At 41.5% G+C, this 104877-nt stretch overlaps 1 protein-coding gene and 1 pseudogene across 14 annotated transcripts; one reads left to right on the top strand and one right to left on the bottom strand.

The window, feature by feature from the left end:
- Positions 1 to 19978: 19978 nt before the first annotated feature.
- Positions 19979 to 30009, bottom strand: LOC101129594 (eukaryotic translation initiation factor 3 subunit L-like; annotated as a pseudogene).
- A 6683-nt stretch (positions 30010 to 36692) lies between these two features.
- On the top strand, positions 36693 to 92994 carry LOC101130677 (zinc finger protein 37A). Of its 14 annotated transcripts, XM_063710141.1 has the most exons (9): positions 36728 to 36878; positions 37320 to 37613; positions 37927 to 38018; positions 38133 to 38193; positions 38956 to 39014; positions 56226 to 57199; positions 58147 to 58273; positions 58573 to 58668; positions 60760 to 66704. In XM_063710141.1, exons 7-9 carry the CDS (start codon positions 58240 to 58242, stop codon positions 62205 to 62207), a joined length of 1578 nt encoding a protein of 525 aa, XP_063566211.1. In that variant the 5' UTR covers positions 36728 to 36878; positions 37320 to 37613; positions 37927 to 38018; positions 38133 to 38193; positions 38956 to 39014; positions 56226 to 57199; positions 58147 to 58239; the 3' UTR covers positions 62208 to 66704. The 14 variants fall into 14 exon arrangements, with proteins under 14 accessions (XP_018891047.1, XP_055209676.1, XP_018891050.1 ...); XM_019035502.4 differs by lacking the exon at positions 56226 to 57199 and having other exon boundaries at positions 36693 to 36878; XM_019035505.4 differs by lacking the exon at positions 56226 to 57199 and having other exon boundaries at positions 36703 to 36803.
- The last annotated feature ends 11883 nt before the right edge of the window (positions 92995 to 104877 follow it).

Raw genomic sequence — 104877 nt, 5'->3', positions numbered from 1 at the left:
TGACATCAAGATGAAATATAGCACCCCTGTTTTCTCTGCGTCAGTCTGCCTTCAGGCTCACCCTGTGAACTCACCAAAGGGAGTGAAGTGTGGATGTGTCTCTTTTACCTATTTTCACCTTGGTTCAGTTCTGGTTTGTGCATTGTCCAGACTACCCAGGATGTGACGATTGCAGGGAGGAGGTCATGTTTGTCATAAAAATGCTTTGGCTCCTTAGGATTCAGCAAAGGTATCCACTGCCTGGTGTCTGTGGTGCCTGCAGGACAGTGTGGATCTTAGAAACAATCACATAGGCCATAAAGTGAGGCTGGAAACTTAAGCGGTGTCCACAAGGCAGAGAAAAGATGCTCCTTTTGGGTTTCCAAGTGTTCGGTTTCCTCTTGCGTTAGTCTTGTTCCAGGACATGGTGTGTCCCTTTGTTTATCCTCCTGTGGGTCATGCAACTTCTTCATCCTGGGGAGGAGCCTGATGGGGTGGTGAGAAGGACACCTTCTCCCTCCTAAACCTGAAGCTCTAGTGAGCTCTGCAGGGCATTGAGCAGAGCCTGAAACTCTTCCTGGCTGCGGGCTGTGGAGGGTTCTCCTGTCCTAATCCTAACTGGTGATGCTGATTTCTGGAACTCTGAGGTTGTCAGGGCGTTCATCTAAAAGGCTTGAGGTGAGGCTGGGCACAGTGGCTCACACCTGTAGTCCCAGCACTTTGGGAGGCCAAGGTGGGTGGATCACCTGAGGTCAGGAGTTCGAGACCAGCCTGGCCAACATGGTAAAACCCTGTCTCTACTAAAAATACAAAATTTAGTAGGGTGTGGTGGCGGGCACCTGTAATGCCAGCTACTCTGGAGGCTGAGGCAGGAGAATTGCTTGAAACTGGGAGGCAGAGGTTGCAGTGAGCTGAGATCACACCATTGCACTCCAGCCTAGGTGACAAGAGTGAAACTCTGTCTCAAAAAAAAAAAAATTCTCAAAGGAAAGGGATGGCCCCTTGCTTGGCCATGCCCTAGGCTGCTGCAGGTGTGTCCATGTGAGCACATTGTGGAGCAGCTCCCTGTCCCCAGGTGGTGATTTGATCACCATGCCCTGGGGCTGCTCACACCACCATTGCCTAAGGTGGGCTCTGTCTTGCACACCTTGTTGTGATCCTTGCTCAGAATGATCAGATGGAGGCTGAGTAGTGTCCTTGAAGGGCAGGACTCCCAGGCTAGTGCCATCATTGTCCTTGTCATTCCGGCAATTTCCTTAGTACACATGCCAGAAAGGAGGCTAAGTGGGTGGGAGCACCCCTCCAAGAGTTGGTCCTGTTGACACATGGGTCCTGAGAGGAGCAATCTCCTGGCACAACCCAGGTGGACTGGTACAGGATGGCCCTTGGTGCCTGGCTCACACAGCCTCCACAGACCTGCTTAGTGGAGGAGGGTCTGGTACAGATGACCAATGGCTGCTGGGGGAGTTGGAGGGAGGCCTGTGCGCAGAGCTGCTTGCGCAATGCACAGGTTGCTGTGCTGCAGCTGAGCAGTAGGGCGAGGTCTGTGTCTGGAGCTGCCAGGGAATTCATGGGGCTGCCTCTGCTCTGGCCTGGGGGCCGAGCTCTTTGGTTCTGAGCCCACATCTAAGAGAAAGGGAAACAAAGATGTCAGAAGACGTAAGAGGTTCCAGCTTCATTCCCTCATCTGTGAGGCAGAAGTGACATCTGTTGGGCTTTATCTCGGTGATTCTGTCTGTATATAACATTTAGTCTGCAAAATGTGGACGAGTTAGGGGAGTTATTGCACTGGCCCACGAATGGATCCCACATTGATTTGCTAGAATTGCAGGATTTTCCCACAAAAGAGGACCCTAGATGATTAGATTATCACACTTGGGGGTTAGTGGAGGGGCAAAGTCTACACTGATGTCTAGTGCCTAGAAGACTGAGTTGGAAATAAAGGTCACAACACATAAGAAAGACGTAAGACAAATATGACATAAGACAAGACACATAAGACAGCACCCTCATAACAAAGAACTCTCAACTTCTTTCAAGATACCAGCCTCCACTTCTTTAGTACCATCTCAGCGGGCAATACCACTTCCAAAATTATGGGACAAATTGTGCACCACAGACAGAAAACTTACCTAGATTCTGGATTCTGGAATGCCTGTTTGTTTTGCTAGCACTTCCTTGATGGCAGTTCCAGGGAATCAGTTCCTCTGAAAAGCTTGAAGGAGGACAACTGTCTGTGGTTTAGTGATGGCGTCACTTTTGTCTCCCTCCTTTGGTTAAGCATTCTGTAGGAAAACAGGAAGAAAAGAGGGCTTTCAGGCTATCTTCACATCAACCCTACGACAGACATTTTCAAATATTGTTCTCACCATCCTTACTCCCTCCCAGGCCCCTGAGATGCTCATGCCCTTGGATTAAACCCCTGCAGTGCTGGAAGAAGAGGACTCTGCACTGCCTGCCACACCAGGACTGGAAGATCCATGGCCTTCCCTTCTTCCAAACTACCTTCCCACAAGATGGGGATGGTGGTCACGTCTCCAACACTAGCGTGCTGTGGAAGAGACATCAGCATTCTTGCAACAAATCTGGAAACTGCCTAAAGAGACGTTCCTACTTCAAAGAGTTGCACTGAGGAAGTGCACTGGCACTGCTGGGGACTCACCTGGGGCCCAGGGCTGAGGCTTCTCGTGTCCTTGGAGCTGCTGTCCTCCCGAGGAGTGTCCACACTGCAGCCAGCTCAGCCTCAGCTGTCTTCTCTGGTTTTGAAACCAAATCTAAGTGGGAAAAGAAGATTCAAGTTTTATCCGATTTAGTCTACATAATTTTAAGTATCTATTTGAGCTCAATACCAAGAATCACTTCCTTCTCTCTCCCATCTGTGATCTCCAGAGGAAAGGTCCCCGGGCTAGGAGACACTGGCTGGCATCCTAAAGCCAGAGCTGGCCAACAGGTGTGTGTCCACTCTTCCTTCACCTCTTCCCCACCCCACACTTGTTTTTGTCTCATGCTCACTTGCTCTTTCTGCCTCCCTCTCACTCTTTAGGTCTCACAAAGGCTTTGGCCAAGGACTGACTGACTTTCCTTGGCTCTCTGTCATCTCCCCATAGTCAAAGGCATTTCATAACACACAATCCATGTGAAGGGACCTCTGATGAAAATCCATTTAAAGAGGAGCTCACTAATTATCAATACTTACTGCTGAGCCTGGAATCATTCATATATACCTCAGAGTTCATTCATTACAGATGCAATACTAGATAAGGAGACTCCTATGAACCAAATATCTAACTCTGAATAGATAGTGACTGTCATAATCAAACCCTGTGGCTGCCTCCTCCTTACTGGAGGGTGTAGAGGAATGCAGTTTTTTGTTTGTTTATTTGTTTGTTTTGAGATCATCTCACTGCAATGCCCAGGCTGGAGTACAATGGCGCGGTCTCGGCCCACTGCAACCTCCGCCTCCCAGGTTCAAACAATTCTCCTGCCTTAGCCTCCCGAGTAGCAGGGATTACAGGCACACACCATCATGCCCTGGCTAATTTTTGTATTTTGTGTAGAGACGGGGTTTCACCATGTTGGCCAGGCTGGCCTTGAACTCCTGACCTTGGATGATCACCCGCCTTGGCCTCCCAAAGTGCTGAGATTACAGGCATGAGCCACCGTGCTCGGCCAGGAATGTGCTTTTAATTATTCCTTAGTGTTTCGTGTGGGGACTTGATAACTCACGATAAGGATTCTATCCTAAAAGACAAGCAATACCTGTTGACCTGCTCTTATGTCCCAGGCAGTTTGTAAAACTATTACATCTCTTCTCTCAATATGTCACTTCAAATACGATCAGGAAAGAAATCTTAAACATGGCTGGAAATGTGGAGGCAACAAATACATTAGTGAACACCCTGGCAGATCCAGCCTCATTCTACATGGTTTCTTGTGCTTTCCTTCCGCACCACCAACTCCAGTGGGCTGGTTGCCAGTGCACCAGCCAATTTCCATGTCTTCCCATGGGACACACTTTTTTTTTGAGACGGATTTTTGCTCTTATGCCCAGGCTGGAGTGCAATGGCCCTATCTGGGCTCACTACAACCTCCGCCAACTGGGTTCAAGCAATTCTCCTGTCTCAGCCTCCTGAGTAGCTGGGATTACAGGCACATGCCACCACGACTGGCTAATTTTTGTATTTTTAATAAAGACAAGGTTTCACCATACTGGCCAGGCTGTTCTCGAACTCCTGCCTTGGCCTCCAAAAGTGCTGGGACTACCGACGTGAGCCACTGCCCCTGGCCTGGGACACACTTTCATTCTGGGATTTGATGTAGCACTCTGACACCTGGACTGGGTGCATAAAGAGAAGGAAATACATCTTCATCTGGCCTGCCTGAAACTCAGAACCCTGTATCCCAGAGCTTACTCAGGATTATAGCATTTGATATAAAACCCTGACCATAGGCTTTTCTTCAACACAGTCCCTTTTACTTAGTTATTGACAGTCTGGATACACTTCTCCTGGTGTGATTGTGATCTTTCCAGCTATTTCTTTCTTAACTGGAGAAACAGAGGGGTTTTTAAAAATTATTTATTTATTTATTGAGACAGAGTCTCGCTCTGTCACCCAGGCTGGAGTGCAGTGCTGTGATCTCAGCTCACTGCAACCTCTGCCCCCCGGGTTCAAGCAATTCTCTGCCACAGGTGCCTGCTACCATACCTGGTTAATTTTTGTATTTTTAGTAGAGATGTGGCCTCACCATCTTGGCCAGGCCGGTCTTGAATTCCTGACCTCGTGATCCACCCGCCTTGGCCTCCCAAAGTGCTGGGATTACAGGCATGAGCCACCGCACCCAGCCGGTTTTATTTTTATATCCATTATTCCACTCAAAATATTCCAAAATGGGATCAGGCATTAAACTCTCCAGTGTGTAAAGCCCACATAAAAACACTTAGTAGAGGCCAGGCACAGTGGCTCACTCCTGTAACCCCAGCACTTTGGGAGGCCAAGGTGGGTGGATCACTTGAGGCCAGGAGTTTGAGACCAGCCTGGATAACATGGCAAAACCCCATCTCTACTAAAAATACAAAAATTAGCCAGGTGTGGCACACACTGGTAATCCCAGCTACTCGGAAGGGTAAGGGATGACAATGGCTTGAACCTGGGAGGTGGAGATTGTAGTGAGCTGAGATTGCATCACTGCACTCCAGCCTGGGTGATAGAGTGAGACTCTGTCTCAAAACAAAACAGTAGAAAAGAAACAAAAACCATGTGATGAGAAACGGGACTTTATGGCAGCACTGACCTCACTGTCCTCAATATGACCTATTAAAGAACAAGCATTCTGAGCATTCTGTAATATTGGTTCCAGGTATCAATGACAACCTATCATGATCATGGTGACCCTATTACCTATATTCTCTAGAGCATGCAAATATGATTTAATTTTCTCCTACCAGGAAAAAGGCCCAATTTCACTTCCTTCCCCCATCAATGAATACACCAGACCACATGTTCCACGATTGGTAAAAGGCAGAGATAGGGGTCTTACTTTCAGTTCATTCTTAACATGGTATAATTGGAGACTGCTTAGCCCAGCTTGTCTTTTTTCTTTGACCCCAAGGAAATGAAACAAAAATACAAGCCCACCTGTATCCTAGACTCCAGACTGCCGATTTCTTTGGCCAGTTGTTCTCTGGTTGGTATGCCAGAGTAGGAGTTCTGCTTAAACAATGCTTGAAGGGCATCCTTTTGACTCGAGTTCAAAACAATTCTTTGTTGAGATTCTCTTGGGAGACAGCCTGGTTTAGAGAAATGGGTCAAAGCCATAGGAAGGATTTGTTGTGGATTCACATCTGTGATTCAGTGTATACAGAGCTTCTGTTGATACTGGGTTGAAGGTGTTGAGTCCCAGTGGTCACTCTGTGTTTGTACTTTTTGGATACACACTCCATGATTAACTGGGTGCAGGGCATTACACAGGTTAGAAAGGGTGATAGCCTTCATCCAGAGATCCACACCAAAAACTGAATCTCATGCCATTCATAACATTGCACACAAACAACTCAGAAACCAGTTGAAAAGGGGGACATTGAATGAAACATTCAGTTTCAAAATGTGAAAATCAAATTTGGACTTTCTGGGTTAAACACATATAGGGCAAGGGTTGAAAGACTGACTACCTGTTGCACTCTATGCTCTCTACATGAATAACAGAATCAATCGTTCCCCAAACCTCAGCATCACACAGTATACCCATGTAACAAAACTGCACATGTATCCCCTGAATCTAAGATAAAAATAGAAATTATTTTTAAAATTGTCAAAAAAAATTAAAGATGTTATCTTCGAAGGGTGGTCATTAGGATGAACCTTGATGTGGTTAGGAGGGAGGCATGTAGCTGAGTCCCAGTGTTTATATCTGGAGAGGAGAGTGAATGGCCTTGCATCCCCCATGCAGGGACAATGACCAGCAGGGTGTCAAGATCTGTTGTAATATTTGCAGCATTACTGAAGATCTGTGTAGCAAACTGGTTCCCAGGGAACTCTTGGCAGGAATCAGAATGCATCTATGTCACTCCTTGTAAAATTAAAAAGGAAACAACAGGAACAACAAAAAACCCGGCAACATTTCCTAGTATTTATGATGCCAGACATTTTCTGAGAGCTGTGTGGCAGCCTTCGTAGTGGAGAACACAGTTTTTGTCCCACATCTCCATTCATCTGGGTCACTGTGCTTCACTCACATGGCATTGCAGTGCTGTGAGATACACCACAGATACAGTCAGCTTTGTCCTGGGACTGGATGTTAGAGATGGTTAAGGAGTGGTCAGCCTCAGACCTGGAGCCTGAGAAGTGATCAGGGATCCCGTCCCCCTTGCCATGGTTTCCATCACTCTTAAGCCACATTATACACCAAGGGTCTTCCCTGACCATGCTACCATGCAGTGGTGTAGGTGCTACACTTACTGCTCAGTGTGCAGGTGAGCTTGTCTGAGGCTCCCAGGCTGGGAGAGGGACCCTGAAAACAAACTCATTACATCCTGGAGGAAGGAGAAGAGGGGACAATTCTGTCATGAGCGAGCCAGGGATCAGGATGCTGAGGGCCATCTTGGCCTGTCCCATGAAGGAGGAGGATAAAGAAGAGGAGTACGGTGTATGCCACAGTCCAGATACCCCAGTGCTCTACCGAGGCAGCCATGCTGCAGGTCTCTTATCCATCCTCCAGTCCCTAGAGAAACAGGGGCCCTTCATGCAAACCCTTGGCCAACCAAACCCTCGTGGGGTCTTTCCTGCCCTGTGACTAGGTGTCATTTCTGGGAGGCGTGGACCTGTGCTTAGCCTGGCTTGAGGCTCTGCAGGGGCCCAGGGAGGACTCAGCTGCTAGCCCGGTGAGTCCTGAGTGGAGGCCAGGATCAGTGTCTGTTTCCCCATTTCCCCAGCTGAGAGCCCCACAGGTCCCCTCAGGGCAGGCCCACAGGTTATCCTCTCTGTGACTAGAGGAGGAGTGGTTTTCACAGAGGCTCCTGCTTCCACCTAAGCCAGGACCCCTGCCCACTCACTGCCCAATGACAGAGTGAGGTTCTTCCTCAGGGCAGCCGCCTGATGTCTCAGTCTTTAGTTTTCTATGTAGGCCTCCTCAGTGGGAACAGGGTGCACAATTCTCACTTCATAAGGAGTTCTTAAGGGAAGGGTTATCTCATATACAAATTGCAGCTGAAATAAGCATACATTATCTACAAGCAGGGGCCATTCAGCCCTGAACCCACTTGCCAGGGTACTCATGAAGCCAGGTTTCTCTCTCCCCACTTGATTGCTCAGGAGATCAGCATATAGTGAGCAGTCTGGTGAGTGCTGGGGAGGACAAATTCACCTGATTGATAGATCCGCTGAATTCTCTGTCAAGTGAGGAGAACCCCGGGAGTAGAAGGAGAAAGTACTGGAGAATCAGAAGACTTGGGGCTTTTTCTGAAGTGAGGGGTTAGAGAGATTCACTAAAGGAAGGGGATGCAAGTGACAACTTACAAGATCTGAAAAACTTCCCATGGCTGTTTGGACATAGAGAACTTGCTGACTAAGTGAGGAGGTCACAGGGGAGAAGGAGATGGTAGGAAAGAAAGACTGGAGAATCAAGACAGGAAATTGTGAATCAGAGATGAGGAATGGGAGAGGGTGAGTATGTTCCACACTTTATCAAAGACTGGAGGAGGCGCCAGTGGGGACATTGAACAGGAGTCAGAGGGCAGGTTGAGGTTTGGGGTGTGTTTACTTTCATTTCTGGTTTGTTTCTTAAAGTGGCACCTCTGTCAGCTTCTCAACTGTCCTCTCTAGCCATCTTCCTACCTGGACTGGGAATTTTTAAATTTAATTTAATTTATTTATTTATTTTGAGATGGAGTCTTGCTCTGTTGCCCAGGCTAGAGTGCAATGGCATGATCTCAGCTCACTGCAACCTCCGCCTCCCTGGTTCAAGCAATTCTCCTGTCTCAGCCTCCTGAGTAGCTGGGACTACAGGCGCCTGCCACCACATCTGGCTAATTTTTGTATTTTTAGTAGAGATGGGGTTTCACCTTGTTGGTCAGGATGGTCTCGAACTCCTAACCTCAGGTGATCCAGCTGCCTCAGCCTCCCAGAGTGCTGGTATTATAGGCATGAGCCATGGTGCCTGGCCCTGGACCGGGAAATGTTTAAGTCAAAAGTCTTTAGTTCCCTCCGCAAGAGATTACTCTTTGGTTTCTGTCTGCTCATGGCTTTCCTTCTTGTTTTCCACCATTCTTATGAATTTGAGGATATTAAAATATGTATGGGAAAATTTGGGGGAAAGGCCATCCCCATCAAGCTACCAATGACTTTCTTCACAGAATTGGAAAAAACTACTTTAAAGTTTATATGGAACCAAAAAAGAGCCCGCATCGCCAAGTCAATCCTAAGCCAAAAGAACAAAGCTGGAGGCATCACACTACCTGACTTCAAACTATACTACAAGGCTACAGTAACAAAAACAGCATGGTACTGGTACCAAAACAGAGATATAGATCAGTGGAACAGAACAGAGCCCTCAGAAATAATGCCGCATACCTACAACTATCTGATCTTTGACAAACCTGAGAAAAACAAGCAATGGGGAAAGGATTCCCTATTTAATAAATGGTGCTGGGAAAACTGGCTAGCCATATGTAGAAAGCTGAAACTGGATCCCTTCCTTACACCTTATACAAAAATCAATTCAAGATGGATTAAAGATTTAAACGTTAGACCTAAAACCATAAAAACCCTAGAAGAAAACCTAGGCATTACCATTCAGGACATAGGTATGGGCAAGGACTTCATGTCCAAAACACCAAAAGCAATGGCAACAGAAGACAAAATTGACAAATGGGATCTAATTAAACTAAAGAGCTTCTGCACAGCAAAAGAAACTACCATCAGAGTGAACAGGCAACCTACAAAATGGGAGAAAATTTTTGCAACCTACTCATCTGACAAAGGGCTAATATCCAGAATCTACAATGAACTCAAACAAATTTACAAGAAAAAAACAAACAACCCCATCAAAAAGTGGGCGAAGGACATGAACAGACACTTCTCAAAAGAAGACATTTATGCAGCCAAAAAACACATGAAAAAATGCTCATCATCACTGGTCATCAGAGAAATGCAAATCAAAACCACAATGAGATACCATCTCACACCAGTTAGAATGGCAATCATTAAAAAGTCAGGAAACAACAGGTGCTGGAGAGGATGTGGAGAAATAGGAACACTTTTACACTGTTGGTGGGACTGTAAACTAGTTCAACCATTGTGGAAGTCAGTGTGGCAATTCCTCAGGGATCTAGAACTAGAAATACCATTTGACCCAGCCATCCCATTACTGGGTATATACCCAAAGGACTATAAATCATGCTGCTATAAAGACACATGCACATGTATGTTTATTGCGGCATTATTCACAATAGCAAAGACTTGGAACCAACCCAAATGTCCAACAATGATAGACTGGATTAAGAAAATGTGGCACATATACACCATGGAATACTATGCAGCCATAAAAAATGATGAGTTCATGTCCTTTGTAGGGACATGGATGAAATTGGAAATCATCATTCTCAGTAAACTATCGCAAGAACAAAAAACCAAACACCGCATATTCTCACTCATAGGTGGGAATTGAACAATGAGATCACATGGACACAGGAAGGGGAATATCGCACTCTGGGGACTGTGGTGGGGTGGGGGGAGGGGGGAGGGATAGCATCGGGAGATATACCTAATGCTAGATGACGAGTTAGTGGGTGCAGCGCACCAGCATGGCACATGTATACATATGTAACTAACCTGCACAATGTGCACATGTACCCTAAAACTTAAAGTATAATAAAAAAAAAAAGAATATCCCTAAGAATAAATTATTTTAAATGGTTCCAAGGTCTTTAAGGCCTTGTTGAGAAGGAACAATTTAATATAATCTTAATTCCTAAAACCTTGAAACATAAATTCTTCAGAAAGGTACTCATTAAATAAAGGTTAAGTTGAAAAAAAAAAAAAAAGAAAGAAATGCGAAGTCAGGTCCTATTCCAGACCCACGGAATCAGAATTCACACTTTACACGATCTCAGATGATGTGTGCGCACAGTAACATCTGAAAAGCTTTGGTCTGACTCAGGCATGAAAGCACTGGTGGGTGTTTGTGGCAGATTGTTTCTCATGCCTCAGTCTAGTCTCCCTCCTGCAAATGTGCCCAGCAAGCTCCCTGCCTGCACTCTCTCTTGAGCAGGAGATGCCAGGCATGCTGCACTTGAGGCTTCCCACTGCACACGGAGACATCTCCCCTGAGCTCACAGATCCATAGCGCTTCAATAACAAGATGATCTGCACATTTTTATTGATATTAATAAGCAATTACAATTAGCTAAAAATCAATATGTATTAGTACCTATGATAAAAATAATATTGTGGCCAGGCGCAGTGGCTCACACCTGTAATCCCAGCACTTTGGAAGGCCGAGGCGGGGAGATCGCCTGAGCTCAGAAGTTTGAGACCACCCTGGGAAACATGATGAAACCCTGTCTCTACTAAAATATGAAAAATTATTGGGGGGCTGAGGCAGGCAGATCACCTGAGGTCAGGAGTTCGAGACCAGCCTGGCCAACATGGTGAAACTCTGTTTCTACTAAAAACACAAAAATTAGCTGGGCATGTTGGCAGGTGCCTGTAATCCTAGCTACTCAGAAGGCTGAGGCAGGAGAATCGCTTGAACCTGGAGGCAGAGGTTGCATGAGCTGAGATCACACCATTGCACTCCAGCCTAGGGGACCAGAGAGAGACTTTGTCTCAAAAAAAAAAAAAAAAAAAAATTAGCCAGGCATGGTGGTGTGTACCTGTAGTCCCAGCTACTGGGGAGACTGAAGCGGGAGAATCGCTTGAGCCCTGGAGGCAGATGTTGCAGTGAGCCGAGATTGCGCCACTGCACTCCAGCTTGGGCTACACAGTGAGACTCCATCTAAAATGTATATACACCAAATATATATATATATATATAATATATATATATATATTTCTTCATGTATCTTCATGACCAGGGAAATTATTTAAATTAACCTAAAATGACACTAATGGTATATAAAATATAGAAAGATAAACAGAAAAATAATCACAATTGTGGAAATATTAGGGGTATACATGAAATAAATGCATGCAAATTCAAAATATAGGTATATTGATTTGTCTTGGTGTATCAGCGTCCTAGGCCTGAAATCACATGGACCACAAACTGGGTGGGTTAAAACAACAGAAATGTCTCAGTTCTCGGAGCTAGTAGTGCAAAATTCATAGGCAAGACCAGGTTCCCTCTGATGCTTCTAGGGGAAACCTGTCCTTCTTCCTGGCTCCTGGTGGTTTCTCATTTCTTTCCTGCTCCTCCTCTTTGCCATCCTTCCTCCACTCAGCAGGATGGCCCTGCATCAACTCAGTCCATGCATGTGAACCCACCACCTCCATGCACCACGTTAAGCACAGCTCCCTGAGTGATCCATAATCATCAACCTCCAGGCACTGACAGTCACTCTGTGTCCTCCCAGCTTTTGGAGAAACTTGTGGACAAGTCATCTCCAAGTAAAGAAGACCTTGTCAATGTAAGACCATGCTTCTTTCTTATACAGAAATTTTGCTTTCCTGATTTATTTCTTTTCTAATCAAATTTAGAGATAAAAATCTGACAATGTACATTATGGGAGATATAAAATATCCTTGGTTGAGGTGCTATTAGGTGGGCATCTCTTAGCAACTGACAGTTTCCATTATAAACTGCAATGAAGAGGCTCTAGTTTTCCCCTTTGAATTAAGGACTCTGCCACAGCTAATCTAAATCAACTTGAAAGATAAATTTGGCAGGAAAATGTCTTATCTTTTCCACAGGTATCCTCTGTGCTAGTTTTGGGGAACTTTGATTTTTGACGTAACCACTGTACCCCTTCTGGGTTTCTAAAATCAAGAGAAAAAACAGACCTGTGTGAAGTGCACAGCATAATATAATCCTCACAGTGCTTTTAAAATATGATTGCAGATGTCATCAGCCTCAGGGGAGAGTGGTATGTACCTTGAAATAACTCACCGAGACACAAACTTGCTGACTTCTTGTCCTCCATCTTGGAGAAGATAAGGAGGATATGAAGGATGGAGAGAAAGAGGAAGAGGAAATGTGATGGTGGAGTGGGTAACATAAAAAAGGGAAGCCAAATAAGTATATGTGTTCTCAGTGGCTTCTCACTTTCTTTTGGTCCATCAAGGAGACCAACACATCTGAGGAGAGTGGTGATAGGCTGCTCTTAGCTGGGACCACATTTGCACTTTGAAAACAACCCCCAAAATCCCTGCAGGCAAATGAAGGATTTCCTGAGAACATCCTCCCAGGGAGCAGATACCCATTCTGCAGAAGCTCTAAGCCTGATGGGCTAAGCCCTCCACAGGCCACTTTAATGAGGAGGAGAGGCTGTAGGTAGTGGTAGGACAACCATGTTGCATGAATTTTCTGTGTGCCCCGTCTTTTGACTCCATCTCAAAAAAAAAAAAAAAAAAGTATGTGTGTTGCTTTGAAACACAAGTGCAGATGTTTATCAGCAGCCTTTGCCTTTGTGGGAGTTGTAAACTAAAAATAAAATTATAACCCCTCACTGACTGAACAGGCCCTCCCTTAGTCAAAGAGACCCCAGAAATACCTTAAAACTGAGTTTCTGGCTATGATGAGATGGGAGGAGGTTCAGACACATCTCATTATACCCCCTCATGTTTATGGTTTAGACAGAACTGCCCAGCATTAGTGTGAAAATAGAGATAATAAGACTGACATAGCTGGGCGTGGTGGCTCACGCCTGTAATCCCAGCACTTTGGGAGGCCGAGTCGGGCGGATCATGAGGTCAGGAGATCGAGACCATCCTGGCTAACACGGTGAAACCCCGTCTCTACTAAAATACAAAAAATTAGCTGGGCATGGTGGCAGGTGCCTGCAGTCCCAGCTACTTTGGAGGCTGAGGCAGGAGAATGGCGTGAACCCGGAAGGCGGAGCTTGCAGTGAGCCAAGATTGTGCCACTGCACTCCAGCCTGGGTGACAGAGCGAGACTCTGTCTCAAAGAAAAAAAAAAAAAGACAGACATAATGGACTGTTTGTGGCAATGAGATACCAAATTATAAAGAGGACTCAAGGCCACAACAGGCAAGGGTTAAGTCATGCACCCTAAACTTAAAGAATAAACTGTGTTCTAACTGCTGCAAGTTAATTTTTCTCTAGCAGCTAAACAAGCACTGACCTCAAGATAAGCAATATTAAAATAATTGTAGCTCAACACCAGATACTGATTAACTTCCAATCCCTGTTCCACAAGCCATACTGTAGCTTTGATTGGACAAGAGACTGATTTCAGTAACTTTTCCTGATAAGAAGACCACCTACAGTTTGTCAAGCTCCTGTAGGGCCAGCATAACCATGGCAACCCTGAATAGTCTGTGAATGTTTGCAGGCCCCTTGCTGGTCTAATTTCAGGTACATCATGAAATGAAGCCGGCATCTAATGGAGAAGTAATGTCATGTACACTAACATATGATACAAATGTTGATGAAGATAAAACTTGCCCTCCTACCAAATGGGAAATTAGTCACTGGATACATACAATTATGAAAAAACTGGACATCAAGATTGTCCATCTCTACCTCTGTGCCAAACTCTAGACTTTCATTAATAAGAATGTATCAATATTGGTTCAGTCATTGTAACATTTACCACAGTCATGTAAGATGTGATTACCAAAAGGATGCTGAGGTGGGGGAAGGGTATATGAGAACTTTCTGTACTACTTCTTCAGTTTTTATGTTAATTCAAAACAGTTTCACATAATGTCCATTAATTTAAAAAATATGGTAGCATTGTTCAGGAAGTGTTTCATTTTAGTTAATGTTTAACAAGCAGCTAAATATCTAAATACTACATTGAGATATTCTATACTATTAAAACTGAAACAATTTTGAAGTTGTAAATATATCTTCTGTAGTTGTAACACTAGTGATTGACTTAATAAACTTAAATTTGCACACATGAAATAAAGAATATAGCATAGCAATTTTAGAGTTGTCTGAAATATGGGACGCTGAATAATCTAGAATTGTTATCCTTGAATGAACTTAACAATTTAATTTCCACAGTACTTTCAGTTGACTGCTTTCCGGTGTGCACCTAGTTATGAGGCCAGTGGTAGATTATTCTCTTCCTCAGCTTGGTGTGGACAGTAGATTCTCTTGATCCCTCAATATCTACTGTCATATCCTGGAGGCAAGATGCTGGGAAACGTACTATGAAAAAGACAGCTTTTGACATCTTCCTGCCAGAGGCCACAGATAAATGAGTAATCATTTATTTACAGCTTAAATGTTTGACCCATTGTTCACCATCTGCACAGTGAAACCCCCTGAATCTCAGTTGGATTTTAACAAGAACCTGCAGTGCGGGCTGCACTCATAACCAACAGACAGACTGTGTAGGCAAATGCCTGTATTGAGATGAAACAATATAGAACTATTGGAGTGACCAAGAGCACTGGGCCTGGTGCATAAAGGTATGGGTTCAAGTCCTAGTTAGAAGATGCACAAACCTGAGAAAGTTATAGAGACCTCTCTGTGCCTCAGCTCCCTGTTCTGAGGTATTGAAATGTTAATATGGCCTATGTTATGTTATAAGGCTAAAAATGGTGAAATGGAGGTAAAGCTTTTAGAAGACTGGTGATTCATAAGTGCCCTAAAGTGTTCAATCATTATATGTCTAGAAGAATACACCAGAACCCTGGTAGTGGTTGAATACAGAGAAGAAACATGGGTGGCTCCAGGGGAGTGGAGGATGGAATTTTCTTCTTTCTTTCCATGGGTATGATGCTTTACAGCTCATGGAGAATATCTGCTATTTCTTGTGATGCTTACACCAGCCTGGAGGAATGGGCAGAGCAGGGGCTACAACCCATATTTGACAGTTCAGGGAAGTGAAATGGAGAGATTTGAAGTGGTCTGCCCAGAATCACAGCACCGATGAGTGATGGACCTGGCACAAGAAGGTAATTGGTTTTCTGTGGACTGAGGTCTCTGAAGACCTGAGACCTTGAAATAATACCCTGAACCCTTAACAAAGAGCTATTTTCACTTGCTTTCTCAACTGCTCCTACCCCAAAGTTTCTTCAGGAAGGCTGATGCCCTGGAAGAGGTGGCTAAGTCAAAAGAAGAGCTGAAACAATAATAAAAAAAGAATCCTTCAACCTCTAGGTTTTAATCCCTGATCTCACCTTGCAGTATAAGCCAGCTTATAATCAGTTGACCATCCTAAGGGACCATGGCCTGCTTGGCCCCGTGTTAGTCCATCCTTGCATTGACATAAAGAAATACTTGAGACTGGGTAATTCATAAAGAAAAGAGGTTTAATTGATTCATGGTTCTGCAGGCTGCAGAGGAAGCATAATGGCATCTGCTTCTTGGGAGACTTCTAGAATCTTCTAATCATGGTGGGATGTGAAGGGGAAGTAGGCATCCCACATGGCAGGAGAAGAAGCAAGAGAGAGTGAGAGCAAGATGCCCCACACATTTATGCAACCGGATCTCATGAGAACTCACTTTTGCAAGGACAGCACCAAGGGGATGGTGCTAAACCATTCATGAGAACACTACCCCCCTGAGCCAATCACTTCCCACAAGGCCCCACCTCCAATACTGGGGAAGACAATTCAACATGAGATTTGGGAAGGGACACATATCTAAACTATATTATTCTACCCCTTGCCACTCCCAAATCTCACGTCCTTCTCACATTTCAGAATACAGTTATGCCTTCCCAACAGTCTCCCAAAGTCTTAGCCCATTCCAGCATTATCTCAAAAGTCCGAAGTCCAAAGTCTCATCTGAGACAAGGTAAATTTCTTCCACCTGTAAAATAAAAAACAAGTTAAACTTACTTCCAAAATACAATGGGAGTACAAGCATTGGGTAACAAACCCCATTCCAAAAGAGATAAATAGGCCAAAAGAAAGGGGCTACAGGCTCCATGCATATTCAAAATCCAGCAGTGTAATCATTAAATCTTAAGCTCCATAATAATCTCCTTTGACTCCATGTCCCACATCCAGGGCATTGGTGCAAGCAATGGGCTCCCGAGGTGTTGGGCAGCTCTGCCTCTGTGGCTTTGCAAGGTTCAGCTCCCAAAGCTCATGGGCTGTAGTTTACTGCTTGCAGTTTTTCCATGTGCAGGGTGCAAACTGCCAATAGATCTACCATTCTGGGGTCTGGAGGATGGTGGCTCCACTAGCAAATGCCCCAGTACAGACTCTGTTTGGGGGCTCCAACCCCACATTTTTCCTCCACACCACCCTAGTAGAGGTTCTCTGTGAGGGCTCCACCCCTGCAGCAGGCTTCTGCCTGGACACCCAAGCTTTTCCATACATCCTCTGAAATCTAGGTGGAGGGTGCCAAGCCTCATTTACTCTCATTCTTTATACCAGCAGACTTAACACCATATGGAAGCCACCAAGGCTTATGACTTACACTTGTCAGAGCAGCAGCCCAAGCTACACCTGGGCCCCTTTAAGCCACAGCTGGGTATGGAGTTGCCAAGAGGCAGGGAGCAGTGTCCTGAGGTTGTGCAGGGCAGTGCAGGCCTGGGCCTGGCCTCCAAAACCATTCTTCCCTGGGCCTCTGATCCTGTGTTTGGATGGGCTGCCTCTGAGATCTCTAAAATGCCTTCAAGCCTTTTTATTGTCTAGGCTATCAGCACTTGCCTCCTTTTTAGTTATACAAATTTCTGTAGCTTGTGGTTACTCAGCAGCCCACTTGAATTCTTCTGAAGATAGACTTTGTTTTTTTTTTCTGCCACATGGCCAGGCTGCAGGATGCAAATTTTCCCAACTTTTATGTTCTGGTTACCTTTTAAATAGAAGTTCCAACTTATTTCTTTGCTTCCACATCAAAGCATAGGCTGTTAGAAGCAGTCACATCAGTTTTTTTGTGTTTTTTTTTTTTTGTTTTTTCTTTTTTTTTTTTGAGACAAGGTCTCACTCTGTCACCCAGGCTGAAGTGCCATGCCATGATCATGGCTCACTGCACCCTGGACTTCCCAGGCTTAGGTAATTGTCCCATCTTGGCCTCCTGAGTAGCTGGGACTATGGGCTCAAGCCACCACGCCAGCTATTTTTTTAATATTTTTAGAGATGGGATTTTGCCATGTGGGCTAAAGTGATCTGTCTGCCTTGGCCTCTCAAAGTGCTAGGATTACTGGTGTGAGCCACCATACCTGGCCCATGCCACTTGAACACTTTGCTGCTTAGAATTTTTTTTTTTTTGCCAGATACTCTGCGATATCACTGTCAAGTTTAAACTTCCATAGATCCCTAGGACGTAGATGAAATCCAGCCAAGCTCTTTGCTAAGGCATAACGTGTGACTTTTGCTCTAGTTTCCAATAAGTTCCTCATTTGCATCTGAGACCTCATCAGCCTGGACTTCACTTTACATATCCCTATCAGCATTTTGGTCACAATAATTTAACCAGTTTCTAAGAAATTCTAAACTTTCCCTCATCTTCCTGTCTTCTTCCAAGTTCTCCAAACTCTTTCAACCTCTCTCCATTACCTAGTTCCAAAGCTGCTTCTACATTTTCAGGTACCTTTATAGTAATACCCTACTCCTTGGTACCAATTTTCTGTATTAGGCCGTTCTCACATTGCTATAAAGAAGTTCCTGGCCAGGTGTGGTGGCTCATGCCTGTAATCCCAGCACTTTGGGAGGCCAAGGTGGGCAGATCATGAGGTCAAAAGTTTGAGACCAGCCTGACCAACATAGTGAAATCCTGTCTCTACTAAAAATATAAAAATTAGCCGGACGTGGTGGCACGCGCCTGTAATCCCAGCTACTCAGGAGGCTGAGGGAGGAGAATTGCTTGAACCCAGGAGGAGGAGGTTGCAGTGAGCCAAGATCACGCCACCACACTCCAGCCTGGGCGACAGAGCGAGACTCTGTCTCAAAACAAACAAACACCCCCCCCCCCCAAAAAAAAAGCAACAACAACAACAACCAAAAAACAAATTCCTGAGACTGGGTAATTTATATAGAAAAGAGATTTAATTGGCTCAGGGTTCTGAAAGCTTTGCAGGAAGCATGATACTGACATCTGCGTGGTTTCTGGGGAGGCCTCAGGAAACTTAGAATCATAACAGAAGGCTAAGTGGGAGCATGCATATCACGTGGCCAGAGCAGGAGCATGGTAGGAGGAGGTATCACACACTTTTAAACCAGATCTCACTATTGCAAGAGCAACAACAAGCATTTATGAGATATACACTCCCGTGACCCAGTCACCTCTCACCCAGTCATCTCCAATACTGAGGATTACAATTCACCATAAGATTTGGGCAGGGACACATATCCAAATTATATCAGCCCCCAATCTGGCTCAGAACTCAGGACATTTTAAACCAATTTCCAGTTGATGGCTGTGCCAAGAATCAACTTCCATTCAACTGGCCAACCCTTCATGAGTGGCTAATTGAAATTAACTGAAAATATGCCTATCTGGGCTGATGCTTTAGTGGTTTAATGAATTAAATCTGTGACCCCAACTGTCTCACTGACTTAATCTGAGCAACTATCTGAGCAACCTGGAGTAAGGCATACTTGAGAATGGGGAGTACCTAAATAAAGCCTATTTAAATAACTTGGAAGTCAAACCTGATGAAATGAATACTTGAATTTAATTAGACACAGGCATAATGTATTCAAGGTCATGAGTGAACATTGTACTATAGAGGAATGTAAACATGAAAACTAGCACCATGAGCAGGTAGATATATGGCTCCTAGTATTAGGTTGGTGCAGTAATTGCGGTTTTTTGCCATTGAAAGTAATGGCAAAAACCACAATTACTTGTGCACCAACCTAATAATAGAATGGGAAGTTTCCTGATTACTTGCAACAATTCAGACATATCAAAAAGTTAAGAATATAAAATCATGTTACATCTGCAAAATTTTTTTAACTTTTGAGATCAATATTTTAGTATTATAACAGCAGAAATAGAATATGAGGGAAAAGTTAAAAGAGCTGATGGAAAAGTTGAAGGACAAAATTACCGTTCTAGTGAAGTAAAAAGATACACCTTTTGAAGGGGAAAAGAAACAGAGGGCAATGATGTGTGATCTGTAAATAATGTGTAAAACAATAGTAAAGGTTGAACTTCTGAGATATAAATCTCAGAAGTTTTAAAAAGAGACAGATTTGAGAATTAAAAATTACTACCACGTGTAATCTCATTGAGAACAAATTTCTTTTTTTTTTTTTTTCTGGCTCCAAAGATCCTTTACTGAGATCCACTTGAAACACTTTGGTCCTTAACTTGTTAACTGAGTTGACAGGCTGATGGTTGGTCTAGGTAAAGGTTTCACGGTAGCCTATAATATATCAAAACAGATTCCTGAATAATGTATGTGAATGTCGTCAGGGTCTCTGTCCCATCTTCTTCAGGGTTCGATTAAGCTCCTCGAATTTGTGGATCTGATGGATGAAGAAATTCCCATAGCGCCTGGCGACCTTGGTGTCCATGATGTGGATCATGTCCTTATCAATGTAGAAGTCAACCTCTGAGGCTGACTGAAATTCATCATCCAGGGTTGTGATGCTGCTGGTCCACACCAGGTTCTTCAATTTGTGTTTGAAGACAGGAAGCTGGATCCTGAACTCCTGCTCTGTGAGGTCCAGGAAGCCAGCCAGCTTGGCCACAGGCATGGTGGTGTAGAGCTTGAGGAAGCTGCGGGTGGTTGAAAGCTGGGCCTGCTGCTATACTTCATCAGAAAACACCTTCGGCTGCTGCAGGAAGGGCTCTTTGTGGTAGTTGGGGTGCACATTATCGTAGTTGGGCACTACAGGCGACAGGAACTTGGGGCAGAAGTAACTGAAAAGTTCTTCATAGACTTGTGGGTCACCTTTCTGCATGCACAGCATCTTGTCGCTGTATTTATCCCACCGCTGGAGGTGAATGCTCTCATCGATACTCATGGGGTACATCGTGAGGGCAATGGCCAGCAGTGCATGCATCTGCTCATTCTGCTTGTTAATCATCTCATACTTGTATGTGGTCCTCTGGAACATGCTCTTGGTCCTCTGGATGTAGAGGAGGATGTTGGCAAAGACCCTTATGGCATCCTGGTAGCGACACATCATCAAATATGCAAACCCAACATAATAGTATGTGGTGACCTGGCAGTCTGGCACACGGGAATATATACTCTTTTTGTTAAGTTCGATGGAGAACAAATCTTAAGCTTAATTTTTTAAAAAAATTTAGTTGGGTATTAATGCATTTTAATATTATGGCTAATTTTAATAAGACCTTATAAACAAATCTAATCCCAATCTTGACTGCAAAAGAATTTCATAAACATTTTTATAACCTTTTATAATATTTTATTTTATAACCTTTTATATCCATTTAATGTTATTTATCTTTTACATTTTTCTTTAAAACAATCCCTCAAAACTTCTAAACTAGGCAAAATTATGTTTCCCACCATGAAATTTCAGTTTTTTTTTCCTCAAAATCTCCAGACTTAGGCCACTTTAATATTTGGTTTCAGATTTTGACATTTATACTCAGAAGATTTTGGTCTATAATTTCCCTTTCATAGAATGTCTCATATTGTATTTTGTATCAAGATTCTCCTCATCTGATGAAGGCAGTGTGGTTGTGTTTTTTCCGTATCTATTCTATGAAAGATTGTGTCCAAAGTGGTGTGGGGAAACAGTACATTTTTCTAAAAATAGGAAAATATTTAAGACAAAAAGCTTGATGGAAGAATCAAAAGTACAAATCAGTAATAATACTATAAAACATGTTCATAAATCCATAGACGAATTGGAGTGGGGGAAACAAAAAAAATGAGGAAGACATTTTGAGTACAAGTGAACTGGCTTATTTGAAGAAACCACAATCAGAAGATGAAAGTGAACATGCCTCAGCAACAGTACACAAAATTCCCCATATTTGAGCATTCTTTGTATGACGTTCCAAAATTGACAAACGCTGTCAAACTTGAACCTCAAAGCTCACAGAGTGATAGTTAGAATGGAAGGCAAGATATTACTCATCACATGATCACAGTGATAGGTCGCTGTAGAATTTTCAAATGAATACATGCCACATTATGGGGTCCAACTGCTGCTATTTTGACATGGGTAAAAGGGTCACTTAGAGTATATGTTGCATTTCAAAAACTGAATCTCAGACCCACAGTATTATTCTCTGTGTATGAGATAAATGTTAAATGAGGCAAAAGACCTGTCTCTCAAATATATTTGATAGTGAACATTTCAGAGTAAAGAGGGAAAAAGCTAACATGATGAGAATAAAAGGAGTTTCATGCTTGAGTTGAAATGCCCTCCCCACCCATTTCTACTGTTCCTGAATCACTGGACATTTCTAGATTAAATAATTTAAAATTTGTTCCAGATTTAGTTTTAAAAGCATTATTATAAATTTAATTTTAAAAAGTAATTATATAAAACCTTCTTTTGTCACTTATGTATAGTACCTAATTTTTCTCTCTATGCAACTAAGTTTATGTACTTATTTCTGAATCTCTTTGAATTTATTGAGAGATCCTCCATTAATGTATACATAAAAGGCTGGCTATTCACTGAAACATTAAGAAAAATGAAGCAGTATATGTTCACCAGTCAGTTGTATGAAAACATATAATTAATACTTTTTTGAATGGAGACTTCTTTTTTTTGTGAGAAATAAATTCTTTATTAATTAACCAGTCTGTGATAGTCTGTTATAGCAACATGAAACAAGCTAAGATTCATGGGAAACATTATTTATAATGCAGCCTATTTACTGATGTCTCCAGAGAACTGTAATAATAAGCAGAAAGAATGACACATGCACGCGTATGTTTATTGTGGCACTACTCACAATAGCAAAGACTTGGAACCAACCCAAATGTCCAACAATGATAGACTGGATTAAGAAAATGTGGCACATATACACCATGGAATACTATGCAGCCATAAAAAATGATGAGTACATGTCCTTTGTAGGGACATGGATGAAGCTGGAAACCATCATTCTCAGCAAACTATCGCAAGGACAAAAAACCAAACACCGCATGTTCTCACTCATAGGTGGGAGTTGAACAATGAGAACGCCTGGACACAGGAAGGGGAACATCACGCACCAGGGCCTGTTGTGGGGTGGGGGGAGAGGGGAGGAACAGCATTAGGAGATATACCTAATGTAAATGACGAGTTAATGGGTGCAGCACACCAACATGGCACATGTATACATATGTAACAAATCTGCACGTTGTGCACATGTACCCTAAATGGAGACTTCTGATAACCCTAAATTCCAGGATTAAATATGTGTTGTGGCACATCAGTCAGCCTGATCACACACATTCTTATGATCTGGTCATGAGAATTAGGAAAGGGAAGGGAATTGACAAGCCGTTTAAACACGCAACAATGGAAAATTCTAAAATAAACATGAGAGAGTGGTCATGTCTAAAACAAAGTAGATACCCTTTTAGATATGAAATGGTTCAGTACAAATTTCCATCACTGCTGATTCATTACAAGTTTCTAGAACTATTTTATCAAATGGGTCACTGATGAGATAAAAACTGCATTAATATAGATGTTGCCATTTTTTCAGGGATTATTTAATTGAAGGGGTAGTTGACAGTGTTTGGGAAGGAACGTGTAATATTTCCTCACTCTGAGTATAGAATTTTAATGGTTAATAGCTAGATAGAAAAATGTGTGTGTGTGTGTGTGTGTTTCCCCATCACAAACATACATATACATGTCCAGTGACTCAGGAATTTCACCACTGCCTGTCTCATATGAAATTTAAGATTTAGTGCTGAAATGGAAGAAAAACTAGAAAACAGTGTTACATCTCTGAATGCTCAATTAGGGGAGAAAATAAAAAGTATTTGGGAATATATCAAGAAAATAGAACCATATGATTGAAGGAACAGCATTCAAAGAGCAGATCAACTTTCATTTGGTTCAGCAAAATACTTTCCTTCCTGCTGCCACCTGAGTGTCCACAGTGAATGAAGAGTAAATGAATAAATATAAGCAAAGCCCTTAAAAGCTTCCTCGCAGTGTCAGTGCTATATGATTGTTTAATTAATAAATCTGGAAAGATGTGCAGAAACTTAATTGTTGTTACTTCCAGAGGCAGAACCTGATAGGTTGTAGAAGAGGGAAAGAAGGAAACCTAGATTTCAGTGTGTTATTTTGTACCTTATGAATGTCCTACAAGTGTGTTATTCTTGGTGCTTTTACTGTGATTTTTTTTTTTTTTTAAGAAAGAACCATCACCACCAAAATAATGCATAAAACAACCACTTTATTTTGTTCATGGTTCACAGGGCTAGGAAGACACAGAAAAGATGGCTTATTGCTGCTTATTGGTTTTGGGGACTGCAGAGAAGACTCATTGGCTGGAGTTGAATCCACAGCAAAGGGTTGGCATCATCTGGAAGTGACTTCACTCACATGTCTGCAGAGGACATGGGGCTTGGCTGCAGGACCTACAGGAGACCTCCCAGGTACTCTGGGATTCCAGGTAGCAGAGCAGTCTCAGGACATTCAGAGCTTTGACTTGGTGATCAATGGCACCATAGATGAGTGACCTGAGTGAACAAGGCAGATGCCCATGGCCTTTTTAAACATAACTTTGGAAGTTACACAGCATCACTTTCATGTCATGTGTCAGTGACAAGTTAGCACTAGTGTCTAGTCTGTTAAGGGTGGGCATAGCCCCCCAAATCTCAAGGGGAGAATAGCAAAAAAAATTGCAAACATGTTTAAAAAGCCACATGCACATTCTAGTTTAAAACTACTCAGGTTTTATCTCTCCTGGGCTTTCCACCACAGCTCTGGGGTGACCTTAGGGCTTATGTTTCCTCCTCAACTTGGAGGCAGCAGAGAAAGGGACCTTGGTAGTGGTTGTGGCCAAGGGTCTTTTGCTTATGTCCTGGGAGATCCACCTGATGCAGGTCAGCAATTGCCCAGTCCCACTTATAAGTGGTAGCTAAATGATGAGAACTCATGGACACAAAGGGGAACAGCAGACACTGGGCCTACATGAGGGTGGGGTGGGAGGAGGGAGAGGATCAGAAAAAATAACTGTTGGGTACTAGGCCTAGTACTTGGGTGATGAAATAATCTGTACAACAAACCCCTGTGATATGAGTTTACCTACATGACAAACCTGCACATATCCCCAGAACCTAAAATAAAAGGTAGAAAAAAAAAAGTTCTCGGTAGCAGAGATGCCTCTCAAATACGTGACAAAAGATACGTTACTTTATCACATAGGCCAGGGGTAAGTTAATTGTGGGTTTTACTTCTGCCTCAGTCCCAGTGAGTTGATTGACAAGTAAATGCAAACATAACATTGCATTATGGGGCAATAAAAACTAATGTCTGCCTTAAATGCTGCTCTATCAAGGAACCATTTAATTGACTGTTAAATTTAAAAATCACAAGATTTAGGCTGGGCATGGTGGCTCATGCCTGTAATCCCAGCACTTTGGGAGGCAGAGGCAGGTGGATCACCTGAGGTCAGGATTTTGAGACCAGCCTGGCCAACATGGTGAAATCCCACCTCTACTAAAAATACAAAAATTGGCTGGGCGTGGTGGCAGGTGCCTGTAGTCCCAGCTACTCAGGAAGCTGAGACAAGAGAATCGCTTGAACCTGGGAGGCAGAGGTTGCAGTGACCCAAGATTGCGCCATTGCATTCCAGCCTGGGCGACAAGAGCAAAATTCCATCTCAAAAAATAAAAAAAATAAAAAAATCACAAGACTTAACTATTTGGAATGGAGAGGAGGCTTTATTTGTTATAAGGGATTACAGCCTGCAACAGGCTGAGAAGAATGCCTCTGGCTAAGACCAGAGACAGGCACTTTGAAGGAAGATAGGTTGGGGTAGGAGCATTATGCTGGACAAGTTAGCTAAACATACATCTTCAACAGGTTAGAGGAGGAGCTATGAATATGCATGAAGGTGGTCCCAATGCACGTGTATTGAACCAATATGCATGTAACATATGACCTGTGTTCACTCTGGGGTGGAGACCTAACATTTGAATGTATTATAATTAGGCCCTATCAGTCAAAAGGTCTTTTCAGGACACAAAGGCACTCAAGTGTGCAACCTCTGTAAACCCAGCCAGAACCAGTTTATGATGGGTGGTCTTCTTATCAGGAGAAAGTTACTGAAATCAGTCTCTTGTCTAATCAAAGCTGTAGTTATGGTGCTTGGGACAAGGGTTGGGAGCCAATTAGTGTCTGGTGAAGACCTACAGTTGTTTTCATTTTGCTTATCTCAAGGCCAGTGCTTATTTAGCTGCTAGAGAAAAAAGTAAAACCTTGTGGCAGTTAGACCATAGTTAAAGTTTAAGGTGCTTGACCTAACACTTGCCTGGCATGGCCTTAGGTCTTGTTTATAATTTGGTATCTCATTGCCACAAAAAGTCTGTTCTGCCAGTCTTATGATCTCTATTTTAACGTTAATGCTGGTCAGTTCTTGTGTCTAAATGACAAACATGAGAGGGTATAATGAGACATGTCTGACCTCCCATCTCGTTATGGCCAGGAACTCAGTTGTAAGGTTTTTCTGGGGTCCCCTTGGCTAAGGGGAGCATCCTTCAGTTGGTGGGGGCTTAGGATTTTATTTTTAGTTTACAATTTCTGCAAAGGGAAAGGCTACTGATAAACCTTAAACATCCTGCGCTTGTGTTTCAAAGCAATAAATCAGACCTCTTAAGTACTAATGGAGTTGTATACAATTTGTACGGTGACCACTTTCCCTTCCATCCTGAAAGCCCTGTGAGAACAGAGGTCTTGGCTTTTTTATTCCTTAACAGTTTTCTTACCCCCAAATTAGCACATAACAGCAGCTAGACAGATGAGAATCTCTCTCTTTGTTCCCCAGTTTCTACCTTGAACAATTCTCCCTGCCAACATGCAGAGTCACCCTGTAGCCTTATAGTTTCCCCAGCATCTAATATATGTTCTTCCAGTAACTGGAGACTGAGATGCTTCAGGGCCAGACAACTGTGTTCTTAGCCGAGTGACAAGCAAGGCTTTGCTGGGCTTTTTACCTATTCACCTTAGAGTCCAAGCTGACCAACTCAAAACTATACACATGGGGCCAGAAAATCATCACCCTCTGAAGGTCAGCTGTATGATCTTACAAGAGCTCATTAGAGATGAAAAACTGCTTTGTAAATTCCAAAGCATATCTCTAGCTCAAGGTTGTCTCTCTTCATATTGTCTCCTTTTTTCCAGTGGCTCCAGTAGGCAAAAAACATAGAAAAATTGTTAATTTTGGAGACTTGTTCTGTTTCCAGTATTGAGAATTTAAATTCCAAGCTGTCCACTAGCTGCAAAAAGCAAGGAAGTTGTGTCACACTCAATTTCCTCTGCAGCTTTTCCTGATCAGTGTGTTCCGTCTGGAATTTATGAAATTGAAAGCATTTAACATTTTATATCAATTTTATCATATTAATACATCTAGATGTAATAGCCACAAAACACAAAGCCATTAAACATTTTTTTTTATGTTGCAAATTAAACCCATAGCAGTAAATCCAGCATTTGCAGTTAGGTTAGCATTACTGCTGTGGGAACTATTCAGGTTGGAAAGCAGATGAGGGAGGGTACAGGGGTGGCAAAGAAGGAGGCAGCTCTTGCAACAGGGCAGCAGCTGGGCTGAAGAAGAGGCTGATGGAGTCTTGGAACCCTCCCCATCCTCCCCACCCTCCCACCCCAGCTTTGCTCCAGCCCTGAGAACTTTTAACAGTTTGGGGCCACCCAACACTCACCTTTATAATTTGTCACTGTTGTTTTTCTTACCTCCCACCTGGAGAAGAGAACAAAAAACAAAGGCATCACCCAGGTGCATATTTTCCCCCTCACTTCATTCAGCGCAGCTGAAAGAAGCCAGGGTTGGATCCATTTCTAACCCCATGTGGCTTCTAACAGCAGATGGCAGTTCAGCTGCTGCTCTCAAACCATGGAGGGCCCCATAGACACCCAGGTATCAAAGGCTTATCGCTGTTCCCCTTCATTCTTCCTTTTCCCAAACAGTGATGGAGCCAAATCTTAGTAAGTCAGGGTTGTTCTAGCAAATTCCACTTCTGGGCCAGGTTCAATGAGTCATACCTGTAATCTCAGCACTTTGAGAGGCTGAGGGAGGAGGATCACTTGAGGCTAGGAGCTCAAGATAAACCTGGGCAACATAGCAAGACCCCATCTTTACAGAAAAAAAAAAAAAAAAAGAGCCCGGAATGGTGGCACGTGCTTGTAGTCCCAGCTATTCAGCAGGATACATACCTGTAATCCCAGCTGAGGCAGGAGGATCACTTGTGCCCTGGAGTTCAAGGCTGCAGTGAACTATGATTGTGCCACTGCTCTCCAGCCTGGGTGACAGAGTGAGAAGTAAAAAAAAATTTGCTTCTGATGCCAGCTGTATTGGGGTTGCCCAAGAACACTTCTGGGTTAAACAAATTGCTAGGAGGACTGACAGGACTTGGCATATAGTCACAGTATGGCTATGACTTATTACAGCAAGGTCAGCAAAGGGGAGAGGTCACAGGGCCATGTCCAGAGGAAACCTGGTACCAGCTTCCAAGCATCCTCTCCTAGTGTAGTCACATAGGATATGCTGAATTCCTCCAGCAACATGTTGTGACAACATATGCAAAATGTTGTCACAGAAGCTCCTTAGAAACTCAGTGCCTGGGCTTTTTATTAGGGGCTGGTCATGTAGACACTGTCTATTGTGCACAAATCAAAATTCCAGATTCCCAGAAAAAAACCAGGTGTTCCGCAGAAACCATATTGTTTATGTACAATGGAGCCATTTGATCAGTGAGGGTTGGGGGAACCCTTCTGAAATCCAGGTTCCCAAACCTTCCCAAAATTCACATTCCCAGATACCAGCCAAGGATAGGATAGCCATCTCAGGCCACTTCAATGGCAACTCTACTTCAATTGAGTTTTTTTTTTTTTTTTTTCAGATGGAATCTCACTCTGTCACCAGGCTGGAGCACAGTGGCGTGATTTTGGCTCACTGCAACCTCCAATTCCGGGGTTCACGCAATTCTCCTGCCTCAACTCCTGAGTAGCTGGGATTACAAGCGCGTGCCACCACAACCGGCTAATTTTTGTATTTTTTTTAGTGGAGACGGAGTTTCATCATGTTGGCAAGTATGGTCTTGATCTCCTGACCTTGTGATCTGCCAGCCTCGGCCTTCCAAAGTGCTGAGATTACAGGCGTGAGCCACCGCACCCGGCCACTTCAATTGATTATTAATTTACAAGTTTGTAATGCTTTCAATGGTTCAACCCCTGTTTGATGTTAGTTCTGAGTTCAGACTTGTGAGTGACAGACACACAAAGGCAGCTGCGAGACTATCAAATTCACTCAGCTTAATTTTTGTGGTGGTTGCTATTATCTATTTTTATTTGTGTATATTTGAATGCCAAATACCAAAATTCAAGCATAAACTTTGTGATGAATTGTTTGAAAAGTGGAGATTTATTAAATGAGGAACGATTCCTTTTGAAACTTTTTGTGCAGTATGCAAAAATGGAGAAAGACACCAGCACATAATAACAGCTAAACATGGAAGATATATGAGTTCCTCAAATAATATTATATAAAATTGTAAACAGATTTTTTTTTATTAAAAAGAAATCAAGGCCAGGTGTGGTGGCTCACACCTGTAATCCTTGCACTTTGGGAGGGCTAGGTGGGTGGATTGCCTGAGCTCAGTAGTTCGAGAACAGCGTGGGCAAACCTTGGTGAAACCTTGTCTCTACTAAAAATACAAAAAATTAGCTGGGTGTGGTGGCGAGCACCTGTAATTCCAGCTACTCGGGAGGCTGAGGCAAGAGAATTGCTTGAACCTGGGAGGTGGAGGTTGCAGTGAGCTGAGATTGTGCCACTGTACTCCAGCCTGGGTGACAGAGTGAGACTGTCTCAAAAAAAAAAATAAATAGAGTTCAGATTGAGATATAGTAATGGCAATGGAAGTTGTAAACATCTGCCACACTATATAACAGCAGCAGTCTTTCAGCTCAAATGACAGTTTGAAAGTATTACTGAAAGTATTACTGCTAGAAGTATTTTCTGATTCCAAAGATGCAATCAAATTTTGAAGAGCCAAGATGAAATCTACTACAACAACAACAAAAGTAATAGCTTCACTATGATCACAGAGATGATCAATGATCTAAATGCCTCACCTATTTTCAGCAGAGCCATGGATACAAGTAATCACAAGGCAGAAGATATTTTCCCTTTGCTTCTGAACTGCTTTTGGTGGCAATGATACAAATACAAATTGTGGTTGATGTTTGCATAAGGGCACAGACATGCTTGGTCCAAGCTGAAGTAAAGATTCCAAGTTGTGGGCCATCCTGCCCACATTCTGCATCATGATGTCAAAATAGCATCTGATGTTCTTTGCATTTTCATTGAAGTAATTATCATAAAATTGTTCTCTTACTTCAGCATTTACACTATTAGAATTGAGTGATTAAAGGATTGTGTGATTTTTTTTTGGCATTCGATATTCTTCATTTCCTTTGCAGTTAGAAACTCATTGGCTCCTGTAACTAACACAGTTGAGAAAGTTGTTAGTTTATGTAAAGTCTTGAAATAATAATTTTAATTTTCAAGAAAAGACTCCAAAATTTTTGTTTACTTTAAAAACAATCCATTGAGTGAAGTTTACTTGTTTTTTATTCATAGTTTTTTTTTTCACTAGGAAACAAATATTTTATTCCTTTTTTCTGTTGCTCAGAGGACAGATCGTGATACAGAAAACAGCAGTCTAGCCACAGAGGCTGGGTTTGGTTGATTTCCACAGGCACATGGAGGACAGGAATGGTGGGATCCGGTTTGAGCTCCCAGTCTCATTATGACTTTTGACCTCTTCCTGTACCCTCTGCAGCAGCACTGCATGGAGCCTACTGGGTCTCTAACCTACTTAACTCACCTCTGTGACCACTGACTGGCAGCGCAAAGGATGCAGGAGTTGTCTCTGCTGACCAAGGGGACATAGGCAGAGAAGCAAAGGCCCCTTACTCTCCCCCTCTGTCCATTCCAGTGTGCTGGCCGCAACAGAATGGGAATCCTTCAGTCATCACCTGCTGGAGACGCAGCTTCAGGGATGGGAGCCTGTGTCCAGAAAAACTGGGCTATAGATTGAAGTCTCAGAAGCAGGAAGGTTGGAGATGGGTGGGGCACCAGAGCCCCTGTGGTTATTGCTGATAAGATATGCAGGGGCTACATTCCCCAAGTGTAGATTATTAGTCCTGGGCCCAGGCTGGGCACGGTGGCTGACACCTGTAATCCCAGAATTTTGGGAGGCCTAGGCAGGTGGATTGCTTGAGGCCAGGGAAAACCCCATCTCTACTAAAAATACAAAAATTAGCTGGGCGTGGTGGTGCGTGCCTATAGTCCCAGCTACTTGGGAGGCCCAGGCATGAGAATCCCTTGAACCCATGTTGCCATGAGCTGAGATCGTGCCACTGCATTCCGGCTTGGGTGACACAGTGGGACTCTGTCTGAATAAAAAAAAAGAAAAAAAGCAGCAGCCCTGGGCCTGGAATCCCTGGGTGCTATGTGAAAGGCAGGGCAGATGGGGCTCCCTGGGGCTTCCCCAGGGAGAAAAATAACCATGGAAGGGTTTAGTAGCCTCCTGAAGGTAATGCTGGGCTCACAAACTCCTTGCTTTGCTTTGTATCTCCAATTGCTGATCTTCAGAACAGACTGGGGTTGGAGTGGGATAAGGAAGTGAGGTTCTTGTAAAAGAAGTGAAGAGACTCCATGAAGAAAGATGAGGAAAGTGGTGCAAACCTTCCCAGGTCCCAAGACAGCTGGAGACTCCTGCCCATGCTCTAAAGGGAAGGAGCTAGACTCTCCAGGGAAAAAAGCCAACTCCCAGGAGTGAGAGGTGATGGGGGGCAGAGAGGAGCAGACGGCGACATGGCTCAGCCCCTGCCCAGGAAAGTGAGTCCACAGTTCACTAACTATAATAACCATGAACAAGTAGCCATGAACACTACAGTCAGCAAACACACACACAGACACATAACAGGAGTTGGAGGAGCCTGCAGGCTGCAGTGGTGAGGCAAGGGATTAGTTGGATCATCAGGTGGAGGAATGGTGTTAGAGGGGACAGGGAAGGGCATGGCAGGAAAAACAAGTTCTTGGCTTCTCTTCTGGAAAGATTTGTTGCTGAAGTGGCTGTTTTCTTAAGCATCAACATTTGCATCTAAAAGTTCAAGCAGCTGCCTTCAGGTTCCAGAGGCTTCCCACTGGAGGGCTGCACTTCATTCAGCTCTCTGCTTTCTGGAGTTTTGTTGCATTTGCAGTGATGAGGTTCTCCACCTGGGCTTCCTCCTCCCCTGGGGTTCCGGGCTTCTGATTGAAACTCCACTTGCATCTGCAACCTAAGTTAAGGAAGATCCCATCGGAGAAGAGGACCACAGCACATACCAACCCCCGAATCCTCAGGGTCTGTTAGTCATAATGAAAATGGTCAATTTCCTTCTCCTACTCAGCTGCACTGGCCATGACAATGAGGGCCAACAGGCTGCATAGGAAGATCAGTGCTCTCCCTCTCCGTCTCCCTCTCCCTCTCCCTCTCCCTCTCCCTCTCCCCACGGTCTCCCTCTCCCGCTCTTTCCACGGTCTCCCTGTAATGCCGAGCCGAAGCTGCTGCTGCCATCTCAGCTCACTGCAACCTCCCTGCCTGATTCTCCTGCCTCAGCCTGCCGAGTGCCTGCGATTGCAGGCGCGCGCCGCCACGCCTGACTGGTTTTCATATATTTTTGGTGGAGACGGGGTTTCGCTGTGTTGGCCGGGCTGGTCTCCAGCTCCTAACCGCGAGTGATCGGCCAGCCTCGGCCTCCCGAGGTGCCGGGATTGCAGATGGAGTCTCGTTCACTCAGTGCTCAATGGTGCCCAGGCTGGAGTGCAGTGGCGTGATCTCGGCTTGCTACAACCTCCACCTCCCAGCCGCCTGCCTTGGCCTCCCAAAGTGCCGAGATTGCAGCCTCTGCCCGGTCGCCGCCCCGTCTGGGAAGTGAGGAGCGTCTCCGCCTGGCCGCCCATCGTCTGGGATGTGAGGAGCCCCTCTGCCTGGCTGCCCAGTCTGGAAAGTGAGGAGCGTCTCTGCCCAGCCGCCATCCCATCTAGGAAGCGAGGAGGGCCTCTTCCCGGCCACCATCACATCTGGGAAGTGAGGAGCGTCTCTGCCCGGCCGCCCATCGTCTGAGATGTGGGGAGCACCTCTGCCCTGCCGCCCCGTCCGGGATGTGAGGAGCGTCTCTGCCCGGCCGCCCCATCTGAGAAGTGAGGAGACCCTCTGCCTGGCAACCGCCCCGTCTGAGAAGTGAGGAGCCCCTCCGCCCGGCAGCCGCCCCGTCCGAGAAGTGAGGAGCCCCTCCGCCCAGCAGCCACCCCATCTGGGAAGTGAGGAGCGTCTCCGCCCGGCAGCCACCTCGTTCGGGAGGGAGGTGGGAGGGTCAGCCCCGCGCCCGGCCAGCCGCCCTGTCTGGGAGGTGAGGGGCGCCTCTGCCCGGCCGCCCCTACTGGGAAGTGAGGAGCCCCTCTGCCCGGCCAGCCGCTCCGTCCGGGAGGGAGGTGGGGGGGTCAGCCCCCAGCCCGGCCAGCCGCCCCGTCCGGGAGGGAGGTGGGGGGTTGGCCCCCCGCCTGGCCGGCCGCCCCATCCGGGAGGTGAGGGGCGCCTCTGCCCGGCCGCCCCTACTGGGAAGTGAGGAGCCCCTCTGCCCGCCCAGCCGCCCCGTCCGGGAGGGAGGTGGGGAGGTCAGCCCCCCGCCTGGCCAGCCACCCCATCCGGGAGGGAGGTGGGGGGGTTAGCCCCCCGCCTGGCCAGCCGCCCCGTCCGGGAGGTGAGGGGCGCCTCTGCCCGGCCGCCCCTACTGGGAAGTGAGGAGCCCCTCTGCCCGGCCAGCCACTCCGTCCGGGAGGGAGGTGGGGGGGTCAGCCCCCCGCCCGGCCAGCCGCCCCGTCCGGGAGGTGAGGGGCACCTCTGCCCGGCCGCCCCTACTGGGAAGTGAGGAGCCCCTCAGCCCGGCCAGCCGCCCCGTCCAGGAGAGAGGTGGGGGGGGGTCAGCCCCCTGCCCGGCCAGCCGCCCCGTCCGGGAGGTGGGGGGCGCCTCTGCCTGGCCGCCCCTGCTGGGAGGTGGGGAGCCCCTCTGCCCGGCCACGGCCCCGTCTGGGAGGTGTGCCCAGCAGCTCATTGAGAGCGGGCCATGATGACAATGGCGGTTTTGTGGAGTGGAAGGGGGGGAAAGGTGGGGAAAGGATTGAGAGGTCGGATGGTTGCCGCGTCTGTGTGGAGGGAGGTAGACATGGGAGACTTTTCTCTGTACTAAGAAAAAATTCTTCTGTCTTGGGATCCTGTTGATCTGTGACCCTACCCCCAACCCTGTGCTCTCTGAAACATGTGCTGTATCCACTCAGGGTTGAATGGATTAAGGGCGGTGCAAGATGTGCTTTGTTAAACAGATGCTTGAAGGCAGCATGCTCGTTAAGAGTCATCACCACTCCCTAATCTCAAGTACCCAGGGACACAAACACTGCGGAAGGCCGCAGGGTCCTCTGCCTAGTAAAACCAGAGAACTTTGTTCACTTGTTTATCTGCTGACCTTCCCTCCACTATTGTCCTGTAACCCTGCCAAATCCCCCTCTCTGAGAAACACCCAAGAATGATCAATAAAAAATAAAAAAAATAAATAAAAAATTAAAAAAAAAATGCAACCTGGTTCTTCCAGTTGCTCAGATCAAAAAATGTTGGAAAAAAAAAAAAAAAAAAAAAAAAGGAAGATCAGCACCACCTCCACGGTGCCTGCACAGCCAGTCCCCTTCCTGAGATGATCCCAGGAGGATGTGTCGAGTCCCAAGGAGCCTAGGAGTGGCATGTCCCTAGTTTTCAATCTCTTTAGGGATAGGATTATGCAAATTGAAAGAAGAGCAAACAATGTTACTGAAATAATCCATGGCATAATGGAACGTGAATGCATTAAAGAAATAATGGAGGCCAGGAGAGGCGGCTCACATCTGTAATCCCAGCACTTTGGGAGGCCGAGGCGGATGGATCACTTGAGGTCAGGAGTTTGAGACCAGCCTGGTCAATATGGTGAAACCTAGTCTCTACTAAAAACACGAAAAATTAGCCGGGCGTGGTGGCATGTGCCTGTAATCCCAGCTACAGGGGAGGCTGAGGCAGGAGAATCACCTGAATCTGGGAGGCGGAGGTTGCAGTGACCCGAGGTCTTGGCACTGCACTGCAGCCCAGGTGACAGAATGAGATCCGGTCTAAAAAAAAAAAAAAGGAAATAATGGAATATTCACAAGTGTCAAGACTGTTCTTAAAATGGAAAAACATTAGGCTGGGTGCAGTGGCTCATGCCTGTAATCCCAGCACTTTGGGAGGCCGAAGCGGGCGGATCACGAGGTCAGGAGTTCGAGACCAGCCTGGCCAACACAGTGAAACCTGATCTATACTAAAATTACAAAAATTAGCCGGGTGTGGTGGCACAAGCCTGTAGTCCCAGCTACTTGGGACGCTGAGGCAGGAGAGTCGCTTGAACCCAGGAGGCGGAGGTTGCGGTGAGCCGAGATCATGTCACTGCACTCCAGCCTGGGTTACAGAGCCAGACTCCGTCTCAAAAAAAAAAAAAAAGAAAACATTATGAGCAGGAAAATAAATTGTGTCTCGAAGTGATAATCATTATTGTACTTACCATGACTGTCTTCTGAAATGCATCTCAACCCTTGAATAATTTGATTCTTTTACGTGGATGGTACTAAATGCTTTTCCAGCATGGGAACAAGTGGGATTATCATCAGTGGTGGTAAAGAAGGGAATAGAAATGGAGAAAAATGCTTCTTTTTTGGTCAGTGGGCATTTATTTTTTATTTTTATTTTAACTTAAACTTCAATAGCTTTTGGAGTATAAGTGGTTTTTGGTTATGGATGAATTATAAAGTGGTGGATTCTGAGATTTTAGTGCACCTGTCACCTGAGTAGTGTACACTGTACCTAATGTATAGTGGTTTTTTTTCATTTTTGAGATGGAGTTTTGCTCTTGTTGCCCAAGCTGGAGTGCAATGGCGCGATTTCAGCTCACTACAACCTCCACCTCTCGAGTTCAAGGGATTCCCCTGCCTCAGCCTCCCAAATAGCTGGGACTGCAGGTGTGTGCCACCACGCCCAGCTAATTTTGTGTTTTTAGTAGAGACGGGGTTTCACCGTGTTAGCTAGGCTGGTCTTGAACTCCTGACTTCGTGATCCACCCGCCTCCGCCTCCCAAAGTGCTGAGACTACAGGCGTGAGCCACCGCGCCTGGCCATGTGTAGTTTTTTTAATCTCCGGCCTCCTTCCTACCAGCCCCTTCTGAGTCTCTAAAGTCCATTATATCACTCTGTATGCCTCTGCGTACTCACAGCTTAGCTCCCACTTATAAGTGAGAACCTACGGTTTTTGGTTTTACACTCCTGTATTACCTCTGCCAGTGAACTTTAAAAAGTTATCGTGATCAAGAGATCCAGCATACTCCTGAAGAATGGAAAATGCATGTTTGCCATGCAAGATGGTATTACGTGGTTTAACAAATAAAATTTGAAGAGCAATTCCGAGTTATCTTTACGACAGCTTACAGGCTGGTAATGCTCATGTCCAGCGTGTTTTCTCACGGTTAGCGTCCAATGGACCAGAAAGGAGCAAGTGAAGCTCTCCACACTGGCGCAAGTGGAGGTGGTGCTGCGGTAGTGCCGCGGTGCCACAGGAACCGACCTCGTCTGGAGAAATTCCACTCGTGAATTCTGCCAAATGAGGAAGTGTTGAGGACAGCCAAATCATCAGGGGGATGTAATTCATGAAAAAGCTGTGTAATTTAAATACTCATAATTTATTTCAGCTAGCGAATAAAACTGCAGTACTGCACTTGCCGCATCTGGGAACTAACTACCCAATGCGGCTGAAACCTCATGCCCTTTCTAAAGGAGTGGCGCGAGGGCTTGTGGGAAATGTAGTCTGCACTTTCTAAGGGAGCGGCGCGAGGGCTTGTGGGAAATGAAGCGTGCACTTTCTAAGGGAGCGGCGCGAGGACTTGTGGGAAATGTAGTGTGCACTTTCTGGCCCCCGTCGCGGGAGCCGCTTCGGGCCTTCTGGGCATGTCTGCCGTATGGCTCCAGGTTTGTTTTTCTCCCCGGCAGTCTGAGGGGGAGGGCTCCCGGCATCTCCTGGCGTCCGGGTAGAGGACGCGGAGGGTGAGTAAGGGAGGGCAGGGGCGAGGGTGGACTGGGGGTTCTGCGCGGCCTGGGGGTGGGAGAGAGGAAACGGCTTTGCCGCCTGGCCTGGGTCCGAATCCTGCCTTGGTTCTTGTGCTCCCAAAGGGAACGCGCAAGTCACGCGCCTGTGACAAGTGAGGTTGGATTTTTCTCTTCCCTGAGGTGAAGGATGCCCGGAGGCCTCCGCAGGACGGCGCAGAAACGGGCCTTCTGCCCAATAGATGCGCGCTTCTCTCATTCTTTCCCCTCAGAATCTCGCTGTCCTCACAACCACCTGTGGTCGGCGTCGCCGCGGTGTCACTGCGATGCCGAGGCGAACGGGGTGGCGAGAAGCGCCCGCGGGGCGGGGAGGGACCCTGCAGGCGCGGACTCCACACCCAGCCTCTGGCCAGCGTCACTTGGCTTGCTGTGTCCTCGCAGGTCGCAGCTTCATTGCCTGATGTCTTAGGGAAGTATTTTGAAGTCATCGTGGCTGTGGATTGAGGAATTTCTTGTTTCCACTGACCTGTGAGGCCGCGCGCGCGGAGGGAGGCACCCCAGGCCCTCCGGCACTGTCCAGCCTCGCCTGTGTCCCCAGTAGCACCAGTGGGCATTTTCAGAGGGTCCAGCTCGTGGCTCAAGTGACAGGAAGATGTAGGAGCTTTCTGTCTTGGATGAGGATTCGAACTGAAGGGCTTAGGCCCAGCTGTCTTGGAGCAAAGCAGCTGTTGTGGGGTAAGAAGGGAAGGGTGGGGGGCGAGGGCCCAGGGGCCCTCCTAGGAGGACACCCAACCCGTTGGGCTGACACCTCACTAGAGATCTAGAGCATGGGTGGGAGGAGCAGAGGCTCGATTTGTGTCCTGTCCAGACCCCCACAGGCTGGGAGCTTTGTGCCCATTCAGATGTGGGGGCAGAGGAGGGCAAGGCCGAAGGAACAGACAGCACCGCTTCTTGGGGAGTTGTGAAGGCATCATGCGGAGGGACAAGCTTAGCAGCCAAGTGGAGGACAGCACCCTCCATGCCTGGATTCGTTACTCGCTCGTTCTAGATGCTGAGCTGCTGGCGCACTGCAGCACAACTAGAGATGTACGGATGCCCCCATCTTGATCTTACAGAAACAGAGGTACAGCCGTGAGAAAGGTCTGTAAGTTATCTATTTACGCTTTATTTAAAAGATGGGATGGGGTGGGGTGGACAGGAAACGAGCTTAACGTGTTAAGTGACTGATGACATTGACACATTTTGTTGCGGCAGAGTCAAGAACAGACAGAGTCGCTTGAGGACTCAGGAGGGTGTTTGCTGCGTTGACAACAGAGTAAGTAAAAATCAGTTCGCTTTTTTAAATCCAAAGATGGTTTTGAGAACCTGAAATCAAGTTAGAGCAAGTTCGTTTTCCTTCCAAAAAAACTGGGCTGGGCACGGTGGCTCACGCCAGTAATCCCAGCACTTTGGGAGGCTGAGGGGGGAATGGATCAAGAGGTCAGGAGTTCGAGACCAGCCTGGCCAACATGGTGAAACCCCGTCTCTACTAAAAATGCAAAAAATTAGCCGGGTGTGGTGGTGCGCACCTGTAGTCCCAGCGACTTGGGAGGCTGAGGCAGGAGGTTGCAGTGAGTCGAGATCATGCCATCGCACTCCAGCCTGGGCAACAGGGCAGGACTCTGTCTCAAAAAAGCAAACAAACAAACAAAAAAAACTGGGCTGAAAAATACCGCGTCGCTTTTTTCAAAACCTTGTTGGGATTCTCTGGTTTGTAATAAAGATTAAAACCTAAGTATTTTTGTTTAGCATCAGTTTTAATGAAAGTATTATGTTCCACTCTTTGGCTTTTCCTAACTTGCTTAATTAGTTTAATATATCGGTTTGCATACTCTGTTAGAGTACAGCATAAGTTGTTTTTAAGTCAGTAGAAAACAAACGTTTTTACATTGGAAAACTAATGAGTCCAAGCAGTACATAATCATGCCAGAGTCATGCATGGGCGTGTGAGTATCTCCCTTTCAGAGATGTTTTGCCAGCTGCGAAGTGGACCTTTTAAGGCAAGTGACATCACTCATGATCTTTTCTTATTTCTCAGCTACACCCTCACAGTTTGCTCTGCTCTTCCAACACCAGTGGAAGATGATCACATCCCAGGTAAGTTGTTTATTTTTTCACCGTTTTGCTTTAAAGTAATTATTGAGGTTTAAAAAATGTCTATACATTCATATGAAAGTAGAAATAACATCAGGGAAAATATAGAGGAGAGGTCACATTACATTTCATGGGTCAAATGCAGCCTGCCGCATGTTTTTTTACGGTCCACAAACGAAGGATGGTTTTTATATTTTTAGGTGGCTGAGGGAAAAAAAACAAGAATTATATGAAATTCAGATTTCATTATATATAAAGTTTTATTGGGACTCAGCTATACTCATGTATTTATGTGTTGTCTGTTGGTACTTTCATACTATGAGGGCAGAGTTGACTGGTTGCAGCAGAGACTGTAATGGCCCACAAGCCTAAAATATTTACTGTGAGACCCTTTACAGAAAATGTTTGCTGATTTCTGATAAAGAGTTGATGAAGAGTAAAACAAAAATGTCATGTAAGTGAATGCAGATCTTGTGATCTCACAGAGTTGTGAAACTGGAACATAAAACAGTTTGTCAATGGGCTTTATTAGGTGACACTGTGAAACTTCCGATGACAGTCTTGCAGTTACATGAAAAAGTAGTACAACGAAGTGAATAATTCATGTGCAGTCCAGGGGAAAACTTAAGAGATATCAAGAGAAAGTATGTGATTAAAAAATTCAAATAGGCCGGGCTAGGTGGCTCACACCTGTAATCCCAACACTTTGGGAGGGCGAGGTGGGTAGATCATGAGGTCAGGAGTCCGAGACCAGCCTGACCAACATGGTGAAACCCCGTCTCTACTAAAAATACAAAAATTAGCTTGGCATGTTGGCGTGCACCTGTAATCCCAGCTAGTCAGGAGGCTGAGGCAGGAGAATTGCTTGAACCCAGGAGGCGAAGGGTGCAGTGAGCCGAGATTGAGATTGCACCACTGCACTCCAGCCTGGGTGACAGAGTGAGACTCCGTCTCAAAAAAAAAAAAAAAAAAAAATCACATGAATTGTGTAGCATTAGGACTTATGGTTGTTTAAAGAAACAGTCCTGGTAGGCTAGGGTGATCATGGGTTGTTAGGATGTGGCAGGCTTTGTGACAGCCCTAGAGACCGGGCAGAACTGGAATATTTGCAATAACTTTGAAGGGATTCTACCCAAAAAAAAAAAAAATTATGGTAAAATACACATCACATGAAATTCACAATTAAGCCATTTTAAAGTATAGAATTCAGTGACTTTAGTACATTCACAATGTTGTACCACCATAACCACCATTTATTTCTGGAATATTTTCATCACACCAAAAGGAAACATAGTACCCTTAATAAGCAGTGTTGTAACTTAATAAGCAGTTGCTCCCTTTTTCCCCTCTGCTCCAGCCCCTAGCAACCAATAATCTCCTGTCTTTATAGATATGCCTGTTGTAGATATGGCATACAAATGGAATCATACAATTTGTAGCCTTTTGTGTCTGATCTCTCACTTAGAATAATGTTTTCAAGACCCATTTATGTTGTAGTTGTATATCAGTACTTTGTCCCTTTTTATGACTGAACAATATTCTATTATATGGATATACCAACTTTTGTTTATCCATTCATCTGTTGATGGACATTGGGGGTCATCCTGTGTTTCGCTATTGTGAATAGTGCTCCTATGAGCATTCATGTACAGATATTTGTTAGAATACATGCTCTCAATTGTTCTGGGTATATACCTACGAGTGAAATTGCTGGGTCGTATGGTAATTTTACATTTAATTTATTGTGAAACTGACAGTTTTCCACAGCAGGGTGCTTTGCAATCCATAGGAATTTTTAGTTAGCTTTTCTATTTCTGCAAAAAAGTATGTTGAGTTTTTGATAAGTATTGCATTGGGTAAGTATTGGAGTGGGTAATAACACTTTGGGGAGTGTTATCATCTTAATATTAAATCTTATAATCCATGAATGTAAGATTTTTTTCCCCTAGGTCTTCTTTCCTTCATTAATGTTTTGTAGTTTTCAGTGTGCAAGTGTTGCATATCCTTGCTTAAATTTATTAAATAGTTTTTCATTTAAATGCTATTGTAAATTACATGAAATTCAGACTTCAGTGTCTATAAAGTTTTATTGAGACTCAGCCATACTCATGTATTTATGTATAGTCTGTGGGTACTTTCACACTACGAGGGCAGAATTGACTGGTTGCAGTAGAGACTGTAATGGCCCATAAGCCTAAAATTTTTTTGTTTAAATGCTATTGTAAGTGGAATTGTTAATTTGCTTTTTGACTGTGCATTGTAATGAGTACACAACTAATTTTTGAGTGTTGATCTTGTATCCTGTAATTTTGCTGAATTTGTTTCCTACTTGTAGTAGCTCCTTTGTGGATACTTTAGTATTTTTTGCATATAAGATCATGCCATCTGCAAACGAAAATATTTTATTTATTTCTTTCCAGTTTGGGTGTGTGTATTTATTTAGCCTAATTGCTCTGGCTGGAATTTTTAGTACAATGTTGAATATATGTGGCCAAAGCAGGAATCTTTATTTATTGTTAGTTTTTTGTTTTAGCAATCTTAACCATTTTGGGATGTACAATTCACAAGCAGTGTTATGTATGTGTATTCATATCGTACATCTAATCTCCAGAACTTTTTCATCTTGGAAAATTGAAATTCTGTACCTATTAAACAGTAACTCCCCATTTTCCCTTCCTCCTTGCCCCTGGCAACCACCATCCTACTTTCTGTTCTATGAGTTTCACTACTTTTGCTATATCTCATTTAAGTGAAATCATACAGTATTTGTCTTATTGTGACAGTCTTATTTCACCTAGCATAATGTCCTCAAGCTTCCTCAGTGTTGCAGCATGTGTCAGAATTTATCTCCTTTTTAATGTTGAATGATATTTCATTGTACCCATGTTTTATTAATTCATCTGTCAGTGGACATTTGGGTTCCTTCCTCCTTTTAACTGTTGTGAATAATGTTACTGTGAACATGGGTGTACAACTATCTCTTTGAGATCCTTCTTTCAGTTCTTTTGGTTATATACTCAAAGTGGTATGGCTGGAATCTATGGTAATTCTATTTTTAATTTCTTGAGGAATCACCAACCTGTTTTCTACAGAAGGTGCACCATTTTACAGTCCCATCCTCAGTTGTGCAGGATTCTGATTTCTCCATATCCTTGCCAACACTCGTTATTTTCTTTTGTTGTTTTGATAGCAGCCATTGTAATGGGTGTATGGTAATTTTTCATCGTGGTTTTGATTTGTATTTCCCTAATGATTAGTGATGTTGAGCATATTTTCATAAGCTTGTTGACCATTTATATATCTTTTATGATGAAATGTATCGGGGAACCTGCTCCGATAGTCACGTAGGTTCTTTTCTATTTTCCCTAAGCATCAGCCAGTTTGAGAAATTAAGGGACAGAGTATAAAAGAGAGAAATTGTAAAGCTGGGCTTCCGGGGGGAGACATCACATGTCGGTAGGTTCTGTGATGCCCCACAAGCCGTAAAACCAGCAAGTTTTTATTAGGGAGTTTCAAAAGGGGAGGGAGTATGCGAATAGGTGTGGGTCACAGACATCAAGTACTTTACAAGGTAATAGAATATCACAAGGCAAGTGGAGGCAGGGTGAGATCACAGGACCGCAGGACCGGTGCGAAATTAAAATTGCTAATGAAGTTTTGGGCACCATTGTCATTGATAACATCTTATCAGGAGACAGGGTTTTGAGAGCAACCGGTCTGACCAAAATTTATTAGGTGGGAATTTCCTCTTCCTAATAAGCCTGGGAGAACTATGGGAGACTGGGGTCTATTTCACCCCTACAGCCTACAGACCATAGGAGACGGCCACACCCAGGGGGGCTGTCTATAGGCCTATTCCCCCAGGCGTGTATTCTCTTTCCCAGGGATGTTCCTTGCTGAGAAAATTCAGCGATATTTCTCCCATTTGCTTTTGAAAGAAGAGAAATATGGCTCTGTTCCGCTCGGCTCACTGGCAGTCAGAGTTTAAGGTTATCTTTCTTATTCCCTGAACAATTGCTGTTATCCTGTTCTTTTTTCAAGGTGCCCAGATTTCATATTTGTGCAAACACACATGCTCTACAATTTGTGCAGTTAATGCAATTATCACATGGTCCTCAGGTGACATACATCTTCCTCAGCTGACAGGATTAAAAGATTAAAGACAGGCATAGGAAATCACAAGGGTATTGATTGGGGAAGTGGTAAGTGTCCATGAAATCTTCACAATTTATGTTTAGAGATTGCAGTAAAGACAGGCATAAGAAATTATAAAAGTATTAATTTGGGGAACTAATAAATGTCCATGAAATCTTCACAATCCACGTTCTTCTGCCTTGGCTGCAGCCGGTCCCTCCGTTTGGGGTCCCTGACTTCCTGCAACAAAATGTCTGTTCAAGTCCTTTGTCCATCTTTGAATCAGGTTATTTTGTTTGTTTTGAGTTGTAGGGGTTCTTTGTTTTTTTATATTAATTCCTTATCAGATACATGAATTGCAAATATTTCCTCCTGTTGTGTTGGTTGCCTTTTCATTCAGTTAACCATGCCCTTTGATGCAAAATTTTTAAGTTTGATATAGTCCAATTTATTTTTACTACTGTTGCCTGTGGTTTTTGGTATTATATCCAAGAAAACATTGCCACATATAATGTCAAGAATCCATTCTCCAATGTGTTCTGCCATGAGTTTTGTAACTTTAATTTGAATTCTTAGATTTAGGTGTTTGATTCATTTTGAGTTAATTTTTTTTTTTTTTAGTTTTGTTTTTCATGTGGCTATCCAGTTTTTCCAACACTATCTGTTAGAAAAATTGTCCTTTCCTTATTGACTGTTCTTGACAACTTTGTTGAAAATCATTTTACCATACATGCATGGGTTTTCAAGATCATTTTGGCTAGTTGAGATACCTTGAAATTCCATGTTAACTTCAGGATGATTTATTTCTGTTTCTGTTACTATATCTCCTTTGTAGACTGACCTTTTTTTTTTTTAATCAATATGTAATGTTTTGCTCTTGTAACAATTTTTGATTTAAAGTCTCTTTTGTCTCAGTATAGCCACCCTGGCATTCTTTAGGTTACTATCCTCTTCTGTCATTTCAATTTCAGCCTGTTGTGTTGTGTGTTTGTATCTAACGAGAGTGTCTTATAGACTATATATAGTTGGATCATATATTTGTATTTATTTTGCCAATTTCTTTTTCCTTTTCTTTTCTTTTCTTTTTTTTTTTTTTTTTTGAGACAGAGTCTCACTGTGTCGCCCAGGCTGGAGTGCAGTGGTGTGATCTTGACTCTCTGCAACCTCTGCCTCCAGGGTTCAAACAATTCTTCTGCCTCAGCCTCCCGAGGAGCTGGGATTACTGGTGCACACCATGACGCCTGGCTAATTTTCGTATATATATATTTTTTCTTTTAGTAGAGACGGGGTTTCACGGTATTGGCCAGGCTGGTCTCAAACTCCTGACCTCGTGATCTGCCCGCCTTGGCCTCCCAAAGTGCTGGGATTACAGGTTTGAGCCACCATGCCCAGCCTATTTTGCCAATTTCGGTCTTTTAGTTGAGAGTTTAGTTTATTTACATTTAAAGTAAATGATAAACTGAAAAAGGACTTATGCCATTTTGCTATTTATTTTCCATATGTATTACATCTTGTTTTCAGTTTTTCTGTGTATGCCTTCTTTTGTGTTTTTTTCTAATGTGCCATTTTAATTCCTTTTGTATTTCTTTGTATTCATTATTTACCTAGTGTTAATACTTGGAATTGCAATTAACATCTTGAATTTATAACAATCTAGCTTGCATTAATACCAACTAAGCCTTAATATTATATAAAAACTCTGCTCCTATACAGCTTTGTCCCTGTCCTTTGTCTTCTTCTTGTCACATATTAGGCCTTCATAAATTGTGTGCACATTACATAGATGCATAATTATTGTTTTATGTACCTGTCTTTTAAATCACATAGAAAAAAAGAGAGAACATAAAAGCCAAGAATACAATAAGACTGGCTTTTGCATTTACTTACAGTAGTTACTTTTATCATTTGAATTTTTTGTTTGTTTGGATTGGAGTTACTGTCTAGTGTCCTTTTGTTTCAACCTGAGGGACTTCCTTTTGCATTTCTTGTAGGACAGGTCTAGTACTAACACATTCTCTCAGATTCTGTTGATCTAGGAATGTTTTAATTTCCCCTTCCTTTTTGAAAGGTAGTTTTGCCTAATGTAGAATTTTTGTTATTTTTTTTTTCTTTTGGTACTTTAAAGGTGCCATTATCTTAACTGCCTCTGGCCTTCATGGTTTCTAATGAAAGACTGGCTGTTAATCTTATTTCAGATCCTTTGTACATGGTTAGTCCCTTGTCTCTTGCAACTTTCAAGACTCTTTGTCTTTTGACAATTTATTATTTCTCTCAGTTTGAAGTTCTTTGATGTTATCATAATTATAGTTTCTTTAGAGTCTTGGACATAGAGATTCATGTCTTTCATCAATTTGGAAGGTCTTCAGACATTGTTTCTTCAGATATTTTTTGGTTCCCTTTTCTCCTCTTCATTAGTAACTCTTGTTATTAACTTGTGGGTATGTTTGATGTTGTCTCCTGGATCTCTTAGGCACTGTCTATTTTTCACCATTCTTTTTCTCTGCTCCACAGAATGAGTAATCCCCATCAGTGTCTTCAATTTTGCTGATTCTTTGTTCTCTTTGAGCTCCAATCTGTCACTGATTTTCACTGATTTTAAAAAATTTTAGTTGTTGTACTTGTCAGCTCCAGACAGTCCTAATTGCATTTTTATAATTTTCTACTCTACATTAATATTTTATATTTGGCACGGCATCATTCTCCTGGTTTCTGTTAGTTCTTTGTCTGGTTTCATTTAGCTCTTTGAGCACATTTAGAACAGATGATTTAAATTCTTTATCTAGTAAGACCAATATCAAAGGTGTCTTTGAGTACAGGTTTTATTTCTTTGTTCTGTGTGTCTGTGGGTCATATTATCTTCTTTGCATGCCTCATAATTTTTTATTGAAAACTGAACATTTTGAATATTAAAATGTGCTAATTCTAGAAATCAGATTCTTTTCCTCAGAATTTGTTGTTGCTGTTTATTTTGTATTATTTGCTTATTTTGTGACTTTTATAAACTATTTTTGTAAAGTCAGTGTTCTTTGTTGTACATGGTCACTGAAACCTCTGTTCTATTAGTTTAGTGGTCAGTCTGTGATTTGACAGAGATTTCTTTGAATGCCTAGAGCCAAAACAAAACAAAAAACTCTTCTGGTCTGTGCATATTGGCCCTGTTTTAGGGCGCTCCTGTAATGGTTTGCCAGGCCATTTACATCTCTGCATTAACCTTTACTTCCTGCTTACACAGAGCGTGAAGGTCAACCAGACGTGAAAGCTTAGGTTCCTCTCAGGTTTTTTCTGAGCGTGCATATTGTCTTGGACTTACACATGATCTCAATTCCCTGCTTTATGCAGGAGCTTTTCAAACCCCTTATCCCCACCCCTGGCCCCATATGTTTCCTTCCCAGTTTTTACATTCCCAGTTTTTCAGTCCATCTGCTGCTTTTCTCATCTGGCTGCTGTGGCCAGATAATTACCTTTAAATGCTTTCAACAAGCACTTCCTGGAAGACTAGCTAGCCCTGAGAAAGTTTCAAGGCAGGCAAAACAAAGACAAGCCTGTGAGCCACTTCTTCAGAGAGCCCGCATAGACAGATCAAAATACACAACTACAGTTCTCTGAAAACAAGGTGCATACTGTCCACGTTGGCGCAGGCATCAGCAAGCCATACCAGGAATGTTCTGGGTGTACTAGGTTTTTAATTAGATTGGAGAATTCTGAAAAGCTTGATGCTGAGAGGTTTTTTTTTTTTTTTCTTCCCCAGCTTAATTGTTGCTTTAGTTTGGGATGGAGTTTTGGAGTTACCTTTTCCATTTTCAGCCTGCCCCCCACATCAGTTTTTGAGTATGTGCCTGGCCCATCTTGTCCTTTTCCTGCACTACCTCTACCATTAGCCATTTCTCCAAAGGACATTGTTCTTTCTAGTGGAGGATGGAATTTAAAAACCAAGATCTGGGTGCTTATTGCTAAAGGTTGTTACTGCCTCAGTCCCTCTCAATTGACAGTTAGGAAATACATGTGTGTATGTATACATACACACACACATAGAAATACACATGTGTACACCTATTTTTGTATTGGTCTGTCTATACATATTTTTTAAACAATGAGTTTACGTAGACATTTCCCAGTTTCAATCTTAACCCCATAGCCTTTCTGTTTTCCATCTTTGTAACTTCTTTCTTCAACAGTGAGAAACCAGGCTATACCATTATCCACAATATTTATTTGCTCCTTCTCCCTGTTTGCATCCAATCTTTTTTCTTTTTTTTTTGAGATGGAGTTTTGCTCTTGGTGCCCAGGCTGGAATGCAATGGCATGATCTCAGCTCACCGCAACCTCCGCCTTCTGGGTTCAAGTGATTCTCCTACCTCAGCCTCCCAAGTAGCTGGGATTACAGGCATGTGCCACCATGCCTGGCTAATTTTGTATTTTTAGTAGAGACAGGGTTTCTCTATGTTGGTCAGGCTGGTCTCGAACTCCCGACCTCAGGTGATCTGCCCACCTTGGCCTAACAAAGTGTTGGGATTACAGATGTGAGCCACCGTGCCCGGCCTGTATCTAATCTCTTACCTGCCAGTGCTACCTGTCTCCTCAGCTCTGGTTTGATCCCTTAGATCACCATTACTGGAATTATCCATAGTTGCTATATTAAATATTCAAATCAGATTTGATGTATTAAAACATTTTAGAAGTTAAAAGGGGCCATTTGACTAAGTCTTCTTAGTTTTGGAAAAACATCATTACTTTATGTAAGCTTATCAAAAATAAAATTTCTGATTATTAGCAGCACGGTATCTGAACCTGTCTCTACAGGTTGTCAAGCCACTACTTTGTCCATTAAGTTATAAGGACACTTATCCCATTCATGAAGGCAGAGCTTCCTAATCACCTCCTAAAAGCCATGCCTCTTCATACTATTGCAGTAGTATTAGATTTCAACATATGAAGTTGTGAAGGGGACACACATTCAGACCGTAGCACTAAGTATTTTATTTTACTGAATACTACCATAAATGGAATTATTTTCTGAATTTCCTTTTGGATTGTTCATTGTTGGAGTATTTTTTTTTTTAAACCTAATTGTTGTGTGTTGATTTTGTACTCTGCAACTATGCCAAAACTATTTGTTAGCTCATAGATGTTTTGTGGATTATTTGCTAAATAATGTTATGTGCAAATAGAGTAGTTTTACTTCTGCCTTCCAATTTGAATGTCTTTTATTTGTTTTTCTTGCCTATTTGCTCTGGCTAGAACTTTTAACACAGTGTTGAATTGCAGTGGAGAAAGCACTATCATTGCATGTTCATGATCTTAGGGGGGGATCTTCCAGTCTTTCACTATGGAGTATGTCACCTATGAGTTTTTTGTATATGTGCTTTATTATGTGGAGGAACAGGCAGCAATCTTTGCTGTTTGGCAGCCTCCACTGGTGATACCGAGGCAAACAGGGTCTGGAGTGGACCTCCAGCAAACTCCAGCAGACCTGCAGCAGAGGGGCCTGACTATTAGAAGGAAAACTAACAAAGAGAAAGGAATAACATCAACATCAACAAAAAGGATGTCCATTCAGAGACCCCATCTGAAGGTCACCAACATCAAACACCAAAGGTAAATAAATCCACGAAGATGGGGAGAAACCAGCACAAAAGGCTGAAAATTCCAAAAACCAGTACACCTCTTCTCCTCCAACACACTCCTCCTCACAACTCCTTGCCAGCAAGGGAACAAAACTGGACAGAGAATGAGTTTGACAAATTGACAGAAGTAGGCTTCAGAAGGTGGGTAATAATAACTAACTCCTCCAAGCTAAAGGAGCATGTTCTATCCAATGCAGGGAAGCTAAGAACCTTGACAAAAGGATAGACAAATTGCTAACTAGAATAACCAGGTTAGAGAAGAACATAAATCACCTGATGGAGCTGAAAAACACAGCACAAGAACTTCGTGAAGCATACATAAGTATCAATAGCTGAATCGATCAAGTGGAAGAAAGGACATAAGAGATTGAAGATCAAATTAATGAAATAAAGTGAGAAAACAAGATTAGAGAAAAAAGAATGAAAAGGAACGAACAAAGCCTCCAAGAAATACGGGACTATGTGAAAAGACCAAATCTGTGTTTGATTGGTGTACCTGAAAGTGACGGGGACAATGGAACCAAGCTGGAAAACACCTTCAGGATATTATCCAGGAGAACTTACCCAACCTAGCAAGAGAGGCCAACATTCAAATTCAGGAAATACAGATAACACCACAAAGATACTCCTAAAGAAGAGCAACCCAAGACACATAATCATCAGATTCAGCAAGGTTGAAATGAAGGAAAACATTTTAAGGGCAGCCAGAGAGAAAGGTCAGGTCACCCACAAAGGGAAGTCCATCAGACCAACAGCAGAACTCTCTACAGAAACCCTACAAGCCATAAGAGAGTGGGGGCCAATATTCAGCATTCTTAAAGAAAAGAATTTTCAACCCAGAATTTCATATCCAGCCAAACTAAGCTTCATAAGCGAAGGAGAAATAAAATCCTTTACGGACAAGCAAATGCTGAGAGATTTTTGTCACCACCAGGCCTGCCTTACAAGAGTTCCTGAAGGAAGCACTAAACATGGAAAGGAACAACCAGTACCAGCCACTGCAACAACATACCAAATTGTAAAGACCATTGATACTATGAAAAAACTGCATCAACTAATGGGCAAAATAACCAGCTAGCATCATAACGACAGGATCAGATTCACACATAACAATATTAACCTTAAATGTAAATGGGCTAAATGCCCCAGTTAAAAGACACAGACTGGCAAATTGGATAAAAAGTCAACACCCATCAGTGTGCTGTATTTAGGAGACCCATCTCATGTGCAAAGACACACATAGGCTCAAAATAAAAGGATGGAGGAATATTTACCAAGCAATTGGAAAGCAAAAGAAGCAGGTGTTACAATCTTAAGTCACTGATAAAACAGACTAAACCAACGAAGATCAAAAGAGACAAAGAAGGGCATTACATAGTGGTAAAGGGATCAATGCAACAAGAAGAGCTAACGACCCTAAATATATATGCACCCAATACAGGAGCACCCAGATTCATAAAGCAAGTTTTTAGAGACCTACAAAGACACTTAGACTCCCACACAATAATAGTGGGAGACTTTAACAACCCACTGTCAGTATTAGACAGATCATCAAGACAGAAAATTAACAAGGATATTCAGAACTTTAACTCAGCTCTGGACCAAGCAGACCTAATAGACATCTACAGAACTCTCCCCACCCAAATTAACAGAATATAGATTCTTCTCAGCACCACATCACATTTATTCTAAAATTGACCACATAATTGGAAGTAAAACACTTCTCAGCAAATGCAAAAGAACGGAAATCATAACAGTCTCTCGGGCCACAGTGCAATCAAATTAGAAATCAGGATTAAGAAACTCACTCAAAACTGCACAATTACATGAAAACTGAACAACCTGCTCCTGAATGACTACTGGGTAAATAATGAAATTAAGGCAGAAATAAAGAAGTTATTTGAAACCAATGAGAACAAAGACACAACATACCAGAATCTCTGGGACACATTTAAAGCAGTGTCTAGAGGGAAATTTGTAGCACTAAATGCCCACAACAGAAAGTAGGAAAGATCTAAAATAGACACCCTAACATCACAAAAGAACTAGAGAAGCAAGAGCAAATACATTCAAAAGCTAGCAGAAGGCAAGAAATAACTAAGATCAGAGCAGAACTGATGGAGATAGAGATACGATAAACCCTTCAAAAAATCAATGAATCCAGGAGCTGGTTTTTTGAAAAGATCAACAAAATAGAATAGCCAGAAGAATAAAGAAGAAAAGAGAGAAGAATAAAATAGATGCAATAAAAAATGATAAAGGGGATATCACCACTGATCCCACAGAAATACAAACTACCATCAGAGAATACTATAAACGCCTCTATGCAAATAATCTAGAAAATCTAGAAGAAATGGATTAATTCCTGGACACTTACACCCTCTCAAGTCTAAAGCAGGAAGAAGTCAAATCCCTGAATAGACAAATAACAAGTTCTGAAATTGAGGCAGTAAATAATAGCCTACCAACCAAAAATGTCTAGGACCAGACAGATTCACAGCCGAATACTACCAGAGGTACAAAGAGGAGCTGATACCATTCCCTCTTAAAGTATTCCAAGCAACAGAAAAAGAGGGAATCCTCTCTAACTCATTTTATGAGGCCAGCATCATCCTGATACCGAAACATTGCAGGGACACAACAAAAAAAGAAAATTTCTGGCTAATATCCCTGATGAACATTGACACAAAAATCCTCAATAAAATACTGGCAAACCAAATCCAGCAGCGCTTCAAAAAGCTTATCCACCATGTTCAAGTCAGCTTCATCCCTGGGATTCAAGGCTGGTGCGTCATAGGCAAATTAATAAATGTACTCCTTTCATCACATAAACAGAACCAATGACAAAAACCACATGATTATCTCAGTAGGTGCAGAAAAGGCCTTCGAGAAAATTCAACACCCCTTCATGCTTAAAACTCTCAAAACACTAGGTATTGATGGAACATATCTCAAAATAATAATAAGAGCTATTTATGACAAACCCACAGCCAATATAATACTGAATGGGCAAAAACTGGAAGCATTCCCTTTGAAAACCAGCACAAGACAAGGATGCCCTCTCTCACGACTCCTATTCAATATAGTGTTGGAAGTTCTGGCCAAGGCATTCAGGCAAGAGAAAGAAATAAAGGGTATTCAGATAGGAAAAGAGGAAGTCAAATTTGTCTCTGTTTGCAGATGACATGATTCTATATTTAGAAAACCCCATCATCTCAGCCCAAAATCTCCTAAAGCTGATAAGCAACTTCAGGAAAGCCTCAGGATACAAAATCAACGTGCAAAAATGACAACCAGTCCTATACACCAATAATAGAAAAACAGAGAGCCAAATCATGAGTTAATTCCCATTCACAATTTCTACAAACAGAATAAAATACCTAGGAATACAAGTTACACAGGATGCGAAGGACCTCTTCAAGAAGAACTACAAACCACTGCTCAAGGAAGTAAGAGAGGACACAAACAAATGGAAAAGCATTCCATGCTTATGGATAGGAAGAATCAGTATTGTGAAAATGGGTGTATTGCCCAAAGTAATTTATAGATTCAAGCTATCCCCATCAAGTTACCATTAACATTCTTCACAGAATTAGAAAAAAAACTACTTTAAATTTTATATGGAACCAAAAAAGAGCCTGGATAGCCAAGATAATTCTAAGCCAAAAGAACAAAGCTGGAGGCATCACACTACCTGACTTCAAACTATACTGCAAGGCTACAGTAACCAAAACAGCATGGTACTGGTACCAAAATAGATATATAGATCAATGGAACAGAACAGAGGCCTCAGGAGTAACACCACACATCTACAACCATCTGATCTTAGACAAACCTGACAAAAGCAATGGGGAAAGGAGTCCCTGTTTAATAAATGGTGTTGGGAAAACTGGCTAGCCATATAAAGAAAACTGGAACTGGACCCCTTCCTTACACCTTATACAAAAATTAACTCAAGATGGATTAAAGACTTAAACCTAAGACCTAAAACCATAAAAACCCTAGAGGAAAACCTAGGCAATATCATTCAGTACATAGGCATGGGCAAAACTTCATGACTAAAACACCAAAAACAATGGCAACAAATGCCAAAATTGACAAATGGGATCTAATTAAACTAAAGAGCTTCTGCACAGCAAAAGAAACTATCATCAGAGTGAACAGGCAATCTACGGAACGGGAGAAAATTTTTGCAATCTATCCATCTGACATAGGGCTAATATCCAGAATCTACAAAGAACTTAAACAAATTTACAAGAAACAAACAACCCCATCAAAAAGTGGGTGAAGGATATGAACATACACTTCTCAAAAGAAGACATTTATGCGGCCAACAAACATATGAAAAAAAGCTCATCATCACTGGTCATTAGAGAAACGCAAATCAAAACCACAATGAGATACTATCTCATGCCAGTTAGAATAGCAATCATTAAAAAGTCAGGAAACAACAGATGTTGGAGAGGATATAGAGAAATAGGAATGATTTTATACTGTTGGTGGGAGTGTAAATTAGTTCAACCATTGTGGAAGACAGTGTGGCGATTCCTGAAGGATCTAGAACCAGAAATACCATTTGACCCAGGAATCCCATTACTGGGTGTATACCCAAAGGATTATAAATCATTCTACTATAAGGACATATGCATACATACGTTTTTTTGTGGCACTATTCACAATAGCAAAGACTTGGAACCAACCGAAATGCCCATCAGTAATAGACTGGATAAAGAAAATGTGCCACATATACACCATGGAATGCTATGCAGCCATAAAAAAGGATGAGTTCATGTCCTTTGCAGGGACATGGATGAAGCTGGAAACCATCATTCTCAGCAAACTAACACAAGAACAGAAAACCAAACACTGCATGTTCTCACTCATAAGTGGGAGTTGGACAATGAGAACACATGGACACAGGAGGGGAACATCTCATACCAGGGCCTGTCAGGGGGTGGGGGGCTAGGGGAGAGATAGCATTAGGAGAAATACCTTATGTAGATGATGGGTTGATGGGTGCAGCAAACCACCATGGCACATGTGTACCTATGTAACAAACCTGCATGTTCTGCACGTGTACCCCAGAACTTAAAGTATAATAATAAAAAAAAAACTGTTGACTGTGGTCACCCTGTTTTACTGTCAAATACTCAATCTTATTCATTCTAATTACATTTTTGTATGCATTATTTGAAGAAATTTATCCACTCTGCCAGTCTCCCATTTTTCTTATTTATTTAATCCTAATTTCTCTTTTAAGACCAAATCCAGATGAAAACTTGGCTTATAATCTTATAGCAGTTCCCTTGTTTGTTTTGAATCACATTTCAACCCAAAGGATTCCCTTTAGCATTCCTTGCAGAGTAGATCTAGTAAAAACATACTCCTTTAGCTGGTGTTCATCTGGGAATGTCCTCATTATTGACAGGCATGTTTGCCAGGCATAGAATTCTCAGCTACAGCTTTTTCTTTCAGCACTTTGAATATATCAGTCCAGTGCCTTCTAACCTCCAAGGTTTCTGCTGATGATCTTTTTTTTTTTTTTTTGAGACGGAGTCTCACTCTGCCACCCAGGCTAGAGTGCAGTGGCGCGATCTCGCCTCACTGCAAGCTCCGCCTCCCGGGTTCACGCCATTCTCCTGCCTCCGCCTCCTGAGTAGCTGGGACTGCAGGCGCCCGCCACTACGCCCGGCTAATTTTTTGTATTTTTAGTAGAGACGGGTTTTCACTGTGTTAGCCAGGATGGTCTCGATCTCCTGACCTCGTGCGTGATCAGCCCACCTCGGCCTCCCAAAGTGCTGGGATTACAAGCGTGAGCCACCGTGCCCGGCCTGCTGATGATCTTTTTGAGGTTCTTTTGTATGTGACAAATTGCTTCTCCTTTGCTGCTTCAAGATTCTCTGTCATTTTTTTTTTTTTCCTGACTGTTTTGTTATAACATGTCTTGGTGGATGTATTTGAGTTTATTTTGAGTTTATTGTGCTTCCTGGATGTATAGATGTGTGTCTTTCACCAAATTTAGGAAGTTTTGGCTTTTCTGCAAATACTCTATTTCCTTGCCTCTCTTTTATTCTTCTACATTTCCCATAATTTTTGTGTTGGTCAGCCTGATGGTGTCCCATAGGTCCTTTGGGTTCTGTTTATTTGTCTTAATTCTTTTTTGCTCTGATTCTCAAACTTGATAATTTCAGTAGTCTTATACTTAAATTCACAGATTCTTTTTGGCATTCCCAAATCTGCTGTTGAACTCCTGTGGTGAATTCATTATTTCAATTATGGTACTTTTTAGTTTTAGAATGTGTATTTGGTTATTATAATTTCAATCTCTTTTTTGATATTTGGTTTGTAAGTTGTTTTCATGGTTCTCCCTAGTTCTTGTATGTTTTCTTTTAGCTTTTGAGTATATTTAAGACTGTTGATTTAAAGTCTTTGTTTGAGAAGTGTTATGTTTGGTTTGCCTCAGTGTTATATGTCAATTTATATTTTTCCTGTGATTGGACAACACTTCCAGTTTCTTTGTATGCTTTGTGATTTTCTTGTTCCTGTTGAAACTGGGCATTTTAATATTATAATTTGGTAACTTTAGAAATCACTTTCCCTTTCTTCTCTAGACTTTGCTGTTCTTAATATTGAAGTCTTCAGTCATCCATTTGTTTTTATGAATTTTTCAAACTGGTTTTTGCAGTCTCTATTTTAATTTCTAGTCATGTGTGGTCACTGAATTCTCTCTCTTTAGCTTGTGTTCAGGTACTGTTTTAACAGGCATTTTTCCTGGAAGGCCAGGATTCAAACAACAACCACCAAACAAAAAAAACTAAAAAAAAACCCAACAAAACCCCTTTCCTATTATTTGCAAATTGGCTCTGTCCTGGGGCACTTTTTAAGCACTTAGCCTGGTCCATTTAGAACTTCATCTTAGTCTTCACTGCTTGCTTGCACTGAGCACAGAGATTAGCCAGAAGTAAAACCTTCGGGTCTTTTGAGGTCTTTGCCAAGCTTCTCCTGTCCTGGGTATGTGCTTGGCGTTCTGAATTCCCTAACCCATGTATGCCTAGTGTTCCATTATTGGAATGCTAAGCATGTGGGAGTTATTTATATCCTACTGCTCAGGGTCATTTCAAGGTCTGATTGCAAAAATTAAAAAAAATTGCAACCTCAGACATAAACGGGCTATAATGTACACAGTGCTCTTGATTGCCCTCATTTCCCTCCAAAAAAGTCTCTCCTTAGCTTTTTTTTTTCTTTCAGAATTCATTTTAGAATGGTATTTATCTCCTGGATTTATCTATATTTTACAAGCTATTCTTTTATTATCTATTTTTCCAGTTTTTATTTTGTTATAATTTGTGCAATTTTATATATTTAGATTTGTACAATTCTGTATTTTACATCCATTTTCTTTTCTCTTCTCTTCTCTTCTCTTCTCTTCTCTTCTCTTCTTTCTTTTCTTTCACAGAGTTTCACTCTTTTTGCCCAGGCTGCAGTACAGTGGTGTGATCTTGGCTCACTGCACCCTCCGCCTCCCAGGTTCAAGTGATTCTCCTGTCTCAGCCTCCCGAGTAGCTGGGATTACAGGCGCCTGCCACCATGTCTGGCTAATTTTTGTATTTTTAGTAGAGACAGGGTTTCACCATGTTAGCCATGCTGGTCTTGAACTCCTGACCTTGTGATCCTCCTGCCTTGGCCTACCAAAGTGCTGGGATTACAGGCATGAGCCACCGCACCTGGCCCATTTTGTTTTCTAGTAGTGTTCAGAGAGTATTTGTTTTGTTTTCATAGTTAGGCAAATATTAACATTTAATTTTGGAATGCTCTTTTTTTAGTCTGTGATTTTTTTTTTTTTTTTTTTTTTTGAGATGGAGTCTCACTCTGTCACCCAGGCTGGAGTGTGGTGGCACAGTCTTGGCTCACTGCAATCTCTGCCTCCTGGGTGCAAGCGATTCTCCTCCCTCAGCCTCCCAAGTAGCTGGGATTACAGGCGTCCACAGTCAGGCATGGCTATTCTTTGTCTTTTTAGTAAAGATGGGGTTTTACCATGTTGGCCAGGCTGGTTTTGAACTCCAAACCTTAGGTCTCTTCCAAGCTTCAGAATCATCTCTGTAGCCTTCCACTGGATATGCTCACTTCCATGACATGAAGACATTCCAAGAGTAGCATGGCCTGCATGTGTCTTACTGTCACTCTGCACTCTCCCCTCCCCCAACACCCACCCTCCTGGTTCTAATTTTCAGACCTTCTAAGGCCTCTATGCAGGCCCTCTGGAAGTAGCCCTTCCTCTCTTCCTCTGCTTAGTGAATTCCCTCTTCCACATCTCCACTGCTGCCCCTTGGTATAGACAATCTACCTCTAATGCTGCTCTCCAGCAGTCTCAACTCTACTTTGGTGGCATTGCTTCCTCAGTGAAAACTGAATTATGTTACAGAGATTCAGGTGTGTATTTCCAGTTCACTATCAACTTCTGCTATTCGCATCAATGACCTGGGGTGGGTGGAGCAGGGAGCCTATGGCCTAAAGGAAGTGTGCAAGATAATTGTGTTTATGTCATACACTGCCAGTCCTTTAGGGCATGGGAGGAAAATATCAGCATGCCTGTTTATATTTTTATCTAAAAAATAAGAACAAAATTAAGCTTTCCTTATATGTGGATTGGTTGTATTTTATTTACTTTATAAATAAATATAAATAAAACTAGTAGCTGCTAAAAATTTTTATGGATTAGATGAGTGATAAATATTTGGAGAACACTAACAGGATTAAAGCCAAAAGTATTTCCTAGTCTCCCTCATCTTCCATGCCTCTGCAACCTTTACCTCATCACAGGTAAGACATGCTCTTATCCTGTTAAGCAGTTCCACTGACTTGCCACATATTTTTTCAGGTTTTTAACCTATTGTTAAGTTTTTCTTATATGTTTGCAAAGGAACTAAAGTTTTACCACTTTAGTGAAATCTCACATGAATTTGCACAGAACACTTTTATGATCCATCTGTGTTACACATATCTGTGGTGTGAGTCCTTTAAGTCCTGTGGTAGGTATGTCTCTGTATGTATGTTTCCTTATGAGAAGATATGTTCCTCTCTTGTAAGGAAGACTCTTGTGTTCAAATTGGAATACTCAGAAACTAAGAAAGCTCTAGGCACATGTAGGCACTAAATATTTTTGCATTAAGTAATAAATTAATGCACCAACAGGATATTTCTACTATGATTTTTTACTCACGATGTGTAACATAAAACAACATATATCATAGGGGCCCTTTATAACAGTTTCTATTTAATTTTCAACAATAAAAATGGTAAGAATTAGTCCCTAAACATCTTTTTTCATGTCAACTGATTCTTATCACTTCAGACTGAGCAAAATTGTGATTTTCCAGGGATCAGTGTCGTTTAGGGATGTGACTGTGGGCTTCACTCAAGAGGAGTGGCAGCATCTGGACCCTGCTCAGAGGACCCTGTACAGGGATGTGATGCTGGAGAACTACAGCCACCTTGTCTCAGTAGGTAGGTAGGAAATGTTTCCCATGTAGAAGGCCAGAATGCATGTCCTTTCTTATCAATAGAAACTTGTGGAACTTTTGTAAAATATAATAATATTTAGGTTTGAAATTCAGAGGTCAAGGACAATTTATCCCTTTTGGATACCAGAAAGAATGTTTTCCTCTGCCCCCATGACAGGATTAAATGAAGTGTGTGTGTGTGTGTGTGTGTGTGTGTGTGTGTGTACTCTTTGGGGTATACTGTCTTCCTCCTTCAGGAAAACCCACCCAGTTTGTCCCAAGTAATACAATTCTCATTCACAGGGTATTGCATTCCTAAACCAGAAGTGATTCTCAAGTTGGAGAAAGGCGAGGAGCCATGGATATTAGAGGAAAAATTTCCAAGCCAGAGTCATCTGGGTGAGTTAGTATGTGCCAGATGGAATTTAAAGGAAGGTAGATCACAAAGGGTAAGTTTGGATAATAAGACCATTGAAATGTTCTTTAGGAATCATGTTTTAGAGGCTCCAGACCTTTGGAAGTAACATGTTGACGTGACCCAAATATGCATTGACTCTGAATCACCCAGCATCTCCCAGTATCACTTTCATACACACATCTTGTTTTTTTTTAAATTGTGATATAAATATATAGCCAGAGATTAATAAAATTATATATATATATGTAACACTCATGTACCCATCATTGAGATGAATATATAAAGTGATTTTTCAACACCCCCAGAAAGCTCCCTGGTGTACTCTTCCCAGTAAAGAGCATCCCTCCTTTTGTAAAAGTAAATATATTTTTCTATACATGCTTTTTTGAGTTGCTCATTCATTAGCTTTTTACCATATTTACCATTTTTTACAGAATTGTTTTAAAATAGCCTGGGCCCAGTGGTTCATGCCTGTAATCCTAGGTCTTTGGGAGGCTGAGGTGGGAGGATCACTTCAGCCCAGGAATTTGAGACCAGCCTGGGCAAAATAAGAAGACCCCATCTCTATGAAAACTTAAAAAATTAGCCAGGCATGGTGGCACACACCTGTGGTCCCATGCCTGGCTAATTTTTGTGATCCCAGCTACTGGGGAGCTGAGGTGACAGTCTTGCTTTAGCCTGGGAAGAGGCTGCAGTTAACTGTGTTTGTGCCATTGTGCTGCAGCCTGGGTGACAGAGCAAGATTCTGTCTCTAAAAAATAAAAAGCAATTAAAATTAAAATTAAACATTCAACCAGTAACGATTTCAGCGTGAAGCCTGAAAAAATTTGTGTTTGAAAAAGCTCTCCGGATAATATTGATAAACATTATTTGTTAAGTACCATTGATTTAAATATCTATATAGGGCACTGAGAGAAAATCATAGGTAAAGTAATGGCTGCCAGGAACATAGTTGTTGAACAAAAACAGAACTGCATGAAATATTTTAAAATTCAGTGTTTAACAAAGAATATTGTTATAGCAATCCAGCTGATGTTTGTGCTTAAATGAATTATACAAACAGTCCTTTCATGTTTTTTAGTAAATGAACCTGGGAAATTTGGGAAGGAAACTTTTTAAAAACACTGTTAGACTGCAAACTGACAATGGAAAAACAATCAGTATGAGATTATGATGGGAATGAGCAATTTATGAGGGACAAACAGCTGAACTTACCTAGAGTGAAATATATTCACTTTAGACTTGTAAAAGAATGGCTTGGTTCTAACCTGAATCTAAATGTAAAGATATGTTTACTTCAGTGATACCTTGTTTAAAAAAAAAGTGTTTGTTCTTGGGACATTGGACTCAGTATAGTATAGGACAGTTGATGGAATAAAGGGCAAATCCCATAGCTGGAATAGAACCATAAACCTGATCCTGTGGCAAGGATGGCTTGTTCACTCATTGATTTCACTCTTATTATTGCATACTTTTATTCCTAGTGAATCAGAGCTAGAAAAACAATTGAGCCAGGTGCAGTGGCTCATGCCTGTAATCCCAGCACTTTGGAAGGCCAGTGTGGATGAATTGTTTGAGGCTAGGAGTTCAAGACCAGCCCGGCTAACATGGCAAAATCCTGTCTCTACTAAAAACATAAAAACTAGCCAAGCATGGTTGTGTATGCCTGTAGTCCCAGCTACTTGGGAGGTTGAGGCATGAGAATCACTTGAACCCAGGAAGCGGAGATTGCAGTGAGCTGAGATCACGTCACTACACTCCAGCCTGGATGACAGAGCAAGACTCTGTCTCAAAAACACCACCAGCACCACCACCAACAACAACCAAGAACAACAAAACCACACAGAATTCTAGCCTGGATTATAGGACTATGAATTAGAACATTTAGAAATTTAATTTGTTGCTGCTGTGTTGAATTGAAAAGAGGTATAAGACTGGAAGTGTGCACATTGTCATAACATAGGTATGAGGAGATAATGGCCTAAACTGAGCCATGCCTTCAAATATAATGCTAAGTTTATTTCTCTTACATATCCTCGTCAACTAACCTTTCTTTTCACTCTGTATTTCAGAATTAATTAATACCAGTAGAAACTATTCAATAATGAAGTTCAATGAGTTTAACAAAGGTGGAAAATGTTTCTGTGATGAAAAGCATGAAATAATTCATTCTGAAGAGGAACCTTCTGAATATAATAAAAATGGGAACAGCTTCTGGCTGAATGAAGACCTCATTTGGCATCAGAAAATTAAAAATTGGGAACAATCTTTTGAATACATTGAATGTGGGAAAGCTTTCCCTGAGAATTCACTCTTCCTTGTACATAAGAGAGGTTACACAGGACAGAAAACCTGCAAATATACTGAACATGGGAAAACCTGTGATATGTCATTTTTCATCACTCATCAGCAGACACATCCAAGAGAAAACCACTATGGTAATGAATGTGGAGAAAATATCTTTGAGGAATCCATTCTCCTTGAACATCAGAGTGTTTACCCATTCAGCCAGAAGTTAAATCTCACTCCAATTCAGAGAACCCACTCAATTAACAATATTATTGAATATAATGAGTGTGGAACATTTTTCAGTGAAAAATTAGTCCTTCATTTACAACAGAGAACACATACAGGAGAAAAACCTTATGAATGTCATGAATGTGGAAAAACCTTCACCCAGAAGTCAGCCCACACAAGACATCAGAGAACACACACAGGGGGAAAACACTATGAATGTCACAAATGTGGGAAGACCTTCTATAAGAATTCAGACCTCATTAAACATCAAAGAATTCATACAGGGGAGAGACCTTATGGATGTCATGAATGTGGGAAATCCTTCAGTGAAAAGTCAACCCTTACTCAACATCAAAGAACACACACAGGGGAGAAACCATATGAATGTCATGAATGTGGGAAAACCTTCTCATTTAAGTCAGTCCTTACTGTGCATCAGAAAACACACACAGGGGAGAAGCCCTATGAATGCTATGCATGTGGGAAAGCCTTTCTCAGAAAATCAGACCTCATTAAACATCAAAGAATACACACAGGTGAAAAACCTTATGAATGTAATGAATGTGGGAAGTCATTCTCTGAGAAGTCAACCCTTACTAAACATCTAAGAACTCACACAGGTGAGAAACCTTATGAATGTATTCAGTGTGGAAAATTTTTCTGCTACTACTCCGGTTTCACAGAACATCTGAGAAGACACACAGGGGAGAAACCTTTTGGATGTAATGAATGTGGGAAAACCTTCCGTCAGAAGTCGGCCCTAATTGTTCACCAGAGAACTCATATAAGACAGAAACCCTATGGATGTAATCAATGTGGAAAATCATTCTGTGTGAAGTCAAAACTCATTGCACATCATAGAACACACACAGGGGAGAAACCCTATGAATGTAATGTTTGTGGAAAATCATTCTATGTTAAGTCAAAACTAACTGTACATCAGAGAATACACTTGGGGAGAAACCCTATAAATGTAGTAAACGAGGGAAATTACTCTGGGTGAAGTCAGAACTTTGTAGAACACAGAACATAAAGGGTGAGAGAAATCTGTTAATATAATGATAATGAGAACACCTTTGCCCTGAAGTCAGTTCTCACAGTATAGAAGAGAACTTAAAGAGGGAAAAAAAACAATATGAAGATAGGGAATGCAGGAAAACATTATTCTGGAATTTGGACCATACACTATGTTACAAAACTAAAAGTGGAAAAAACTTATTGGTGAATGAATATAGGAAACATTTAGCCCAATGCCACTCTTCATTAAACATCAGAGAATTCACACGGGTTGAAACCTGGGTCAGCATCCCTAGGTTGAGAAGGGATGCATTTTTCTGCTACTACTACAGTTTCAAAGAATACCTGAGAAGACACACTTGGAGAAACCTTTTGGGTGTAATGAATGTGGGAAAACCTTTCATCAGAAGTCAGCTCTAATTGTTCACCACAGAACTCATGTAAGACAGAAACCCTATGGATGTAATGAATGTGGAAAATCATTCTGTGTGAAGTCAAGAGGCCAGAGAAAATGCACAAACTGTAGGAAACTATAGGAAAGCATTTACTATGAGGTTATATTTTATGGAGTATATGTAATAAGAAGTAGCTTCTCAGTGAACATCAGATAGTAGAGAAAGTATTTTTAACTGTATCCAATGTGTGGATGTTTTAAGTTAAAATCTAAATTTAATATAGAACAGAGGTGTTGAATTGCAGGATATTTAGCAATTTAAGAAAATGTGGAAAAAATATTTTTATTGAGAAATAGCATTTTACTTTGTTAATATCTAGTTTAGTTCATTGTCAAGACTGCTATTTTCTAAGAGACTTCTAAAGACGCCACTCAAGCCAATGGCTATAAGTAGTTCAAAGGTTTATTGCTTAGCCATATGAAAAATAAGGGAAGATTTTTTAGCAAGGGGACCCACAAACAAGAGTGCTCTTGTATGTCCAGAAGAAAGAGAAAGACCCTCAATCAGGGGCCATAGTACAGGAGCCCACCAGCAGGATTTTTGAATAATCCTAGGGCAGACTAAATTCAGACGACCCGTCTCAGAATGGTGGATCAAAGCAGCAAGTCAATTTGCCTTGTATGCAACTTATGAGGATTAGTAGAAGAGAGTGGGTCCAGATTTCTGGTGGTTTCTGCCCTGCAGATGTCTAACACATAAGCTAGGACATTCTGCTGTGAGTGACTTACTGTACCCAACTCTATTTCTCTCCATACTGAAACATGTCTTTCATAGGTGATACAACTTTTTAAAATGTACATGTAGATATAACTTAAATATGGAGCTTTCAAAAAGCACAAATTGGCTGGGCATGGTGGCTCACGCCTGTAATCCCAGTACTTTGGGAGGCTGAGGTGGGCAAATCACCTGAGGTCAGGAGTTCCAGACCAGCCTGGCCAACATGATGAAACCCTGTCTCTACTAAAAATACAAAAATTAGCCGGGCATGGTGGTGCACACTGGTAGTCCTGGCTACTAGACAGGTTGAGGTGGGAGGATCACTTGAACCTGGGAGGTGGGTGTTTCAGTGAGCTGAGATCATGCCACTGCACTCCAGCCTGAGTGACACAGAGAGATTCAAAAAAAAAAAAAAAAGCAAAAATATACTTTGCTATTGGGTAAGGTATACTAGTTGGCAGCAGAATGGACCCATTGAGGATAACTATAAAATTACAGAAAATATTTAAATGCAACTTATTGCTATAGAAGCAAAGAGGACTAAAGGGCAAAATTCTAGAGAGTGGTAAATCTCAGAAAGCACAAGCATAGAATGCAGCTCTGGGGGCCCTTTCCACTTCTGGCTATAGGGAAGAACCTGAATACTGAACTTGATTCAGGCAGAGGACCATAACCTGGGGGTCAGGGGAAGGCATGGGGGGGACCAGGAACCAGGAGAACAATCAAGACTGCAATGGAAAAAATGGATACATTAGGGGCTTCAAACACATAATTTCTCAAGAAATTTCCAGATGTCTCATGCTGCATAGGGCAGGAGCCTGAAAAGCTAATTTGCGAAGATAGTAAGTAGGATTTTTGTTTTGTTTTGCATTTTGCAGTACAAAGGAGAAATGATTAGAACTTAGGAAGTGCCAGCGGGTTGGTGAACATGCCATCAGTAAAAGCCCTGGAAACAAGGTCATACTAGAGATTGGTTGTGCCTTGTCACAACTGCAAACAATACTGAGTGGAATATTCAAAAACTTGCTTAGAAAGAAAACTCTAGGAACAGATGGCTTCACTGAAGTTATTCCAGATATTTAAGAAATAATACCAGGCTTTTATAAACTTTTCTAGAAGAAAAAAGATGGAACTTTTCCAATTCAGTTTTTGAGGCCAGTACAACCTTGATACCAAAACCTAAAAAAAAAAAAAAAAAAAAAAAAAAAAACCCATAAAGCTATAGACCAAAGTCTCATAGATTTAGATGCAAAATCCTAAAATTGAAAAAAACATCTAGCCATATCCATAAACTATATCATCACCAAGAGATGTTTATTAGGGCAATCAAAAGATTTATTATTTTAAAAAAATCAATGTGGACTTCCATTCCTCTTTCTTTTGACTCCCCCCTTTGACTTTTCATGTATTCCTTCCCCAGAGTGGAGGAGTTAGACTTGCCTCGTGGGATGAGAGGAGTTGTGGCTTTGTGTCTGCTGGCACCAAGAGGGCTGAGGGTGAGGTGTGGAAGGGACAGGGGGAGGAGATGGGCAGCATTGTTCAGAGATTGGTAACACTGAGCAAATAAATATGTTGAGAATGATGACAGCAAGATTTCTCCATTAAAGAAGGTATTTATAAAAATAGGAATGAGGAGAGCTAGAAAACCTGGAGTGTGGCATTAGAATAGAACTCATATCTTTTAAATATATAGGAACAAATAAAGAAATTGTTGTGTGTGCACATATGCATATATTTTGTGTTCATTCTACTGAGAGGACCTAAACACAATGACATCTCAGTAACAGTAAGCCCACCAACTGCCAAGTTATTAGTTCCTAAATACTATCCACAAAAAAGGGGAACAGGGATGATTCCTAGTCAGAGATTGGGAGAAATACAAGATAAGCCTGAATCATCTCATGTACCTAACAGTAAGAAAATACTCTGGCTGGTCTCAGTGGCTCATGCCTGTAATTCTAGCATGTTAGAAGGTCAAGGTGGGTGGGTTGCTTGAGCTCAGGAGTTTGAGACCAGCCTGGGCAACATGGCACAATTGTCTCTACAAAAAATACAAAAATTAGCCAGGCATGGTGGCATGCACCTATAGTCCGAGGTACTCAGGAGGCAGAGACGTGGGAGGATCACTTGAGCCTGGGAGATTGAGGCTGCACTGAGCTGTGATCGTGCCACTGTACTCTAGCCTGGAAGACAGAGTGAGACCCCGTCTCAGGAAAAAAGAAAAAAAAAGATGTCATTCAGCAGGTTAATGGATAAACTGTGGAACATCCAGAAAACTTTAACATTCTTCAAAGAAATAGAAAACACAATCCTAAAATTTATATGGGAACCACAAAAGACTTAGAATAGTCAGCTATCCTGAGCAAAAGGAATCAAACTGGAAGAATCATATTACCTGACTTCCAATTATTCAACAGAGCTACAGTAACCAAAACAGCATGATACTGGCATAACAATAGACACATAGGAACAGAATAGACAACCCAGAAACAAATTCATACATCTATGGTGACCTCACTTTTGACAAAGGAATGAAGAACATACATTGGGGAAAAGATAATGTCTTTAATAAATGGTGCTGGGAAAACTGGATATCCATATGCAGAAGAATGAAACTAGACCCCCATCTCTTAGCATATACAAAAATCAAAATTAATTAAAAAGTTAAATATAAGACCTCAAACTATGAAACAGCTAAAAGAAAACATCGGGGAATCTCTCCAGGACATTGGAGTGGGCAAAGATTTCTTGTGTAATACCTGGCAAACAGGCAACCAAAGCAAAAGTGGACAAATGGGATCACATCAAGTTAAAAATCTTCTGCATTGCAAAGGAAACAACAAAGTGAAGAGACAACCCATAGAATGTGAGATAATATTTGCAAACTATCCATCTGTATTAGGCCATTTTTGAAGTACTACAAAGAAATACTTGAGACTGAGTAATTTATAAAGAAGAGGTTTAATTGGCTCACGGTTTTGCAGGCTGTACAGGAAGCATGGTGCTAACATCTGATCAGCTTGTAGGGAGGCATCAGGAAGTTTCCAACCATGGTGGAAGGCAAAAGGGGAATAAGTATCTCACATGGCAGGTGCAGGGGCAAAGAGAGGGGGGAAGGGAAGTGCCACACAACCAGATCTTGTGAGTACTCAGATTTTGTGAGGGGTGCTTGAGGTCATGGATACCCATTTACCCTGATGTGTTTATACACATTTCATACCTGTATTAAAATATCTCATGTACCCCATAAACATATACACCTACTTTGTACCCACAAAAATTTAAAAATAAAGTTAATTTCAATGTTTAAAGACTTGTTATTAAAATAATAGCAGTTTCTATAAATTTAATATTTCAATAAAACTCCCAGTATTTATTGTTAACACTGGAAAAAGTTTTCCAAAACGTATATGGCAGAAATATGGGCCTTGATGTGAGGACAGCGTCAATTAATGAGGGATCCTCTCCCTTGACCAAAACACCTTCCACCAAGACCCACCTTTAACACTGAGCATTACCTCTCAAAGTGAGATTTGGGCAGGGACTAATATCCAAACTATATCAACATCTGACAAGGTGTTCACAACCAGAATATATAAGGAGCTATAACAATTCTATAGAAAAAAAAATCTGATTTAAAACTGGGCAAAAATCTGAATAGACGTTTCTCAAGACATACAAATGGCAAACAGGCATATGAAAAGGTACTCAACATTATTGATCCATTAGAGAAATGCAAAGCAAAACTACAATGAGATATCATCTCACCCCAGTTAAAATGTCTTCTCTCCAAAAGACAGATAATAACAATGCTGAAGAGGATGTGGAGAAAAGGGAAACCTCGTGCACTGTGGAAATGTATATTAGTACAACCATTATGGACAACAATTTGGAGGTACCTCAAAAACTAAAAATAGGGCTATCATACAATCCCACAATTCCACTGGTAGTTATATACCCCAAAGAAAGGAAATCAGTATATTGAAGATATATCTGCACCATGTTTACTGTAGCACTACTCACAATAGCCAAGATTTGGGAGCAACCTAAGTGTCTATCAGCAGATGAATGGATAAATAAAATATGGTACATATACACAATGGAGTACTATTCAGCCATAAAAAAGAATGAGATCCTGTCATTTGCAACATTATAGATGGAACTAGAGATCATTAAGTGAAATAAGCCAGGCACAGCAAGACAGACATCACATGTTCTGACGTATTTGTTGGAGCTAAAGATGAAAACAACTGAACTTATAGAGGGTAGAAGGATGTTTACCAGAGGCGGGAAAGGCAGTGAGGGCATGGTGAGGGGGAAGTGGGGAATGTTAATGGGCACAAAATGTAGAATGACTAAGACCTAGTATTTGATAGCACAAGGTTACTACAGTCAATAATACTATGCAGCCATAAAAAATAATTGTGCATTTTAAAGGTATAATTGAATTGTAACACAAAGGATAAATGCTTGAGGTTATGGATACCCCATTTACCCTGATGTGATTATTAGAGATTGCATGCCTATATCAAAATATATCACGTACCCCATAGATATATACACCTAGTATGTACCCACAAAAATTAAAAATAAAGTAAAATTTCAATGATTAGGAAGACCATTGTTAATATGTTTCCTTTAAATGTTTCTATGAATTTAATACAATTTCAATAAAGCTCCCAATATTTATTCTTAGTACTGGAAAAAGTTTTCCAAAATGTGTGTGGCAGAAATAGGGCCAAAATAGGCAAGAAAATATTTTTGAGATGTCAGTTTTCCTCAAATTGTTCTATTAATTAAACACCACCTGAATTAAAATTTGACAAGTGGATTATAAATTTATGTGGACATTCAAAACAATTGTGGATACATGAGTCCAGAATCACAGCCATAAACCATGAGGTGCTTGGGAGATTTTCAGAAAATATGCCAATGAAATCCAAGGGGAAAGACATGTCTTCAAAAAGTGGTGTTACCTTTGACTCCCCAAAGCATATATAAAGCCTCTACTCATCATAGATCTAAATATAAGAGCTGAAACTTAAAACTTGTAGAAGAAAACATGAGAAAATTTTTGTAGGTTTGAGTTAGATGATGATTTCTATATAGGACAATAAAAATATGGAACATACAAAAATAAATTTAATGCATTTAATTATAATACAAATGACTTACTTTAAACTTTGATAAATTAGATTTTGTTAAATTCAAAAGCTTGTGTTCTTCAAAGCACACAGTTAAGGAAATGGAAAGGCGAGTTATGGAGTAAAAAAACATACCTGTAAAACAGCTTTGGGTAAGAATAGAAGAAAAATCCTAATAAGAAAATTGGTGAAAGAATGGTGTGGAAAGTTCACTACAGAAAAAATATGAATGGCAAATAATCCTGATTTGGGGGAGAGTGTTCAATACCAATGCTAATTTTTTAAATGTCCTGTGTTTAATTTTTTGGAGTTTGTGATTTGCAACATGCCCCTACTGCATGAAGGGAGAGGAGATAGTAAAATGAACAGAAGTAATAATTGTAAACATAAAATCTCAATGGGTCCTAATTTTCCACAGAACAGAATAAAATGTGTAGCTGTCAATTTACAACACCACTCAGTAGGAGCACAATACAATAATTCCACTATTCTTAATATGGGCCAAATTTCTGATCTTGAAACCAGCTCAATTTTCCTATACAATTGATGTTTATGGGGCTTTTTTGGGGAATAAACATAGAAATTGACTGTTAGACCATTCTTGCATTGCTATAAAGAAATACCTGAGACTGGGTAATATAAAGGAAAGAGCTTATAAAGGGAAGAGGTTTAATTGGTTCAGGTTCTGCAGACTTTACAGGAAGCATGGTGCTGGGATCTACTTGGCTTCTGTTGAAGCCTCAGCTTTCGGTCATAGCAGAAGGCAAAACAGGAGCAAGAGAGAGAGAGTTGGGGGAAGTGCCACATACTTTTAGATGACCAGATCTTGGGAGAATTCAGTATCAGGAAGACAGCACTAAGCCATATGAGGGTTCCATCCCCATGATCACCTCCCACCAGGACTTACCTCCAGCACTGGGAATTACATTCAACATCAGATTTAGGCAGGCAAAATATCCAAAGTATAGGATTGACCTCCCAGTCTTAAAGGTTGAGAAATTTAACATTTGTCATCTGAGTTTCTTTCTCAATAAACCAATCATTAGGACTCTCACATAGTTTTACGGACCTGAAACTTTACAGAGAACCACAACTGGACAATGAGACCTGTTGGCAGTTGACTAACTCCTCTTCCTTCTGTCTCATTCCTGTTTTCCCACAGGTGGTTACAATGAGATGCTAGAGCTCTCATCTAACCACCTGCTGCCTGTTGATCATCTTCCTTACTCCCCTTAATTCCTGTCTATATAAACTCCTAACTTTAGTTGGGAGAGAGACGTATTTGATGGTTAGACTGACAGCATCCACAATAAATCTCTTCTTCCCTGGCAATACTCGTCTTAGTGACTGGCTTTCTGTGTAGTGAGCAACCACACCTAGGCCAAACAACACATTTGTTCTACTTGATCCTCTGAGCTAATATCTTTGCCTTATAAAAACTTGCCTCACAGCCACTCAGATCAGGGGATGGCCAATGAGGAAGAAACCATTAAGAACTATGTTATCCAGTTTTGTCTAGGGCTGCTGTGATCGGGCAGTTCACTGTGCAGTGAGAAGCCTCCAGAGCAACATGCAGCAGCCCTGTCATCACCGTTTTCCTCCTCCATCTAGCAGAAATCTTCGCACACTTGTGAAGCCAACTATAGCCATAACTGCACCCCAGGCCGAAGCTTTTTGCTAATAAGGTGGGGTTGGCCCATTTCTCTGTGCATTGTATCTAAGCCATGTAGTTTGGGCCCTAGAAAAGAGCTCTACCTAACAATGAGCTATTCTGCCAAACAGTCAACTGAGGATTTAAAAACTTGGACTTGTAGGGACTTTCAGTATTCTCTAATAAAGATGCACTCTATGTCCATATCTTTTCGTGTTTTCAAGTGCAAAAAGTAAACATTTTTGCTCAAATATTCCAGTTACCAAATAATTCATATGATGGTATTGGATTGACCCCCAAAAAATGTAAGATGAGAAACTGGGCAAGGCTGATATGTTCACCTCCTCCCATGTTCATGGAATGGGAGATGTACCTAGTGAGATTTGTAGTTGTATGGAGCTTGCCGCTGGCTTTTTCTGGACTAGTTTGAGACACTCAAGCCCCAGAATCCTTTAAAAATCAATAAGGTCTAGAGTGAGGACCCTCAGAATATCTGCTCTTTTCATCTTTTCACTTACGCCAACCACTTTCTTCACTGATGACAAGCACTCAAATTGTATTTCTCTCTTTAATACTAATATACAAGTGTTAGAAATGAAAAATAGTAAACAAAGGGTGTATATAATGTGTGTGATACTTGGCTTTAAGTGAAACCAGTAATGTTCCAACTAAAGATGTGCTTTCCTAGTGTTACACAGCTCATTCAGGTGGTGCATTTCTCTAAGTGCACTACTGGTATATGATGAGTAGTTGCAAGGGGCCAGTTTGTTAGTAGAACACCTGGGTTAGAGGCTCTCCCACTTCCTCCTAAATCTGTCTCTGGTTCTCCACTCATTTCAGGACCCCTTTCCTCAGCTTCTCTAACATACCAAGCCTGCATCTACTTTCAGCAGGATGCCATTGACACAGAGGTAAATATTAGCCGAATTCATGACTTCAACAGAATTTGAGCTGAAGTAAGTATTTGCAGAAGTATAACAAACTCAATATAATGCATGCCATAAAAGAGGTGTGGCCGTAGTGCCAAGGAAGCAGAATGAAAGAACTGCATTTTCCGGTAGAACAAGAATAAGAAAGTTACCTGAAAAAAGTGACAATTTACGCTGATTTTAATACTTGGTATAATTCTAGTGGGCAGAGAAACACATAGGCAGTTGAAACTGAGAGAGGGTGGTTATCTAATGTAATAGTTAGGGGATGTTTGGGGCTGTGAGTCATGCAGTTTGGTTAATGAGTGGGGAAAAAATGTAAGATCTATGTGGAGAATCTAGAAATTTGCTGTTGGAAACAAACTGAAGAACATGGAAAGATATCTGCACTAAAGTGTGGGATGTAATTGTGTTTTAGAACCTAATCAGAAGATTTTAATATGCACTGAGCAATAAAAGTCTAGAGGTGAGGAGGTCTGATAGGAGATATAAGGTGAGAAGGGGGTTAATATAATAGGAGGAAGGATGCACAGAGGACCTAACAGGCTTAACTAATTCATTAATTTATGTCGGGCCCTGGGGTTATGGTGTTAAGCAAAAATAGCCATATCACAATCAAATGCAGTGGGAGAAATTAAGTAATTGCACACATCTGAGCATAATCATGGCAGAGATGTATACTCAATAGAAGCAATCTCAATCTAGGAAGATTTGAGTACTCAGTCCTAGTATTTACTAGGAGTGAATGAGAATATTATACTTTCTGTCACAAATGGTTCCCTGTTAAAAAGTTTGAGTTTTATCTTTTCGATAATGAGACACCATTGAAAATTTTGGATCAGGAACTAAAATTTAAAAAGTCATTTTTTTCCATATTTCTTCCAATCATGTTTTCTTCTTTCTAAAGATTTGCATTACATGATGTACACCATGACATTCTGGAATCTGAGTCAGAGACAGTAAATTGCATAAGTGCCTCTTCCATCCTGAGTTCACGTCCAGTGGGCATGAAGTGTTCTACTTTCATTCAATGAAGTTCTTTTTTGAGACAGAGTCTAGCTTTATCGCCCAGGCTGGAGTGCAGTGGCATGATCTTGGCTCACTGCAATCTCCTCCTCCCGGGTTCGAGCGATTCTCCTGCCTCAGCCTCCTGAGTAGCTGGGATTACAGGCGCCTGCCACCATGCCCAGCTAATTTTTGTATTTTTAGTAGAGACGGGATTTCACTCTGTTGGCCAGGCTGGTCTCGAACTCCTGACCTCGCGATCTGCCCACCTTGGCCTCCCAAAGTGCTGGGGTTACAAGCGTGAGCCACCGCATCTGGCCAGTGAAATTCTTTACATAATGTTTCTGTGAGCACTCAGTAACTTATCCATAACAGTGTAGAAACTCAACTTACATTGTAGCTTTCTAGATAGTGGATTTTTCCTTCCCTACATTGCATTGTTCAATTTTCTAGAGTTATAATTAGGCATATTTGGTTATATTTTTTGGCTGGTAAAAAGTCAAAATAAGAGGAGGCATAGTGATCTTAAGAACTTCAGAACTCCAGCCTGGGTGACAGAGCAAGACTCTGTCTAAAGAAAAAAAAAAAGAACTATTATTTTTTATTTTTAACTTTTATTTTAGGTTCAGGGGTATATGTGCACGTTTATTTTATAGGTAAATTGTGTGTTGCAGGGCTTGGTGTACAGACGGCCACCCTCCACCTTGAGTAGTCCCTGGTGTCTGCTGTTCCCTTCTTTGTGTCCATGTGTACTCAATGTTTAGCTTTCACTTATAAGTGAGAACATGAGGCATTTAGTTTTCTGTTTCTGTGTTAAAAAACTATAACTTGGCTACTCTGCCTATGGAGTAGCCATTCTTTTTCCTTTACTTTCTCAATAAACTTGCTTTCACTGAAAAAAAGAACTGTAACTTCAAAACATGTTTCTATGCATCTCATAAAACTGCCATTAGAGATTTCATGTATTAGGTTTATCATTTTCCACTATATTTAGGTACAATTTAAGTACTTGCCTTCAAATTTATTGCCAAAAACCCCTTATCCCAACTAACATATGTTTGTAGTTTTGGGTTTTGTTTGTTTCTAAAAATCAGTGTTCTTACTTGTTCCATCCTGATTTCAAAATTGTGAGGATGATTTACTTTGGTAAAATACACATAAACAATATCATTTAATTTATTTGTAAGTGTACAATTCAATGGCATCAAATACATTCACAATGTTATATAACCATCAATACTATCTATACCTAAAAGTTTTTCACTTTCCCAACAAAAACTTGATCTACTCAACCATAATCTTTCCTTCTCTCCTCCCTGTCCCTGGTCACTTCTATTCTACTTTCTGTCCTTATGGATTTGCCTATTCCAGGTATGGCATGTAGGGAGAATCATGAGATATGTGTCGCTCTATGTCTAGATTATTTCTCTAAGCATAACATTTTCATGGCCCATCCATGTTTAGCTATATTTAAAACATTAATTTTTATGGCTGAATAATGTTCCTTTGCATGTTCATACCATGATTTGTTTACCCATTCATCTGTTCATGGGCACATGGGTGATTTGTACCTTTTGGCTATTGCGAATGATGTGCCTGTGTACAGTGATGTACATATGTCTGTTCAGATCTCTATTTTCAGGTTTTTGGATGTACACCTTACAGCAGAATTGCTGGGTTACATGGCACTTTTATGTTTAAACTTCTGAGAAAACACCACACTATTTTCTTTTCTTTCTTTTTTTTTTGAGACAGAGTCTTGCTCTGTCACCCAGGCTAGAGTGCAGTGGCACGATCTCAGCTTACTGCAACCTCTGCCTTCAGAGTTTAAGTGATTCTCCTGCCTCAGCCCCCCAGGTAGCTGGGATTACAGGGGTGCACCACCATGCCCAGCTAAGTTTTGCATTTTTTTTTTTTTTGAAGTACAGACTGGGTTTCACCATGTTAGCTAGGCTGTTCTCGAATTCCTGTCCTCAGGTGATCCACCTGTCTCGCACTCCCAAAGTGCTGAGATTACAGGTGTGAGGCATCATGCCTAGCCCACCACACTATTTTCAACAGCAGCTGCACCATTTTACATTCCCACAAGCAATGCACAAGTGTTCTGACTTCACCACTTTCTTGTCACTTCATGTTATTTTCCATTTTTCGTTAGCATACACATCTTACTAAGTAGAAAGGGGTATTGATATTTGCACTTCTCTAATGACTACTGATGTTAAGCATCTTTTCAAGTGCTTGTTTGTCATTTGTGTATATTCTTTGAGTAATGTCAAAGAATTTTCAAGTCCTTTGCTTGCTTTTAATTAGGTTATCTCTTTGATTGTGGTGGTGTTATTCATGTTCTTTATATATTTTGGATATTACTATCCTGTCAGACATATGATTGGCAATTATTTTATCATATTCAGTAGGTTGTCGCTTTGCTTTCTTGATAGTATTCTTCGATGCAAAAAAGTTCTTAATTTTGATCAAGTCCAATTGACCAATTTTTTCATTCTGTCGTCTGTGCTTTTGGTATCATGTTCCCAAATCCAATGTCATGAGGATTTTCTCCAGTGCTAGCTTCTGAGAGCTTTATAGTTTTAGGTCTTGCCTTTAGATCATAAATCTATTTTGTATTAATTTTTGCATGTGTTGTAAAGTAAGGGTCCAACTTCATTGTTTTGCAAGCAGATCTCCAGTTTTCCCAGCACTGTTTTTTGAAGACTATCATTTTTCTATTGAATGGCCTCTGCATCTTTGTCAAAAACAATTCACCATATATTTGAAGGTTTACTTCTGGGATCTCCATTACATTGATCTATTAGTACCACAGTGTTTTAATTATTGTAGCTTTGTGGTAGGTTTCAAAGTCAGGAAGTAGGAGTACCCCAAATTTATTCATCTTTCTGAAGATTGTTTTTGGTATTTGGTGCCCTCTGTAATTTTATATGAATTTGAAAATTAGCTTTTCCTTTTCTGTTGAATTTTGTAGCTCTCTTTGGGTAGTATTGGCATCTTCACAGTGTTAAGTCTTCCTGTACACAAACAGGGATGTCTGTCCATTTATTCGTTTCTTCTTTAATTTCTTTCAGCAGCATTTTATCATTTTTAGTATATAAGTTTTTAACCTCCTTAAATAAATTTATTGCAAAGTATTTAATTCTTTTTAGGTGCTATTGTAAATGGAGTCACTTCCTAATTTTCTTTTTGGATTTTTCATCAATGGTGTAGCAAACAAAATTGCTCATCTTGTACCCATAATCTTGCTGAATTTGTTTATTAGCTCTGGTGGTTTTCTTTGGATTCTTTGGAATATTCTACATATAGGTTCATGTCATCTGCAAATAGAGATATTTTTACCTCTTTCTATTTTGGATGTTTTTATTTTCCCTATCTAATAGCTCTGGCTAGAACCTCCTGTTAAATAGCAGCAGTAAAAAGGAGTATCCTTGCCTTGTTCTTAGTGGGAAATCTTTTTAGTTTTTCACCACTGATTATGGTGTTAGCCATGGGTCTTTCATAAATACCCTTGGTCATGTAGAGGAATTATTCCTTTATTCCTAGTTTTCTGAAAGTCTGTCATGAAATAGTGTTGGAATTTTTCAAATGCCTTTTCTGTATCAACTGAAATGATCATGTATAGGTTTTTCCCCCTTTCTTCTATTAATAATATGTATTGCATTGGTTGATATATTTGTATTGAACCACCCTTGCATTGCTGGGATAAATGCTATTCACTTATAATGAATAATTCTTTTAACGGACTATTGAATTCAATTTACTAATATTTTGTTTAAAATTTTTGCATCTATAATTGTAAGAATTTTGAGTTTCAGTACAATATTTAATAAATAAAGTAAGATAGTCAACACTTTATTATAAAATAGGCTTTGCGGTAGATGATCTTGCCCTGCTGTAGGTTAATGTAAGTGTTCTGACCATGTTTATATGGGCCAGATAAGCCATGATGTTTTGTAGATCAGGTGTATCAAACTCATTTTCAACTTGTATTTTCAACTTTCTTTATGGAGATGTAACCCCATGGTAACTCAATGTGCATCTGTAGTTGGTTTACTGTATTGTTCAAGTCTTTTTTTTTTTAACTTTTCATCTATATGATTGATCTATTTGTGACTTTAAGTAGAGCACTGAAGTCACCAGCTATTATCATAGAATTGTTTATTTGTTTATTTCTCCCTTCCATTCTGTCAATTTTATGTCATATATTTTGAGGGTTTGTCATTAGGTGCATAAATGCTTGTAACTTTAATTGCTCTATTGACTCTCTTAGTGATATAGTCTCCTTTATCTCTTTTAAACTTTAAGATTTAAAGTTTATTTTGTTTTAATATTATTATAGATTTATTTTGGTTACTATTTGCATGTAATATATTTTACTATCCTTTTACTTGCAAGTTATATTTGTCTTTAGACATATAGAAAGTCTCCTGTAGATTTTGTATTGAAATTGTTGCATCATGTTTTTTAAAAATTAATTCTGCCTATTGTTCTTTGATTGGAATTGTTAATCTGTTCAGATTTAAAGTAATTACTTGTAACACAGGGCTTAATTTTGCCACTTTGTTGCTTGTTTTTTATTTTTAAATTATACTTTAAGTTCTAGGGTACATGTGCACAACATGCAGGTTTGTTACATATGTATACATGTGCCATGTTGGTGTGCTGCACCCATTGACTCATCATTTACACTAGGTATATCTCCTAATGCTATCCACCCGCCCTCCCCCCACCCCATGACAGGCCCCGATGTGTGATGTTCCCCACCCTGTGTCCAAGTGTTCTCATTGTTCAATTCCCACCTGTAAGTGAGAACATGCAGTGTTTGGTTTTCTGTCCTTGTGATAGTTTGCTCAGAATGATGGTTTCCACTTTCATCCATGTCCCTACAAAGGACATGAACTCATCCTTTTTTATGGCTGCATAGTACTCCATGGTGTATATGTGCCACATTTTCTTAACCCAGTCTATCATTGATGGATATTTGGGTTGGTTCCAAGTCTTTGCTATTGTGAATAGTGCCACAATAAACATACATGTGTGTGTGTGTTTATAGCAGCATGATTTATAGTCCTTTGGGTATATACCCAGTATGGGATGGTTGGGTCAAATGGTATTTCTAGTTCTAGATCCTTGAGGAATTGCCACACTATCTTCCACAATGGTTGAACTAGGTACACCAATCAGACGTAGATTTGGTCTTTTCACATAGTCCCATATTTCTTGGAGGCTTTGTTCATTTGTTTTTACTCTTTTTTCCCTAAACTTCTCTTCTTGCTTCATTTCAATCATTTGACCTTCAATCACTGATACCCTTTCTTCCACTTGATCGAATTGGCTACTGAAGCTTGTGCATGCATCACATAGTTCTTGTGCCATGGTTTTCAGCTCCATCAGGTCATTTAAGGTCTTCTCTATGCTGTTTATTCTAGTTAGCCATTCGTCTAATCTTCTTTCCAAGTTTTTAGCTTCTTTGCAATGGGTTCTAACATCCTCCTTTAGCTCAGAGAAATTTGTTATTACCGATCGTCTGAAGCCTTCTTCTCTCAACTCATCAAAGTCATTCTCTGTCCAGCTTTGTTCTGTTGCTGGCGAGGAGCTGTGTTCCTTTGAAGGAGAAGAGGTTCTCTAATTTTTAGAATTTTTACCTTTTCTGCTCTGGTTTCTCCCCATCTTTGTGGTTTTATCTACCTTTGGTGTTTGATGATGGTGACATACAGATGGGGTTTTGGTGTGGATGTCCTTTCTGTTTGCTAGTTTTCCTTCTAACACTCAGGACCCTCAGCTGCAGGTCTGTTGGAGTTTGCTGGAGGTCCACTCCAGACTCTGTTTGCCTGGGTATCACCAGCAGAGGCTGCAGAATAGCAAATATTACAGAATGGCAAATGTTATTGCCTGATCCTTCCTCTGGAAGCTTTGTCTAAGAGGGGCACCTGGCCATATGAGGTGTCAGTCGGCCCCTACTGGGAGGTGCCTCCCAGTTAGGCCACTCAGGGGTCAGGGACCCACTTGAGGAGGCAGTCTGACCATTCTCAGATCTCAAACTCTGTGCTGGGAGGACCACTACTGTCTTCGAAGCTGTCAGACAGGGACATTTAAGTCTGCAGAAGTTTCCACTGCCTTTTGTTCCTGTTGCTTGTTTTTGATATGCATTATAAGTTTTTGTTCCTTACTTCCTTCATTACTGCCTTTTTACATAATTTTTTGTTATGAAACTTTTGATTCTTATCTCACTTACTTATACGTATATTCTTTAGATATCTACTTGGTAGTTACTATAGGGATTACATCTAGCATCCTAAAGTTATAACAATATGATTTGAATGGATACCACTTAAACAGCATACAAAAACTGTTTCTTGGCTGGGTGCAGTGGCTCATGCCTATAATCCCAGCACTTTGGGAGGCCAAGGCAGGTGGATCATGAGATCAAGAGATTGAGACCATCTTGGCCAACATTGTGAAACCCCGTCTCTACTAAAAATACAAAAATTAACTAGGCGTGGTGGTGCACACCTGTGGTCCCAGCTACTCAGGAGGCTGAGGCAGGAGAATCACTTGAAACTGGGAGGCGGAGGTTGCAGTGAGCTGAGATCATGCCACTTGCACTTCAGCCTGGTGACAGAGTGAGACTCCGTCTCAAAAAAACAAAACAAAACAAAACAAAACTGTTTTTCTACAATTTCATCCTACTTTCTGTTGTTAATGCTACAGACTGCATCTTTATTCATTGTGTGCTTAATAATATAGATTACTAATTATTTTTACACATTTGTCTTTTAAATTCTATAGAAAATAGAAAGTTAGATTACAAACCAAAATCAGAAAACAAAATTATTCTTTATAATTGTCCATGTATTTACTTTTACCTTACCTTTTTTTTTTTTTTTAAACATGGTGTATTAGTCTGTTCTCAAATTGCTATTAAGGAAGTATCTGACACTGGGTAATTTAAAAAGAAAAGAGGTTTAATTGACTCAACAGTTCCGCATGGCTGGGGAGGCCTCGGAAAACTTAAAATCATGACAGAAGGCACCTCCTCACAGGCGGCTGGGGAGAGAATGACATCCAGCAGGGGAAATGTTCTGTTTATAAAACCATCAAATCTTGTGAGAAATCACTCTCACAAGAACAGCATGGGGAAAACCACCCTCATGATTCAATTACCTCCCACCAGTCCCTCTCACAACACATGGGGATCATGGGGATTACAATTCAAGATGAGATTTGGGTGGAGACACAACCAAACCATATCAGAGGCTTCAGGTTACTGTCTAACTTTCTTTCATTTTAACCTGAAAGAATCTCTTTAGCATATATTGCAGGGCAGGTCTATGGAAAAATGAACCCCTTTAACTTTAAAAACTTTTTTTGAGAGTGTCTTCATTTATATCTCATTCATGAGGTAAAATAGTTTTTCTGAATATAAAATCATCAAGTAAAAATTTTTCAAAGCATTTTTTTCTTTTCGAGATGGAGTTTCACTCTTTGTCACCCAGCCTGGAGTGCAATGGTGCCATCTTTGCTCACTGCAACCTCTGCCTCCTGGATTCAACAGATTTGCCTTCCTCAGCCTCTGGAGTAGCTGGGATTATAGGCACCTGCCACCACGCCTGGCTAATTTTTTTGCATTTTTAGTAGGAACAGGGTTTCATGGTTTCACCATGTTGGCCACACTGGTCTCTAACACCTGACCTCAGGCGATCCACCCACCTCGGCCTCCCAAAGTGCTGGGATTACAGGTGTGAGCCACCACAGCCAGCCTCAAAGCATTTTAAATATATTCAGACACTAACTTCTGGCCTCTAAGGTTTCTCATGAGGAATTGGCTGATAATGTCACTGATGGTTTGTTGTATGTGATGAGTCACTTCACTTTTGTTGCTTTCAATATTCTCTGTCTTTTAATATTTTGATTATAATGTATCACAGTATGAGTATTATTGAGTTTATCCTATCTGGGGTTTGTTGAGCATCTTTGACTTGTAGATTCATCTTTTTGCATAAAATTTGGGAAGTTTTTAGGCATTATTTATTCAAATATTCTTTTTGCCCCAGTCTATCTGTCTTCTCCTAATGGGATTCTCATGCTACATATGTTTGTTTGTTTGATGGTATCTCACATATTCCCTAGGCTCTCTTCAGTTTTTATTACTTTTTTCCTTTCTTTTCCTCAGAGTCAGTAATTTCAGTGGTTCTTTCTTCAAGTGTATTTATTTTTTTTTGGCTTGCTTAAATCTGCTCTTAAACCCCTCTAGAGTATTTTCAGTTATTGTACTTTTCATTTCTAGAATTTCTTGGCTGTCTTTTATAATTTTATATCGTTTTTTGAATAAACATTTTTTCAGACATCATTTTCCTGTTTTGTCCATGTCTTCCTTAGCTCTTTGAATACCTTTAGGACAGTTGTTTAAAAGTCTTTTTCTAGCAGTAAGTCTGACATACTCATCCAGGCTTCCTTGGGTTTTGATTTATTTGGCTCCTTTAAGTGGATTATACTTTCCCCTTTTTTACGCCTTCTTTGTTGTTTTTGTTGTTGACGGGACCCTGAACCTTATAATGCAGAAACTGGAAAGCAGATATTCCCTCTTCCTCCAGGGCTTGTTGGGCTTTAAAAAATGTTTTATGGTGTTCCTTATTGGAGATCAGCCTGAGGTAAAAACTTAAGGTCTTATTCAGGTCATTACTGGGCCTTTGTCTTTCCCTAGGCAGGTATGTTGGCTTTCTAAATTCTGTCACATATGCAATTACTTTTTAGTCTCCAAAAACAGGTGTATCCCTTTTGAATCCCTTGGTGGCTACTTCAGTTTATGGAGGTTGGATAACTGGTGACCAGCCTACATGCCCACACCACATTTATCAGAGAAGCACTCCATAATTAGAACACAGAGCCCTGGTATTTGGGAGGCCAGGTCTTTATTGTCTACCCTGGCTCCAGCAAGACCTTTCACCCTTGAATGTGGGTTATGGACCCCAATGCCACATGACATGAGACTATAGAGACTGTGGTTGGGGGATGGTAGTTGCAACCCTGCTCGTGGCTTAAATAAAGCAAAGATTACCATAGTGTACCAGCCAAGCTGTCCCCTGGAAGCTGCAAGTGTTCAAAATAAACTACGGAGGTTCAAAATGTTTGCCTCAGCCAATTTCTTCCAATATAATTGTGCAGATAGAGAGGGATTTTTGGTATTTTGTACTTTGCCATTTGTCTTGACTTCATTCCCCTAAGGATCAGTTTTAATAGTGAAGCATAATTACTCTTTGAAGCATGTTAGTTTTCCTGTATTGGAAGTCCTAATTTGTTCCTCTTTTGTTAAATTTAAAATGTGTGTGACTCATTATATTGGCATCCTGAAATAAATAACTCTTTGTAATCCAGACATTTTGATTAATCAGAAAATTACACTAACATCCTAGTCAATTAAATGTCTATGCAGCACTGTGGTCCCACTTTGCAGAGTGACTATAATTGCATTGCTTTGCCATTAGTAATTGTTCTAGAGTGTGAAATAATTGTAAGTGTATGAAAGCTCTTGTAGAGAGAACTTCACCTAGGCTTGTGGCATTCACTATTAAAGCAATGAGTGCCTTCTGGGGATAGTCAGCTCAACTGACTTCAAATTTTTGCAGAGTGTCACCACAAACACTAAGTATAGATTTCAGTTTGAAAAACTTTAAATTTACCTTTTATTGCTGTGTTTGGTGATATAAATGCAGCTAAAAGCATGAGTTAACAAAGTGAGATTTAGAAAGGAAATGTCATTGACTGCCTGAGCTATGTACTTCATGGAATATGTTTTTGTAATAAAGCCCCTAGAAAATCGGGAAACTTATGAAACAAGCTTTACATATGTATATGCATACATATATGTTTAAAACTTATATTGGACTAAGGTTAGAATACTTAGTGAGGTCTGAAATGACAAATGGGGTGTGAGAATGTAAGCAAAGTAAACAAGGACTGTCAGTTCTTAATTTATTAGCAGCACGTGCTCACCAGGAACCCGTTGTCTAAAAGCCAATCCCCTGAGAACAAACAGCATTGAGTCTGAAATTCAAATTTCCCAGAATGGAAAATGATGAGCCCTAGAATTTTAGAGTCTTGTCATTAAATTTGCAAAGTTCAGTTACACCACAGCCCAGCTACTTACCAACTGCCTTATTACTCTTCTCTTTGGGCCTACTTAACCCAACTAAAGAATCAGGGAGTCAGACTAAATATCCATAAAGGTCCTCCTAAAGACACATCCTCTGGTTCATTTTGAATATCTAACTTAACATTCTGTCCCTGCAGGTGTTCTTTTTTATAGCATCATTTTAGAGCTGTAGCCTATCTGCAGAGGAAGAGCTACAGGCAGGTTTGGAGTGCATGAGTTCATTACAAATATCATGTTTTATAAATTGATGCCAGTGTTCTTGACCTGTCTTGTGAACAACTGGGACCTTATTTCCTGTGTCACTCTCTCCCCTTTGCATCTTACACTTTCAGCTAGTCTTAGAGGTTTCCATTGAGTTCTGAGGACAGACTTTCAGAATCCTCATTCTCTTGCTTCCTTTCCTCCAGAGGTATTTCTGTTCATTATTGTCATTATTATGTGTTTTTTTTTCTGATTATGAGGCAACTAAAATCATCTGATTATTGATCACTGTGTTGAACCTCTAACTGTATTTCTTCAATGGTTAGATATATTTTTCCTTTTTTTGAGATGAATTCTCATTCTGTTGCCAGGCTGGAGTGCAGTGGCATGATCTCAGCTCACTGCAACCTCCGCCTCCTGGGTTCAAGTGATTCTCCTGCCTCAGCCTCCTGAGTAGCTGGGACTACAGGAACGTGCCACCATGCCCAGCTAATTTTTGTATTTTTAGTAGAGACGGTGTTTCACCATGTTGGCCAGGATGGTCTGGATCTCTTGACCTCATGATCTGCCCACCTCGGCCTCCCAAAATGCTGGGATTATAGGTGTACACCACTGCACCCAGCTGACATATTTTTCATAGTTAATATTGCTAGTGAGTATGAGTTTTTAAATATGCATATTTCGTTTACTATTTTTCTTCCTTCAAGCCTCTGAAAATATTGGTGTCTCAAAATTAATAATTTATTGATTGAAAAAATTCCACTGATCTATTCATATTTATTTATAACGTACCAAATCTAGTGCAATAAGTAGTCCCAGGAATTTGGTTCCCATTTGGGAGTTATACTTGAATTTCATTTATAAACCCAACTTCATTTTTCTCTCCTCTGGCACATGTATTCATAATCATCTTAGCATTCTTTTAGTTGTTACAGATGAGGTAACTGCAGTTTGATGTTTACTGTACACTCTTTTTCACCTGCAAATGGTAGCTAGAGCTGCGTGGTCCTGTAAGTTTGCTGTACCCTTGATAAAAGAACTTACATTTTATAATCATTGCTATGGCTGTACTGGATCGTGGATCCATAACTCTACAGGTTTGTCAAACACTACCAAATGCTACACCACAAACACTGATCTTTATTCTTTGCTTATTAAAACAAGCAACCAACCAGGTTAATGTATTCCAAGAGGAAAAGGAAATTGACCAAACTAACTTTGGAAAATGGTAATTTGACTGCATAAGGTTTACACAAACTGAGCTGTGTGTAAACACTGTATCTAGTTGGTAATTTTATCACAGGGACAAAAGTTAATTCTGACATTACTTTTCATTTTCATTTACACTAGGCTAGAGAAAATGAATAAGTTGTAGAGAATGTGAGCTAGATTCCTCACTGTTACAGAAGGAAGTTATAAGTTAGAAAGGGTACAAGACTAGAAAAAATCCTATGGTGCCAGATTAGAGTTAAAAATATCAATATATACGCAGATAGATATGTAGATAAGATAGACTCACTGAGAGATGGTAGTTAGGCAGATAGATAGATAGATAGATAGACAGATAGACAGATACATATACATAGAGATTGATAGATGATGTATATACATGGGTTAGGACACACTATTGCTAGTTCTGTCTGCTAAGAGATACATGCATCCCGTAAGTAATGAGCATAAATCTTGGTTTCTAAATAACATTCTCCAATATAATGATTCAGATCTCTGGAGCAATGTTTGCTTCTAGGATTGGGGCAGTGAAAACATAAGATGATCCTGGAGCATCCTGATGTGCCAGCAGGCCAGAAAGTGCTCAAAACACAAGGATGTGGCATGCGTCGTAATCCAAAGTAAAATATAAAGAGACGTGAGTCCATACTATGCAAATAAATTGTTAATTAAATGAATGAGAAGGAAGAGACTAATCTTTCCCATGGAAGAATTTCAAATAATTTATGTAGAAAACATGAGGGCAAAGAAAATCACCATTAGAACACTACAGTGATAGTGGCTGTTGGCAAGATCCAATGAGGGACCCATATTAGTGGGTGAAACTTGAGGAGGAAACAGGGTATTTGCAAAGCCTGAAAGTATCTTTAACTGAATATTTACTAATTACCATGGTTGTTTTAATATACACTCACAAATATATTGTTATTTCTGCCTTAAAGAGGTGGAGTTTAATTTTCCTCTCCTTAAGTGTGGGCTGGATTTAGTGACTCAATTTTAACATATAGAGGATGGAAGGGAAAAATAACCTCGCAGAGGAGCAACCTGGCAGACACAAGCTAAACCGAATGATTGCGGTTCATGTCACCAGTGATGCCTTATCCCCACGGATGTGATGAAAAGGCCACCTCACCTCTGCAACATTCTTCCCTCAAATCCATACTCCTAGTGTAGTCAGACAAACATAAACCAAGGGAACTCCACACATATCCAACTGGTTTTCAGCAAAAGTGCCAAGGTCATGAAAAACAGGAAAGATTGAGACACTGTCACAGAGTCAAAGACACTAACACATCATGATGAGCAAACATGGCACAGTACCCTGTACTGGATCCTGGAACCAATAATAATAATAGAAAAGTGGCAAAATCCAAATGAATTGTATAGTCTAGTTATAGTATTATACCAATGTTAATTCTTCTTAGTGTTGTTAAATATATTATAGTTACATGAGATGTTAACCTTAGGGGAAGTTAAAGGCATATTGAAACCATCCACACTATCTCTGGAACTCTTCTCGAAATCTAAAATTACTTCAAAATAAAAATTTTTTAAATCAGGAAAGAGGCTAAAGCAGGCTGGGTGTGGTGGCTCATGCCTGTAATCCCAGCACTTTGGGAGGTGGAGGTGGGCAGATCACTCTAGCCCAGGAGTTTGAGACCAGCCTGGCCAACGTAGTGAAGCCCTGTCTCTACTAAAAATACAAAAATTAACCGGGCATAGTGGTGGGTGCCTATAATCCCAGCTACTTTGGAGGGTGAGGCCGGAGAATTGCTTGAACCCAGGAGGTGGAGGTTGCAGTGAGCTGAGATTGCGCCACTACACTCCAGCCTGGGTGAGAGAAAAATAAAAGAGGCTAAAGCATCAAAAAGGGGAGCAGGGAAGCAGGGCTCTCTTTTGTCTTAATAAGGAAGTCTGAGAAGTTCTGGCACCATTGTCGTATGTTTCTAGCAGAGCAGAATGCCAGGGCTGGGCCATGTCTGGGGAACAGCCTCAGGATAGAGTAGACAGCAGATAAGGGAACTGAGGCCAGACCCCAGGAAGAACCAAAAATATATATTTATGCAGAGAGAACAATATAAACAAGCTTCTACTGCTCTGATGATAAATGTGAGATGATTCACAGGACACTAATTCATATCTACTCTTACCATCAGAAAATATAAACACTATTAAAACAAAATGTTTACATAGATCCAAGCTTATATTGTGAAAATAGAACTTCTCATTGTTCTCTACATGGGGGTGTGTACAACACTGGTGGACCCCGCAAGCTTACTCAGGTACAACTCAGGTACAGGATCATTTGGGAACCCTGAGCATGGCCCCTGAGCCAATGTATAACGTGATTGGTCAGGCTGGTTCTGCCTTGAATAACAGATTCCACTTTAGCTGAGAGAAGGTAATATTTTTTTAAATTCCATTTTGGTTTATCTACACTGTTTTAGAATGTATGGGTTTCTCTAGATCCTCTGTTACTTCAGGTATGACATTTTATGCACGTCACTTGTTGCAGCCCACTGGTGTCCACATTCTGCCATGTGATGTGGAGGATCCTCACCTCCATGTAGGCCCATTTCTCCTTCTCACTTTACAACATAATTTACATGCATGAAGAACTATATCAGACCATGGAGTAATTTTTGCTTCAATCATCAAACACAGTTTAGAAAAACTCAAGAAGGCCAGTCTATCGTGTTTATCCATGTTTTTATTATTTCTATTTTTCTTCATTCCTGATGTTATGTTTCCTTATTTTATCATTTTGTTTCTGAATTAAGAACTTCCTTTAGCCACACCTTTAAGAAGGTTGCTGTGTCCTTCCTTGAGTCCCAGGTCCCCCTGGCAGCCCACAGTGTGGATCTGGGATACACAGGGTGAGCACAGGCTGTAGGAGGTCTTGAAATTCTGGCAGGGGTTCTGCACTTGACCTAAGAGGTAAGGCACCAGCACTTCTGAAACCAGACAGAATTGGATGGAAGCTGTATTTTAAGGTGATTGTCTGTATTTATGAGGATTAATCTTTTGGATAATCTGGAAGGCCTGGGGGACTCACTGGAAAGATATGGTAATAATTTCAATAAATATTTAAGGGCTATACCAAGTTGAGGCTGGTAGGACCAGGGAGAAGCAGCTGCATGCTACATATTGAGATCATCTAAAGACAGCAAATTGATGTTTTACATGAGGTTGATTTTGAAGAGTAAGGAGGCATATCTGGTCCCCAGTCTCATCTCTGGAAAGAACTGCACCAGACCCAATCCACCCTAATTACCTGTTCTCTCCTGATTGTGAAGTCTATGAAAAGAAACACAGGTCATTTTCAGAAAATGAAGACATGGTGTTAGTAGCAAAATCTCACTGTGGTTTGAATGAGCATTTATGAACTGTCAGGAAGGAGCCCTTCATTGCTCTGTTGTCAAGAATGGGAGACACTAAGAGCTCAGCCAGGGCTTTGACTTAAGCTCCATGTGAATAACCTTGGCCTATGCTCCCTGGACATGCAGTTCACTATCCGCAGAGTGTGGCCAGTTTGTCTGATGGGAGGAATCACATGCACTGTGAGTCACCCCTTGCAGCAAGAAGTCCACAAACAGGACTTTTTCCTGGCAATAGTAAGTGAGGTCAGCTGGGGTGTGGAGCTGCCCAAGACTGGCTGCACACTCCAGGGATGGGAGTTTTAGTGTCCTGGAGGGAGCCTCCACCTGTGACTGCTTTAGCACTGCCCTGAGAACCATGGTCCACATGGCACCTGTGAGCAGAGATGGGGGAAAGAGGAGACATCACTGGGCTGCAGAGGTCAACAGGGATGTGGAAGTGTCTTTTATTGCAATTAAGTTTTCTAGTCATGAAACCTCTTCAAGGTATAGAATCAGCTCTGAAATTCTCAAAGTGTTTTGATCATAGTATTTAGGGATTTATTTTTTTAACTGAGATTTACATTACTATGTATTTGCAGTAATGTTTTTGTTAAAAGTTATATCGTAATGTATTTAGCCAGAACTTAGTGTCTGTGAGAAAGAAAAGATACTAGAACTTCTTACTACCTTCTAAGATATAAAGTTTAAAATTATATAATGTAACCAGTGACTTTCCTATTTTAAAAAATCACATAAAAAATAAACTTACTGTCTGTATATTTTTGTTTTAATCAGTATATACTTATACATGGGTACACTAATTTCTGTCACAGTCAAATACAATTATAAAATATATATTTTGGAATAATATGACCCACAGATTCATGATGCAATATAGTATGAATTAATTCTTTTTTATTATAGTTGTCTAATGCTGTGTCAGCTTCTCAACAAGGCGTCAAGCCCACAAAGACCCAATGAATACACATGGCTTGAGTGTCCAGTGGAGCCCACGTGGGTGGCACCCCTTGACAACTGAATGTCTGCTGACCTAATTTCTGAAATATTTCTGCACATCAATTACCTATGTCTGCTTGGATGAAGTTGAAAAAATTCAATAATCTCATAATAGAATCTTGAATTCTTTAATGTTCCCAGCAGTGAACCCAATGCCATGGGTGTGGTTTAAACCACCCCCATGGTTTAAACTAAGTCTCGTATGCAGCACTACCCAGCTGCATACAAAACTCAAGAATCAGAGGTAAGAAGGTGGCTGGAAGTCATCTGGATTCTACAACATATATAGTGCTGGGTCAGTTAAGCTCTAAAACAATGCATTTAGTAAAATGATGGATTTATATAGGAATTTTCCAAATGGGAGGTGAGGGAAACAGCATATGGAGATTTGACAGCAGATACATTGAAAGTTAAAAAGAAAGGCAGAAATGCAAATCCCTTCTCACTCCTTCATACCTGGGGCAGTTTTGAGCGGCTTGGATGCTAAACATACAGGAGACAAATTCAACAGCCTTATTGATTTTCACACGCTCCCCATTTTCCGAAACAAAATGAACAACAATAAAAGTGGATCCAGGGAAAAAAGGATCAGAATGCCACAAATTCTACTGAGGCTATGGAAATAGTTTTGACTCCCACTGCCTGTGACTATCATAATAAAATCAGTCACTAATATAATTTGAAATTTAGGAAAGAAACAAATTGTCTTGATAGGGTGTCTAGCTCACTGTACCTACTAAGAGAGGCTGTGAGTGCTCCGAGAGTAATTTGAATTCCACATGTGTCATTTCCCTTTAATAATTTTCTTGCCAGGCATTTTATACTTTAAAATTTGTGTGGGAAATTTCTAACAATGGACCTGTTGTTATTTTTTCACATTATCTCTACATTTTTCATATTATCTCTACATTCTCACTAGGGATCTTTTCTATCAAATGAAAGGATATAAAGAAACTTCTCAGGCACCATTTTCACCCTTTGGTTCATGGGTCACTGTGCAGCGGAAAACAATGGATGTGCCTATACAGTTCATATTGGCTGGGGGCTCAGTCACTGTCGCAGATTTACTGTGGTAAAAACTAATACCAGAAATGTTCCTCAAGAAAACAGAAAGGACCAGCTGAGTGAGAATATATCTATAAAACTGTTTTTCTCAAGAGGAGACTAAAGACTGTGAGCTGGGCGAGTGGTGGCTTATGCCTCTAATCCCAGCAATTTGGGAGGCTGAGGCGGGCAGATCACCTGAAGTCAGGGGCTCGAGACCAGCCTGGTCAACTATGGTGAAAGCCCATCTCTACTAAAAGTACAAAAATTAGCCAGGCGTGGTGGTGGGCACCTGTAATCTCATCTACTCAGGAGGCTGAGGCAGGAGAATCACTTGAACCTGGGAAGCAGAGATTGCAGTGAGCCAAGATCATACCATTGCACTCCAGCCTGGGCAACAGAGTGAGATTCTGTCTCAAACAAAAAGAAAGAAACAAAATAGCCTGTGAGATACTTTTCTTTCATTGAAATCACTGCCTCTTATCTTGGCATAATTTGAACATCCCAAGCAGGGAGAAGACAGAGCCAGGCACATTTCCCTGAGACTTAACATTTCCAGGCACATTTCCCTGAGACTTAACAAGGGTGTTTTATTTATTTATTTATTTGAGCTGGAGTTTCGCTCTTGTTGCCCAGGCTGGAGTACAGTGGCACAATCTCAGCGCACCACATCAGCCTCCCAAAGTGCTGGGATTACAGGTGTGACCACCATGCCCAACCCACAACAGGTGTTTTAATAGTTTATGAGGACATTGATAAACAGCTAGATTGGACTTAGGGATAAATTAATTAAGCCCTCATATTTTATTGGTGAAAAGACAGATCCCGAGAGACAATGACAAAGATACTTGATTTCTACTGTTGGGTTGATCCTGGAACAATCTGGGCCTGAACTGTGCAGGTCTACTTACAGGGGATTTTTAAAAATAAATGCAGTAGATTCATATAGGCAGTTTCCACATTTGAAACCAAATGTGGCAAGAAAATACAGTATTGGCCAGGTTTCAGGCCTACATGCACAGAGGGTCGACTTTTCCTACCCACAGGCTCCACAAGGCTGACTTCAGGACCTGGGCATGCATGGATTTGTGCCGAGACCAGCTCGGTCGTGGAGACTCCAACCGAGTGGCACTAGAGGAATGAAGACAAAGACAAAGACACAGAAATAAAGTGCAAAGTGGGAATCGGGGATAACAGCCTTCAGAGCTGAGAGCCACAAACAGAGTTTGACCCACATGTTTACTGACAGCAAGCCAGTGATAAGCATTGTTTCTATAGGTTATAGATTAGCTAAAAGCATTCCTTACGGGAAACAAAGCATTTTTAGCGAGGAGCAGAGAAACAGTCTCTGGCTGATTATCTGCAGCAAAAACATGTTGTTAAGGCACAGGCTGCTCATGCTATTTGTGGTTTGAGCAGTTTTCCGCTCTGGGAAGGCCAGGTGTTCCTTGCCCTGCTCCAGTAAACCAACAACTTCTTGCAGTGTGCGTCATAGCCATCACGAGCACGTCACATTGCTGCAGAAATCCTCTTTATGGCCAGTTTCTTTAAGGCCTGTTTATGACAGGCTTAGGGCCTGTTCCCAGCAAATTTGGGTGTCCAAAGTGGGTCCTGGAACTAATCCTCTGGATACCAAGGGACGACTGTGTTTGAACCATCGTTTGGGTTTGGAGAGATTAATGACAACAGTGGCTAAGCATGGGAAGGGTTTCTATGGTGGGACTGCATTGGACCACCTCTGAATGTGTGTATTAGCAGTTTAGTAAATAAAACAAATCTAAATTATTATTTGATTGGGGTTAGTGGGATGCAAATAATAAGATTTATTCAGAGTATCCTAAAAATTCCCCCAGTTTTATTTAGTTTTGTGGAATTATGTCCTCTTTCTAATTTTGCAACGTTTCCTTGCATGTTAAAACATTCTTCCCTGAACCCACAATGAGTCTTTTACAACCCATCTCTGATACAAGAAAAAAGATATTTCAATGAAAAACAGAGCTTGCTTTTGTGCATAAGCTAAAAACAAACAAAACAAACCCAGAAGCATAGCTGCTCTGCTCATTCCCTTCTACCCAAGAGAAAAAAAGAAAATAAAGACACCATCAAGGAAACTGATGCCACAGGAAATCTTTTATTCATCATTTGGAAACTTATCACCAGCACACTGAGGACAATAGCCCTTTCTCTCAGTTGCTTGTAGATAATTCACATCTTTGTCAAAAGACTCTCCTTCAAAAAATGTGGAAAATTGATTTCGATGAATTAAGGAAATACAAGTCATGAGGAATGGAGAAGAAAATAACACATAGATAATCTGTCATGTCACATTTTATGTCTAGATATTGAGGGTATCAAGGAGATGCATGCCTGGTGATGAATAAAGACAAACAGCTGATCTTGGAGGCATGGAATTGGGACTTGGAACTGCATCCCGCCCCCCAGCTCCTATTCTCTTCTGTTATTGAACATCTGGAGAGACAGGCATATTGGCGTCCTTGGTTTACCTATACTAAACCTCTTGCATACAGATGAGCAAACTGAGATCTAGAAAAATGAACTGGCCCAAATTTACAGAATTAGGTGACTTTGTCACATGAGTGGGTGAAGAGTCTCAAAGATTAGTGAAGTCTAGAAGATTGTAGGAGAGTCATCAACTAAGTTATGCAAGCTGTCCAATCCCCTCCCAGATTTCACATGGAGAATTTCATGGGAACAGAGCCAAATGAAGAGAGTTGGGTACACAGACGAGGGCTGGTGTGGCCATTGAGATGCCTGAGCATTTACCAGGGGATTTTTATTTTTAAAGGAAATATCTGCAGCATCTTACCAAACGCTCTGCCCAGGATCTCAGAGGCTTTGAGAACACTAAGCTCTGCCTGTGTTCCTACATTATGAAAAACCAAGAGGGATGTAGCCCTTGTGCTTGTGTTTTACTGAGGGGGAGGCTCATGGCTCCATCCAGACAACCTTAACACCCCGCCTTTGATCCCAGAGGCTGATGGAGAATGTCTTAGCCAGCTGCAGCCCTAGGTATGGTTCTAACACATGGAGGCTCCTCTGAGAAATCTACAGGGCTTCATTATGGCCATCAATAGGTCTTCTTGTCTTGCCACATTTCTGGGACTTTGCAATTTTTTTAATGGTTTGCTTTAATATTCTTCTTTTTTTTTTAAATGGAGTCTTTCTCTGTCACCCAGGTTGGAGTGCAGTGGTACAATCCTGGCTCACCACAGCCTCTGCCTCCCAGGTTCAAGCAATTCTCTTGCCTCAGCCTCCTCAGTAGCTGGGATTACAGGCACTTACCACCACAACTGGCTAATTTTTGTACTTTTAGTAGAGACGGGGTTTCACCATGTTGGCCAGGCTGATCTTGAGCTCCTGACCTCAAGTGATCCACCCTTCTTGACCTCCCAAAGTGCTGGAATTACAGATGTGAGCCACCACACCAAGCCATATTTGCTTCAATATTCTAACACAAAATGATAGCTTAACCTATTATCCAATATTCCCACTTCTCAATAGGATGCAACTGCTATGCTTTCTTTGAAATAATTATTTTTGAAAATATTATTTCAAAATGTAGCCCTCCTAGACAGTGCTAATTCTATTGGGATTTTAAAGGATTACACAAAATAGCCATCACATTTCACTTAATGTGCCCTATGTAATGCAGCACACAGCCTGCTACAGCCACTTGGGAGGCTCTCGCCCACTGTCTCCTCCAGGTTCTCTCACATGCATCAAGGCTATGATCAAATGGGACATTCTCACTCCATCCCCTCCTAACCCCCAATTCAGATTGTAGCCCACCCCTCAGCAGTCCCTATCCACTTTTCTTCATTTTGTTCCATAACTTTTGACACCTTCCAACATTCTACGGTTGTGCTTTTTTTTTTTTTTTTTTTTTTTTTTTTTTAGAGAGAGAGAGTCTAGCTCTGTCGCCCAGGCCAGAGAGCAGTGGCATGATCTTGGCTCACTGCAAGCTCCGCCTCCTGGGTTCACACCATTCTCCTGCCTCAGCCTCCTGAGTAAATGGGACTACAGGTGCCTCTACGACACCTGGCTAATTTTTTTGTATTTTTAGTAGAGACCGGGTTTCACCATGTTAGCCAGGATGATCTCAATCTCCTGACCTCGTGATCCGCCCGCCTTGGTCTCCCAAAGTGCTGGGATTACAGGCGTGAGCCACCGCACACACCCGGTTTTGCTAATTTCTTTAGTGAACTATTTGCTCTTCTGCACAAAATTGTAAGTTCCACGGGGATAGAATTTTTTTTATGGCTTTATTCTTTGCGGTATGTCCAGTGCCTAGAAAAGTACCTGGTAAGTGTTGTGAAGTATTTCCTGAATAGAGGTTGAATGTTGTGATAAGTTTCACTGTGACTCCTCATCTTGTGCCTGCACTTGCAAGTTTCTTCTTGTCTGCCTGGGGCGTTGCGCTCAGCACCTTCAGCCCCCACCACTCAAGGTTCCTGTCTGCATGAGTGTAATTGCCATCGAGTGTCAACAGCACCATCCCTTTCCCCACTCTCATTCAGAAGCTCCTCCTCTGCTCTGGGATGGGACAAACTCACTCTTGTGTCATCATTCTGCCAAGTTTATTAAAACTCAAAATGTGAGTGTCTGCTCTTTTCTTTCTCTTTGTCCTTTTGTTAAAACTTCCCATTTGAAAGAGGAGATGCCAAGGTTTAGACTAAATGGGAGAGAAATAGTGGGCAACTGGAGAACAAGGGAGGAAAACCACATTGGTTAATCTATCAAATCATTACATTTCTATATGATTAAGCATAAAATAAAATGTCTTTGAAGAAGTTATGCAGTCCAAGGGGTCTCTAACTAATGAGCAGGTCCTGAAGGACATGGTAAAGCCCATATCAAAGCTGAGTTAATTAGCATTTTATCCTGAAATGCATCCGTGGGGACAAGCAGTTCAGCTAAACTTTCATGAAACAAAGACAGCATTTGTGGGGTCTGTGTCTAACCTTGTCATAGGTGGGACATCCTTTGAGGGGGATCCGTGAGTCTTAGCTAAGTCAATGGGGAAGGGAAGTTCTTTGCAGTAAGTCAGGAACACAAGGTGGTGATTTCTTTAACCATCACTGTTTCCCAGTGCCTCAGGGCTCAAGTAGAACTCAACAGTGTCACTATCAGTACCTGAGCATATTTAAAAGAAATAGCTTAAGACTCCAAATACTTATTTACTGTGGAACTGCCAAACAACTGTGTTCATGGATTTTGAAAATATTGTGACATGCTGCATCTTGCCATCTGGGACATGTTCCAGACTCAAATGAATCCCATGAACATAAGATTAGCCACAGACAGAATTGTGAAGAATAACAAAACACCTTTAACTACATGGGTAATTCAGAATCTAAGTGAAAAAAAGAAAACTGGAATGCATGGGGCCACTCTGTGAGTTACGAGGTGCATGATTCAGGCCATTCCTTTCAACCACAACCACAGATGCAAAAGACAGTGGAAATGAGTAACTTGCAGTCTTGTCATGAGCACAAGAATCAAGAAGATCGAGAAATAGCTGTTTCTCTATGGAATTTTCTTTCTATTTATTTATTTATTTATTTATTGAGATGGAGTTTAGCTCTTGTAGACCAGGCTGGAGTGCAATGGTGCAATCTCTGCTCTCTGCAACCTCTGCTTCCTGGGTTCAAGTGATTCTCCTGCCTCAGCCTTCTGAGTAGCTGGGATTATAGGTGCCCACCACCACACCCGGCTAAGTTTTTGTATTTTTAGTAGAGACCGTGCTTCACCATGTTGGCCAGGCTGGTCTCCAACTCCTGACCTCGGGCGATCCACCCACCCTGGCCTCCCAAAGTGCTGGGAATACAGGTGTAAGCCACCATGCCCAGCTCTCTATGTAATTTTCTAATCTTCAATTTTGTAATCTTTCATTTTATTCTATAGAAGACTGAAGATTATCTATAGAAATTGAAGATTTTTTGGAGAAAACTCTGTATATTCAATGTTTTGTTTTTTAGTTTTTGTTTGTTTGTTTGAGATGGAGTCTCACTCTGTTGCCCAGGCTGGAGTGTAGTGGCACAATCTCAGCTCCCTGCTACCTCTGCTCTTGGGTTCAAGCGATTCTCCCACCTCAGCCTCCTGAGTAGCTCAGATTACAGATGTGTACCATGATGTTCAGCTAATTTTTGTATTTTTAGTAGAGATGGGTTTCGCCATGTTGCCCAGGATAGTTTTGAGCTCTTCAGCTCAAGTGATCTGTCACCCTTGACCTCCCAAAGTGTTGGGATTGCAGATGTGAGCCACCACACCCCACCTTATGTTGTTAGTTTTTAATCTAAAAGAATGCCTCTGTCTTCATAGAGTTTTGCTCAGTGTTAATGACGAAATCCTTGCCAAAGTCCCACCAAGTGCCCCATGTGCAGTGGCAATGCCCTGAGCTCCTGCATGTTGCAGGCTGCTTCACTGCCTCAGCCTCCTGAGATTACAGGAGATTTAATTATTGGGATTACAGGCATGAGCCACCACGCCCAGCTAATTTTTGTATTTTTAGTAGAGACAGGGTTTCTCCATGTTGGTCAAGCTGGTCTCAAACTCCCGACCTCAGGTGATCTGCCTGCCTTAGCCTCCCAAAGTGCTGGGATTACAGATATGAGCCACTGTGCCTGGCCTTCCTAAGGATTTTTAAAGCTATTCTACAAACTTTGATCACAAATCTACCCATGGAAGTTGTTTCCTCTGGGAAACTACATTCCTATTTGTGCCTAACACAGTATGGCCATGGTGGCTGCAGCTCTCCTAGGGCCTACTGTGGAAGCTTCTTCCTCAACAGAGCCTCAGGGTTTATCAAAGTAAAAAAATAAAAATAAAAAATTCATATGCTATCTTACTGCTGCCACTGCTGAAGGATCTGTTATTTCTCAACCACTAATAAAACACAGAAAGTTTCATTAAAGATGGATTGTTGCTTTTCTTTTGAGTGAGAATATCATTATTCTAAGACTTCCATAGTTGTTGATCTGATCAAGGAAATGTAGTGAACTTTTTGTTTCAGGTTATGAAGCAAAGCATTTTATTAGATGTGCCACAAAGGGCATATTAATAGTAAACGGCAACACAATTTTAGATTATTAGCACTAAACTATGTTTTAAAGATAACGTATAATACTTCTACGCAAGGCCTGGAGTGGTGGCTCAAGCCTGGAATTCTAGCACTTTGGGAGGCTGAGACAGGAGGATTGCTTGAGCCTAGGAGGTGGAGGCTGCAATGAGCCAAGTTTGCACCACTGCACTCTAGCCTGGGCCACAAAGTGAGGCCTTGTCTCAAACAAACAACAAAAACCAAAACCAAAAACCAAAACTTACCATGGACCACGGGGAAAGTGGCCATGGCCATGTCAACAAGGACACTTCAAGCCCATGGTGTTTGGAGGTTTGAGGCAGCCACAACATCAGATGTGTTTTCTGGGCTCTGCTGCAGGAATGGAGGAGCTGTGTTGGGCCCCTTTCCCCACTCTGAAGTTTGGCCATGGGCTGGATGTGCTTTTGCTTAGTGAAGATGCCACAGGCTCCTTCCTCCTTTCCAGAGACAGACACAGGTCCCCAAAGCCTCCCATACTTGGCTGAGGAAGCCAGACAGACATGTTCCGTGTCCAGAAGGAAGGCCCCAGAGCTCCTCAGGATCTGGAAGCTGAGGAGGAATGCAGGGCGGTGTCCCTGGTCATTCCCACTGACCTTGAGGTCATCTGATTTGCAGAGCTGATACCCTGGCTTGTGGGGGAGGAAAGTTGCATGTATTTTGAGATTTGTGTTCGTTAACACACATTATTATCAAGGCCAAGGAAGTCTACTGAGAAGGAAGGAGGAGGACACTGTATGCCAACCAGGTTGCAGTGAGGCCTCCAGCAGCCTGCTGTATGACTTAATAAATGCTGAGTCAATGCAGAGTTGCGCTTGAAATAATCTTCCAAATCATTCCCTTTAAATGAATCTTCTTGAGTATGAGCTTTCTGCTTTTGGGAAGGTTGTTAATAATTTGCCATGTATATTCATAATGAATTTCTCTACACATGAATTCCAGAGTAATTATTCAGTAAGTCTAGAGTTAACATTTTTTCCATTGTTACTTACATACATGTGGTATGTTACTCCCCTTCATGCCAAATATTTTCTTATGCAGCATACCAACTGCAGAGCTATCAGATTAATTTCAAAGACTTCAGTATGTTTCAAAGACAAGGTATCTGACCAATTCTTATGCAATTGTTTGTTTTTAGATCTCAAATTTTAGTGTTAAACTCATAACATTTTTTCACTACATTCAAATTATACTAAGCTTTTGGCTCAGAAAATGCTTAATCACCATTTAATTACAGAAAGTTAATAAGCTAATATACAGAAAGTTAATAAGGTAACATACAGAAAGCTCAGTTGCTAACTTATCCCACTGCCAGGTCTTTAATTTGGATGGCCACAGTTGATACTCATGAAACTCACCACTGACCTGATGCTGGCTATGTCCTTTCTACTGATATGTTTTGTGGGTATCATCCATGCAGAGACTTTGATCTTTGGTGGAGTGGCTCCTGGATTTCTTCCCACTGGACATATCCAGCTCTCCTCCCTTCATCTCCTCTTCTAAGATAAACAGTGTGTTGTTTCACCTCTTTCTCCCTACAAAGCCAGACAGCTTACAAAGCAGGGGCTGTTCCATGTACATCTGACTTTCTCACCCATGTCTGTGTGTGAGGATCTGCATGTGTGTGTGAATATGTGTGCGCATGGGTGCATTCATGTGTATATGTGTGCCTATATGTGTGTCTGTGCATGTGTGCCTGTGTACCAAGACCCCTGATGTTAGTGGCTGAGCATGAGGAACTTGAAGCTCTTACAAGTACTTTGAATACGGAAAGACACATTTGTGCCACATAGGTTCATTAGTCCTTTGCAGTTGCCTAACAGTCCATTTTATTTTAATGCTAATGTTTGTAATTGTGCGGTGGATTCACAGAATGGCGGAGTCCGTGCGTCCCCAGCATCATTGCCCTGCATGCATGACATTATCCAGTGTGCACACATGTGGGTTGCTGGAGTATTTAGAGTAAACTGGGAGTTCATGGAAACCTGGCTGCTCCCAGAAGCACTCAGCACTGCTTACATGACATAAAGTGTTACAATTAATAAATAAATTAAGCAAAGCTACTGCATACAAGATCATTATCAACCAGATTACTATATACAACTATGAACACAAAGAAATGAAAGAACAAAAATCAAACTAGAGAACAAGAACCTATGACAAAAATGAGCCAATAAAGGGCTTACAGATTTTTAACAATAAGTCCTTCAATTTAATATAAGGAAAAAAAGCCCTAAAGAAAAATTAACAAAATAAGAAGAGTACATGAAGAAAAGTAAGGCACAGAGGCCAATAAACATTTTCTAAACTCTACCTCACATGAAACAGGTTACAGCAAGAGGATCTCTGCAGGACAGGAGTCCAGAAACACTGAAAATCAATCACCTCAACTTCTTTCTTCTTCTTCTTTTTTTTTTTTTTGAGACGAAGTTTTGCTCTTGTTGCCCAGGCTGGAGTGCAAAGGCACGATCTCGGCTCACTGCAACATCCACCTCCTGGGTTCAAGCGATTCTCATGCCTCAGCTTCCCCAGTAGTTGGGATTACAGGCGCCCACCACCACGCCCGCCTAATTTTTGTATCTTTAGTATAGACGGGGGTTTCACCATGTTGACCAGGCTGGTCTGGAACTCCTGACCTTCAGGTGATCCACCCACCTTGGCCTCCCAAAGTGCTGGGATTATAGGCGTGAGCCAACGCGCCGGGCACCTCAACTTCTTTCTCAGGAATCAAGAAAGAAAAATCAAGTGCAAAGAATACAGGATGAAGGCAACAATAAAGCTAACAAACATCAATGAAATGGAAAAATGTATGACAGAAATAAACCAAGGCTAAAAGTTGTTCTTATAAATAATATAGTTAATAAACCATTAGCAAAGCTGATTAAGGAAAAGAGATTAAAGGACACAAGTGACCAGTATCAGAATCAAAACAACAGTCTGCTCTGCATAACAGTACTATAACAAGATAATCAGAGAATTTTGTGAAATACATATGATCAAAAGTCTGACAACAGAGATCACAACAGATGTTGAAAACCCAACTTACTAAAACTGGCACAAAAATAGTATAAAATAAAAACACTCCTATGTATATTAAACAAAATTAATTAACTATTTGTTTAAAAATCCAACAAATCAACAAACAATAATGCTCCACAAGGAAAATACCAGGATCAGACTTTGAAAATGTTCCAGATATTTAAGGAAGTAAAAAATATCGACACTGCTCACTCTCTCAAAGAGAAAGAAGAAAGGGATGGTTTTTCAATTTGTTTCGTGAGGCCAGCATTACATTAATACACAATCTGATCACACAATAAAAAAACCCAGAAATAACAGATGCTCTGTTTCACAAACACAGATACAAATATTCTAAGAAAAACATTGTTACCTGAATTCAATCAAGGAAGAAATAAAAAAAATGAAATTAAACAACAAAGACCAGACTAGGAAACAACAACCTACAATAGAAACGAACCAATAAAGGACTAATCTCTAAATTGTCTTTAAAAATGCTTCACATCAATACAGGAAAAACACAAATGACCCAAGATAATAAGAACACTAGATAAGAAAAAAAAGGGGGTGCATGGGCGAATAAATATTTGCTAAGCCGTACTTTGAAGGGGGTTATTTCCAGTTCCAGATGAGAGATACCCACAGGCAGCCCAGAGGGCGGGACCCCAGGGGGCGGGACCCCAGGGGGCAGGACCCCCAGGAGGTGACAGAGGCCCCGGCAGTGGGGTACCGGGGGCCCAAGGGGACCTCCATCCTTTTCCCGGGCTGCCGCCCAAGGCTACCGCCACTCCTGGGTCCCAGTGCCCTCTCACTGGGTCCTGATAGGGGCTCCCTTTCTCACCCCGGGTCGGGCAGGAGGCCCCGGACCCCAGTCCCGGAGGAAACGGAGGCTCCAAGGCCTCCACGGAGGAGAGAAGGGGAGGGCTCCTCTCCGACCCGGGCTCCTCTCTGACCCGGGCTCCTCCAGCACCCACCCCAAAGGGTTCTCAGAGGGCGAGGAGGAGGTCGGGGGCTGGGTTCAAGCCGCACTGGGCCCCGGATTCAACAACAAAAAGGGCTCCCGAGGGGCCTGTGCATCAGAGGGGTCCTGGCTCAGCCTGGAATGGGGCTCGGGGAGGGTCAGACGGTCTGTTGGGCTCCCAGCCTGAGGCCTCCCTCCCCGGCCCGTAACCCCTCCTGCCGCTGGGGCCCTCCTGCCTTTCCCTGCACGCCACTCCCTGGGAGGCCGAGACTCCTGCCTGGCCGCCCTCTGCTGCTGGCACCCCAGACTCCCGGACTTACCCTTGGCTGGGTTGCCGTCTCCTCCTTTAAGCGCTGGATGCCACAAGTTCCAGGCTTCTTGGGCTCTGGGAGGAGGCACAGCGGAAGGCTAGGTCGCTATATTAGGCCGCTCCAAAGTCGCCTTGTGCTGTTGCTGCCTCACTGCCTCCAGCCTCCAGCATCCAGGGAGAGTGCAGGCAGGCGGCACCCAGCTCTCTTCCTTCTCCTCCTGCCCAGGGCAGACCGGCCTCCAGCATCCAGGGAGAGTGCCGGCACGTGGCGCCTGGCCCTCTTCTTTCTCCTCTTGACCGGGGCGGAGCAGTAGAGACCATGCGGCCTGGAGTAGGGTGAAATGACTAAAGCCCAAGGGGGAACTATTTATAATGACTCGTATTTAACTGGATCTCCTGGAAGGCATGTTCGGATTGGGTGAGAGCCACTGTGCAAAACAACTCTGATTGGATAATATGACCCAATCAGGGCTGGCTGAAAGGTTCCTTCTTGTCTTATCAGAACCAGGGTACCAAAAGTTTATACTACTTTGACGTAAGTCTACATCGGGAAAATACCTGAGTGACCCTAGAATGTTAACTTTTAAGAATATATAGATGCTGGGGAGGGGCAGGAGCCAGCGCCCCCAACGGAATTGGAAGCTGGGGGCGCACATGGGAGATGGCTTTGTAGCCACCTCGCCTTTGGCTTTGCCTCCTGCCACGCCCCACAGGCCTGGAGAATGTGGCCCTTGTTGTTTCCAGGAATACTTTACGCAATTAAAGTCATAATTAAAGTAACATATGCAAAAACCCTATCAGTACTCCTTTTATACTTAAAGTTTTGTTTAACTATAACCCTGTTTACTTGTTTATATGTTGTCTATGGCTGCTGTCATGCTGCAAAGGTCGAGTAGAGTATGAAACAGATGATGTGGACCACAGCTCCAAATATGTTTAGTATTTTGCCATTTTCAGGATGAGTTTGGTGGATGACTCTTAAACTAGTGGAATGTCTGTGTTACTAGTACAGGGAGATCCTTGCCAGCCAATGTCAGATAAACAAGTTGATTTTATGGACAATTTGTCATATACATACAAGCACCTTTCCAGTTTTTGTAACTATTAACGATTTATTTTCCTACTTAGTTTGCTCGCTATAACTTTGAGTGGCTCAACTATTCATCCTGTTCTGATTTCTTCATACCACTTATCCTCCTTCCAGATTATTTAATCAGGTGATTTTATGTTATACCTCAGTAGGGTCCTGAGCCTCTTGTTTGTTTACATGTCTCTATGACCCTCTTTGTTGTTTCATAAATGGATTGATGATATGTAAAATGTACATATTCATGGAAATAGCATTTGTTCCAATTGACAAAACTATTTATAAAATGAGGATTGTAATTATGTGTGCTATTTGAATTCTGTACATGTATATTTCTGTCCTTGGATTGGAGGCAGAAAAGGGGTTGATTTTGGCTTCAGCCATGGTTGTTTCCTCGGAATCCTAAAGTTAGTTGCTCTAGGCATGGGTCTGTAGGATGAATATCCCAAGGTGACAGTCATGGTAGATCCTTAGACCTTATTCTCGTGGGATTTTTAATAAGTGTATTAATATTTTAAGAGCTATATTAGCTATAAGAAGAAATAGAATCAATTTTTATTTCAAAATGTTTCAATTTGAAATAATTGTATACTTCAGAAAAATTGAAATAATATTGACAGTATTTCTGCATACCCTTCATCTATCCTTAATGTTAATGTTTAACATAATCATAGAACAATTATTAAAGGTGAGAAATTCATACTGATTCAGTACTGTTGACTAATCTTCAGAGGGCATCTGAATTCTCCCTCCAGTACCCATTTTCTGTCCTCGTTGCATGTAGTTCTCATTTTTCCTCAGGCTCCTCCAGTTTGCATAATTTCCTCATTATTTCTTTTACATTCATGACCTTGACACTTTTTAAGAATCATATTTATTTTGTAAATATTTTGTAGACTGCACCTCCATTTGGGTGTGTCTGATGTTTTGTCATGAAGTAACCTTCCATTTAATCATGAGGAAACATCAGATAAACTCAAATGGAGGTACAGTCTATGAAATAAATATGATTCATGTGGCAGGAATGCCACAGAAGTAATGTTACATACTTCTCAGTGCATTTTATCAGATGGTGTGTGATGTTGCCATTACTGGTGATGTTAATCTTGGTAGAGTAGTGGCTGCCAAGTATTTTTCCCTTTTTAGCTGAAATGTATTTTGTGGGGAGACATTTGTAGATATACAAATATCCTGTTTGTTACCGTAATCTCCACCATTAATCCTAGCACCCATGAGTAGATTTTTACCTACAGCAGTTATTACGATGGAGATTGCCTAATGATTTCTTTCCATCATTCCTTCTGTATTTGTTTGGAATGCTCCAGTAGGAAACAGCTGTTCCTTCTACACCACTTATTTATTCAATTATTTATATTATTATGGATTCATGGCTGTTTAGTGTATTCTTTGGATTATGATCCAATGCTAATATTATTTATTTTGTTTTCAGGTTGTATCAACTGTTGGGGTGATCAGACCCAACACCAGGCCATGGGGGCTATGAAGTCTGGCGGAGTCAAAGGAATGAGAAAAGACAAGTTAAGAGAGAAAGTGGGACCAGGGGGCCAATGCTAGTATGGAGGCTGCGAAGGCCCCAAGCTCTGGGAGCCCACACTGTTTATTGGTGATCAAAGAAACAGTTGGTGAGGATGTGGGGGTTGAAAGGAAGTGGTGTATCAAGTGAATGAGCTACAGCTGTGACGGTTCAGCATTTTCTTTGAAACATATGGCTACTTGAGATAAAGGGAGTGCTAGAAGCAAGGAGCCAGCGAGTCCAGACACATTACAAAGGCCATGAGAGGTTTTAGACCTTGGACCCCGGACATGTTCCAAGCACTGCCTCAGCTTCTCTCCCAACACTCAGCTTTTCTCCCAACACTCAACATTGTCCATTGAGAGACCTTTCAGGTTGGCACCTGTTTCCTTTTGATGTGCCTTCATCATTTTTCAGTTCTTCCTTATTTTTGGCATCACAAAGCATTCCAGGCTTATCACGCGTCTTCCCTGATCTCAGCCCTGAAATTAACCCTATTTCTAGGGAGCCCTGGTTCATTAACTGGAGAATGGTACTAGAAACCGTGATCTGAGCACTAGGTGTGCTCATTAGCATGGGAATGCCATTTACTCTAGGATCTCTCCATGGACAGGGTTAGGAACTCTATATTGGTGTACTCACACATGCGTTAACATTTGTCTATACCTATCTGACTGTGTACCTACCTACCTACTTATAAAAACTGTGAGTTCATACTGTTGCCTTTGATTCCACTCTAACACCACCGAGTTTATTCTAGCTTTTCGTTCTTTGTAACTTCTAACAGTGAGAACATTGGCTTTTATTTTCCAAGATATGTTCATTTGTTTGTTTGTTCCTGGTGTGTGTGTGTGTGTGTGTGTGTGTGTGTGTGTGTGTGTATAGTAGATTGAGAAATGTGAAACCATATGCTTGTTAAGAAACAAATTTACTAATTAGAAGATAGTATTTGTGTGACATATTTTTTGTCTTCAGCTTTCAACAATGAAAATAGAGTTTTCCAAAGTTACTTAGGCTTCTTATGTTCTTCCCCACTTCTTTCTGCATGCTCATATTATTAGATTTCCTTTTATTAGATTCTCATTTCATTAGATTCCCTTTTACCCTTTTTAGATATCTTATGCACAAATAAGCAGATAACGTGTATAATTTCTAATATCCCCTTCTCATTATATGAAGTGTAGCTCATACCACATGTATATATATGCATTCTTGCTCTGTGTTTTGCATTTTTTCTTTCCACTTAACAATATAGCCTATATTTTAGAACATATTTAAATTTACTTCCATCTTAGCATGCTGTGATAGCAGTTTCATTATTTTTCAGTCATAGAATTTTGTCTATAAAATATTCACTTCAGAAATGTAAAAGTAAACCATCAACACTCACAGAAACACTGTCTTTTTGAGGTTTTTCCTTTTTTTTTTTTTTTTTTTTTTTGAGAAAGAGTCTTACCCTGTTGCCCAGACTGGAGTTCATTGGCGCAATCTCCACTCACTGCAACCTCCACCTCCCAGGTTCAAGCAATTCTCCTGCCTCAGCTTCCCTGAGTAGGTGGGACTACAGGTGTTTGCCACCATGCCTGGCTAATTTTTGTATTTTTAGTAGAGACAGGATTTCACCATGTTGGCCAGGCTGGTCTCGAACTTCTGACCTCAGGTGATCTGCCCACCTCAGCCTCCCAAAGTGCTGGAATTACAGGCGTGAGCTACCATGC

The sequence above is a fragment of the Gorilla gorilla genome, chromosome 8 (genome assembly GCF_029281585.2).
Source record: "Gorilla gorilla gorilla isolate KB3781 chromosome 8, NHGRI_mGorGor1-v2.1_pri, whole genome shotgun sequence".
NCBI classification, from domain to species: Eukaryota; Metazoa; Chordata; class Mammalia; order Primates; family Hominidae; genus Gorilla; species Gorilla gorilla.
The sequence above is the reverse complement of the archived record's forward strand: the minus strand, read 5'-3'. Positions and strand labels throughout refer to the sequence as shown.

Bases quoted from the DNA above. Each gene is read 5' to 3' on its own strand.
- LOC101130677 (XM_055353701.2), top strand. The intron at 58,274-58,572 runs GTAGGTAGGAAA...TCTCATTCACAG, and splicing joins CAGCCACCTTGTCTCAGTAG to GGTATTGCATTCCTAAACCA. The intron at 58,669-60,759 runs GTGAGTTAGTAT...TCTGTATTTCAG, and splicing joins TCCAAGCCAGAGTCATCTGG to AATTAATTAATACCAGTAGA.